The sequence below is a fragment of the Strix aluco genome, chromosome 8 (assembly GCF_031877795.1).
Source record: "Strix aluco isolate bStrAlu1 chromosome 8, bStrAlu1.hap1, whole genome shotgun sequence".
In the NCBI taxonomy this organism is placed as follows: Eukaryota; Metazoa; Chordata; class Aves; order Strigiformes; family Strigidae; genus Strix; species Strix aluco.
Window position 1 is genome coordinate 25,198,024 of NC_133938.1, and position 144,179 is coordinate 25,342,202.

The 144,179-nt window shown below is 38.4% G+C and overlaps 2 protein-coding genes across 14 annotated transcripts in view; one reads left to right on the plus strand and one right to left on the minus strand.

The window, feature by feature from the left end:
- Positions 1 to 47,665: 47,665 nt before the first annotated feature.
- PTPRC (protein tyrosine phosphatase receptor type C) lies at positions 47,666 to 113,560 on the minus strand. Of its 13 annotated transcripts, none has more exons than XM_074832725.1 (33): positions 113,494 to 113,560; positions 113,291 to 113,408; positions 77,930 to 78,016; positions 77,028 to 77,123; positions 76,643 to 76,669; positions 76,054 to 76,191; positions 75,157 to 75,243; positions 73,748 to 73,780; positions 72,764 to 72,955; positions 72,044 to 72,166; positions 71,083 to 71,229; positions 70,229 to 70,354; positions 68,617 to 68,772; positions 65,625 to 65,824; positions 63,135 to 63,195; positions 62,282 to 62,390; positions 61,034 to 61,065; positions 59,744 to 59,859; positions 59,097 to 59,187; positions 58,900 to 58,976; positions 58,641 to 58,677; positions 58,107 to 58,204; positions 57,034 to 57,159; positions 55,106 to 55,263; positions 54,549 to 54,684; positions 53,719 to 53,868; positions 53,193 to 53,283; positions 52,713 to 52,846; positions 51,597 to 51,731; positions 51,149 to 51,271; positions 50,560 to 50,738; positions 49,745 to 49,880; positions 47,666 to 48,940 (listed from the first exon to the last, which is right to left on the minus strand). In XM_074832725.1, exons 2-33 carry the CDS (start codon positions 113,355 to 113,357, stop codon positions 48,668 to 48,670), a joined length of 3,741 nt encoding a protein of 1,246 aa, XP_074688826.1. In that variant the 5' UTR covers positions 113,358 to 113,408; positions 113,494 to 113,560; the 3' UTR covers positions 47,666 to 48,667. The 13 variants fall into 13 exon arrangements, with proteins under 13 accessions (XP_074688826.1, XP_074688827.1, XP_074688828.1 ...); XM_074832726.1 differs by having other exon boundaries at positions 77,028 to 77,120; positions 77,930 to 78,019; XM_074832727.1 differs by having other exon boundaries at positions 73,748 to 73,777; positions 77,930 to 78,019.
- Positions 113,561 to 143,258: 29,698 nt separating this feature from the next.
- The window catches only part of ATP6V1G3 (ATPase H+ transporting V1 subunit G3), an 11,960-nt gene continuing 11,039 nt past the window's right edge, over positions 143,259 to 144,179 (plus strand). The window contains exon 1 of the mRNA XM_074831654.1: positions 143,259 to 143,408. Within this exon, the coding sequence (XP_074687755.1) occupies positions 143,327 to 143,408 (82 nt within the window). The 5' untranslated portion in view covers positions 143,259 to 143,326. The remainder of the gene's footprint in view (positions 143,409 to 144,179) is intronic.

Here is a 144,179-nt window from a genome sequence, read left to right on the forward strand (position 1 = left end):
ATTGGCCTTAGAATCTTGCCTGCAGGATCACATGGGAAATAGATCATACTACTAAGACAAAATGTAGACTGCTACACATAATCCAGATTCATCAGATGAGAAAAGATTGCCCATTTAAGGCTATCACAGGAAGGGGGAGGGTAAGAAATTCCCTTCAAAGGCAGTAATGAGAACAGAGAATTACTAACAGAACATCTTGTGTTTTAGCCAAGTTGATCATGTTGCTCTTAATATTTACCCCCTCTATCACACAACTTCCGTTTGACATTTTTTGGGTACAGACCACAGAGAACTCTATGTCAGACTGTGTTTTCAATTTCTACTGTTTTGACTTACATTGCCTGAAAAGTTAAATTACTGAAATATTTGCTAAAATATTAAAGTTTAATCATAATGTCAGTAGGTGAGCATTACTTCATGGATATTAATGTAAAAAGCATTTACCATACTCCATCTACTGATCTAAAGAACAGATGTTTGCATATGATTTATGGACACTGAAATATGTGCATATCTTCCATAAATAGTAATGTGTTCCAGTAACAAAGAGTGGAGAATTGTCATCCAAAAGGCTGGGAAACTGCAGGCAGTATTAGAATTTATTCACCAATTTCTTGGGTTTAAATAAAAAGCAAAGCTTATAGGTCCAAGTGCCGCAATCCTGTATGTTGGAAAAGCTCTTACAATTTCAAACAGGACTAACAACGTGAAGTAATACATTTCAGAGTCAGGCTCAATAGGTCAGATATAAAAGTCTGTTTAGAACACATGAATGTAACTATGATTTTTTAGATAAGAGTAACAATTTATGTTGATTGAGGTACAATAAGTCTAAAGCAGTAAGCAAAAAGGGAATATTGCCTTGGATATTTTTACGTTAAATTTTGTTTTGGAAGTGTCTTTAATAGCAAAATTTAACAAAATACTAATCAGGTAAAATTCTAAGGGGCAAAGCATAGTTTTGAACTCTGCAATTAAATTATTCCTGGAAGTGCAATCAAATATTTGATTGAACTAATATCATTGCTGCTCCTCAATTTGTTCTGTTCCTAAATTAGCTTGACTAATCAGCATCCCACCTCAGCCTGTGTTGTAGACATGTAATATTATCTGACAGGTTTAATTTCAAGAGCACAGTCAATTTTAGGACAGCAGACTTACTAAAAACTTAGTCAAATTCTACAAACACACGAACTAGCATACCTGGAAATGTCCTGGTTTCTGGGCCAGCAGAACTCTGATAGGACTCAATGAACTGCAGATTGCTCTGTGATGGCTATGCATGTCAAACAAGTTTTGATTTAGTTTAAAAAAGTCTTGTGGTTATTATTTCACTTCAAAAAGTGTTTTCTAGTGTGCCAAGATATTGTCCCCTTATTTCATGAGCAAGACCCAGGATGATTCTGCATAACTTTAGAGTTCTTCATACCATAATGTACAAAAAAAGCAGCCTTGTAGAATGCAGAATTTAAACAAGGCAATCACAATTTTCCCTCCTGTCTTAAGCTGGCATGCACTAGTGCTTCAAGATGTTATGCAGCTGCTACTTTTCTCCAGAGATGGCTGTACTCCAGTAAATGGTGAAATAATCCCTAAAACATCTTTTTTCCAGGAGAGGTTTACAAGGATGTTTCCATAGGTTGAAGGCAGCATGAAAACATTGTGATTGTCTAGTTGGATTTCTCGAAAAACATTGGCCTTAGAATTACTGCATTAGTAATTAGGAGCCGATGCTATACTCCAACGCACTGCAGAAACAATTGCAGTTAGTGTTTGTAGAATACAGTGAGAGTCTTAAATTACATTGAAAGTTATTGGATTCTGTGCTTGCGGTTTTTAATACCATGGAAGAAACAAACACTTTTCAATTTGTCAGAAAAAGGACTTCCTCTTGATAGTTGCACAGAGTTTTTACTTTCAGCATATAACTCAAAGTCATCCAAGAATAAATTGAATCTCTAATAACTACAGTCAGCTGGATTTAATTCCTTTTGGTGGAAGCACAGCAGTGTCAATACTTACTTAGATTTAGTATTACTGCTAATTTATTGCAGGTAAAACGTCAATACAACATGAAAGTTTGTCATTTGAAAGAGGTTTAATAAAAAATATGAACACACAACAAAAAAATAGAAAAGGTGATAAGAACTGATAACTGATCATTCTACTTCCAGATGAGCATCCAGGTGCCAGCTGGTGTAAATGCAGATCCCACTGACGTCAATGAAGCTGTGTCAGTTTACACTAGTTGAGAATCTGATCCCAAGCGTCTTAGTGCCATTTTTAGACACTGCCACTGGAATTCACTTTTGCAACACTATTAAAAATACATTCATGCATTGCATTTCTTCCGGTCCCCAAGTGTATAACTGGAAGCCTGTTGACAGACTGTGGGAGAGAGCAAGCAGGAGGTGGAAGCAGTCAACAACTGTATCCATGAGATAACTTTGTAATATGAGTATTAACACTATTGTTCTGTAGTCTTCCTTTTCTACAAATGAATATTTGCCTTCAAAAAGTCTTAACTCCACCTTCCAGTAACAATTCAATGCCAGCAAAAGAAAACAGATGCTGTAAGACATGCAGAATATCTACCATATAAATATGTTACCAAACTATTTTAATCAGTGTACAATCTGAATAGACCATTTTAATGCATCATTAGGAAAATTAACTAAAGTCATAAGAAACCACCCAAACCTGAGATCTGTGTATTCACTTTATTTGTTCCTAAGCAATCTCACTGCTGTACAAGCAGTAAGATTGTTAAAAGTATTAAACCATGCGTTTGAGTAGCCTGCAAGCCAGACCTGTCTGACATCTATCACTTACATTTCATCTAGCATTTACGTGGGAGAGGGAAAAAGAAGAAAGGAAGAGGTGGGGCAATAAGCAGGGCAGAGTAGTACTTCACAGCTCCAGACACCATTTCTAAGTAGGGTGAGGGAGCTTTTATTATTGTTTTATATAAGGCAGCTGTTAAACATGAGTGTACTGTCTAACAGTTGCCAGTATTAACCAGTACAATGACATTGAACATTTGAGGTTGAATCTTTTGACTCAAGATATCAAGGTCAAAATGGAAAAACTAACTAATTAGAAGTGAAGATGCAGTTCACATAGCATTGAAGTAATTGTCTGTTTGTGCAGCACAACACCCATATCTTCAATTTAGGTCAGACCATCAAGAGGAAGAAAAGGACTGAAGACTGGAGATGAGATGCTCTACTTCACACAGTTGCCCTCTGGAAGGACTGGCAAAGGCAGTCACTTAAATTAAGTACAGGTCATCAGACAAGATACCTAATCTATTTCTAAGACAGACAGCTCTAGCAGTCCAAATCCCTATGGCCTTTACAGCAACACAATGAACTACTTCCTTATGTACCTCTGTCAATTCATGTTAGGTTCCAATTTTTTTAAAACGATATTTCATGTACACCATGACCCTATTGCTCATAGCAAGGAAAGTGCTTTGGTTTATTTATGACCTACTAACCTTAAATAAAAAACCCCCATACATCCAATCTGAATGTTCACATAAGCCTGCAGATCTGAAATAAAATTTAAAATAAAGTTGGCATTTGTAACAGCTAGCTAAGGCTGGTAAGGGATTTAAAAAAAAAAAAAAAAGAAAGAAAACCAGATGAGAGAAGATGAAAGCACTTTTACCCTGCATAACCTGCACACATCAGGAATCAGGGCTGGAGCTCAGGAATATTTTTTTGTGGTTTTGTACTTACAAGTTTCAGCCCATTTCAACAGAGTATAGGTAACCAAGGAAATATTGGGGTTTTTCCATTGTGGGGGGTGGAGAGGGAATAATAACAACCTGTGAAAGTAATTCCTTCTAAGATGCAATCCACCCAGGTGCAAGCTCTACATAGGTGCTCTCCTTGCCCTGCACCCCATCCTAACTGCCAGGTATCAGGCTGGCAAGACCCCATATTGAAATATGAAGTGACAGATGAAAGCAGGGAATAAGAACTGAAAGAAATGGTGTGCAGAAAGAAAGCTTATAATAGGGTGGATATTAAATATGAGCAACCCTAAACCATAAAGTCTATTCATTTGGCTAGAACAATGTTGAACAGATGCAGATGCACAAACGGCTACTGAGTTGGAGAGCCTTATTCTCTCATCACTCATGCTGGGGTAAGGAACTCCTTTCATAACACCCATGGAATTAAACTGTGGAAAAGCCAGTACAAATAAATGGAGAAAAAAAAAAACACAACTTCAGAGCTAAAGTACTGGCAGCAAATAATCCCATGCTGCTGTATCAGCAAAGAAAAAAAAAAAAAAAAAAAAAGGGTTGACAGCCACATTTGGTTAGATTTCAGATATAGTCATAATCACAGTGGCCTTCCTAAACAAAACACATCTAATCTACCATAAAGGAGAAAATTAGTTGATTCCATTCTTGTCTAGTTCTCCAATAGGCTATATTAATGACTCTGTCCGTTAGATATATTTGATAGAAAATACAGTTGAGTTAAATGATGTAATAAATACCTCTACCTGAAGAGTAATTAGTTGAAACAATCAGCTAGGAAAAAGTCCTGGTCATGGTGTTTGTTCACAAAATAAATATATGCAGCCCACTTATGAAATGCAGTCTTTCAATGTAGGTTCCCTTTAAACAAGTACAACCAAATTTGGCAAAAAAACCCCAACATTTCTAAAGATTTTTATATTAATCAGAAATGGATGAGAAAGGGTAGACGACATCTTTTACCAAAGGATAAAGTAAACAAACAACAATGCATAGAAGCCAATGAATCAGTCACATAATTTCAGTGCAGCAAGCTAAGAGTGGACCTAACCAAAAAGAATTCAGACCAACTGAGCTGCGAGACCACCGTCTGCAGGAGAACTCTGCTCACAAATGCAAATAAGGTAAAATTTCTAAGGTTGCCATGTTTTGCTTTCTGATGCAGCCTCTAAAATCCTTTCCCTACAACACAAAAATTGCAACTCTACAGATATATTTTTTTTTTTAATTTTTATTTATTTATATTAAGAATAAGGAAAATTGAGTTGGAAAGCTGAGAAGATTGGAAAAAAGTGTGCTACTGTGGAAATTTTTAAAAATAGGCACTTTATGATGTGATGATATGGACACCACGTTGCCACCTAAAACAACATGTAAAAAGAAATTTAGTTCAAGTATTGATATACATTCACCTTTTTTCCTACTGAAAACTATCATAACAGGTTCTGCACGTATGACAATTTGTACAGAAGTGGTCTTCTAAGACAGTTATTGAGAAATTAAGCCTTCTTAAAGGAAAATGTAGTTTTCATCAATCCTAAGCAAGTTTATATCTAACTGAACCATGTCAGCAGAAGACATTTTACTCCATTAGGCAATCTATAATTGGCAACACTGATTCATAAATCTCTTAGCCAGCTCTGTTCATATATGGGATCTTGTGTTTTGTTTTGCTGTGAAGTTCAGTTTTGTGAAATAACAGACAACATTAATCCACTTGTGTCTGGATCCCCAACCTATATTGTTAGAGCCTGAATAAGTGAAATATCTTTTCTTTTCATAGAAAGAAGTTTGGAAAACTGCCAGCTCCTTGTACAAAGACTGAAATAGGATGGGCAGAGAAGGGTGTTGGTATCGGTAAGAGAAAAATGACTGAAGTTACATCAACTGTATGATTAAAATCATTGTGTGAAATTTGATTTTTCCCCCCCCCCCTCCTTTCAGACATTTGAAGATGCTGTCAAGTCAATGGAGTTCTGTTGTAGTGGTTGCTTCAGTGAACATTCAACGCTGTCGGTGAGTTTGGAATTAAAGTGAAAACCATCGACCGTTGATTGTACCCTCCAGCTAACCATCCTCCTCCTTACTTCATGCTTTCAGGCCTTAACACCGAAGATAGCAACCTAACCACCACATGATGTTTCTCCCCCACCCTGCCAAGCTTTACAAAAAAGGTCACAATCAACATTCATTGCTGTCGGTGGGTTTAACTATGTGGACAAGCTCACTGAACAATGAATGCAACTGTGGCCCCACATTTTACAGTTGCCGTTGAGAGGAACATCAGCTCTGAAAGCAGTAGTGAGAAGCAAACACTTCTTACAGGCTACTTTTTTCTGGTCAGAAAAATAGTTGAGGATATTCACTTTTTGCTTGCTTGTTTGTGTTTAACTCAGCTGACTAGAAAAAAAAAATAATCACTGCCTCTCTGGAATATTGTCCTTCCAGGGTTCAGCATCATTGAAACCATAAAAATTCTTATTCAGTATGTATGTGGAAATAAATAACAATACAGGGAACTTTGTGTATATCCACTTCTAGGGACTCTGAGCATAAGAAGAAAGAATATTTAAATCTGATTTTAACTAGGCATTGTGGAATAGTTCAGAAATTTCTTCTATACTTGTCATGACAAAAACAAATGGAGCTAGAGTTCAAAGATTCAGATAAAATGTTGTATCAAATAAAAGATTAATTTTACATGAAATTGATTTTAAGCACCTACATAAATACTATTAGACAGCAAACACTATTACATTTGCCTTTTTTAGGGATCTGAAAGATGACAGAGAAATGTATATCCAGAAATAACAATGGAACAGTAGTTAAATTGGAAAATTATTGCAAACTTTGGGTACCTATGTCACACTCTTGGTATTGCTGATAGTAATGAGAAAATAAAAGTGTAAATAAACCTCACAACTTTCTCCTTATTTCCTTACAACTCTCTATTAACCTGGTCAGACACACAGAAGGACCAGTCTACATTTCTCACATCACAGTCATCCAAGGTAAGTTCAGCCTTTAGACAGTGCGACTCAGATGTTCTCCAACCAAAAGTTAGGTAATCACAGAGCATTTGTATTGTTCCTCCTCATAATGGGGGGTCTATTAACAATACTTCAGTCTGATTAATTACAAGGTTTCCTGAGTGTATCAGTTAGTTGCTTTGTGTACTGTACTTGCTTTTTTTATCCATGTTTCACCATGTAGCGCTGAACAGGATACAAGCGTCAAGGCTATCATGGGAGGATGCATGTGTAGTTGCTTCTTGAACTTTGTGTTACCAGTCCACTTACATGATAAAAATATATTTCAATCATGAAAGATCAGTTGTCAATCCTATGCAAGACTGCTATTTATAGGGAAAAATAAAAATCTGTTCCTCAAAGGCATAACCACACTAACAAATTAAATCCTGAAATTGTTTAGACATTATTTAAAATTGATGTTCGGGAAGATTATATTTTTTCATTGCAATATTTACTAGAGAAGAACCCACAGGGTTTATTGTTCACAGACACAGCAGATTATTAAAAGGAAGGGTTTGCAATGAATGTATGACTTCTCAGCAACACTGTTCAGAGATATGCCTGTATCTTTGAGTTCACTCATTTCTACAAAAATAGGAACTTGACTTACTACTAATTTACATATTGTAGATAGATAAAGATCATACTAAAAGGACTCAAAGGTATATATTCTATCTAGGAGGAGAAACTTTCAAATTAAGTTGTAGCTAGTGTGTTCTTGCAACAGTATGCATCAAGGTTCCTTATTAGAACCTAAAAAATCAGGTCTTGTTTTTGCAATACATTTATTAATGCTAGCTGTAGTTGTTTTATGCATTTTTAACAGAGAAGATACTTACTAAAGTAGAAGATTCTGTAATTTAACAACACTTCAAAGAACCAGTGTCCTGAAGCATGAATGGTTTCTGTATATATGTTTTCTATGCTAACTGATAATGTCTGAATGCTTAACATTGTGGGGATAGATTCCAGTGCAGGAAAAAGACAGTTACATCCTTTCCTAAGGCAGTACTTTTCCTCAAAATACATGTTTTTTTCCCTGATTTCTGTCATAATTTTGTTTCACACACTCACTAAATATTAAATAGCAACAACTCATACCCTACTAGAATAGGGTGCAAAAATTTCAGCCAGCATTGACCTAGGTACAGATAGCTAGTCCACACCCATTACAAACACAAACCAAATATTTTCACCTGGACTGCAAGTTTTTACTGGTTTCTGAAGAACAGACTCTGCAGCAATGGTCTCTTTTAATGGTGCCTAGCATAAAATTTATCAGTGATTTTAGTGAAATGTTTTCATATAGAGAGAAAAGTCTTCTTAGCATACAGATATTATATATTTCATACAACTTAACTAAAAGTCAACTTCTACAGACTAGTAATTTACAGAATGCTCACTGACAAAACAATACCATTATTCCACACCCCACAAGAGATGCTGGCTCACACACGTCTTATGTTGTAAAGTCACAGAAGAATCCCATTTTGTTAACAGTAGCTGTGAAACACTGTGGAAAAGTTTCATGGTAATTTTCATGGTTTTTTGTTAATATGATACATATGTACTCAGTGCAATGCCCACAGGCCATAGAGACAGTCTAGAAAATTGCTCCTCAGTGTCATTGTAAATAAGTCACTTACAACAATATTTTTAGGTCAAGCATATCAAAGCTGCAGTAAACGCAATGGACCTTGACATAATAGGAGCACTAGTTTTACAGCAGCAGAGAAGGAGAAGGAATATACTTTCCATACGTGAGAGATAAGTTACTGTTCCCCAATGCACACAATACTGTGCTTGAAGACAGCAGAGGTGGTACTAAGGGCTTGTTAAAAGGTTTGGAGTTGTTGGGGGTTTTTTTCCTGACTTCTGCAATAAGGTGGGTCAAAATATCTAACAGTTACTGCATTAAGTCTATAACTTCTGTTTAACAAGTACAGAAAGACACTTGGTTTTACCTCTAAAAATACAAGTCAAAGAATTCCTATGATAGAAATAGTCTGTGATATTCAGGACCATGGTAGGATGAATATGTTAGGCTTGCTTTTTGGCACGACCTAACACCACCAGACTAACATCTCTTGCTTTACAGATGGTGAAGTGGCATACAGTAAGTTAAAGAGTTAAATATAGAAGTAGTCTATAGTTCAACTGGAAGCAGTATCTAGATCATCTGACTCTGATCATGTGTCTTTCTGGAAAAAAGAAAAAAGAAAAAAAAGAACGATCCTGTAATTCTGACTTTTCCCTAATGCAAACACCATGTTTTTCTTGCTGACTGCCCCCTTTTTCTTCTCTTTTGATATTTATCTTTGTTACTTGTACTAGAGTTACAATGAAAACCAATTTTTTTTATGCACTTGCATGGTGACACCCACTCTAGATTAATTTTTATATCTTGCTCTTTCTTTTATTTATAATAATTTATAATAATTATTTATAATTTTGTCTTTTTTTTGTCTCCCTGTGCATCCTCCTTAAGTGTATGCCAGAAACGCAGACCACATTCCAAACAGCCCAGCCAAGGCTAACTGAAATAGTCTGATGTCTCCTTATTTTACAAGCAATCACTGATCCTTTTCAGCCAAAAATAGCATTTGTAATGGCACTACACAGTTAACACATTTAAAATTATCTAACATTATTCCATAGATATGTGTCCACAAGTTCTTTCCTGGTTTGAAACAGATTATTTCATCCCCTTGAAATGCAACACTTGTAATTTTTTGAACTTTGAGATTTTTTTCAATATAGCTCCTCCTTCCCCCTCCCAAAAATCACTAAGTTTTTGACAACTAGAAACCATGGCAACATGTAGTAGTAAGAATGATCTTTGAATACAAGCAGAAGCCTATCATGATTTAGTAAAAAATACTTAAACTTGCCACTATATTTCATTTCCCATGCATTAGTTTAAAGTACAAATAACAAAAGGGGCAATAGAAAGAATAAATGTAAACCCAGTAAGTTTTTCCACAAACTTAAAAGACATTCCCTCTCATATATAAATGAGGTATATCTTCAAGGTGCATAGACATAATAGAACCATTAAAACATTTGTCATTTGCCACTGTTGGGAGATATCGCACATACTGTCATATAATTTAAGCAATCAGAATGCGATTACAAAAGTTTGCTGTTGTCCGATAAGAAATGTATTAGTAGTAAAATAATAGCACTATTTTACATTATTACATCCTCATTCTTTGTTCATGTAGTAAGCATAAGTGTTAATTGTCCCCTCCTGCTGTCTGCATCCAAAGTGTATTTATAAGATCAATATTTTACATAGTCAAGTTAGAGGCTTCACTGCATAACAACCAGTAGTTACAAATTAAATACACAAATATGTCTGACAAATACATGTAAGATAAGGTTTATATTTCAGTTTAGGAAGTACTGATCTGAGGATGAAACTGAGCAAGTATTCAAACTGCACAGCTTCCAAATATGGCTCTTATCAAAAAACTGATAGAGTTGCCCAGTTTCTACATCTGCTAGATTGTCACTAGATTGTCGCTAGAATCAAAAATAGTGTCCTCCTCCTAGGTTTGGATCTGAAGAGATACCAAAAATTCAAGGAAAATTTCAGGTGCAGAAACTAAATCCACACAAGCCATGAATTACAATGGAAACTCTGTCTATGTTTCACTGTAAATCAGAAATAAGACCTCAAGCTCTGCAGCTAGCATATACACCCATGATACATATTCTGACCTTTCCTGATTTTCTTTCATGAGATACAGCTGCTTCCAAGCAAGCCCTAAAATTTTTGACAATGTTTTAACAAAGTTACTTTAACCTATCTGAAGTTTGCAAAGTTGTGTGTGTTTTCATTGGTGCTTTTTGGATTTTTTAATTGTCATGATTTTCTATCAGAAATGTCACACAAGGTCTTTATGGTGAAAAACAAGTCTAAAAGGGACCAGATACCACAATTGTAGCATACCAGCGTTCAGAAGGTTCAGATACCAGGCCAGGCAAAGAGGCAAGATAGCCAGAAAGTAACATTCACCTGCCCATTAAGATAGTGGAAGTTTCACTTTGCAGTCAAGACGAATAATTTATGTATATTATCTAAACTACAGTATCACCTATGGGTAATGGCAAGTTATCCAATAATCATGCTATTAAGCTAATTGATTGCGTGGATCTATTATTTAGTGATTAAACAGTTAAAATAATTTCTCATGGCCATTTTGAAACACCGAAACAAAAAAGATACAAAAGTATTAATTTTAGCTAGCAAGAGCTGAGTCCAGGTGGTTGCCCTCAAAAGTCAACATCACCATCTGATGTGTAAAATATTCCTAATTATCATAAAGTACACCCCGTGCTAATCACTGCGTTTGCCTCAAAGCAATGAGCCATGATAAGCCAAGAGTTCATGATGTAAGATTTACATTTAAATGCCATACAGTTCACTATTTCAGTATCAATATGCTGCTGGTTACCACACTGACAGACATGATGAAATTACTGTGTCCACTGGCCTGCAGAATAGGGAGGCCACAAACTGAAAGATCTTTCAGACAGACATTCAGGATGTAACTGTAGAAGACAGCAGGAAAAAAAGACAGCACTTTAAAGACAACAGGCAGCTGTGGCCTACAGAATATCTTAAAGGAAGCCTTTGTAACCTCTTCAGGAAGATCTCTGTACATGCCCAAAACAATTGTGGGAGATTGTTCAGAGTTCCAGAAGTTCATGTGGATCATGGTCTGCTAACTAATGAATTCAGATTCTCTGCTTGTTTTAGTCAACATGCTTTTATTGATTTCAGTGGAATTTTGCCAACTTGTACAAGCTGAGGATTTGGCAAGCCAACACACAAGAGAAATGTAAAAGAAGTATGGTCCCACACATCCTACACTAAATAAAAATGCAGTCAGAGGTAGATGTCACTCTTGGGGGAGGGGGGAGAGAAACAAAAGAACATGTACTTGAAAAATACATGTTTCCACCTACAGAGAGAGCATTTCTGCCCACAGACAAACTGTAGGTGACCCTGTACACACAGCACTTGGACACCCAACTACTCCATTTGTGCAGATTACTGCTTTGCAGGTACAAATAAGGAGCTTCAGAACACAACAGGCAGGAGAGTATTTTGGGGCAGAAACATCACACCCACATTATGATAATCTGGCCTTTGCCACCACATGACAGTCTCCTTCACTTCACGAAGCTTGAGGTATGTGGGTGGGAAAGAGCTTGAAGCATATTTTTGTCTGACGATGGCTCCCACAGCACGAGTGTACATACTTGAAGCAATGGCAGCTTGTTTTCTCTCCCTTCACATTGTGCATTTTACATCATTTCCCATTATTTTGACACAGAGCTAGTAAAACTAAGTCATTCATTGGTTGCTTTTGAGAACAAAACCAAATTAAGTCAAAGCAAAACATTATCACATAATTTTAAATACCTTCTGTCACAGTATCCAAGAGCTTTTTCACTTGGCCTAGAACTATGTACTGACTTCAGATTTGTATTACCCTTTACAAGAGGTGATAGATATTCTGCAATATTCCAGACATTGCAGGTACGTGTACAAATGCTTGTAACTGCTGACTAGAAGTGCCTTCTGGGACCAGATGACATGCTTCAAGAGTAAGATAACCAAATCACAGGTCTGTTCAAAGTGAATACCACCAAGAGTCAATTCTAAAGAAAAAAAAAACCAAACAAATGAACCCAACCCAACTCACCAAAAACCCACTTTCCTTCTTCCCCTCTCTCCATTGTTACACCACCCATCCCATCAATGTCTCTGTGGATGCAGACAGGCATCTAATATACTTCATACTTATAGGGGAAAAAAAAAAATTAGGTTTCCTCTCTCCTTACAGAAACCGTTATCTGTGTGGGAATGTGACTCCCGCTTTAAAACTTGTACTGAGATTTTGGGGTCGCTACTCTATCTACCACTAATTAGTCAGCAGCATTGCTCAAGAGTAATCCAAGTCTGAGACATGCATACATGCACAGATTTTTTTTACTAGAACTTAGGTGCATACCTTTTCAGTTGGTTTTGACTAGTCAATGTCCACCGCTAGTGGTTCCTCTCTATTTAGATAAGGTACCTGAGCTATATTTTCCTGAAAGAGGAGACTTCCTGCCTTATAATTTTCTATGAGAACACTATCAGATTAGCTCAGGGTACCCACGATAAAATTATTTACCAGGAGGATATACTAGCCTTTGCTGAACTGAAACTGAAAAGTAATTCAATAAAGTGCCCACAAATAACAGTTTTAAGGACTCTTTACGGTCATTAAAATTAAATAGACTATTCTTTTGCCATCTTTCTACCACAAATGAACTGGTATACGTCACATCTACAAAGACATTCTGACTTGGATCCCCAAATTAGTAAGATTACATTAGCAGCTTGCTGTTCTTGAGCTTACAAGGGCACTGGTGCCACTATCCTCCTCCTCATGACAGAAAAAGCCACAGTTTTAACAGGCCCTCCTAACTTGTTGAGCCATAAAGTTGGTATCTCTGCATTGCAAAGACAGGTAGGTTCCTGAGCTGAATGCAGTTATGTACCTTTATTATCATCAGAAACTGTAACAGTCAGTGTTAAAGTGAACACAGAGCCTACACACTTACAAGCACAGAATACTGCAATATGTGCTTATGTTCTATGTTCACTTTAAGATTGTTGGCTGCTACATTTTATCAGCTCTTTTTAAAATGAGGTTGCTCACTAAATGCTTTCCAAGTTTTCACATATGTATCATTCCCATCAGCTACAAGTGTAAATTTGCAAGCAATGGGAACACACACACGCGCAGTCTGATGGAATCTGTATAAAAGGTAAAGCTGTCACCAGATGGCACTTCCAAGTTTTCTGCAGCCAGATATTCAGAAGCAGCATCTGAATTTTGGATGCTTCACTTTTTTTTTTTTTTTTTTGGATACTCCAAAACACAGCATTTGCTCCTAGAAATAACTCTTGGGATATTTTGTGGATAAACCTCTAGCAGCTCATTTAGCATGACTCCATACCTAGACTATAAGAACCCTAAATTAGTACTTGGGTAGAGACCGCTCAAAAATTCAGTCCATAATGTCAGTAAATAAACTTTTTATGAATATAGAGTCAGCCCTAACAGTAGCAAAAATAAGTAGGTTGCATGTTCCTTTCCTACAGGGAAACATTGCCAAAAATATATAACTGTCACTTTTCATCTTTGGAATAATGTTAGCTACTGAAAAAAAGCTTCACAATGAGCAATTATGTCTTCAGCTTTCATGTCATTTTACATCATTGCACTATCAGCCATGCTCAAAAGCTTAGAGGCAACATTCTAGGTCAGTGACTTCTGCAGATAGTGTATTTGCTGTTTGGTAATTAAATTAGATACACTTTAAATAACCAGATTCTGAAGCAGACAGCCACTTACAAACACATGACCAAACATATCACTGGCACTGTTGACATTGGATGAGGAAAGTTATACATGTTAGCAATCATTAACTATCACTGAGGATTATAAATTTAAGGATTACGATATTAAGAATAAGTGCATCAGCAAATCACTGCAGAGAGAAATCTTTAAGATATAGCTAAAAGCCAGACTGAAGAACTGACCTACTTTTCATCTCCAAGTTTTATTTATACATGTATGGAATTTTTTTAATGTTATGACTATCAAAATAACTTCTACCAAGAAAGCTCTCAATTATTAATAAAACTAGAGAATGGAATACTGTAGTGGGTGCTCAGCTTTTACTTTTAATAAGTTTTTAACCTGCATCTCATGCAAATAGCCGCTAGTGCCATTTCAGATAAAACTTTAAGCAGCAAAATAGAGACATTAATTTCCACTTTATATAGAAATTTCTTGGATAAATTAAGCTTTTAACTCCTAAGATAAGACTTAAAATTGGAATTTAAAAAAAACTGTTTCATATCAAACATGACTCAGAGGCATCTGCTGTGTAAAAAGTATATAGGTTTGCTATTTTTTCAAGACTTGCATTTAGACATGAACATTTAAGAAGTCAGGAAAAGATCTGATGGGTGCTATATATTCTTTGTAAGAGCAGTTCTCATAAATCTTAAGGGGACAAATAGACTTTTTAAAAAACAAACAAACTAAACAATTTGGAGAGGTACCATAAAAAAATAAAATAATTTGACCTTCATTTTGCATGTGTTTTAAGGAGCAATGTTAATTGATCAAGGCATGCAAGTGATAACAGAACACAAAAAGAACACAACTACAAGCTGCAGTCTGGTAAGTCATGCAAGTCGTTCCACAGCAGATGTTATTGGGGTTCCACTGTTTGGGCACACTTTCTTCAGCCCACCCACAAGGTTCAAGCTCAGAATTTTTGTTAGCTTAATTCCCCTACCACCTTGCCCACAATTAGCATTCAAGTGGAAGTCCTCAGTTTGCTATAACCATGCAGAAACGTCCAATTTTAAAATCCCAATCTGTCTTTCTTCTGAAGCCTGAACAATTGGCCTTTTATTTCAACAAGCTACAAGGCACAGTCAACAATCACAGATTATTAAAATATCCTGTGTACCTAACTGTGTCTTCAAACCAGTGTAAGGACATTGAAGCCAGCTCCACAAGCTAAAGATGACACAATACGATTGTACCATTGCCATAGTTACTTTCTAAAGTACTAAGCTGGAAAATTAGTCTTACTGTTTTCAGGTATTGTTTTGGCTGAAAGACATGGAAAAACTGGCTCCAAGAATGAGGAAAATGCAACCCACCACATATATATTTGTGACTATCATAAAACATGAGACTGAACAAGGGGTTTCTGTGTCCCTTCCTGTGCCACGAGCAGAGGTTTGCAGTGGTGTCACACTCAGCTGCCAGCAGGTGTTGCAACGGGCAGCCATGTAAAGCGTCTATTCACTGAACTCTGTCACTCGAGTTATGTGCTCTTTATGGCAAGGAAAACAGAGAAAACAAAGAGGCTGTTATGCTTTAACTTCAAAGCCATCATACCCCCAAGCTTCAGCTCTGTACCTCAGCCAGCACAGCCCAGAAGAGAGACAGCGTAGTCTCAGGTAAAGTTATTTTTCAGCTCCAATAACCTACTCTCTGTAGTGCTTACAAAAGAGATTAGATTTAAAAAAAAAAAATAATCTTGGTATATGCACAGTGATAGCAGAAGGTCATCTGACATTTGTCATTTGACTGACAAGTAAGTTTTATTCTTAAGCTTTCCAAGTTCACAGGAAGTTTTTTTTTTTCTGAAAGGTCATAGAGGAATCCTAAGTTTATCCATAAGTGCTACAAGAATCAATGCACAAGAATTTAGGAGATATCTTCCTAGTTTACAGTTCCAGTTGCACCAATTTCCTCTTCATCATGGGTAAAGCTTTTATGAGATCCCTAAAGCCTGTGTGTAATATTTGCTCTGTTAGTCTAATTAAGGGTATTACTATGTACATAGTTACTGGATCTGTCCCCAGTGGCACTTCACATCATAAATAACAGATGTGAAATGTACTCCTATTAGAACAAGCACTAGTATCAATTCTACCTATGCTATCTCTTTAACCATTACATCACCTCACCATTGTTTAGGATTTTTTTTTTTTGGAGTAAAAAAATACTATTAAGATAATATTAGTTTGGGATAATTAAACTTACTAAAGCTTCATTGGGCCCATATAAAGAAATAATCCTTTTGAGATGTATCCACTTTACTGTAATGTAAAATTAAACAGATAGTTACACAGTGCATAAGTCAGCAGTACTAAATTTCCGATGTTTAATTGCATGGGACTGACCCAAGATAAAATTACAACTTTAAACATGTATTCAAAAGTTCAAAAGGCTTTAATGGTAGTCCATGAAAGATTTAGGAAAAACACATAAATTTGGTCTTCCACTCCAAACTTTAGAGGTATTCACACTACATATTTGGGTTAATCCAACTACTTTAGAATATATAAGCATATATTCTCTCAGTGGAGAGGTGGTGACCATACAGGTGAATTCTCTTTTCAGATCCATACAGATGCTACATTACAAGATCAAAGTATGCATGTGCTTAAAGCATTAATTCAGCCGCCTAAGGCAAGGCAATTGCCTAATATCTCTTAGCTGCAGATCATCAACTGCAACATGTATGTCCAGCTAGACTCCTCACCCACAAAGGTTCAGTAGTGTTAATGAGGCATAGTCCAATACAACAATTATATCAGCGACAAAAACAATAACAGTTTTCCCTTTTATTCTCTATGTATAATGTAAAGAGGTGTATTTTCATCTAAATCAATTTACCCCACATTTTTAACAACATACAGCATTTTGAAACCGTAAGGAAATTTGAGAAGTCACATGTCCTGGTTTGAGTGAGTGGTGATAGCAGGGGAGGGGGTCCCCTGTGAGAAGCTTCTCGAAGTTCCCCCAGCTCCCAGTCAGACCCACCTTTGCACCAAGGCCGGGCCAAGTAGCTGCACCTCTGCAATAACATATTTAAGAAGGGAAACCTGGGAGGAGTTGTGGGAGTTGTGAGGAGAAGTTATGAGAACATCTGTGTGAACACAGAGGTCAGTGGAAGAACAGAGGAGAAGGGGGAGGTGTGCTGGAGCAGATACTCCCCTGTACCCCGTGGTGAGACAGCAGGGCCGTCCCCCCACTACCCATGGGGGTCACCGGAGGAGCAGATACCGATCTGTGGCCTGTGGGGGGCCCCACACCGGGACAGGTGACTGCACCTGAAGAAGGCCGGGACCCCATGGGAGAAGTCCCCGCTGTTGTAGTTCAGCACTGGGAGGATTGCAACACGCGGGGGTGACCCACACACCCATGGGAGTGACTCATGTCGGAGCTGGTTTGAGGAGCACTGTCTCCTGTGAGGGGGGCACCGCGCTGGGACAGGGGAGGAATGCCAGAAATCCCCCCCCACCAAGGTGGAAGAAGTAGCAGGACTGACTGCACCCCTCATTCTCTGTCCCCTGCGCTGCTGAGGGGAGGAGATAGAGATATAGGGAGCAGAGCTGAGCCTGGAGAAAAGGGAGGGATGGGGAGAGGTGTTTTCAGGATGTGGTAATGCTTCTCCCAGTCCTACTCTGTCTGTTACATGTTGTTGTTGTTAGTGTCTGTATTAAATTTATGTTCTTTTTTTCTTCTCCTAACAAGTCTGGTTTTTTGCCTGTGCCTTAAAGGATGAGATCATCCCTCCCTGTTGTTATCTTAATTTCCTGGGCCTTTTGCTTCCCTCCTTCTCAGCACTGGGGGGAAGGGGGGAGTGAGCAGCTGCATGGTGCTCAGAGGCCCTCTGAGCTCAAACCACAACATCACATCAAGTCTATCTAATTTCTCATGCTATTATTAAGCCTGTAATATCTTTGAGAACAAGTTTTTCTCTTCCTTTATGGAGGAAGTTTTTGTATCTTAAGACATTCCCCTCAGTTTTCTTGTCTTACGTTAAAGCACTCAGATTGTTCCAGGGTCGATATCTGATAATTTTCAATGATCTTTAGGATTTCAACATTCCTGGAAGTGGCACATCCAAGATCGTATGAAGTAATTTGGATGATGTTTTACTGCTATTGACTATATTAAATACACTTTGCAACCATTTCCTTTATTTCCCCAACATACTTGCAGCCCACCTTTTCCCAAATTAATTCTTATTTGTAAAGCTAGTGAAGATGCTCAAGTTCAACACCATGTTTTTAGTGAAGCCATTGAATAGTCCTGGACTTAGGACAGAACCTTACATACCACTATTCCACAGCTTTTCATTTTGAGAGCTAATAACTGACAACTACCTTGAACCTTACTAATATAACAGTTATTGCTTCTCTGCTTTCCACAAGTCCTATTGTCCCATTGTAATGGAAATTAATCTGACAGTTTGCTCCTTATAGATCCATGGTGACTCTCATTCTCCTCACATTTCCAGAGTTTCTAAAAAGTTGGACCATTTATTCCAATCTTAATTCAAGGAATTTAACTTCAGCCAGCACACCAACAATTCTGTGACTCCTCTTACCCTGTTCCCAATTCTTAAAGATGGGAAAGATTTATTTTCTTTCTAGCCATCATCTGTCCTCCACAAAGCTTTTAGCTCTTTCCTTGGAAGCACATCTTTCAGGCATTTTTTCAGGAAAAAATCTGGGAGAGAAACTAGGGAGTTTTACAGATGATTGACACTGTAAGCACAGGACACTTGGCAGTAAAAGAGAAAAATTACTTGAGCAGAAGTATACCAGAACAGAAGAAAAACTTGTAGACAAAAATACATGACCCAGTTTTTCACTACAGTCCAATAGTAAAATGGAACAAGTGACATGTATGGTGAAAACCTGAAGGCAGGCATCATTTCTGGTCTTAGGTAGCCTTGCTTTGGGACAGCACAGATGTGATTGAGTGACCTGGGCACCGTGGACACCAACAACACAGTTGGATGACAGTGGGATCAGGTCAGGTAGGAATGGTAGAAGGAGGTGGCATGATCGGGATGAAGGAAGTATAGTACTGACAGATAAGAAAAGAACACTTCATAGACAGATTCCAGTAAGAAAAGGTTTGGAAAGGTTGTGTGAAATGAAATCTTTTAAAAAGCCAAAGAGAAAAAAAGAGAAAGAATAAAAAAAAGAGAAAGAATACAGAAGCATCAGATGGTGTCTCAGTATAGACCAAAATATAATTCAGCAAGAGGAGGTGAGACATTCTGCAGGAATGGGGAAAACATGTCAACAAATGTATCAGAAAAAGGAGCATGGAGACACATGCAGTAAATGGCATGCAGCTGTTGTACCCCTTTTCTTGCTCACTTGCATATTTGATAGCAGCCCTTTGCAATCATTAATCCCTCTGATAGTTTAAAAAAAGAGACATAGTGACATCCAGCTGGCCTTACCTCTGCATGGATAATTCTACGAAACTAGACATCACCTTTTCCAGACCACCTCGTTTTCTAAGTTAGCAATCTGGCTGAGCTGTCTTGCTGTGACCCTACAAGTCAGAGTCCACTGCAAAGGTAGGTTTATACTGGATCACAGACTGGTGGTATATAGCATGTTATTGGCCTTATTCCCTTGCTCACAGCTGAAGAGGTCTGTCCTACTCCCCCCTGCTCTCTGAATAAGATACTATGTCAGTAATGTAACACATAGAAGAATCTTTGCTAGCTCACTTTCAAAATAAGCTTTCCTATTTCTAGTACTGCAATAGGAACTGAGAGTTAGAAAGATCAAAAATATAATTAAAGTTTGCTTGTATAACTACCAAGTTTTTTCCCTCTTTGTGGGTATTTTTCAAATTGAAGGCTTTAGCTGTGTTGAAGGAATATTGTGTCTCAGAAAGGCATTGTGAATTCTGCCAAATAAATATTAGACCTTTTGTGGCCAGACACAGGATAAAATCCTTAAACATTTCATTGCTCTATTTATTGAAATATTCTGGGTGGATTTTTTGAAGATGAACATCCCATTCCTGCCAGCACACTTGGACAGCTATGCCCATGCACAGCTGCTGATTCAACATCTCACAATGCAGTTGTCCACACAGCCACATCAAAACAAATAATCCAAATTTTTGTTCCCTGATTTGGTTAATATTTTCTCATTTCTTTTGTTTTGAGAAATAACTATCTTTTCAGAATGTGACTGTCGTAATTACTGGTATTCCCAAGTTAGACTTCTCTTACAGCAACTTTGTGATGTTTTTATATGCATATGAGGATTGGCCTCATCCAGAAAGCATACCCTGTGAAACCCCATTGGCTTTAGACAACAAGTTACAGCAGTACCTGGCTTAATTCTCTCATCCTCTTGAAATGCTATTTTAAAGTTGCTCTGCCCCATGACATTAGAAATGAGACTGCTGTTGCTTTCTGCTTCAAAACTTAGCAAGAACATAAGAACATGTGAACAATGAAGGCATTTGTGATATTCTTGCAAGTGGCAAAAACTGTTTTCCAGGAGTTAATTTTTTTCATCTCATTTTTCTTTTCTTTGAGCCAACTTTTTTTTTCCCAGACTGTTAGAGTTCATAAAAAAATCTTCTGGCTTCCAGCAAACTTATGTTCTACTTTCATCTAGAAAGGCATAAATGTGTGGAGCCAAAACCACAGCATTCACCGCTATTTGAAACAATCTGTGTAGCTCTTTTACATCCTTATTTGCAGAGTCCCCAACAAAATTCAGTACAGTTATCGCAGCACTAACCTTTCCAACTGTCCACACACATCATCCTCTAGGTAAACAGAATAATATATAGCATCAGTCTGTGAAGTCTTTTATGACTGGGATCAAAATAGCTCCATCAACTAACATGTGCGAATATTGCCTTTATCATCTAACCAAGTGAGATTCCAAAATTAGAGTTACAGTGGGTATTTCTGCTGATCTGAAAGATTTAACATCTCTTTTCTCATCAAAAATTCTATTTGAAATAAAAAATGAATGCTTCCAAATCTAGTATTACTGTACACAATATAGGGAAGAGACAGTAATTTGTTATCTCAATAAATTTTTAAAAATAATATTGAGCCAAAAACCTCAATTTCCACCAATGAGACATTGTGGAAAATTAAAATAAGGTCGTATGACAGGTTCATTTTTTGTATCATTTGATATGGGCAGACTTGATATTCAGTGCAACTCAAGCTTAGAAATCACTCTTCTCTCAGATCAGAGTCTTGAGGAACATATAACAGCAGTTAAACAAGCAATAAACAAGCCAAAGCATTCAGTATAACAACTGGACTTCCCTGTCCATCCCCCAGAAAATAATGAATTAACCATAAAATACATTTGCTCAGAAGAACAAGCCTTTTGTGATTTCCAGTCAAATTGCATGATCAATGTGAATCAAAAGGGACAGGGGGGAAATTGTGAGCAGAGGGTAATTTGATTCAGTACTTTCAAGCAAAAACATTGAACTTTTTTCACCTAAAACCCCCTCTCTTTTAATATAGATTAAACAAATATAAAATAATTCCTAAGTTAAAATGTTCATTTCAGACCATATATTTGGGTTCATCCAAAAGAAATTGATGGGAAAGCTAACCCCACCTTCTCCCATCTGGTTTGGTTTGTCCTGAAACCATTTCCCCTCTCTTCCTTTCAAATGCATTAATTCAATCACTGAACTGAAAAAGTCCAGCTTTATTTAACATCTGTGCTTTGATGCACGTATATAACTGGAAGATTGCAGTCTTTTGCTAAGCAGTATTTATTCATATTGCAAGGAACATCTTTAAATTTGTTAGGATTTTATTAGATGTCAGGTGTCATACACCAAATTAGTAGGCTTGGGACAGAAGCTGTACTAATTTTCTCTGGACACCACTAAAGAGAAAATTTGGCAATGGACAAGCCATCACTTCAGGGAACCTGCTGTACAATAAATTCAGACAGAACTGAGCCATTTTCTTGCTCCCTTTACACTCCTTCCACTCCAGTAGGCTTTACTGTTGTCAGGAAGTTGTCCTTCCTGCCACCATGACAGTTCTAAACCCAGATTATCTTTGTCATCCAGAGAGACATGCAGTACCTCCAAAAGCACAAGAACCAACATCCACAGTAAAAGGTAGAACTATTCTCATAGACAAATATTATTTGGTGAAAGCTGTTTCACTGGATTCAAAGGCTACAGCTGAGGAAAGGGAAGCAGATGTCTGTTTGCTTTAGAAACATTATATACAAGCATGGAAGCACGAGCAAAAAGAGATGGTGTCAATGCAGAAAGAATTTCCTTCAATGTTTCAACTTTCCCTCATACTGAAGCATTACCAGAATCTATGTATTTTTAGAGTACACACAGAAACAGTATTTACTCATAATAGAGTCCAAGAAAAATGTGCAGGAAAGGCAATGGCAACCAAAATGTGAAGATATAATGATAAATTATGGCATACAGTGATACTCCTCCAACCCCATTACCACTCTTTCCCTTTCCCTTCCAAAAATTTCCAGCCATATTGAGAACCAAGTGTCTCCTTCCTGTATCAATCTTTATTCAAAATCTGAGGAGCCCGTTCAAACTACATAGCATCTGTTTATTGTGCTATGGATCCTCAAGTTTGAGAGAAGGTTGCACAGCACAAGGTGATAGAGCAGCATTTTTATTCACTTGCATCTTGTCCAAAATTAATTTGGTTTCTGTATTTGCTAGTTTTAAGAAGCTATAAAAAGTATGGTCCTTATGAGAGCGAGTTAAGCTCACAAGAAGCTACATAGAAACTTGTCTCACAAAGATATTCAAGGGCAACCAGGGTTTTGCTGTGTAAAGAATTAAATCAAATGGTGTGATAATGAAAGGTGGCAAATTACAAAATACTTTGCAGGATAATTTCAACTACCATGGTGGTCTGCATGAGACAGAAAACTTGCTGTCAGTTTGTTCAGTTACTTTTTGAGCTGGGATTTTCAATGTTTTAGGAGTGAAAGCTGACTATCTTAGTCACCTTTGAAAAATCCAAGTAATAATAAAGCAAAAAGAAAAAAAATCTAAATAAACACAATCCATTATTTTAGCTCCAAGGATCCAGTATTTGTTTTCTCCACTCAGGTAATTGTTCAGGTACTGGAAACCTGGCAAGATGGCCTGCTTACTTTCCATTATATAGGCAAAAATACCCTGTTCAGTCTCATTCCAGAGCCATTAGCTTTACTCTAAAAAGGGAAATTGAAATGAGTTCAATAATACTTCTTTCATCACTGCTTCTGGAAAATATTTTCTCCTGATGTGTAATACCCAACTCAATATTCCATCTGACTGCTTTTGATATGAGAATGCCAAATGATAGTTCATATGAGTATAGAACAGCTAAATCTGCACAGCAGAAGAGAGCACAAACTGGCATCAGAAACCTGGACTGTAGTTTACATCTTGGTTTATGTAGCTTGCGGTTCCTCAGGTTTTTTTGGGTGTGAGGGTTTTTTTGGTGGTGTTTTTGTTTGGTGTTTTTTTTAGGGAGGTTGGGGTTTTTTAAGATTAGAGACAATGAACATGGGATTCTAGGTACAGCTTCTTCAGCAAATCAAAGCACACAGTGCTTCAAAAGAAAATAAACCAAAAGCAGTCTTAATTCCTTAACACATCCTAAAAATAAGATGTGCAAAAATTGACAGAAGTCATGCATTAGAAAACTTCCCAGAACCTGGGTTGCAATGCAGAATTTATCATGCATAATTGTTGCATATTTTCTCATGGTAGCTATAAAGTTCTCCAAGCTTACACAGAATAAAATTTTTAACCTTAGAACACTGTTTTTATTCATAGCTGAGACTTAAGAGTGGCCCCAGCTTTAAGTGAGTGTGCCTATACAAGTTTCAGCAGAGCCAACTACATCATCTAAGAGTTTGCCCTTAGTGGTGGAGTAAGCCAGCACCCAAACACCCTGGGCATTCAGGGAAGTGAAGGACATAAGTTTGCAGTTAGGCCACGTTCTTTAACTTGCAAGAAAAAGAAAAAGGCATCACTAAGGAACCACAGCAAGCAGTAACCTTATGAAAGTGAAGACCAAAAGGACCTGATACAGGATGTTGTTAACTGTCATCCTTTTGCTGTATCTGCCACAGCACCTACACAAAACAAGAAAGGGTTGTGCAGACCCATTGCTGGAAGACATCAGTAATACCACTAGCACTTCAACACATTTGGGTTTGCTATCCTTCCAGTCAGCTCACAAACCACAAGAAGTGATAAAGCCAGCAGTTTGCATTCTAGAGAGAATCTCAAAGCTTTTTAACAAGCCACACAACTTAATAGCAGACAGTACTGTTATGAACTTCAAGAATGTAACAGACTATTGAAAAAAGAGCAAATATCAAATTCAGAATGTTAATTTTGGAAACAAAGTAATTGTGCCATATACAGGCCTTAAGCCTCTGTTTTAACATGTCATTGGAGAAGGATATTCCTGAATAGTCTTCTCCTACAGAAGTGACTGAAAAATGCACATCGTAAGCAAAGTTGAAAAGAGAAAATACAGGGAAGTTTAAGTGTCAGCTACAGCAATTTTAATACTGTGCAAGATTCAGAAAAAAGTTCAATTTTAAAGTTGAATTCATCATGTTGGGTTCAATAGATTATGGAAATTAAAGTTTGAAGTCTCAAAATAATACTTAATGCTACATAAGGCTTCCACTTAAAAAATAAATTACTACTCTGATAAGTCTAAGAACTTCCCAAGCACAGAAAATGACCCTGTTAAAACACAGATATAATACTGATCACCCAGCTTTTAAGATCTATCTAAAAACATGGTGTATTGAACTGGTTGAGTGGGAAGCCAGCTCTTTATTGAATTGCCCACCAGGCTTCAAATGGACATTATTTAAAGTAAATCAAAGAATAAATTAGGTTAAGTCAAAGTACTACTGATTATTATCAACCCCAGATATTAGATTATGCAACATTCCAATAAACCTTTATTCAAGAGCTCACAAGTTCCTCATCACTCATCAGGCATGCAGACTTAGGTGCTAATTAAGAAAGTCCTCACTCACACAGCAAGAGCTGTTACAACTTCAAAAAAAAAAAAAAAAAGGTCTTTAAAAAGAAAGAATTCTCACTTGGTATCTTTAAGCAGCTGTTAAAGACAGGGTCCCATTTCTAAATCTGTATTCTCAACAGCTCTCAGAAACAGTGATTGGTACTTCATATCATATACTAGAAAACTTCACCCCTTAAAGCAATCTTTCACACATTGCTTCTATGCTTATCTATAAATATAATGAGCAATCAGCTCCCACAGTGGTGCCTTGCTGTCTGTCTAGAACTACTCTTCTATTGTAAAATTTTCAGACAGTGCTTTTGACCATTAATAAACAAAGCAGTCAAGCTTGCCTCTTTTCACTAGTTTAATCTCAGAATATCTAAACTGCACACAAACCCATATATCTTTATGAGCAAATATTTGGCACAGTAACACACTTTATTAAAGATCTGAATTTCAAGCTACAAATCAGAAATGGACTTTTTGATGGCTTTTCTTTATATACATAGTACAAAGTACACCATTAACAAACATATGCCCTAAATTCCCAGAGTCAGCTTTATAGCAAAGCTGTCTTTATGAACATAATGCTAGATGTCCCTCAAAAAACACATTTGCTTAATAAAGCAAGCTGTGTGGCAGACTACATCTGCACCCCTATTACCAGAATACACATAAATAAATTAGAGGCTACTGTAAATGCACATTCACAAGAATGCCTTAATTTCATATCAGTTTAGATATCTCCCCTATGTGGACACAGCTGTGCATCTCTTGTTTCTCTTGCTTGTCCATCATGCTCTAAATACAATGTCTGCTTTAAATTGTTTTGAAACTAATCTACTAGGAGTTAAGAAAACTCTTAGGAAGAGGCCTTTCAGGTTTTAACCACTGGAGTTCTTACTGTGGCACCAGGAACATGGGTGGCATATTAAATAGTTACAATGCCAGATACGGACACAAGCCTGTTGGAATCAGAAGCTGGGACCAACTACAGGAAAATGCTAATGGACAAAGACAAAGTCTCTGGATTCAAGCAGGGCAGACATTCAATGCAGCTTTCCACTTCTTGCAGATGCATTTAGGAGAGGCACCACCTGTTTTCCCCAGATGTTCACATGCTCCTTTAGAATATAACTAATCAACCAGCTAATCAACCCTGATTGTGTTATGAAAATTTTACAATTAATGGATACTCCACACAGAAAACACCCTCCAAACTTATTGTATTTCATCTATCCACAGTAGTCCCGTGAATTTGTAAAAATTACAATTGCATCATGCTTAAATTATCCTGATGAAGTATGGAAGAAGACAAACTGAAGTACAGCTGTAGAAATTTTTTTCAGGGAAGCTATGCTTTAAGTTATTGTACAGCTTTCCCTTTTTTGTTTTCCAAAGGGGTTTCTCAACACCATGAAAGGTAGTGCTCTATTGGCTTTACAGGGACTACAGTTAGATGTTATACACTATTCTAGTCACACAGCCTGAATTCAGAGACATCATTCAGGTTACATTTCTGCCCATTTTCTTTGTTCCTGCTATTAAAAGCAAACCAAATGTGTGATATAACAAAGTGAAAACTGTGGCACATTACTAATGTAAGCAGAAATACCCAAAGAAAATACAAAAAAGAAATCAGCTAAACAGATCTTAGAAGCATATGCTTACATAGGAAGTACAAGTTTCCATTAAAGCATCACTTCGGCTAAAGTTTGAGAATATTTTGTAGCTTAGGAATCTATAGAAGTATTTCTGCCCTGTAAAATGAAGTAGGCAACTTAAAAAACAGGTATAGCAAGAGCTAGTTGATATATGGGTACTTACAGTTCATACACATTTTCTAGTTTGTATTTGAGATCATCTGAAGTGATCTAAATCTATTGCTTTCCTTTGTAGCAAATAACAATATGAAATATTTAATTGGTATTTGGTTTAGGATATTTTTGTATGTGTTGATGAATTGGTTCAACTTTCTGGCTAAATTTTTTTTTGATCATCCTTTACTATAAGGGACTGGAACACTGAGACAGCCTGAATGCATACCTTTTTATCTATACAAATTTTTGTACATTTGTGTTTATAATCAGTTTCTAGTTGAAGGGAAACTTACAATAGTTACAGAAGAAACATAGCCTTTTCTGTACCAAAAGCATGATTTCACAAATATAAGAATACTCAGGTTAGATATTTGATTTTTAAACCCTGTCCCCTCTTTTCAGAGCCCTTTTCTGCCTCTCTTTAGGTGTCGAGTCCTGTTCTTTTCCTTTATTTTTCCTAAGCAGGAAGCAAATTTACTTGGTCTTGCATTTGAGTCAGACTTTCAAGGCCATCACTGCCAAATTGGGCTCAACACCAAATAAAAGAAGTAAATTTCTATGAGCAGAAATTTTCTTCAAGCTCTATATTAAAGAGACACAGATTTAACACACACAGGCTATTTGTCTTGCATATTGCATTGAATAAGGCTTTTTTATAATGCCCATTTCATATACTGTTTATTATTTGTTCCCATAGCATACACACAATGTTTGATAGCTGAGAGCATAATTATTGCAGTGTTCTCAGAATCAAAATTCACTGCCTATCTCTGTTAACCGATACGTTGCTTTTGCTTCTCTAATTTATATAACAATCATTCTATGACTGAATTCTTCTATCAGTAAAAAGTGATACTCCTAGAAATATAACAAGGAGTGGATAAACACCACCTTATTTAAGTTCTGATTATTTGCAAGACTAGGTTCTCAAACTTCACATTATGTTAGCCTTAGCATATAAAAATACCAGAGAGAATTTTACTCTACAAAATGGAATAAGCTTTCTTCCCTCTCCCCCCTTGCCCTTAATCTAAGCAACTGATAATAACCAATTTAAGGTGCAGGTCTGATAAAATGTGAATGCAAGCTATGCATTTACTTTACATTTCTTTGTCCAGGCTGCAGAGGTAAATAATAAAAATTTTGGAATCCAAGTAGAACTTCTAGTCCTACTGGTAAGGAAAGAAAAAGAAGAAAATGTTCCGAGGACCAAGAAAGATAAATTGTATATACAGTTAGACTGTCAACACTACACATCTTTCAGAAGGAAGGCCGCGTCACTGAAGATTTCTCATTAAAAAGCATTAAACACCTTCAGCTACTTTTCAGAGGCTAGTTTGTTATAGGAAGAATATCTTACCCAAGCTCATTATCTGTAACAACACCAGGAAGACAAAACCTTGTGAGACAACCAGTGATACCAAGAGCATGTACAAAAGATAAGGGCATCATTCAAACTTCCCTCATGAATATTTGTTAAGACTCACATCACCCTGGACTAGAGCACAACTTCATCAAAGCCTTTCCCTAGTTTCCCCGTATATACCATTTAAGGGCCCAAGCCTCCTCTCTGCATCACAGCACACATACATAGCCACAGTGTCCTCAAACTACAAGGGCAGCTGAGTGAAACAAAGAGCCTGGAAACAACAGAGCAGAGACTACATTTACACAGGGAAGTTTTCACAAGCATACACAACTGCAGCAAGAGCAACCTTACCCTAAATGTGAAGCAAGACTGTTTAAGGCCCCAAGTCAGCTCCAGACAAGGAAACTTTCCCTTCTCCTTGCTCCCACCACCCACATAGCTACTCTAGCAGCAAGTCAGGGCTGTAAGGGCTGTTAACAGAAACAACTTACTTGAGTACATCAGCTCTTTCTGAGGTGCTGCCTGAGCACTTTCCCCAGAGAACTTGCTGCTGGCTGGAGACTGGCCCTATATAGCTTCTGCCGAGGGGAAGGTGCTGGTCTTGGCCTGGGCCCAGGTGCTGCACATCAACCCAGGCAGCATCCACACAGCTGCTGTGCCCTCAGGGCCACTCCGTCTTGCAAACTTTTGCTGAAGCTACTTTTCCAGATTCCTTGTGGGGAATAAGGGCTGGAGGGAGTTACTCTGCTCTGTGAGCTACAAACTATGGAGTGTGACAAAGCTGTAAAGAGCACCAGCCAGCTGTGCTCAGTGGGTGCTGGTAAGGGATCTCTGAGGTGCTGCTCTTGGCAGCAGGGAGTGCCTCAGCACCAGGCTCATGGTGTGGGTTTGGGTGAGGATTGGTGCTCTGAAATGCTTCCTCAAGCTGGAGTGATCAGGGCAGCAGACAGTTGGGGTACACTGCGCCCCAAGGCAGCAGGTAGTTCTGGTACGCTGTGTGAGGCCCACCCTCCCCACAGTGGCTGCAGGGAGATGGCTCCTGTCAGCGTCTGGCAGAGAGCAGCTGTGAGTGGGAAATACAGAATGGAATTAGGCTATTTGCCTGAAGTGCCTAAACGTGAGCGGTCTTCAGGGGTCAGCTGAGCCACCAGGCTCCTAAACGTACAGCCAACTGGGAGATGGAAATGCCCAGGACGGGCCTCAGAGGAAGCTGATTGCTCTGCCAGCCTTCAGCCCACATTACCTAACTGGGGACATGTCACTGAAGGGGTGGGAGCAGGACTGGGCCTCCAAGGGCTTGCTTACTCTTCAGAGACTGAGTAAAATGGACATCAGGGATGTTTCTGCCCTTGATTGACCACAAGGGTTTCAATTTTTTGGAGGCAATTACAAAGTTTAATGTCTTCCATATTGCAAATTGTTCAAATGCTGTATCACTACCTGCACTCCTCCTGCAACTTCTACTGGTTTCACCACCCTTCAGCTAGCTATTATGTAGTGGTCAGCTAATGCTAATGTTTTCATAAGGGGACTTCACTTCTGATATTAAGCAGCAAAACAATAAATTGCACAGTAGTCTATGGGTATAGTGAGTTGTTAAAAGTTTTCAGAGCACTTCTTGATTCATGCAGACAAAGAATTTCACCTCCCAAAGTCATGCCAACAGGGTTGGTTTTTTTTGTGTGGTGTGATCAATCTCTTGAGTTGCACCAATTCTTAATTGACTACATCAAGAATCCACATTGCCTGGCAGCTCTGTCCTACTGATACTTTAAAAAGTACCAATTCAAAATTATTTGAGCACTGCAAAGAATTTAGAATGTTTCTGCTTCTAATACTCAGCATCTGTCTAGAAAACATATCAATCATATGATCACAAACAGCTGTTGCATTAGACTTTTAATCAGTCATGACTTTCAAAAGAGACAAAGAATGTTGGAAGGGATGATGGAAAGTTATTGCAGAGAATGCCCTATTTAAGAACTCAAAAATCCAATTTTTGGTAGATAGAACTTTACTAAGCACTGTAAAAACTCTTCATGTATAGCGTATTATATTACAGACAGTATAGCTATCTGATATAAATAGAAATAAAATACTCAGACATAATGCATATACAAGCAAAAGTGTAAACAGTGCTCCAGGCAGGTATTTTGTTATTAAATATAAAAGGTACATATCACTATCTTGCACAGATTGAAAAGAATAAAGTTCTTGCCCAGCAGTCCATTTTCTCTTCAAGTTCCATAAATCCCATTAATGAGGGGTTATGAAGCCTTATTGGAGATGCAATATCCCTTTGCTTAGAAAATGTTGATGTCCAAAAATGGCCAATTTCTCCTCTCAGTAATGTTAGTGTAAAGCTGCATTAGCTCTGTTGGATTCTGGAGGCATTACAGGGTAGCTCCTAACTCATTTTTAATAGAACATGCCAATTTGAAATAGTAATAGTCTACTTCATGTTATCCATCTGCCATAAAAAGAAAGGCTACTGCTAGAATTTCTTTGTTTTTTAAAAAAATCCCAAACTCCTGACATTCAACTATTATAAATAGCCTCATAAAGTATTAGAAGGGATATATCATACAATCCCTTTAAAACACTTTTGTGTCCAGAGCCTTAGGACATCCTAAACACAGCCACACTGGGAACATCAAGCATGGTGTTTGCTCCACAGTCAGCCTGCATAAGCTTTTCTAGTCTTTGACTTGATCCTGACCCATCTTGTGACCCCTGCCTGACTTAAATGTTGCCTGCTGACCCCTTTTTGCCCTGGAACAGAGGCTGGGTGCTCTGCCGGCCCCCTCTGACTACCTGCAGCAGAGCTGAATGTTGCAAAGGCTGGTGCAGCTACTTGTCAGCTGTCATTTCTGTATGAGGGATAAATCCTGGAGCTAAGGTCCTAGAGCAAACAGTCAACAGACATAACACGGATCAGCAAGGGATACAAACTTCCTGGCAATAGCCAAAAGCTTTTACTTTTGCCTAGGACCATATACTTTTGCTTTCCTTACCCATAGGCGGGTGAGGGCTCTCCTTCATTTTGGGCTGCCCAGGCTGCTTGAGAGGGCACACTGCAGCATGAGAGGGCACTCCGACTGCCTTTTGCCTCCTTTTCCAGCTGGCTATTCTTGCTGTGCCCAATAGCACTTCAAGCTCAAAACACCAAGAATAGCAAAGGCATTTGGTTTGAAGAAAGCTTCTGTGAGAAGGGCAGGCCAGACACAGCACATAACTGTATCCTAGGGCAGAAAATAAGGTTATTCTATCACACCATGATTTGTGCATACATCTAAAAGAATAGCCATGGGATCATGAGGTTCTGCGAGCCTGATGCGGACACCAGAGTCAGTCATGACAAGTATTGTCTAGAAAGTATATTAGAGGAAAGATTAGGACCCAGAAGTCCTCTACTGTCTATCTAGCTGACACAATATTAACAAATTCTTTTTATTTAAGTGGTCAGAGACACATATGTCGTGGGTTGACTTTGTCTGGATGCCAGGTGCCCACCAAAGCTGCTCTATCACTCCCCTCCTCAGCTGGACAGGGGAGAGAAAAATGTAATGAAAGGCTCATGATTCAGGATAAGGACAGGGAGATCACTCACCAATTACTGTCGTAGGGAAAAGACACTTGACTTGGGGAAACTAGTTGAATTTATTACCAATCAAATCAGAGGAGGATAATGACAAATAAAACCAAATCTTAAAATGCCTTCCCCCCATCTCTCCCTTCTTCCCAGACTCAACTTTACTCCTGATTTCTCTACCTTCTCTCCCCCAGTGGCACAGGGGGACAGGAAATGGGAGTTGCAATCAGTTCATCACCCGTTGTCTCTGCTGCTCCTTCCTCCTCAGGGGCAGGACTCCTCACACTCTTCTCCTGCCCCAGCACGGGGTCCCTCCCCAGGAGACAGTCCTCCATGAACTTCTCCAACATGGATCTTTCCCATGGGCTGTAGTTCTTCACCAGCTGCTCCAGCGTGGCTCCCTCCCAAGGGGCGCAGTCCTTCAGGAACAGACTGCTCCAGTGTGGGCTTCTCATGGGGTCACAGCCTCCTTCAGGCATCCACCTGCTCTGGTGTGGGCTCCTTCACAGGCTGCAGGTGGAGATCTGTTACCCTGTTACGTCCATGGGTGCAGGGCACAGCTGCCTCACCAGGGTCTGCACCACGGGCTGCAGGGGAACTTCTGCTCTGGCACCTGGAGCACCTCCTCCTCCTCCTTCTTCACTGACCTTGGTGTCTGCAGAGTCCTTTCTCTCCCATGTTCTCACTCCTCTCTCCGGCTGCAGTTGCTCTTGCGGAGGTGGTTTTTTCCCCCCTTCTTAAATCTATTATCCCAGAGGTGCTACCACCATCGCTGACGGGCTCAGCCTTGGCCACTGGTGGGTCCCTCTTGGAGCCGGCTGGTATTGGCTCTGTTGGACATGGGGGAAGCTTCTAGCAGCTTCTCACAGAAGCCACCGCTGTAGCCCCCCCACTACCAAAACCTGCCACAGAAACCCAGTACAACATAAATTGTTATTTCATTTCTGATGCCATCTCTTCCACTGAAAATAGCACAGATACAGATTCCAAGTATTCCTCAAATACCTACTGAAGCTTATTACACATTGCAAACTATCATGTGAAAGACAGATGGAAAACTCATGGGAATGAATGTTCCCTTGTCCTTCAGAAGTTTTTCACACAGGTCCTAAATAATATGCATTTCCAAAGTGTTCCCAGACACAGTTTTAATTAACATTATAAATCAGATTCATAAATCAACAAAACTTGTAGAATTACATGTGTGGAGTACAGAATGATTGTTAAAAAAACAAACAAACAAAAAAAACCCACCAGCATTCAAGCCTGATTAATACATTACCTGATCTGCCTGGCTGGCCAGAGTTCTGGTACCAGCACCAGTGATTTGCAGAGTGTTTTCTGGAAAAAGCACTCCAGATATTTCAGATGTGATCTGGAGACCTTCCATTTTCAAGATCTGAGTGTCACTACTTTCACTGGCTTTGATGCCCTGCTTTGTGAATGGGTCAGCACTTTATAATTATTAGCAAAAATACTTCTTTAATGTGCAAGAAAATGTTTTTCAAAATTCAGTAGCATGAATCTCACATCTTTAGATGCCATAGGTGCACCTGGGAGCCGGGCTGCTTGGTGAAAAGAAAGTAGCCAAACTAAGCACCATTTTAACTTTTTCATCATAAACATTGCTAATAATAAGTCAACAGGTAAAATATACATCCTTGAACCCTGTCTTATTGTTTGGAATCAAAAATTCTAGCTTTTCTCTTCAACCCTTAGTTAAAATTCAGAGAGAATTTCCAGGTGAAAAAAACGAGAAAAAAAAATCAAACATGAAACAAATGAATGTTTTACTAGCAAGATACCTAAGAGTTATTAAAAATGCACAAAGATCTAGTATGCTTTATGTCATGTGTCTAACTGTTCAACCACTGCAGATCATTGGCCTCTAACTGAAAGGAGCAGAGTAGTAAAGTTGACAAAAATTCTTGAAAGTCATGCTTAATCCCTGCTTCTGTTTTGCAAAGCAGTCCCAATGAAATAAAAAAGCAATTTTTTCAGACATTGATCAATCACATTCAGGAAATAAAATCCTATCATGTCTTTGGTTCTATTACAGTACGAAACTGATCCATAAATGAAAAACAATGTAGCACTCAGAAAAGAAAAATAATAGGGGAGTGTGTTTTTTCCACAATTAACATTATTCGAAAATACATCAAAAGAAAACCAAATACAGGAAGATAGAGATTGCCATACAAAACCAGATCCAAGATCCACTGTCCAAGACAAAAATCTTTGACATGAAAAGTAAATAAATTCTGCACTAGGAAAGTATGAGATGATCTTTCCACTCTCTCCATTCCTGGTTCTTTTTCTTAAATCAAATCACTTGATTTAAACCCCATCATGTCTGGAAGTCATTTATGTTTTCCCTGCTAATGGGCATTACTTTGCACATGTATCCCAACTGACCTTCACTTCTGCTTACAGTCCCCTGTTCATCTTGACACTTAAGTCTCCATATTCAGCAAGAAATTAGAAATGCTTTTTTAGCTGTTAGTACTCACTAATAGTCATCTTGGAAATTTGTTACACCTGGATTGCCAACACTATGAAACACATGTCTCAGCCTCTTAATTTAGGTGTGTTCTCAAGAAAAGCATGCTCCAACAGCTCCTTTCACTCTCCACAGTTTCTGCCTGCCCATATTAATGATATGAATCAGCACTCCTGTTAACATGTCTCCCCATTAGTGTTGCTTCTCGTAAGTGTTTGAGTTTTTTTTTTTTTTAACACAGAATATGTACAGCACATTTTTGCACAGAAAAATGTGGATACTATCTGCTACTTTCTGAGCTACCTAAATCTTACCTTGTATTTCTCCAGAGATTCCTGATTGACATCTTCAGTCTTGGATTTTTATTCCATTAACTGAATTGAAACAGACATGTAAATTTAATGGATAGCTCTGAAAGTCCTAATTCCTGTTCTGCCTCACTCTGCCAAACTACCACAGCATCTGGCCCTGAGTACTTTATAATGCAGCAGCAGCTGCGTGTCATATAGAGCTATACAGAAGTCTCACCTATGACACGCAGACTTTGTTGTAGGATCAAGATAGAACTGTACAATGTGAAGGATGTGGGCAGGCATTAGCCTACCAGAGCAACTCCTCTTTACCAACCCCGTCATAGTTATGTGTATATAAACACATAGGTATGTGTATATAAAACACTTTCTCTTACTCACATTTATGTCCTGTTTCCTCTTTGATTCTTATAAAAACAAGCCACATAACAGTATTTTTTTTCTAAAATCCCTGTTTGTTCTCCATTACGGAAGATAACTTCACAGTCTTTCAATGCTTTTTTTATCTCACAATAACTTAATACTATTTCAAAGTATTACATTCCTCACTTTCCAAACAGCCTTTGTGTTTTATTTCCCAGAGTGACTTGCCCAGAGTCACACAGGAAGACTAGGGCAGAGGAAGGAGCTAAGCCTCCATCAGAGTTCCCTGGTGGGTATACATGTCCAGGTTAGTCTTCTGTCCTCGAAGCTGGAGTTACAGTGCCTGGCAATAGCAGCTCTGATCCAAGAGAACCCCATTAGATGAAAGGCTCGCATTACCTGGAAAGGTCTTAATATCAGATTATGTTCCCAAATTCCTTTCTCCTGGAAGCTAATGCATGTGAGTTTATATGCTTAACTATTACTTAACTGTTTAGACTTCAGAAATAAAATACAAGTGTACAGTTTGCCAAACATTCATTTAAAGGATTCTACTAAAGTAAAATCTAATTATTATAGATTAGTGAGCATATGGATCAATCTTAGAGACCTCTACTTTGATACATTTCTATATGTTCCTACTTCTATTTCCATTCTTAATATTTGTATGTGCATATGAGATGGGAAAGGGAACTGCTTTACTACAACTTAACCTTTTTTGCTGAATTCATAGAGAATGGTGTTTCAAGCAAGCATACGGACTCACTTCTGTTGAAGTTATACCAAAATGGAAAAGCACAGGAGCAAAATTATTTGTTTTAGATACAGCCTTGTGCATGTGTCTTTGAGACAACTGATCTAATAAATGGTGTGATCTGGCACCCATTTAAGTTGGTACAATTTTCTCAGCACTGACAGCATTTCCGTATCACTCCAAGTAAACTTGCTCAGGTACCAGGCTCTATAGCTGCTCTGTCTTTGCAGTCTGCCCAGGCAAATCTGTCCTGCCTCTCAGACAGCCTAATTAATTCTAATGAGACTGCTGGAATAACATTGCTATGCTGTATCTGGTTCATGGCTCCAAGCTCACTGGTTCAGCATTAGCTGAGGAGCTCCTACGCTGCGCTCCACTGTATGACACTTTCGGATACCTGCATTTCAGTGAACATACATTGTACATAGACTATTAATTACATTCAAGCTTTTGACAGTTTTGCCCTAGTTATATGGGAGATAGAAAGAAACTGCAAACCAGTATGTGACTTGTCACTTCCTTTCAAAGAGTTAATTTCAGGTACATCCAGGAGGCCATGAAAGGTTTGGCACCTAATACCATGTTCACCTCATCCAAGGCAACAAAGATTAAATAAAACTCTGCTTTATTTATGCATAAAAAGCAAAGTCTATTTGCTTTAGTAGTACATTCTTATAAGTTTTTTAATTTGGGGTAAATGTTGGTGAAATTTAGTGCTCATAAAAATGAGAGATTAATCCTGGCCAGAGCAATGTTTGGTGCAAGCAGACCCTGTGTAATCTCCCACACATGTCTCTCAACGCACCTCAGTCAGGAGTGGCAGTGAAACATGGCTGCTGGCCCAGTACTGGACCTCTTCTGAGGGGAGAGTGCCAAATCTGCTGAAAAGCTCAATGGTTTGCTTGATTGCAAATAGGTTTGAAGCCCACCAGAACAGCACATTTAATTATACTTCCCTGTTGCTTAACTCTGACACTGTAACAGGTACTTGTGTGTCCTCCAACTGCACTTATGTAATTGGCCCTAACCAAAAATAAACCATGAGGTAGCAGAAGTTGTATCTGTGATGATGGGGGATTTTTTTTATTACATGCCAATTTTTTATCTACTAGACTGAATCTTGATGTAGCAGAAGCCACTTCTAAGAGCAAATTCATGTTGCCTCTTGCTTTGATCTTCTACACATGCAGAAAAAAACCCCAAGAAACAACTGATGCAGAGGAAGAGAGTATTGAAAAAAGAAACAGGTGTAAGACTCTGAAAAACAGTATAACTAGGTCAATAGGAATTTCCCACTTGCTGTTCAAATTGCGTGCCTGTTTGCCAAGGAAGCAAGGCTAACCACATACAGTTTTCCCACTATATACTGCTGGCAAGGATCTTATCACCAAACCAAATTAGCAGGAAAGCATATTCTTAGATTGGTGTTGGCTGAGGACCAATTTAACAGTGGGCTCCAGGTAAAATTTAAAACAGATTACTATTTGTACCTTGTTTTTCTTAAAGAAGCTGAATGTGAAAGTTAATACTGAGTCCACCACAAATGTACCCTGTGCTGTTCTCCACTTACAGGCCAGCAGAATCCAAGAACTGAATTGTTTCAAGGCACAGTAGTGTGCCAAATGCACATTTTCATGCAGATGACCTCTGTTTTCCCCTTGGTTTTGGGGAGAAGAAAGAGCTTATTACAGGAGGGAAACTTTCTGCATAGAGGCAGTATTTGTGAGTGTCAGTATCTTTCTTACTGAAGGGAAAAAAAAATATCGAATGTAATCTATTCATACTTGCTTCTCTTATTTAAGCCCCAATTTACTGCACAGCAAAATCATTGGAAATAATCCCTCTAATTTCAGTTGATATAGGACAGAGTCCTGGCTCAGAAGAATGGTGTGATCATATTGACATCACTGGACACTTTTAAGCAACATTGCAAAAGCAGATTGTCCATGGGACTTCTTTCCCCATGCTCATAATATGCTTTGTGGAGCAAAAACCCATACTGGGAAAACTCAGGGAAGGCTATAACTCAGGGAATTGCTTACGCATTATCCTATTGGGTCAAAAATTTTGTTTTTCAAGAGAATGTGAAATGCATTGGGCTTAAAAAGCTCTTGGCTTATATAACAGATGCCAAAGGGCAGTCTATTCATTAGCCAAGACATAAAAGTAAAAAGGCTGCTCCAAGGCCTTGAGGCAGCACGGTTTCTTGAGCTGCACTTTATAACAGCTGCCCTCCAAAGTCTGGTTAACGTCATCAAAAATGCTCTTTAACAGAGGACTAAGATGACACACTTAACTGTCACAGCATCCCCTCTTTGGACAGGAAAAGACATCCTCAGTTTCCAGAGCTCTCCTTTCCAGTGATGAACTCTGACATACTGGGCTCGTCCTTTACTTCAAAATAATCACAGCAGGAAAATTTGCTCTTTTCTTCTTTAATATAACCTTCTGCTCTCCTTAGTCCTTGATAAACAACAAATGCTCAGATATTTGTTATAACATGTACTGCTGGCCCTGCATAGTTCAGTCCTCTGTGAGGAAGGTGCCTTGATCTTTTGAGGCTCACGGGGCAGCCTTACAGAATATGTATGCTTCAGTTTTACAGGACAACATGTAGGGAACCAGTACAAGGGAGCAAAGGGAGTGAATGTGTTCCTTCCTATCATGTGATTTTATTAATTTACCATAGAAATGATGAGTGCACGCTGTAATTTTTCCCTTAAATGCTGCTATAAAGTTATAGAATTGGCTAAAAAAAAAAAATATCTTCCTCACTAAGTCTGGTGTGCCCTTTTCTAATTTAGAAGTCCAGCAGAACAGCTGGACACCTGCATTTATTTCTTGCGTACAGCCCACTTCCCTGCTGTGGAGGCATATCCCATTCTAGCTTGTGGGCTGAGTTACTCATGCCACATTCTAACAGCCTTTATGATCTATGTGATCTCTGCCTGTGAGGAATGAGCACTTCAGAGGAGCCATCAGCACACAGTTGTAGCTGTTCAGAGCAGTTACCATCACACGGTCACTTGTTTGTGTTTGTGGTGTCTCTCAGCCAAGAGTGTCAGGTTGCAGGGGAAAGTACTGGCTGGGATGTCTACTGTACATCAAGCTCTTGCCAAGGAAACCTGAATAAACCTTATAAAAATATTCTCTCCTTCCTATTTATCTTAGATTTTTGAAGTTATAACTATTTTATTTATCAAACTTGATTTATTGAAGTATTTAGCTTGGATGCTCTTGTACTTGATGGTTTTGAGCAAAGAAATGACTAATTCATGACAGTTGGATGAAAAAAATCACAGCACCAGGAATTAAACTAAACAACCCCTTGATTTATTTATATTTTTAGCTACAAGCAAAAGCTTGAAGTAATAGAGTGCTGGATGCAATTTTAGAAAAAATGCAGTGTAGAAAGAACCAAAGCAAAAGAAAATTCCATAAATACAAGGACAAACATACCCACCTGCTCCAGCCAAAGACTTTGGAGGACAAAAGAGAGAAGACATTGAAACGGCTGATAAATAGCATTCATTTGATGACTCCTGAGCATGTCTTCATAAAAAGAGCATGTGAGCATGGGGCCATCTCTGTCAAGCTGCCTTACTCCTTCTCTAACAGTGCCTCCTGCTAGAAGTGTCCTGTCACACAGCTAGCACCACTGCTGGCTTCATGCTTGCTCTGTTTGGGCTTAAGGAAGCTCCTCACTATGAAGAGGAGCCTCCAGGAAGGCCATGGAGCGTGTGCACCAAAGAAGACATTTACAAGTACACAAACCTTGTCAATGGGCCCTGATATTCTTGAAATCAATCTCCATTCATTTTGTCCAGTCGTATATATGGCAAGCAGTTTAATTTGCAGAGTGCTGCTATTGCCCTAACAGTGAAACAGACTTTTCCCGTGTGAATAGGACTGAGACCACCATTTCACGTCAGTTCATAATCCTGCCTGTCACCTATGTATTAGTCTAGAAGAGTGGCCTAGGCTTCAAGGTCTTTAAAACTCAAAATGGCTAAGACCAAAAAATTACTGTAGCCAGAACTTAACCACCTGTTTGTACTGTAGCCTGCCATGAGTTGTGATGCTCTCTGGATACATACATCTATTGGGACAAGGAACCTTGTCCTCCTTGTTTGGGCATAGGTGAGAAAAAAAGGAGGAGTAACTGATATCCCAACTCTCTCATTTGATAAAAACAAAAAGAGAGAGACAGCTCTGTCAGTAAACAGCAATTATACAGCACATTATATAGCTTTGTCCTTCAACAAGAGTCCAGAAAATGAGATGTGGTGCTTGTTAATACATTTCTGTGCAGCAGTGCGCAGTTCATGACTTCAAGTACTGAAATAGGAATTCAAAATTAGCAAGCTTGAAACTGTGACTCTCATAAAACACTGTCAGAAAGCTGTTCCTGCAAGATGGAAATGTTGAGAACAAGATATCTGGTTTGCGGCTATTTCTTTCCTATCTTGTCTAAGAGGAGCTTTCAAAATAAAACCTCAGCTGACCAGATGACAGAAGGATTCACTTAGGATGCAGAAGATGCAGATGTAGCTCAAAGAGTAGTAATGGGCCTTGAATGAAAATATACACGAGCATCCTATCTATAAGTCAATGAACTCAGCTAAAGCTTTTTTCTCACCTCTCTATATTTAACTCTTAACTCTAAATTCTGCACAGATCTTCATCAACTAATACTTTTTATCAATAAAGTTTCAAGTTTTAGTCCAAGTATTTAGTTGGCATTCAGCCCAGGGCATTGATTTTACAAGGGTCAATGGTTTTCCTATCATCTGAACATATAAGATATAAAATATCAGCAGTCTTCAGAAACAGTAAAGCAGAGCCCATGGAATTATGCACCATGATACAATAGTTCAGCTGCTGGGATACTGCGCTGACATCTTCTACCTTACCAACCTGGTATGAGGTCTTCATGAATCAGTATGTTGTAGACTCCAACAAAAGCCATACAATGACAAGTAATGAGCTTCAACAAGGCCAAGTGCCAGGTCCTGCACTTGGGCCACAATAACCCCATGCATCGCTATAGGCTTGGGGAGGTGTGGCTGCAGAGCTGTCTGGAAGAAAAGGATCTGGGGGTTCTAATTGACAAGCAGCTGAACATGAGCCAGCAGTGTGCCCGGGTGGCCAAGAAAGCCAACGGCATCCTGGCTTGTATTAGAAATAGTGTGACCAGCAGACGTAGGGAGGTGATAGTCCCCCTGTACTCTGCACTGGTGAGGCCACACCTGGAGTATTGTGTCCAGTTTTGGGCACCTCAATACAAGAGAGATATCGAGGTGCTGGAGCGAGTGCAGAGGAGGGCAACGAAGCTGGTGAAGGGCCTGGAGAATAAATCCTGTGAGGAGCGATTGAAGGAGCTGGGGCTGTTCAGTTTGAGGAGGAGAAGGCTGAGGGGAGACCTCATGACTCTCTACAGCTACCTGAAAGGACATTGTAGAGAGGTTGGTCCTGGTCTCTTCTCACAGGTAATTAGTGACAGAACAAGAGGGAACGGCTTTAAACTCCAACAGGGGAGGTTTAGACTGGACATTAGGAAAAAATTTTTCACAGAAAGAGTGGTCAGACAGTGGAATAGGCTGCCCAGGGAGGTGGTGGAGTCACCATCCCTGGATGTGTTTAAGGGTCGTTTAGATGAGATGTTGGGGGATATGATGTAGGGGAGAACTTTGTAGAGTAGGGCTGATGGTTGGACTCGATGATCCCAAGGGTCTTTTCCAACCTGAATGATTCTGTGATTCTGTGATCGACCTCCACAACTTTTAAACTGAAAGAGGGTGGATTTAGATTAGATCTAAGGAAGAAGTTCTTTACTGTGAGGGTGGTGAGACACTGGCACAGGTTGCCCAGAGAAGCTGTGGCTGCCCCCTCCCTGGCAGCCTTCCAGGCCAAGCTGGAGGGGGCTTTGAGCAACCTGGTTTAGTGGAAGGTGTCCCTGTCCATTGGAGGGGGGTTGGAACTAGATGATCTTTAGGGTCCCTTTCAACCCAAACCATTCTATGATTCTATGATAATGTCTAGCCAGGTGGCATGGGCACTTTATACAGCCAGCAACTCTAAAGTGGAGTCCAAGACCTTGAGAGAAGAAGGTGTAACAAAAACTTATATCTTGACACAGTCCAGGAAACAAGAGGCATTAATGTAAGGAGCCCTGCCTAGACTTGCTGTGCTGTAGGTCTTCCTGCAGCTGACCATGCTTGTGGCTGAGCCTGACTTAACCACCGTGGCTCCTTGACCTCAGACCTGCTCCATCGCTTTGCACATGCCTGGCCAGCAGTGGACTGCTGTCTGATGTTGGTTACTGTCACCAAACCTTCTCTGCTTCATCATATTTGGGCACTGTGGGACTGTTCCCACCTGGGTGCTGTCCCGCCCCTGTCAGCTGTGCTTCGTTCTACAGCTGGGCTCCTCTTCCCTGGCAGGGCACTTGGCTCTTGCTGCTCCCCAGCACCTGGGGGTGGGGAAGGGAGCAGGGAGGATCGTCATAGGGACTGGGATGGGAGAGAAAGGCTATTGCAGAAAAGAGAGAGCTCTTCAAGTCAGTGAAATGCTAAATATCCCAAATAAGGAGAAAACCTAGAACGTTGATACAAATATTCAAATACGTTGAGTAAGTGAAGTAAGAGCTACAAAAGGAAAGGTCAGAGACTCTGACTAATTGTACTGTTGAGTTGAGAGTAGCACTATCTGCTGCAGGGGGCGGAGCTGCAAGCCTTGTCTGCCTTGCACAGCCACAGAAAGTCTTTCCACTGTGACTGGGGCAGGGCAAGGCATTACTTGATAGTGGAAATGCCTTGCTGTCTTGGAAGGAGACATAACTCTTCATGCAATAATTTATTAATGCCATTTAAGAAATTGAATTCCTGTTCAGTGAGAATTTTATTTATGTTAAATCAATACATTAAGTCAGAATTTCATTTTATTGCTGAATAAAAATTATATTAAGAAAGCAGCATAGAAAAAGGAAACACATAATGATACTGAACTGTTCTAGTCTTGAAGTGGTTTCAATGACATAATGATATATTAAAAATAATATATTTAAATATTTCAGAAAAGAGTAGGAGTAAAAGGAAGTACAGTGCTAAACTTAGAACAAGATATTGTTATTCTCAAAATGACATATTAACATTAGTAAACTAGGATGAAAATTAGTCATTATTTCTTTCTTAAAAAAACAAAAATCAAAATTGCCACTTCTTGCCAAATGTCTTGCCAGTGGTAACTTTCTGTTGTCATTTTTTTTACCATTTTTCTCTGCAGTTGAAGAACATGCACACTGACTTATATTGCAACATCAGGAGAGCTGACAATTTTTAGCAGCCACTGATGCCAGCACCAATTGAGTCTGTGACAACACAAGCACCCTGTATGCATGCAGTCTCCTGCACCTCATCTATAGTTTATTTTTTGCAAATTCATTTTTGAAGACCACTCTTATAAAGCCCATCAGCGACACAATCCAATATTGTCTCAGTGTTGCATTGCCCCACAAAAAAGTTAGCACAGGCCCACCGCATCATCCCTGTTTCTCCTATTTTTCTTTTTTTAAGCTGAGCAGCTGCCAAATCAACAACTCATCGATGTCTGGTTGAGGATGTAATCTCACACTTAAGGCTATGAATGACGCACGTGCGCACACACACGCACACACACTCCCTCACTCTCAGCTAGTGCTTGGTTTTGGATAGACCCAATCTCTGCAGTGCTGTATAAACAAATGACCTCTTCATTACCTCAAATGGCTCCACGTTACTGAAATGGAGCAAGCAGAATGCATTGCAGGAACTCTGGGAACAGGGCAAAGGCATTTGAAGAGTTTTAGCACAGCCTGGCGGCTGAGCTCTGAAAATACACCAGGTCTACCCCAAGGACTGTGGAATACTCGTGTGTGACCTCTGGGTCTCAGCTAACTGCCAGGCAAGGTCAAGCCTATTACGAGGTTTCATCTCCAAAACCAAAAATCTGATACTGAGTGATAAAGTAGTCCAAAGTAAAATTCCTTTTTATTTTTTTCTCTGTATGTTAGACAGTCACACGACTACATTAGTACTGCCAGCCATGGTTCTGCACAGCTGTGGGATTCAAGAGACGACCCAGCTGTAAATAGCTATATGCCTTTGCCTCTGAAAAAAGTTTTTTATGTTAATTTCAAAAATTCAGTAATGTTATGCATTGCTGATGCTGACAATCCTGAGTCTGAGGACATAACTACTTATTAAAACCCTGTTTTTCACGAAGGTTAAAACAATGAGACTAATATTTTACAATAACTTGTACTAAGTATCCTTCCTAAATAATTATTTTACTGTCCCTATAAAGGAGATCTTTTAATATAAACTTGCTCAGCATTTTGTACTCATCATCCTTTCATTTGCATTGAAAAGAAAGGTTGACATATAAAGCTTTTGTAAAAAATTTTGTTGTAACTTTGCTGTACCTTTAAAATTATTGGGTTCCGTTCTTCAGACTTACATTTTTTGTTAAGTAGAGCTGATGTATATAGAAATGTGCTGTACTCTGTAGCTGAAACTTTTCTTTTCTTCTATTTTGGTTTTCCCTAGTCTAAAACACAGCATGCTGGTTCTTGGCAAACAGTTGCTTTACGTATGGAAAAATAGCTGTGGTACAGCATGTAGAGCCCTCGGGGACTTTCTGATATTCTTTTAGAGGCAATCTGGAGAATGTACAACGTCAAAAAAACTGGGCGTTTACAAAAGCAAGATGCCTTGTCGACGAGATAAGCATTGCTACTGGAGAGTTTTTCTGAGGAATGTTAAATAAAGGATATAATTTCCAGCTTAATGAGACACCTGTCTTGAGCCACTATCATTTCTTACTTTCTTCGCATCTCACACAAACAGCTCGTGATGTTAGTATTTGACTTCCCTTTGTAGCTCCTAGCTCCACTGCCATGTGTCACAGACTCACTATCCAGCTCTGCTTGTGCCTCTTGTACAAGATTTAACAGGTTTCCTGTTTTGCAGAAAAGCTTGAAACCCATTGCTTGCTTCAGTCCTCTGGCAAACTTCCCCCCACCCAAGGTGATGTCCTGACAGTAGCAGTGAGACATGGAGCAGGGGCCAGCGTGCACCCTCTGAGCCTGGTTCAACCCCTCAGGCTCCCACGTGTATCCCCCAGCTCCTTCCCAGCAGCTCAGTTTGGAGCGAGGGGGAGAAAGGGCTCCCGTCCCAGCAGGCCATGAGCTCACTGCTGCCAGGGACTGTGGGCTCCAGCACCACCAGCCAACTTGGAAGCGGAGGAGGGGAGTTCATGGATGCTGGCTGCGTGTGTGTGTGGGAGAAGGAGAAGCACAAACACGCCCTGCAAGAGCCCAAACACAGCAGTGGAAGTTGCGGTGCAAGAAAGCAAACACGTCCTTGAACAGCATCCCTGGGCACCACAGCTCAGTGCACTGGCCATTTTTTGTGGTGTATAACATTTATCTTGGGAACCACGACGTGACTGATATTCATAATGCACCACCTCCGAAAAAGATTTTAATATAACTACCTTGTTCATTACAGAGCACAACAAACATAAAAACCTAAACAAAAACAAACACACAGTTCATTCCCCACTGCAGTTACCTGATGAAGCAGAATCTTGTGGAGACTCTGGGATCCTTCCACTCCCCCATCTTCCCACACCAGACTCAGCTAACACAGCACTGTTGCTTTTCCATACCCACTTTTATATCAGCTTCTACCTAGAAAATTGTGGGAGAAATCCAGTCCCTTTAGTCACATAAGCCCTTGATTACCCTCGTTTGTTGCTCAAAGTCGTCTCCCAGCTGATCTGTTGCTTAGTTATTTTCATCCTGGACTTCAGATCATAAAACACTTCCGAGCAGCAGCTAAGTCTTAGCTTGAGGCAGTTGTTATCAGTCTTTGTGCAGCTTAGCTCTACTTGAGAAAATAAACGTTTTGCATCTTTTTTCGCACGTTTGTTTCTCACCTTTTAGGCTATGCCAAGTCTCCAGCCTGCTACAATGTTGTTCTTGCCCTAACAAAGCCAGAAGTTTTCTAGCAGAGTTTATTAGCTTGGGCTTCATGCCTCCCATGTAGTATGCTTCACTGTGTTGCTGGGAGACCTAAAATTAAGCCTACAAGTGACTAATCCAAGTGACTACGGAGCATCCAGCATAATGACCATAATGACCACAAGTTCTGTGTCACCACCCAGTGGATTTTTGAAATTCAGATGACAATAGAGAAGGCAAAAAACCATCCCTGGTACATCATAGAGAGTTCCTAGAAGCAATCAGAACTTCTAAGCTGTGTTAAGTCAGGCTCAACTGTCACAACGGGGATTTAATGAGATTTAATTGTACAAAATGTTATTTAATTTGAAAATAATTAAAAGCCAAGAGCTCAGTTTATCCTCTTGTGCCAATAAGGAACTTTACTCCCAAAGTGGTTTACACTAGGCACATGAGCTCAGTTTTAACATAAGGCTTTGTTTCTCTGATTAGGCTAATAGTGAAGATATACGTGAGTCAAAACTTAACATAGTTCAGGACTTTTCTTTCAAAATACATGCACAAATCAAGTGCTAAACTGGTATACGTTTTTTGGGTTTTTTTTAATATGCAGTCAAATGAACATTGAAATCATTCTAGAAAACAATTTAAGCAAAAGAAAATCCTCCAGAATTTTTACAGCCTGGGTACTGCAGGAGCTTAAAAAGCTGCAGAACCATTTTTCAAGGAATTGAAGTGGATGAGTGTCCTCAGATTTACACAAAATGAAAATTTGGGCCCAATTTTTGATTTGGGAAACATTTTCAGTTATTTCTAAAAGTGTGACTAGCCTCTGTCTCCCACACCGTTCCAATAGGTAGCTGCCCTGACCTCTTTATTTTACTACCTGAACTAGCTAGAGGGGCTTTACAGTGGCCAAATCTTAGAAGAAGAAAAAGAAATTAATTGTTCTCTGTCATCCAATGAGCACCAGTGAGTCGATCTGCATCCAAGGCTTTTTATCTTTCTGATCTTCAAAGGTATGCTAAAAATTTGCAATTTTGACATGTTCCTCTAAAAATAGCCAACAGGCTTTGGGCCTACAATTTTTTTAGATTATCTTCACATTTAGTCTCAAGACCTTTTTCTCCACAGGTAACCCCCTCAGCTTTGTTAGTTTATCCCCTAACACAGATTCAGCTGAAAAGGCAGTTCAGCGGGCAGCCCAGGGGAATCCCACTGCCTCTGTGACTGTTTGCTGCCACTTATTCAAGCAGGACTGCCAGGAAGCATTTGTCTGAGCTGGTAATTGTGAATGAAATATTTGATCTAGAGTAACAGTAAAATTAAATTAATGTTTTAACCAAGTGTGACTGTGTATTTACATGTTATTTACATGGCTCTCTTAAGTATTTTCAGTTATGTTTTGTAAGGAGAGATTAGGAATATGCAGTGATAAACTAAGAGCACTGAATCTGTTGAGTGACTGTTCCTTAATGACTTAAAACAAATGAAAAATGAAGTTTCCTTCCTCTGTAATGAGCAAATCATGACACTTACCTGCATTCACACACAGTTTTATAAGAATTAAATGGTGTGTTTTCCTACTGAAACTTGTAAATTTTATCCATGTATGCGACAGCACAAGGTTTTGTAGATTTAGAAGAAAATAATCGGTTTGCAGAGTCCAATAGAATAAAATAATTTCCACTTTGTCAACTATCAATTATGGTTTTTATTTGTTCTAAAAACAGTAGGCTAAAATCCAGCAAGAAATAGTAAAAATATCAGAACTGTAACATACAAAACCTCATATTGAAATAAAAAAATCCTGTACCAATTAAAATCTACAATGTTTAGGGGAAAAGCATCTAAATATTTTCCAATTCTGAAAACAGATTAGATGCATTCATGGAAGCAGTCCCTTTAAATAACAGTAAGCATAAGAAATAAATGTGCAAGCACGCAGTATTTTAAGCTCTAAGAGTAAACAGACTGTGTTTTCTATCAGAATCATTGCAATCATTCAAATACCAATTTCCAAACTCTTCTCTGAACTCTCAGATTGATATATATGGAGCAACAAGGACACCTTGAGGCAAGTTAGAAAAATGCAAACATTTCTATTCCACATTGATTTGGGAGGACTTACAGATTCTCCATACATCTGAACTCCTTGGAATTGTCACATGATGCAAATGATAAGTCCTTAAAACTGTTTGGCAAAGTCCCACAAGTTCCACGGAGTCTCACTAAAGCAGTGCTTGGTCAGCTCTCTGGAAATGCTAGAATATATGCTTACCAATTGGGTTAATTTACTTGCTGATAGTTTTGAAGACAGACCCAAAGTTTTGCAACACACTGATCTTGTTCTGAGTTGCTTCTCTCCTTGTTACAGAAGTCAAAAAATTTCCTCTTCTCAGTATAGTATTACACTGTACATATTTTTAAAAGAAAATGTATAAAAACAGTGAAAAGGTTTCTGAAGAAGTATTAAATGCAAATCTACACAAAAATTAAAATATCACAGTTCTTTGTCACTCTCTACAAGTTTCAAGTATTCCTTTAAATTTGTACCTTTGAAAAACTGATATAACAGTAAACATTTTCCAAAAAAAAAAAAAAAAAAGGCGGGAAGAGGAAGAACCTTATACTTCTTATTTTATGATTTTTTGCACATGAAAAAGCACTTTTTTTTTTTTAGTTTAGCCTCTTAAGTTAGAACTGGAGTTGTGGGGCCATTTGTAGAGCTTTCTATTCCCTTAGTGCTATCTGCAGCCTTAGAATCAGCACATACTTCAGAAAGCTCATTTTCCTCTGGCGTTGTTGGGATAAGATCAATAGTGATCAAATCAGTTTCCTGATCTGTTTTTTCTACTTCACTGCAAAATTCAACTTTATCTTCCTGTTGGCTATTCTTCTTTATTTGTCCATTCTGTGCAGGGTAGGTACTGGCAATGGTATCATACAGAAATTGGTAATGTTCCTTAAATAGAGAGAGAAGAAGTTAGTATGAAGGAAATGATCAGAGCCCAAGAACAAGCCTGTTCTTTCTCTGTTTTCTTAAATTTTGAAATGTACCATGTAGTTGAACATGCAAGACTGCATATGAAGCAGCTTCCGCAGTTTTTGGCGTACAGTGTGTTGCTTCTATGGTTTATTCTGATTTCAAGTGTATGTAATGTCTCTGTAACTGCCTGCATCAAACATTCCAAGTTGTCACTCAGTACCCTCTTGGTTTACAAAGTACCAAAAATATGCCTTTTACAGTGCCTAACATGTAAACATGTAAACATGTAAACATGTAAACAACATGTGTTGTAAGGAGTGTAGGAAAGTAATCTAATAACCTGCCCCACATCGATGGCACCTAGGTGTGGTTTGTTAGTAGATGCACAGTGTATGCCACAGAGACACAATTCCTCTGGGGTGATTTAAACAAAACACGTCAATGGCTGCTAGCCTGTGAAATGGAGTTAGCCTCCTAACTGCAGAAGTTAAGGGACACTGTGCACATGCATCCCTGAAGCAACTGCAGAAACATCAATTTATGCAATTTGTGATTTTATAATATGTACCCTTCCACAAAGGTGTTATAGAATTGCAGCTCTGGACATTTCACAGATTCCTTCATTCTTATCAGCAATGGCCAATTCCCAAATAGTGGTGAGTGGCTGTGAATGTCCTGATTAGAATTAGTGTTCCCTATGCAGAAATTATGCATAAGGTTACAAGTGACCATGATAAGTAATCTCATAATTTTTTCTGGTGATTCATAAGATTTACTTACAAAGGTGGAGACCACTCCCAGCCTGGTACGACGAAGAGCTTTTACTACTTGGAAAACATCTATTACTTCTTCTATTTCTGCACTTTCCAAGAGCGTCATTAAAGCACAAAACACACCAGTCTGCTGTGATCCATCACTAGAAGATGATGTAAAATGTACATGTAAATTTAAAACATAAAATTAGCAAGTCTTCTGATTAAATGTTAGATTTATTTCAAAGTCTACATAATGAATTACATTTCCAAAACATTTTTTACTGGACTGAAATTGTTACAGTTAAGAATATCTGTAGGACACACACAAGACAGGTCTAGATTAGAGGATACCTGGATCTCATGTGGCCACTTCAGGGGTAAGAGAGAAATTAGAAACTTCAGTCTTACAGTCTCAACAATTGTTAGCAGGGTTATCCTCTGCTTTAGGTGGTAGGCAGGACTATTCCTGGAAATGGTCCTAAAAAAGTGGGCTTATGTCCTAGAGCAAGAGATGAACCTAAAAGCTCTGCTGGATCCTCATTAGTAGTATGCTACAAGAGCACTCTGACCTAGCATTTCTTCTCAAACTATGTGTACCAGGCAAGAGCATCTAGCTCTGACCACCTATTCCGTGTCCATGCTTGCTGAAGATACGTGTGCTCACCTTTCACCACTACAATCAAAAAGGTCAAGTTTGAGCAATTCAAGGAATCTAGGGCCAGCTGAGTCTCCAGACACAGGTAAAGGCTTGTGGGAAAAGGTAGGCATCCCAAAATTGGGGTTGCTATGTATACCCAGAACTTAGAACTAGGTTAAGGTATATGTTGAAGTCAGACCCACCGACAGTGGACGATGAGCGGGACGCTGCGGGTACTCCTGTTGTCCTCAGTGACTGGTCTGGCTGGGAATTTTTGTTTAAGGTTGAGAATCATGTTGACTAAATCTTTGGGGTTTTCTGGAACGTCCAAGCCACTCCACTTGTGATACTGATACTGATAGACCTTCTGTGTTTCTTTCGTCTGAAAAACAGCAGTGGAGATGTAGTCAATGTTCAGGTTAAAATAAAGATTCATGTAGTACATCTATTGCAGCTGATTTACAAAAGAAAAATTCTGTTCTTGAGGAACCGCATGGTGGTGTGTGTTCTACCTCATGAATACGTGGTAGTGGACATCTGAGCTTTGCTCAATGTACAAAAGACAGCTGACCTCCTGAGACTCCACTACCACCATCTCAGCAATTCACTAAATGGGAATTTGAGCTTATTTATAGCATTTATCATGATTGGCTGCTGGTCTGGAAAATAAAAATACTTCCATTTCTTAGAGCAGGAGCTAAATGAAGTGGGAACCGTCCCTTCTCTTTAGGCTAAGTTTATAACAGAAACAAATTTAAAATTTCCTTTTGGAATTTGCAAAGAAACTTTTACCTTCAGATGTGTAACATCAAATGCACGTATGGTATAGCTAGGACAACAGTTGACATCTGTCATTTGAACTTCTGTGCTATCATACATTTGTTTTCCTTCTCCCCAGTACTGTGCACAGAGTTCCTAGAATGGATAAAAGTACAAGTCAGTGCTTACCATTCAAACCTCCTTTTCTTTCATCTTCCATATGCACTTACAGAAAGTATTGACTTTAAAATAGTAGGAGCATTATTGTATTTTAAAATATAGCATCATACACTTTTCCCCTCAAAAATTCATTAGAAAGTAAAATAAGAAAGTAAATAATAGAACAAATTATACTGTAAATCCAAATTCCTCATCCTATAACACACACTTAACTGGAGGAAGGGAATGAGAGAGTGCAGTGCAGTGTTTTCTTTGCATATAGAGGACCCTTAATATGTCAGTGTGAAGATGATGCCCTCACCTGATCTCCTTCTTTCAGCTCTGTCAGCATAACAATGACTTTGACTTTTCTTTGGAAAACCATTTGCCAGAAGTCAGAGACAGTTTCCTGCAGTGGTCCCTGTGTGGCAATCATGGCTTTCGGACCCCAGTAGCCCTATAAAAGAAAGTTTTAATATTTTTTTCTGAAATTTATTTGAAATGTGATTGTCAAGCAACAAAACTCATTGTCATTTAAAGAATACTCAGTGAAATAAACTAATGAACTGTTTTGTTCATAGGGAAAATATGCCTATCACAGTAGACAATGGTTTTACAGGAATTCTATGAGCCAAATGACATTAAACTCAATCCTCCTAACAGTACCACTTCCAGATTGACAACAAGATATACTAATGCCATTTTCTACAAAGCATATTTTTAAGGGCTAAAACATTTAATTCTGCACAACTGATTAATTTGACCCTAAGAAATTGAGTTTATACTACACAAAGTTGGTGCATCAGTCAGTTCACACTGAGCTACCCAAAAGTAAAAATACATTTACTCTGAATAGATATTCTAACTGTGCAGCATTTTAAAGGATTCTGGTAAATCACATTTGGCTAGTAATGCCATTAAAATCACTTCATTAGTGACCAATATCTGCTCTCCTTCTTTTGGAGGTATATATGATACCAAAAAACTGGTGGCCCCAATTTTCACTAGTAGTGTCCTGTATATGTGAATAACTACGCTCACATTTCACTAACAGGGAAAATATTAACATAGATCAACTTGTACATAGGCAGATGCCCACTAACAGAATTACACGTTATCATGAGGCCAGTCTGAGAGCTAGTGGTTTTAAACATAACACACACAAAAAGCGTTTCTATGTTTAGTCTCACTATTTGAGATTGCACAGTCTAAGACCATGCAAGGGAAAACGATTATTCTTATTACTGCAGCAAAACGTAGAAGATTTTGATGATTAAAACTATAAATGGATTCGTCAATTGACTGTCAGATCTTTCTCCCCTATTCAGGTAAATCCTCTTCTGTTTGTGAAGCCAATAAGAGAATAAGAGCTCAAGCTAGAATATAGTTTTAGCTGAAAGCTTGTGAAATATTTATAGTGGATCCTCTAAATACATACAGTTATGAAAGAAGCATTGATGTATTTGCTTGATTCTTCAGAGTCGCTGTCCTCATCTGAGGAATCATCTGAATCATGTTCACCCTCCTTACTGTATTCGTCTTCATGCCTGATTGGCACGCGGTTAAAGTCATCTGCATGAGACAAAGTGTCACTGTCATGCCACATTGTTGATCATTAGAGGTGGGCTGCCCCCACATGTGCAGGGGGAAACAGATAGAAAAAGGCTAGTCCTTTCACAACAGACTGAACAGACAAAGGCCACTTTATTTGAAATAAACGCTCCAAATAATTCACATTTTTAAAAACTCATCTCTTCCTTTTTAAAACACTATAAGAAGTTTCTAATTTTACAGTGTTGAGAAAATTAATCAATCAAATACATCTCAGTTAATTTACTGCCCTCAATTTTTCAAAATTTAGTAAGTTTTCTTACAAAAGATAACATAAAATAAAGGAAGATTCATGGAAAATACTTACACGGAATTATGTTGGCATTCCTATTTTTGCTTTTATTTTCCTCACGGTTTCCAGTGTTCTGTGTCCGCCACCCCTTATAGGAAGGTAATCTCTAAAGAAAGAGGATGTTTGCTATTATGCTTGATTAAAATGTTCCTGGGATCATTGTGTCCTCTGGACACCCACGGCCAGTCTTCATCTCCCAGTGCCTCTCATCTTCCTTTAATTCTTTAAACTTTGTTCACATCTGGACTATAGTTTAAAAATGCCTGCTATATCATGTACAATGGCACAGGAAATCACACACATAGACACAAGTAATCGTTCTATGCTCCCTATCTTTGTTAAAAATATTAACATCAAAAGCAGGAATAAAATTTCATTAATTTACAGCTTTTTTCATGAAGGTAAAGACACTGTTTCTGTGATAGAGAAATAAAATATCACAGAAGTGATTATATATGGTATCTCTATCTTATGACTATTGTGCAAGGCACCTTCTAATGTAAGTGGGAGGTAAGGACACTAGAATGTGATCTTTATTTACCTGAAACTCTGCCTCCAGCAGAGAAGGATCACTTGGAGGATCTTTTCTTTTCAGATTGTTAAGATAGGAATGCAGTTCTGAGAGGCTGACCTCTGTTTCTCCATACTGATTGTATTCCACTAGCGCTTGATGGATAAGGATGTACTGTGACTGGTGTTTCCCATTTGAAGGGTTTAAAAATGAAGTTATTAAAGAGTTAAAAAAATATATCACTTTTTAGAAACATTATAAGAAACTATTATTCCCATGATGTTATTATTGCTAATAATATTAAACATTATTGTTAAATAGGCATTAAGGTAAGTATTAAAAAAGAGAATGACTTCCTAATTAGACATTTTGGAGCACATTTAGAGTGTTGGATGAAAAGTGTTCTGCCAATAGGTGTAATGTCTTTCAAGAAATATTCAATTAAGATTTGACAGATCTGTAAAACGCTTAAATAAGTCAAAAACATGCAGTGCATCAGTCTGTAACTTTTGTTGTACTCTCAACCCAAATGAAAATCCCACCTAAACAGACAGTTTTTAGAATTTGAAAATTAAGTTTGACTATGCAAGCTCAATTTTGCATTTGTGAATTGTATGCCAAAAACTGGATTATCAAATCAAAAATGTTCTTCTTGGCTTCCTTTTTTAAAGCCTAAACTTTAAAAGTTGAAGTTTCTAAGGAAGTTTTTCTCTCTCTTAATAATTTCCAGAGCTATATTTTCTATCAACAACTTCAACTGAACCATAGCAGTACCCAAGACTGAGCAGCACACTTCTGAGAAATACTGATGAAGCCCTAGCAAAGAAGAGTTCTAAGTGACAGGAGTTTTAGCAAGATACCTCTACTTGAACCATGAGGCACCGCTGCCGACGCAGCTTCACGACATAGCCATAAACATCCACTCTGCCTTCTGCATCCAGCCCCTCCAGCATGGCATCAATTCCTATATACGTCCCGGTGCGCCCAACACCAGCACTGCAAAGCACAAAGGGATTTGGTTATTGAAAGGGAATAGCACCTCCCAGTCCCACTCGGAAAGAGGAGCAGTCAGTGAGAGAACAAGAGTGCAAATGTGTAATAATTGGATATGAAGCCTCTGAAAACAGTAAGGCAAATATTGCCAAACATGGTGCTTATAGCCAGAGTAGCCCAACATTTATCTGGCTGCTTTCCAGAAGTCCAAAATCTGTGTATCCTCAGGTTTTAGTGACCCAAATATCATTCAGATCCTTCAGAAAACAGGCCTTTTTACACATCTGTGGCTGCCGCACTCTCAAGTAATCAAGTCACAAAATTTGGGATCAGCCGAATACCTTTGCCAGTTCCCTTTTCTGAATAGCTTTACTTTGTGTTCATTTAACATTAACAACATTTTTAAAAAGCAATATATATTTACCTGCAATGAACCACTATTGGGCCACTAAAAAAGTTGCTAAGAGCATTAACTCTGCGTCGGAGTTTGAGAAGGAGATGTGGATCCTCAGGGACTCCGTGGTCTGGCCAGCTTGTGAACTGAATATGAGTGACATCTCTTCCAGCTGTTCTTTCTCTTCCCTAGAAAAAGTGTGGGATTTTTTAATATATATACACACACAAAGCCAAAATCAAGTGCAGATATACAAAGCAGAAGAAAAATGAGGGCAACAGGCATCAAATGTCGAAACAGAAATTTCAAACAGTGTGCTGTAATGTTGTAATCCAAATGATCTCTCAGGTTACAGCATTTTTCGTATTCAATTTTAATTTAAAAATATCCATGAATGAGGAATACACAATGACTCCAACAGAGGACAAGCAGGAGGTTCAAAGTGTTGCTAAAAATACTTTTTTCTCAGGTTAGCCTATGATCCAGAGTATAATATGTCTCCCCCACTCTATTCATAAACAACCTGGCCAGTGTATCACTCTGCTTACTTCAATTTAGAAGTAGATATATAAGAAAACTTATGATTTCCAATGAGACTGACTCTGTCAAGTCACTTGACTAAAGCTTAAAGCATGTCAAGTCTTGAGTCCTACTTTTATATGTTGCTGCTAGGTTAAAAGAGAGGGCATACATTTTGATAACCTCAATTATAAAACAAAATGAAAAAGATGTCTCAGCGGCATTCTTTTCCTGGCCAAGATTTAGTATGGCTATATGGACATTTCCCCAGTAATCAACCCCCAAATTCTTACTCCAAGTTGAATTATCCAGTTGTGGCACAGTTATTCATACCGTTATTTGCCATTGTTTCAGTAATTATACATCACTATTCCACCAGAACTGCAGAAGTCTCCACTTTCTCACCAGGGACCACTCTTAAATTCCACAACCAATATCAGTTTTATCTATATTAATATGATGTCAGCTGAACAGAGAGCAGACAGCTCTAAAAATATCAGTCCTCAACCTGCAGCAATCTCTCATTTCTAATGTCAGATTCTTCTAGTCACAGAGCAATGTTTTGTTAGTAGTTAATTCTTAACATCCTGATATTCTCACTTTCTTCACACTAAGTTACAACTTTCTTTCAATCAGACCACTTCCTGATTAAATTTTAATGCAACATGAGACAGCAGAATAGGAATTTTCAGCTGTAATCATGGATCAAGATGGGTGGAGTCTGTTGTTTGACTATTTTGCTGAAGATCTGTCAGCAGATTTACTCTTTGAGTCTTAATGCTTTTAGTTGACTTACATTCCATTTACCCTCACTGCAATATTTTCGCAAAGAGCCTGAGGAGCATTTAACCTTAGATGGCAAATTTTGTTCTCAATTATGCATAAGCAACTAGTATGATTTCAGATGTATAAGAGAGCAATTAACCACCCTCAATGATTCTACACATAGCCAAATGCTCATGATTATTAGAGCACTTGAGATTACCAGAATTTGTAATTGTCCCACTGTACAGTTATCATGAGGGTAGACAATGGTGCTCTATGAGTCACATTGGTTTTACTTGCGGGTTATGCTGAGATACACATAATCTATTAAAATTTCTGTTTTAAAGAACAAGCTAAATATCTACAGAAACCACAGTATATTAAGTTTTCCATGCTTAACATCATATTAACAGTTTCCTCTTAAATGTAGATTCCAGAGTAGTAAGGAAAATACATTTTTAAGTTGGGAAATATATTTCTAACTCATATTTCCTTTAAGGAATGACACCTACATCTAAGAAGTTTTCTCTTAAACTATATGTTCCTTAGGGAAAAACAGTAGACCATCTTCCATTGATAGCTGACTCCCTCTTGAAAGGATCTCTCAGCGATACCTACAGACTCCAAATAGACACTCCAATTCCAGTCAGTCTTACACTTCAAAATCAACTTACATTTGTGATATGTAGTTTCTGGATGACATAGTCTGGACACGTTTTACTTTCATTGATCTTCACAATGATGTCCCCATAGGTTGCAGATCCATTCTCCATTGAGGGCCAGTACTGGGCACATTTGTTCTGTGAAGATACAAAGTTAGGTGAGGAGCATGACAACAGAGAGCTGAGAGCTAGAAGAAAGTCTGATTTAAAATAGATGGCAGTTCAGTATAGTTTTTCCAACTTGTCACCAGTCTTGTCCTCTCCTGAAAAGGCTGTCACTGCTTAGGAAGTCAGTGCTAAATAATTCCAAATTTCCAACAGTTCAGGTCTCTGACCTGAAGTGTATACCCATGGAATTTAACTTGGAACATAAAGTGGGGAAAAAATCCTGTACACTAGTTGAAAAAGTGAATAGCTAACTGTTGCTGTTGCCTGAAGGCTGTAGAAAAGTTTGCAGTTACTTCTATGGCTTCTTTTTCAGTCTTCAGTGAGGGACGTTGCTCCTGCCTGCCCATAACATCAACTTGGGGATGCTGTAAATCTGCACGCGGCCAATCTTTTCATCTTTAAAAGCAGCTAAAACAGCAGTTCCCCTTCTTCTTGCTGTACCTGGAATAAGGAACAAAAGCAAGCCAGAAGCACCCAACCTTCCAGTTAAAGGAAGGACAAAGACAACAGATAAAAAAAAATATTCTGTCTAGGACTTACTGGGGGCATTGCCAGGATATCAGAAGATAACAGACGGGAGAAAAATACAAATGATACCTTTTATGACAGGTCTGTGAGGAGCTAGAGTTTTACCTTGAGCCCTTTTCTGGATTTATTAGCTGTAATTGAGAAGCTCACCCTCCGGTACTAACAACTGTGACTAAAGTGACATTTTTTGATAAAACCAGTAATGGCATAAGGCAACATTGTTTTGCCATGCTTTCCAACAAAGGTTCTGCCACAATTAAGAGAACAGGAAAGAATGAAAACAAAGTACTAAGAAGAAAATGTAATTCACCACAGCACAGCAACCCATTCTGTTTTCAGGCAAAAGAAGAATGGAAAGATGGATGGATGGATGGATGGATATTTCTCACCCTCTTTCCTTCCTCACAGCGAGTCACCATGACAATAATTGTTGCCTTCTGTTCCCAGATCATTCTCCAGAAATCATCTGTGGTTTCATCCTTGGGGCCTAGCAGGAGATATTTCAAGGGAGTTTTTCAGAGTGCAGCTACATGAAAAAACACTTGCCTTCTTGACATGCTTAGCCATGCAGTCTGAAAAGCTAACCAGAGATCACACAAATAACAGCCACACACTCGATTTCATTATGACTGCTGCCATTAGACTACAGCATTTTAAAAGTCTCATATATATCTTTAGTGCATAGCTGTGAAATCTGAAAACTTTTGGTGTAAAGTTATGCATCATGAGAAATCTGCCTTTGAAGTACAATCTATTCAACTTCACAAAATTCCCTAAGCAAAAACTCATTGGCAATTTCTTCATATTAAATTTCAAAATGTCAGATTTTCAATTTTTCTTTAAATTTACTAATACTTTTTTACTACTCTCTAACAAAAAATGGGTGAATTAAGCAAAGCTATTCTTTTAAGGTTAAAAATTACCTTGTGCAGCAATGTATTTTCTTGGTTCTTTGAAGCCCTATAAAAAGTACAATGTTAAAAACTTTTAAGTTGTTCATGCTTCCCCTCTAAAAGATTTACAACTTTAAATTCAGTATGCAACAGTTCAGTAATACCAAATACATTACAAAGATTAAAAGAACCCGAATGGAAATCCTCAAAGGTGTTTGATGCATGAAATGTACAGACTACAGAGTTTCTTCAACAGTGCCTAAGACTCTTTTCAGTAGAAGTCACTCACATCAATATAACTTGCATTGATATAGTCTGATCCTGGGTCTCCTGGGATCTCCGAGAGCTCAACGCGGTTATGATCATCTGTTTAAATCATTTAAAACAAAATAACTATATTATCTCAAGGCACTGAGAAAACAACTATTTATAAAAATATATATTTATATATTTATAAAACATGCAAAAATTGTAGCAAATACTCACATGGAAGGATATCAATGTAACGGTTTTTGTTCTGATTATGGCTTTTTTTGGCCTCCTTTATTGAAAATTTAGTGAAAACTCTAGGAATACTCTGTAAAATACAATGTTACTTTTATTAGGTAAGCATATATTTAAAATAGCTTCTACTTACAGTCAAACGCATATGGAAGAAATTTGGTACTATTGAGTCTGGAAGATAACATTCTGTTTCACATGGTACTACTTCATATATTTCTTATATCTAAAAAAACAAATTTATTTTCCCTTAACATAAATCATATATGTCTCCACAACTATAAATTATTTATATCTCCATGGCTATGCAGTAAGAGAGAGTATTAAAAATATGCATTAAAAGGTACTTTGGAATGGAAAGTATTTAGACTGTGTATTTTATACTTTTGCTGAAAAACACTTTCAGGAAAAAAAAAAAAAAAAAAAAAGTACCATCATCCTGTAATAAGGAGAGCTTAGTAGCAAAATTAACTGAAGCCTATTTGACCTTAGATGAGAATTCACTCTATTTTCTAGATTCGGTCTTTCTTTCTTGATAACCAGTGCATATACTTCAAAAAGAATTCTCTTGAACAGAATTCTTCCAACCACCTGGCTACAAATCTGTGGTATATTTTCAGCCAATGGCAAACCTGAAATTCATCCAAGAAAAGTCTTCCTTCATCAGCAATCTTCCTTTTGTATGTGTCCAGCAATTGCTCCGAAGGTATTGGCTCTATATTCAGAAGTTGCCTGTCATCATCTTTAACTGTGCAAACACATTGAACATTTATTGTTACTGACTTTGAAAATGTAAATTACATTTCAGTAAATGTGATTCTTGAATTGTCATACAAATTAACAAAAGGACAAACCTCTTTGTTTTAACTAAGCATGTTTATTTTTCAAAAAAATGGTGTCGCCTGAGCCAGCTGTGAGCAAACAGGACCTAGGAATAACAGAATTTGTTGAGCTCTGCTGCCTGACTGGAGACACCTCAGGAGGAGGCCACATGCAGGGACAATGCATTAACAGTGCTTTTGTACAAAGTGACGATTGTCACATTCAGGTCACAGCAACAGCCCCAACACCCACAGTAGTGACATGGCCTTGCCCTCTACTTCAATTCTGATCATTTATCGTCAGTGGTAAAACGGATTGCTGTGCAAACAACTTACCAATGTAACAACATGTATTGCCTACTTTTTCAAATTTTCTCCAACTTATTCTCTGAGTTGAAATAAGCTGTAATATCATCTTTAATGATAAATTAATGATTGAACAAGTTTTAACATCTCTAAGTAGACATTTATTAATTTTTCATTTACATTGAAAATACTTTTTTTAACAACTATGTGCCTAAGCAAATGGATTTCAATATCAACACAGTATTACATCCCATTTAATGTAGTTAATTTCTGTGGGCTTGAGTGTCATAAATTATTTTTTTCCTGAAGTTTTCTGGTATTGACTGATTCTGTCCTTCATAGGCTTTGAAATCTTGTGCAAAAAGTTTCACATAATGTTGGGTTCTAGTCTTTGGGATTTGAAAGCCTTCAAAATTTTGCAGCAAAAAACAACTGGCTTATGTCTAAATTCTTGCTTTGAAAAAAGTGCACAGGGAATGGAAATTCTGATTGAAGCTATATTTGATTCTGGACTTACTCTGAGGGTTAAACATATCACAACATTGTCTGGGATATGAAATTGTGTTTGTAATTAAATAGTAAATAAGAGTTTTTCAAACAGTGATAAACTTCCAGTCCATTTAAGTATGAATACTTCTGCTATGTATTTACTGAAGGTTTTTTTCTCCAAATGAGGTGTTATCATGTTGACATCTGTAATCTATGCATACAGGCTGGAATGTAAACAAACCAAACGTGGCAGCAAGACATGTGACTAATTTTGTTTCCACTTGCCAAATATACAAAGATGCTCACCTGCAACAAGGTTCACGCCTTCAGAAGAATTGCTGTAAGAAGAAAAAGCATCTGTAAAGGCTTTGACTAGTAAGACATATATATGATAATAAGTTAAATAAAAGCAGTTTTATATGTGAACACCAAGACTGTTCATAACCAGCAGACTGCATTACAAGTTCTCTGTGAAACAGAAGTGCTACAACTGGGACTTACAGACCCTACACAGAGGTAGCTGGAATCCTTGTCTTCATACTCTGAACACTATTGAGGGGGAGAAGCAAGGGAACCACATCAAACAGCTTTACCACTTGCATAATTTTGTACATATCACCTGCAGCAAACGTCTTCAATTTCTTCACTGGAGTGACTGCTCACACCATCTTTGTTTCTTTTGCTAAATAAGTGACAAGAAGCCTAACACATACATAAAGTATAATGAAATTAAGTTTAAATGCTAAGTAGCCAAGAGCAAGCTAGATGCTCTGAATCTGTACAAGCAAAAATTAGTTCTGCTTCCCTAAGCACAAAAGTTTGCATCTGAGCAAGAGCAGCTCCCTGTCCCCCTAAGAGGAAGAGCAGGGAGAGGAAAGGCACTGGAAGAGATGGGTCCCCAAGTTCTGCTGTTGCCAGAAGGCTGAGAGCTTTCTGAAGAAATTGCCCTAACTCATCCACCTCTACCAGCAGCAAATGCCTCCTCACACATTGCACCATCTCCCTTCACAGCACTAGCAACAGTCAGCCTGGCTTTCCAGGGCTCTGGGCACAGTCATCAGGGAAGGCAATGATCACTCTTCTATCACCATCCACTGTTCTACAGAACTGCCAAGTCACCTAGAGATGACTACAATAAACAAAGCCTCCCTGAGATATTGTTTCAGGTGAATAAGTATTTGAAAGAGTTCCAGGAAAGCGTGTATTATTTTCATTACTTTTAACTTAAATCATGAAGGAAAGGTTTTTCAGATGTTTGAATATTTTTTCACAACACTAGTGACAAGACATTTTGTTCTCGCAGATCAGTTCTTCTGTACCCTGAGAAAGGGTATAGAAGGGAGATTTTAAATCTACTTCACTGTATTTGCATTGCCAGACAAACCACCAAAAACTGAGTTTCTTTTGAAAGGATTAAAAAGGATGTCTTTTCCCCATATTAATATCAAACTCGTAGCATTTTTGCACTACTCATAAGGAAATCTTGTGCAAAAACAGAAAGCCTCCACCCCAACCCCCATTTATAGAAGACAGGGAGAGAAACATGAAGCTTACCTAAGCTTTTTTTTGTGAAGATCATAGATCTTGTACAGAACCAGTAGTAAAGCAATTGATGTCACAACAATCAAGAATGCCAAGAATATAATCAGGGCTTTAGAATTATCTAGCAACAGAAAAAGAATACATTTATTATTTCTTGACTATATAATTAATGGCATTTAAAAGTCACAATTTTTTCCTTTTTTTTTGTTTAATCTGTACGCTTCCTAGAACCAGGGTTCATTGAATTTTTTTTGTGAAAAGAACTAAATAGTTATTTTTAAGTCTTTTGTTTAAGTTCCTTATTCCAAAGTGCCAAAAACTTCTAAAGCTCACAGAAAAGGAGGGAATTTTATTTCTTCGTTAAGAAAACTTTCACTTAAACCCTCCATGTCCACCTGTCAAAATGCTACAACTCACTCACTCGTTCGGCATTACCAGATTTGTCTCCTGCTCTGTGTGACCTTACACCTGAGCAGTGGAGTTCTCAGCTGCTCCTGATCTGGGAGTTAGGAATCTCTGACAAGTCACAAATGTTAAGCTCCTGAAACACAGGATCTGAACACAGGAAAATAATCCTAAAGTGAATAATTTAAATTAGAGAATTTTTTTTCTAGTTGCATTCAAATCTTTCCTGAAGAAACCACAGCTGTGTAATAATTCTGCATTACAATGACTTGTCAACATGATCTCTTACATTAATACTGAATGAGAATATTATTTTTTCCAATGCAGGTCAACTATTAACTATAAAAAAAGGCAGTTTGGATTTTTAATTAGGAGCAATTTTAACAGAATTCACAGTTTACACTATTACTTGATACTATGCTGAAGTCTGAAAGTAAAAATGCTGTATATATTTACTTACATCTGGTTCTTATACTCTTCTTTACTGGCTGCCCTCTATGTTCTCCATTATACACTAAGATCTGCATGCAGTGGGTGAGAATAATAGAGATGCTAAGATATAACAATTCAAAATTTCTGAATATTTTTTTTAAAAAGCAAAGCACAATGGATATTCAAAATACATCCATCTATTTTCAATTAATTCACCTCACTGACAGCAGGATCTGCTGTCAATCTTTGTATAGCCATTTATAGTGCAGTTCAGGATTCCACCTAAGTTACAGCAAAACCTAGATCCAAAAATATGTAGATGCTAAACCTAGATCCAAAAATATGTAGAAGACTGCAAAAAAAAAAAGTTAGTGAAATAGCAGACACTTTTTACAAAATCAAAATCAGAGGTATCTGAAGGAAAAAACATCAAATTTCTCTCTTATCAGATCTCTCAAATCTGAAAAATAACCATGCAATACGTAATGAAACACCATTATTTTACTTACTTCAGTAGTAAATATACAAATATTTATCATACAAATTCCTGTATGGGAAGTAATTCATGAAAAGTTAAATTATAGAAGTCAAAATAAACTTTTAAATAAGCTATTTTCTTGCAACATTAACTTTTGGGTACTTTAACTGGTGTTAAAATACCAACTTTGTTTAGATGTGTTTATATTTCATAATATATTTACAATTTATCATCCAATCTTTTAAATTTCCTTAACAGAAATTCCTATCAGATCTAAAAGGCAGCTTGAGGCTTGTACATCAAATATTTCACACTGTTCTTTCGAAGAAAAATTAATCTTATGATTAAACAAAGATTTAAATGAAACAGTGGAGGATACTAATAGGATTGAAGAACAGTGACTTTAGCAGTAATATTCTCCTGATGCAAATCATCCAGAAGGGGAGGAGAAGGGCTTTCAGCACCATTGCTGACTTCAGGTTGAGTTCTTACTGAGCCTACCTAATCCCTTAACAGAAACCTCTCCTGAAGATTCAGAGAACTGTGCCCCAGCTCATACCCGCTGCTCTAAAAGGCCAACGTGTTCAGGAGGTTGGTGGTTTCCAAACTCTGCAGCTGGGAAGAAAGCCATGGTATGTGGCAACATCCAGAGGAGTAGAAGAGGCGACAGAGAAAACAAGTAAGAAGCTTCTCAAATAGAGAAAGCCAGAAACCTGGTGCAGCAGTAGGGGTCAAAACATCACTAAACCACAAAGTATGCTGGGTAGACTCCTGTTTATTCCCTGAACAATTCAGTGTGCAGGCAGAAGGGAATCGTGACATCTGCCATCTCTCACAGGTGATCTGTTTTTTAATCTTGAGCCTTCCATAACTTGACCCAGAATCCTTTCATTACTAGTTAAAGCCATAAGGCTTTCTCTGTTTTTCCAGTAAGAATTGGACAAAGTAAGTTCAATGCAGAAGCCAGGGTTTAGGGCCAAGCAGAAGCTAATTTCTTCTGTAAGGCAAACTGCTCACTGCGAGTGGTGTACAAAAAGCTTACAAGAGTGGAGGGGCCTTATACTGTGGAGGCAATGCAAGCATCTTTTACTCCTACAGGACCTTATCTTTGTTTTCTAAATACAAATCTTTCTGAGCAGAATCTGTCAGAAAAATATTGACAAAGCCTTGGAACAAAACCTAGACTACTGGAGTTCTCTGATACTGCATTTCCTCCAGACACAGAACAAAGAGGAAAAGATTGTGGAAAATGAGTGAAATTGATTCCTAAAAGTAATAAAACTCCCTCATTCCTACTGGTTCCTTTTTTACCTAAACTTTACTGAGAAGAGCTATCAGGATATAAAAAAATATTCCTACTGGCCACATTAAGGGGATCGCACAAGACCATTGGCTTTGCGAGCAACAAATGCCAAAAGGGTGAAATGACTGAAAGAAGAGAAAATAGCAGGAGGCCTTCAGGAAATTGAAGCTTGTAAACAGAGGATGATATATTTTGTATGGAAACAAGGGCTGGCTTGTAAAGGCTGATGTAAGGACATGTGAAAGGGTCTGAACTGGTTTACAAAAACTAGTCCCCGAAGCATCAAAAATCTTCACAGGGAAAAATTCTGAACAATTTATTTCTGAGCAATTATCTCAAGACTTAAATCCCATATTTATCCTCTGATTGTAATGACAGTCAAACATTCATTAAATGAAATGTGCTTTAAATGCTAAAATACCAGTTATACTTAAGAAACTATCTTAAAACTTATGGAAACCCCAGATTTCTCTCCATCCCAAGTACAATCTATTCAGCTTGTATTTTTCATGCTGTCAGAACCTATGTCAAATAGCACACAAGGGACTGATTGATAGGCTAGGCACATACACATTTTATTTCTGAATAGCTACTTCTTTACATCTGTGGCCTACAGATCCATAGATTAAGTCCTCTGCCACCATATTTGCCTTTTTTTTCCTAAAATCAAGTATAATATGCTTAAATGATGAAAATACAGCAATATTTTATATGTTTAACTTAAGAAGTCTACTTACCGTAAATGTATAGTTTGTCAAGTATAAGAGATTTTCTCTTGTAAAATCACAATTATTGTCTTTGGAGTCATTTTTTCCATCATTTTCCCAAGTCAATACAAATACTTTTTTTGCTCCATACACTTCTTGACTTCTGCACTTAATTCGGACAGCATTATCAGCTGTCAATGTTGCATTAACATCAGTCACTTTCTGTGGTTCTGTTCACAAAAGAAGTGTTACTGGTTCTATTCTCATAATTTCAAACCAAACATTTCAACATCTCTATGTGTTCATGTGTGTTTGTTATCTTCTGTCTTAATAATTTCATGCATTTTCTACTTTAAAAATTTCAGTCCCAATTTAACAAGATAAATAAAACTGATTTTGAGTTAACCACAGGCATATTTGAACTGGAAAAGATGTGATGTGGAACTGAAAAGGCTGGGAAGATCAGAGCTCTAGTGACAGTCAGGCTACAAAGATAATACGATGGCAACTATCCCTCTTGCATCTGACATGACTTTCTCATTTAAGGAGCATGAGACAACAGACAAGATGGGAAAAAATAGTTTTCCTGTGAGCGTATGTTTCAAAACTTCTGTAAATTAAATTTCCTATGAGGATTTACTAGTATATTTAAGAGTTGGAATACTATCCTTTTGCTTAAAGTGTCACATCATCTTAAAGCTGGCCTAAATCACAAAAACTTTTTACTTTTTAATGATAAGGAATCTGTTAAGTCTAATCTGTGTTTTCTAACTTTAACTTTGTATGCTGTAGCAAATGGGTTTCAGACTGGGGGCACAGCCCAAGGGACCTTTCATTGAGAGCTTATAAAACTTTTCAGAAAGTAAATAACCTTCTGCATAAGACAGCTGCATTAGACACATTTCAGTAGAACACCACCATGGAAATTCTCTTCAAAATCACTTCAATTTGCAAGCTAGCTAATTAAAAAAAAAAAAAAAAAAAAAAGCAGTTTCTTTTTTCTTCATATGAAGAGCTAAGATGTGTGAGGCTTTATGAGCAGATCAAATATCCCATGTGGGGAACGGCAGGATATTTTACTTGGCTAAGTGTGTTGTTACAGCATATCTGCTCATTTTTATCCACAGGGCAGATTTGTTAGATTCCTATCCAGCATAGTACTGAAAGAGCTGTGACAAGGAGAAAGTGAACATTTCTGGAGGCAATGTGTTTGTGGAAAATGAAAAAATATTTTATAAAATGTATTTTTTTTCTGCTTCCAAGGAGTTGTGCTCTACTGATATATTCTCTTGTTCAAGAAGCCATAAAACTCTTCCACTATCTGCTTGGTCATGTTATCAACTGTTGTAGCAGTTGGAGAAGGTTTGATAAATAGTGTTAGTTCATGAAGGCAAGAAGTTTGTTATTTTCTCAAAAAATAAGGGAACTGAGGGTTTTTTTCAGACCCATAAACTTATATTGTGGACTGTAATCTCTACCTGAGTTATTAAAATACGAGTGGAGCCCCAGAAAGTGGGGGCTCCAAAATATAATATGCTCAAACTAGTTTATCACAGAGAGAAATACCATGATCATGCTCGGATTAGGGCTGTCTACAAATTAAAGACATTTTTCAATTTCTGTTACATTTAAGTCTCAGACCAAATGGTTTCCATTATCAATCAATTAATTTATCAGCTTTTTTTTTTCCATGGTACTTTAGGAGAGAATTTTAATCCCTGTGTTCTTCCAACTATAAACTAAAATTTGTTAGTTCAATGACCCAGAGTAATGGGCAGATTCCAGCTTTTCATGGATTGTCTGTAAAACTGGATACAAAAGCTCTGTATGTTCCATAGAGTCAGATTCAGTGTTCTTATATATCTATTTCTACATACTTTTCAGGAGTGGTAAAAGCAACAAAAGATTTAATTATTCCTGCTACTAGGGGGGGGGAAAAAATCACCACTTTAAACTATCATTACATCACTAGCATAAAATTATTATTTCATTTTTCACTAAAAAACCCCTTTTGCTTATTCAGTGAAATTAAAGGAAATAATTTAGTATCTTACCAGGTATAAACCATCATAGTTTCCCTACAGCTGTATCTCTATATTAGCTGAGTCTGGAAGTGGTGGAACTAGAGCTAAAAAAGTACTGGAAGAAATTAAACAAACATGGGTTTTTGGATGGTTTTGGTTTTGTGGTTGGTTTCTTTTTTTCTCAAAAAAGGAATTAAAACAGTATAAGACTCTACATCTGAATATTAAGGGGTGGGGGGGGGGGAACCACCAAAAAAATAGAAAGGACTGTGTCTCTAATAGAACTTGTCTGCATCAGGAAAATATCTGCAAAGTGTGTTGGTTTTGGGGGTGGGGTTTTTTAGCTTTTCTTGTAGTTCTAGTAATTGAATATGTATGGCAAACAAAGAATCAGGACCAACCACCGGGGTAAGCTTTGAAAATATAGCCCCAAAAAGTGCACAGACCTTTCTGACAGCACAAGGGTTGGCACATATTTGGCTTTAACCTAACGTAGAGTCTTAAAAGCTGACTGCGTAGGTGTGCATCCAAACTAACTGAAACTCGGTACAGACATCAGTATTGGTGTAGCCTGGGTAATGCAGGTCTGCTTTGAGCAAACAAGCAACTATAGAACAGAACGTAAATTCTGCACCTCTTTGTAGTTTTCATGACAGAAAGATAAAATCTAATGTTTTTTATTCTCTTTTTGTTTAATTTGAATCTTTTTTTTAGATTGAGACATAATGCTTTCTAAAATCTTATCAAGAATTTCAAATGCAGATTTTTTGAAAAAGTATTACATGTAAGAAGAATATTAATACTAAATGCATAATTTAAAATAAATTAACATTAATTTTAAAAGAAACACTAATTATATGAATGTCAATAAAATTCTTTTAATGTTAATCAGTTTCTTGGCTAACAGTAATAACATATAATGAAGTACAACAAGAAAGTACATATTCCCCGTGTTAGTATCAGCCTTGTTCATAACAGTTAGCAAAGAAGAGACTTACCTGCTGATTTTGTTGTAAAGTCATGTGATACAGTTTTTCCCAAAATCTTTTCTTTTCTATATTTGCTCCTCGTATATGGAGTCACAGATACAGAACCTCTGTCATAAGGTTGTAAGTCAGGGCAATCAGTCTCAGTCATCTCGACATCCTTGTCGTCTTTATGAAAAAATGAGAAATGAAATTCATTAATGAAATTTATGTTAGGAACACAGGAACTCTTACACTTCATCAGAGCTACCTGAAACCACTGTCATTTGTACTTCTATTTTAATTACCTTGTACTTGGTTGGTTTGTCTTGCTTACTAATGCTAAGTGAAGGCTCAGGAAGAGGAATAAATATATTCTCCAATCAAAAAGGTAGAAAATTGAGGTTTTGTTCTGTTTTGTTTTTTACTTTCTCAGCTTTCATTTAAATGGGTGAATTTAATTAAAAACTAACATAAAGTACATTGATAAAGAGAGGCTGATGCTTTCTTCTGTGTTCAGCTTGGGAAGGGGTGTGTAGACAGATGTCAAAAGTCACTCTGCACACTGGGCAAGTCTGTTCAGGTATGATGCAATAGATCTCATGTGCTTTTGGTAGTGTCAAGCAGGACAGAAAGGAATTGCATGAGAAGCAACATGAGTGAAGCTATTACCCACACTGCAGTTGGGGCTTTGGTGGCTTGGAGAACTGGGGACCAGTGGCCTTTCCATGTTTCCTTTGGGCTGCTTCAGATGTGACCTCCCAGCATCCCAGTATACTACCTTGGACTCCTACACTGGCCAGACCAGAACTACCACAGAAACTGGTGCACAGGGCTGCCACCCTTTTGGGTAGTGGTCAAATTTGGGACATGGAGAATGGGAGAGATTATGTGTATCTGGGGAGCACAGGAGAATGACAGCCTTTGGTTCCTGTGGCAGTCCAGGTTTACAAAACATGCAGTATGAGAACAGAAAGAATGAATTAACCCTGGACTAGCTTAAACCTGACATGTATCTCCTGGAATCATGTATCAGGCTTTTCATTTTCAAAACATCATTTTCCAGTCCATGTTTTGAAGAAAAGCTCACACTTGGAAAACATGGCCCCAGTATAACAGATACAGATTTATCCATCTAAATGTAAGGTCACCTAAAACTGCACATCTGAAAGGAGTGACCGTTTAGTAGAAGACAACTACCTGGCTTTACCTATCTAAACATGTGTATGCTAACTGCCATACTTAGGACCCCTGACTTTTAAATACATTGTTGTTACCCAGAAAGCAGGTCCCTGTCTTCTCAGAGAATATATTAGCCAGCTATAGCAGCATTTTCTGGGACAGAGAGCATCATGGTACAAACTGATGAGGCAACAGATAATCTTGTCATAAATTATTCTTAATACAAGAAGTATGAGGACTGAAGGGTGATGGAGTTGTGTCCTGAAATGGTAAACTGAATAACCACATTGTTCAACTGGAGCAACCTCAGAGGAAAGAAACTTAAACGTTCGTACCAAAAAAATTTTAAAAAGCGCATCGTTTGAAGAGATTCCAATATGGTTTGATAGTGCATCATGCTTGGTGCTCTGTAAATATTAGAACAGACAATGAATTATGCAATACTGAAGAGGCATATACTTACTTGTGTTATTGCATTTCACTATATAGCCATCTATAGGACCCTGTGAATCATTGATAGGTTTCTCCCATGTAACTGTTATCTTTCTGGCATCACAATCTACTGTAAGGTTTTCTGGTGCTTCTGGAGCTGTGTAAAAGAAAAATAACAGGGAGGGAAGGAAATGTTTGAATGAAAATGCAAAATATTCATCTTTTTACCTACTTTGATTAAATTAAATTTCATTGGATGCTAAAGCAAGATACCAACAACATGTAATATTTTTCATAGTCTATTTCATTTGAAGAAATTATACATAAGTATAAACTGAGTATATGTAAAAGCATCATATTAATTTCATAAATTTAATTAATTCAGAACAAGGTGAATACAGCAATATCACATATTGCTAAAATTGTCCAACATCTCCAAATATTATACATTGTTTTGATTTCCTTACAGTTTTAACAAACTTTGAATGTTTAGCCTGAATTTTAATTTGCAGGTTCCTTCATTTAAGTTGATTTCCTTTTTAATTCAAAAAAAAAAAAAAAAAAAAAAGCTAAGCTATTTCCAAGGACAATGTTTTGGAAAAACACACCATTTTTATCTGGAGACATTCTTTGTAATTATTCTGTCACAACTTTCTTCAAATCAAGAATTTAACATTTGGTTTTGACTAAGCCTGCACTTTTTTTTATTTTTTTTTTATTTTTTGAGAGCAAGAGACCAGATGGGAGGAGCTGGAGGAGAACCTAAGAGTGGCGAGCATGCTGTTCAAAATATATATTCAACTCCAGGAACCACAGATAGTGGGATTCATAGTAGGGGTCTCCAGAAATATGTGGAACATAAAGCAAAATAAACATTACACTTACCACCATAATCTGTTTCTATGGTGAACTTTTGGCTGACAAATTCCTTTTCAAAAACACTTAGGGTACCAGTGCAGTTGTACTTATGGTTGGGTGATAAATAGTTCAGCTCTTTACAAGGTTGATTAAATGCTATAAAGTTTGTTAAATCTGTAGACACAAAAAGAGTTTTATCAATATTTTTCACAACTCCAGAAGTACATGGTACCATCTTAACTGGGATTTTCTCTACCATATTTGTTCAACGTAATTTGTAATAAACTATCATAATATTCCAAACAGAAAAGTGTACAACCTAATGCAATGACTAGTTTTTAACCTAGGTTCTTTTATACTAATTTAGTTTGCATAGATCTTTACTTTTCGTCAGTAAAGCTCATATGATCTGACTTTCTAAGAAAACAGTTTTCCCACAGAAATCAAAACATTTCATGGGAGTCTGGCAGAACCCTGGAGTGGCTTCTTAGCTCTTCAGCTCCCTGAAACGTGATGTCTCCAGCCCCAGGCATTCATCACACATTTTTCTGGGACACATGAGGACATCCAGTATCCATATCTTCCTTACGACCCTAGCTGCCTTTGAGCCAGTGTCTCCTCAGGCTGGCCAGCTCCAAGAGCAGAGATCCAGCAGAGCCAGCTGCCCAGGTAATCTGCAAGGGATCAGCTCACAGCAGACCCACAGATTGCAGGATTTCCAAACTCTCATCTCCCCTTCAGACCATCAAGCAGGATCTCCAGAAGTCTGCAGTTTGTAAACTCAGAAAATGAGCTCTCTGGATTTGAACTTTCCCCAGATCTGCAGTGCGTGTGGATGGTAGTCCCCAACCTGGCAATCCCAGAAATTCTGAACAGCCCTTCCCTCAAAATGGCAGTCTCTCATCAAAAGACAACATCAACATTGCTTTTAAAAATAAATAAATGAATTAAAAAACCCAAATTTTAAAATATCTTAGAAGCGTCTTACCTTTGCAGCTAACATTAACAGTCACATTAGCAGTCACATTAGCACAGGCAACTGAGTCTTTCCAACATAACTTTGCAGATGTGCTGGTATTATCCTTAACTTCGAAAAGCTTCTCGCTGCTCACTGAAAAGGATTAATATTATATATCACTGTGACATTGGCTATATTGATTCCTTAAACAGCAATTTATTCTTTTATATTTGTTGACTTTTTCTGCAATATGAAGATACAATTGGCACAGAATATTATACAAAGAATTTAACAAGAAATAGAAAATAAAAATTGAAAAAGCCTACAAGAGATAAAGACAATGCTGGTATTCAAATAATAAATGAAGCTTTCAATTCAACAAGCTCTTTAGTGCACAAAACATCCAGCACAAACAGTAGCATTCAAGTGCTGGCTGGTCTTGCTATTGCCAACCATGCTGCATATGGCCAACGTAGTTAAAGTTCCCTTTGTTCCTTTACAATGAGAAAATAACATTTTTTTACTTCCTACTTTAAGAAAATACTGAGAGGTTTTAAGGTGCAACTTTAAAATGCAAAATATCTTGCAAACCAAGCATGAAGTATGAAAATCTTCTGTCTGATTCTCGCAAAAGAGACAAGAATAGACTAAGAGATCTAGGAAAGCTGAATTACTGCATGTCAAAATAAATTTAAAAAAAAAAAAAAAAAAAAGAAGAAGAAGAAATTACTAAACCCCTTTTATACCTACCAGGTGGAATAATAAGGTATTCTTTGCAATTTGTAACTTTGTATCTCATGCATCTCTGAAGTTTTACTGTACTGGAGTTCACACTAAAGATCTCCTTAGTCTCCACAATAACATATTCTCTGTTTTTTGTGAGATTTGCCAGTGTAACTTCAGCCACACCATTCTCATCTTTTATACTTGCTATGCTGAAGTCTAAAAGAAAAAGGATAAAATATCAAATAATTATTTTATGACAATTTTTAAGAACCATTACATGTTTTATGGCATCCCCAGCACCATATGTGTTTTAAGAATCAGAAAATACAGCAAAAAAATCACCTGTTTGACTTTTTTTTTATTTATCTTTTACTTTAAAAAATTGTTTAGTCAAAACAGAAAATTTCCTTAGGAAAATACTCTTTTAACTAATTCTCTAGCTAGGAAAACTAGATAATTAAAAAGATTAATATTCCAGAACCAGATTTGCTTTAAATTAAATTGTCAGTTCAATGTGAAATACTTTGTCACTTTCAATCATTTGTTTGAACTGAAATGTCAAATTTTCTTATTAAGAATTTCATAACCATTTTGTAAATAATGGCTATAGTCTATTCCTGAAAATTAGAAAGGAGAGGTCTCTAATTCTGAAGAGAGAGAAACCAGTGTCCAAACTTTAGTTTTACTTTAGTTATGAATTGCAGTTTGCAGCACATGTTTATCAGCACGATGGGGAAAAATTAGAGACGGCCTAGTGGAATGAAAGTAGATCTCTTCTGCAGCCCTGAAATCAACAGCCTAGTACAGTCAATTTAACAGAACTGTAAATGGAGTTTAGAAGACCAGAAATGTTAATAACTTTAATCCTACTCTTCCAGAATTGGAAGACAGTTTATAAAATAACTTGAGATGCTATCTGATAAGTTTTACTTGTCAGTTTTCTGTATTTGAGTTTACTGACTTGGGCAAATTTCAAGACTGAGGAAAAATAAAGGGTTTGGTTCTTACCACAAGACTCTTCAGTTGTTGCTGTGGTAGCTGCTATACGAAAAGAAAACAAAATGAAGGTTTAGCTCAGCAGGTTTGATGTTTTTTTTTTCACAGAGCATTGGACAAATGCAACTGGTACTGCCCAAAATTTTTAATTCAATATATTCAATACAAGTAATTGTATTTAGCACTCCACTCACATCTGAAAAAGGGAAGAAAACATCAGCTACCTATAACCCCATTTTTTAACCAGTTATTTTAGGGATCATGTGTCTTTCATCATTTTCCAATGACATCACTGGCTACAAATCAAACTGGTTATTAATAACACTTCTGTATTCAAGTTACACAGGAATATTTCAAAATCACATATTCTGATAGAGGTATGATAAGCTATAGCTGTTTCCCTATGATAAGCTATAGCAGGATAAATACGCTGTGGAATGGCTAACTGAACAGTATCCAATGTTACTAAAGAAACAAAGTTTATCTGCTTTTTACACAGCTACTCTTACCTTTGGAAAGAGATGTATGCAACAGTACAGATCATTTTACAACTATTTTTACATTGAAACACCCAAAAGGAATTATGAGCTGGTATTTAGAAAGTCTGTATGGAAGCTTGAGCAAAGAACTTCATCGTGAAAACAATTACTTACTATCTTAAAAGTATTACCAAAAGAGACTGATATCTAACTTTTTTTCATAGAAGATGGGCCCTAGATTTGCATCCCTCTGGGCTGCGAGTCATCTGGCTGAGTAGTGCCTCTAATGAGAGAGTAAACTGAGAGGGTCCAGTGGAGAGTTACCAAGATGGTTAGGAGCAGAAGACCCACAAGTAAAAGCTAAGCTCACAAAGAGCTGACAGCAGCCTACAGATACTTGAAGGGCAGTTACAAAGATGGTAAAAGTCCAACTCCCAAATGTACTTTGCTCAAGCACACACATATATTTTATTGACCTGAGTAATTTCTTACAGCCCAATTGCAATAATAATGTGTGTTAGTGCTTACAATATTAGATCCCAAGAAAATGTTTATGGTGAGTGAAACAAAAGGGAAGCCACTGGAAAACAGAGAAGCACACAGATCTTGGATGTATTCATACTTTTTTGCCGCTTGGGCAAATTTCTGTGAATATCAAGAGGAGTACTGACAAATAATTGACAGATTTGCCCTCCCACTATGCCACGGTGTGGAAATAATTTCTATTTTTCACTTGCTGGACAAGTAGCAAGTCTGATATCTTTAATATTACTCATAAACTATTAATAAGATTCCTAAAAAAACCCTTCAGTTTAATGCAGTTGTATGCCTAATTTGTATGCTTCAGTTTGATAAAAGAAATTCAAAACAGATTCCCTCATTCTAACACATTTTTGGTGCTTGCGGTATCATAATTGTGATAACTGTGTGCAAGTTTGTCACCTATTGTGTGATTGGGGCTGATCCCAGTGTTTGCTGGCATGCTGACTGGTGAGATGGTGCTGTGCAAGGATGTTGAATTGTAATCATCTGTAAGAAAATAAACAACATATCAGCATTAAAAAGTAAAATTCATTATTTCATATGGCTATGTCATCAGAAATGTCTTAAACTACAGCCCTTCTCAGCTTTTCTTTTTCCTTCCGGGGTTTTTGTAATTTAGAGAAGAGTGCTGAAAGAAAAATCATGTTAATATATTCAATAAAACAGAAAATTAGTATCTAAATAGAAACCAAATCTTTAGGAATATACCACTTACTAAAGAATTTTGCAATGTACAAGGACAATTTGTTTTGGTCATTATTTAGCATAATCCAGGCTGGGGTCAACATAAAAATGGCATCAGTAATTGTGAACTGGGAAAAACTAAAACATTTTTCCATGTTCTTACAGCAAAATACAATTATGGATAGCGCTCGTGCTCTTTCAGAAGCAAGCACTCCAGTAGTGTTCATTTGCTAGATCACATAGCTTGCTCAATATATTACTTACTATAAATATCTCAGTACTTATCTCCCTGCTTATAAACCACTGACAGTTTTCTACATTCTCTTTTAGGTCCACTCCTATTGCTCTTGCTTTGGCAACAGCCTCATTGACAGCAGCTGGAATTTTGATACTACTGTGATGACTACAAGATTTGGCCATCGGACACCAGATCCTAGAAATAATACTGGTATTGCCACTATGTCAAATTGCAGATACCTTTTCTATTTGATGAACCATAAGCTGGAAAAGACTACCCTGAGGCTGAATTACTTAGTTTTCCCCTACAGTAATTACTTCGCTTTCCCCTACAGTTCAGAAGCAGTGAGTGGCATCTAAAGGAAGACGGCAAACCTGATGAAGCATTCCTGAAGGCAATGGGAGTGCGTGTGGTGAGGGCAGCAGTGCTGCTGCGTGGTGGGTTGCTGAGTCCCATGGCAGGGACGGAGCCTGCGTGCGTGGAGAGATATGTGCTGTCTGCAGAAGAGACACCTGTGGTGAGAGGTACAGCAATTTCATTAATGCTCTGGAGGCTTTCCAGTCAAGGAGGGACACAAAGCTGCACAAAACAGAGGGCTGCTGTGCTGGAGCACTCTCGTACTGAGGCACTGTGAATTTGTTAGTAAGCAAAGGCACACCGAATGCTCAAGGTGTTAGGGGGTCCAACAGGTGTCAGCTGAACATTCAGTGAATATAATCCTTTGTGGTGCTGACTGCACCTCTTTTATGCTAAATGCTGTGTTTTAAAATATACTCAAATTCATGACTCAGAACCAGACTTGTCTGATATTCTTGCCTCTTAAGACAGCACATTTCATTTCACTGGGCTGAATGAAAAGGCATTACACACTTTGTGAGATAATTGTGCACAGGAAAAGGAAAGAAGAAATTACCACAAAAAAACATCAATGCAGTTCTGTCACGTAAATTAAAAGTTTCTTACCAGGTGTAGTCGCTGCTGACTCAACTCCTTAAAAAGAGAAAGAGAGAGAGTGTAAATTAAACTTTCAAGGAATTAAACACAATCATATGCCAAAAATATAAAAAGAAACATTCCTTCCTCACAACTATCAGCTGAGCTGATTCCCAGGGAAATTACACATTCTTAAGTAATATTTAGTAGCATGTAGCAACAACCAGATCCCCAAAATATCAAGCATATGATATATGGACTGATATTGTCTGCATTAAAAATCACTTTTCCTTGAGCCAGGAGTCTGTGCTGTGCAGCCTGAGGGGTAGAGACAGCATCAGGAAGGCTGTGGTGGATGTCAGTTCAGCTGAACAGGAAAAGAGCAGCAATGCTACGGTCTCGAATTCACCGTTACCTTCGGTGGTGCCTGGAAGTGAGTGTGATGTGGAGTGTGCAGGTGGAGGTGACGTAAGGGAAGGAGAGCTGGTGTTTGCCAGATTTTCATCTCCTGCTGCACAGTGGGGAAAAAATATCATCAGGTGAGCAATGCATGAAAGTGAGAAGTTCAGCTGCAAGCAGAAAGGCTACCAGCCGCTTTCTGAATTACATTTCTCCCTGCAGCACTGTCAAAAGGAACACATTTACATTGCTCTGCAGTTGCTGCACAGGCTGTGGAACGCATCTCCTTGGATTTATTGCAAGAGCATGGCTTGTGATTAAGTCTGCAAGACCACTAATTCCAAATTCCCACCAATTTGTCTGGGCTTCCTTTGTGGCAAAGAGATTTGATCATCCTTTGGCAAGATGCACTGATTTCAGGTGTTGGAAACACCAGCTGAAGGGGGTGAATTAACGTGCAGCTTGCAGACTGATTGGGGTGCTTTTCTTTCATGTTGTTGACCTAGGAAGGAACTCCTCCCCACACTCATCAGATACTGCTGTGGAGTCCAAGGGGCTCTGCATGAGTTGCAGGGAAGTGCCACTGTGACATCTCAGCATGAAACTCTCATCTGAGAGCTCAAGGGGAAGGGGTGTCCATAAGGAAAACATGAACTCATAACAACAGCATGTTATAGCTTGAATTCTAATTGCATTCTTTGAAAAATGTGTTTCAAATCCCCACCTTTAATTTAACTTAAAAAGCTAAAGAGGTCCTCATCACGTTAACAATTTTTTTTGCAATATAATTGACCTCAGACAACATAAATCACCAGATTGCTTTAAGAGTGATGGAGTTAACCAATGTGTGATGGACACAGATGCCAGTTCAGCTAAAACAGAAGAGCAGCAGTGTCGTGGTCCTGAATTCACCGTTACCTTTGGTGGTGCCTGGAGGTGAGAGTGATGTGGAGTGTGGAGGTGATGTAAGGGAAGGAGAGCTGGTGTTTGCCAGATTTTCATCTCCTGCTGCACAGTGGGGAAAAAATATCATCAGGTGAGCAATGCATGGAGGTGGGAAGTTCATCTATAGTAGAAAAAGGTCAATGATTTGTATGGCTTGCTCTGAATCACATTTTTCAGGACAGATTTGACTGGATACTTAAATATTTTCATTTTTGTCAATATATTTTGCAATACCAAAAGCTAAAACCCTCGAAATCTTTCACATCATCACAGAGCAGGTATACAAGTACAAGCAATATCAACAAATGGAAGGTGACTTTTCACTGAATGAAGAATGACTTTATTGCTAAGAAGAGATACCAACACTAATTCTGTTGTCAAGAAAAATCCTATCTCTCTATAATCCTCACTATACAGGAGGTGGAAAGCCAAGCTCAGCATTCCTGAAAGCTGTTTACTTTCCCTAATACTGATTTCTAATTCTCTTCCTGGACCATCCTGCTGCTATTTAAGAATGTCTCCAAATAACTCTTATCTCTAGGTTATAAATTACCTCCTGACTTGAACTGGGAGCTGTGATCTTTTTACACTTTTAACAAGCCTCATTTTTACACTCTGCTTTGAAATCCTGACCCAAAACATTTCGCATTTGTGTAATGTAAAATTTATGTTGCAAGAAAGAGACACAAAAATAAATGGCAGTGGTTGGAACAATGAATTTGTTCTCATCACTATATCTTTTACTTATTTTGAGGATTAGAAGCTTCCCTTTGACATAAGAATCCTGAAATCCATCCTGAAAGTATGCCTGTTCTCTCAAGACATCTCTCTCTAACACAGCCTGCTATGCTTTCAGCAAGGAACAAACCCACTTGTTCACACATTCCTTGCTGTGACTGTCCACAAACTTTCATCCACCCATTTGGCTCTTTTTTTCTCTCCCTTTTTCTACTAGTTCTTTCCCACTATGTTTCTTTCCCAGAATGTTGTGGGGTTTTTTGTTTTTTGTTTTTTTTTTTGGCATATGTGTTTTTCAGATAGTACTTCACTGCTTATCATTTCTCTGTTACTTCAGCTTCCCTACATGGTACTTCACAACTTTTGTAGCTCTACTCTTTTGAAAATAAACTCCTTTGACCTTTACAGCTAAAATCCAGGTTTATGTGAAAAACTGCAATACTTATGAAGGATACATGTTCTGTTGCCCTGTTCTTGTGCCAGCATCAAAACCATGTGTCTCATCTCTGACACAGAAGGTCAGTATAGGCAGATCTCCTGAGACTCTCCTTATCGACCCAACAAGAAGCAGCACACATGTTGGCTGCTCAATAGCCACCATAGATACTGCACACCGTATGGACAGTTCAGAAGACCAACAACAGCCATTAAAAAACCATGACCAGTGATGACAAAATCATCTGTGGAGACTGAGCAATTTCTTTATGCTCAGAGCTATATGAAATAAAAAATGAATGTAAACAAAAGCTAAAATCTTGGATATACTTTTCTAGTGAGCAGTTGAATTCACTGTGGACTGTACATTATTCAAGATCTCTTCCTACAAATTAAAATTTTGGAAAAGCCAGTAGTTTGATACCTTAAAGAAAAAGTATCAACATTCAAGATATTTACTGATCTCTAACGCAAACATCATGCAGACAAAAATATATACTTCAAAATTCCCTCTTCCAAGTGAAGTAGGATAGTATGAGCAAAAGAGGGCTCATAAGCTTGTCACAGTGTTGTATTTCTGGTTGCCTCATTCACTTCCTTAGGATTCCTGTGAAAGTCATTTTCTCCATCCTCTCCCTTGTAAAGTTGGGAATAATGTTACCAGCTTAAATATAGCGTGAGGTTTATTGCTCACTCACAGTGACAGATGCTAAATATTACACACAATCATAGAACTTGAGATTGGAAGTATCCTCAAGAGATCATCTAGTCCAACTGCCCTGCTCAGACCAGTGTCAACTAGAGTAGATCACTTCTTAAAACACTTTGGAAAACAATAGTCCTAGATTGCCCTTTTTTTCCCCTCCAAATAAGCACTGGCATTTTATCAGAATTTTGTGGCAGTTTTATGTCCTTTGAAGCATTTAAAAGGTCTCCTGCTCTTCTATGATTCTATTCTACTATATATTGTAGCAATGAAATAGAACACAGTTGAAAAGAATTCAATAGGTGGCACCAGAACACTAAAAAAATCCTCTCATCAGCAAAGCATATACATTGCCCCATATAACCTTATTGAGAGATACTAGGTAAACTGAAGGAAAATAAAGAAGGATCCCAACACACCAAACTGTGTTACTCCAATATTAATAGTCATATTGCTACAATTAATGTATTTTTCCCAGAATGTCCCATGGCTAACAAATATGCCTGAGCTAACCTCAGGTTAGCAAAGTTAACTTCAAAGTCAAAACTGTCTGCTCGTGTTTATATTCTAAAACATAACTCTGCAATCTTGAAGGCTAAAATCTAAGAATATCTTTAAAATTTAATAAGGATGTCCAACCCTCCAAAAATATGACATGCAGTGTGAAAGCCTGATGATTACCAAACTAAGCAAGTTGGTCTGGGTTTAAACAGGAACTATCCCAAACCTTTTCTCAAATCTTAAACTCCATCCAGTGATAAGACATTTTTAAGATAATATACATAGGATAGGCTCAGATAACCCAAACAGAAGAATTAAAGTACACAAAAAGTTCCTACTACTGAAGGAACTCTTCTAAGCTTCCCTTTCCCTTCTCTTGATTTGGCCACCAGTTGATTCCTGCTGACTTACTTGAAAGATTTGCAACCCATCAGTATTGTTTGAGTGGATCTGGCCTTAGTCAGGTGCCCTGCGAAAAGATACAACCAGCACGTCCCATGGGCAGATGGGAGCTTGGCTAATCCCTTTCCTTCCCTTTCCTCTCTGGTGACCAGTTGGCAGAGTGCAGCTGCTGCTTGAAAGAAAGGTTTTAGATGGAATGACTGTCAACGAAATACACCTAAAATGGATAAGCTGACCACCCTTTCTCCTGAAAGCTCAAAGACATACAGGGCCCAGGAGTGAAAATGGGATTACCATATTTTGAAGAAACCTTTCAATGCTCAACAAGAAGAGTAAATGGAAGAACTGTGGCCAAAAAAAAAAAAAAAAAAAGTCAAATACTTCAAACCTCAAGGACAGAAGGATGTACAGGTCACATTTGGAGGTACGGGAGCTGCTATATCACTGCTGCAGTAGTAACTCTGCACCTGCTGCAGTGAACTGTGGTCACACCTGTATAAGACGTTACTGCTCGCTGCTGTCCTCTCAGGAAAGATAGAATAAAGTGAAAACGCTTTCCACTTGGCAGGACCAAGCGACTCAACAGAAGACAACTCAGACCTAGGATATGTTAAAAGACACTGTGTTCCAAGTAAGTCCAGGGTCTGATCTTCTCGAGCAGAAGGAAGCGCCAGCACACGTTTCCTGTGCGTGTGTGTTATTAAAGGAAACTCCAGCTGATAAGATGGAGGTACCGTTGAATCTGCATTAAAAGTCTAAAAACATTATCATGTTTATATGGGCAAAAATACATTAGCTGATGACAGGGAACATGCCTTGTAACTCCATCCTGCTGCTTAATTTGCACAGTGGGTAAAATGGGCCTTGGCTTTGTATTTCCTGCTGGGCTGAGCAAGGGACTGTGCTTGCATGCCAGTAGCTCAGGCTGTCCCCTCTGAGCACAGGAGCGCTGCAGTATTGCATTCCTTCATGCACACAGGATAGAGAAACATGGCAAGGAGGATCCCCTTCTGCTAATAACGCCTTTGGTGTTTTATCTAGTGTGGTACCATACCAGCTGGCTCTTCACATCCAGCTGCACTCCACGTGTCTTTGCCAGACCTGGGGAGGGGGCAGAGGAAGTAATCCTTCCTCTCAGCCTTATGTCTGCAAATCCATAGGCAGTTGGGGTTTTCTGACAGGAAAAATGCTTAGTGATTCTGCAGAGCTGCTGCCCTTTTCCCAGGATCTCTCCACCCTTCGGCATATTGGACAGACCCCAGCAACCCCCATCAAGCAGCACTTTACACAAAGCGTCTAGTGTAGGTCCAGATTCTGTCTTCCCTCTTTTTACAGCTGAACAGCACTGCTTCAGCAGGGTCAGGGCTCTTCGCATCTGCACAGAAAGCAACAGGATGTGGTCTACTTGTTCAGATGGAGTAAAACTCTTTGAGGGGGTCTTCTAGCAAACAGCACAGACATTAGCTCTACTGCAAGCCTATACTACTTTGCAAAAAAAAGAACAGTTCCTGGTGGGAGGTGAAGGGTGAGTAAGGCAAGGAGCCTTACAAAATGCTGCCAGCCGCCCTTCTTTGATTTATTTTTAAACTTCAGGTGGGATAGGATGTGATTCACACCTACTTTAAGGCTCCCTTGTGCTGCCAGAACCAACTAAAGGGACCTTAAAGTAAATGAGCATCAGGGCCAGAGATGTTACTACTTTTTGCTGCAAACACAAAATAAATGGATCCATTGCTACTTTATAAATAAATCTGGGCAGATCTATGAATAGGCTAGCAAACACTTAAACATCTGAGTAATTCTATACCACAGAGGACCCCTCAAATTTTATAGGTAGGATCATGTGTGCTGAAGTGCTTTCATAATCACAGGCTGCAGAATTACACTTTATTCTTTATCACTAACTCCAGGAAAGAAAAAAAAAAAAAAAACCACCATGTTCCCAGTTTCTGGACAAATTGCTGCTTTTTGAAAACTGATTAAAAGAATTCCATGTAAAGTTCACATCAAAAATATGTGAAATTTTGCATGCTCTGAGTCAAAACCCAAATTATTCATTTGAGTTTACCATGTAGAAACTTCTCAGGTAACTGGGACATTTCAGAGGGTCCTAAAAAAATGCCTACACTTTTGGTCATTGAAGACGCAGCCATGAAATCGCTTCAAAGTAATTCATGATCTAATTGGTAAAAATCTTCATAGCCCTACAGCAATCATAGGAATGCTATACATTTACTGTAGCTGAGAATTAAAACTAAATAGCTATTAGAATTTCTATTCCCACAAGCAATATATACAATATTTATTTTCAGCAGAAATTAGGGATAAAAAGTTGAAACTGTAAATTTTAATTTAACAGGAATTCAAAATAGTTTTGATTGAGAAATGTCAATTGTTTCCTTTTAGCATCAGGATGTAACGCTCATGCTGACTCTCCAAAATTATAATTAAAATAGTTTTTATTTTAATTTCTCAAAATATTTCTTTTTATACGTGTTCATTAATAATTGCCCCTCATAGCGGCACCTTAACACATTGCAATCATCAAATAAGATCCTGTCAGTCTTTCCAACTACCTTTAAAGAAAATATATTTTACTTTAAATATATACTTTAAAGTGTACATCTGGGAAGCCAAAGGCTCAGACCTGAATTGCATTGTGGAAGGCATAGTCTTCCTGCAAACCACATTGCAGGAATAAGTGCAGGCCTCCACTACAGCTAAATATGATAGGATGTGGTATTATTTTGTTAAGAAAAATTGACCTTTGAAATTAATGGTTGCTCCTGTTTCCCAACATCTAGGACCCTCTCCTTGCTGCCCAGCTTCCAGGACAGGAGTTGTCTTTCTCCTTCTCCATTTCAGGGTCAATGATAAGCATTAAGCAGCATTTACAGCACTGGAGAAGGTGAAAAATTCAAATTAACCAGCAATCAGGTACAAGGGCAGCAGCCAGAAGAAAGAGATAGAATTAAGAAGAATTTATAGCTGGCAGGTACAAGGAGGAACACAATGTTGCAGCCTCAGGAAAGAAGAGGAAGTACAAACATCAAAGTTTGTCAACATTCATCAGCTAAAACAAATTAATAGCAAGCATAACTTCTGCTAACATACAGAGCCTGTCTTAAGGAAAGGATAAGAAGAAAAGCACAAGAAAAATACTGAAATAATATTTTTTCTCAACTAACCTGAAATCAAATTAAATATTTCAGACTATTTTAAAAAATTAATTTTCTGATTATGCAAAATAAATTTGAGTTTAATATTTCCAGAAAAAAATAAAAACACAGAGAAAAACAGAAATTTCCCTCAAGAAGTACTAGTTTCATAGAAATGTTTGTTACCAGTGATATCTAGAATTTTTCAATAAATCTGAAGTAGAGCAATTCAAATACTTTCTTCCATGTATACAGTTCATGGAAACGTAAAATAAATGTCCAGGAATATTGTGCTTTTAGCAGGCAGAGGAAGGCATTTCTATCAATTGCGCTGCACTTTAAATTACACCCTCAGTCTTCATAGGAGGACTTCAACTACAGTAACCCACTTGTACAACTACAGCTAACGACGCCTTTGCTGCTCTGTGGTTTCTCTCATGCTGTTTACTTCTGTTTTTCTTCTACAGAACCCTACTCAAAAGGAAGAGGGTGCAGCATACTGTGGTTTAGAGCTTAAGTGCTTCCAAATGGTGAAACTGAGTTACCATAGCACCCACATGCTCAAGCAATCAGACCTATCTTAGTGCTAAACCACAACTTCTCTAGTGCAGTCATGAAATTTCCCTATTAAAACTCCTTTTCACCAAATTTGCATTTGTAATTATTTTTAGTTGTACAGGTTCATTAGTATGATACAGCGGGGGGGTGGCAATCTTTGGGATACAGTCCAGGCTGCTTTGCAGGAAGTACATGTGAATTGTCTGCAAGAGGGGAGAGTACCAGACACTGATGTAAAAGTTACTTCAACTGTGAAACACTGGCTACTATCCCACAGTCATTAAGAAACACCTATACATGAGGAATGGAAGATTAGCTGTGATATTTGCTTGGCAATTTTGTGCTACATGCAGAAGAAAAACTGTGTTAATGTTTGCTTTGCCTTTTGTAGATTTTCAGTATTTGTGCATGTATAAAGTCAAGAGCCAGACTCACGTCGATACTGTGCTAAACTTGTCTGTTAAGGGCCAGTCCCTAATTTTAATTATGACTTTTCTAGCCCTGCTGTACCTTCCTTGATCTTCCTTTCCCACATCTAGCACGAGCAGAAAGAAACACTTGCTCCATACTGCTCTGCTTAATGATACTGACAGGCTGGTTCTGGATTTGCTGAATGCATATTGTTTATGGCAAGCAGAAGGAGGAAAGAACATGCAAGTATTACATTGTCCCCTCAATTGCTACTCCCATGTTTTTGCAAGTGCTAACTCTATTAGTCCTGGGGAGCTACTGAGCACAGCTGAAGGCAGCTCAGTTCTCAAGATTTTTGACCACAAAAGGAGGCTGCAGCAGAGAACTGACTGACTATCGGTGAGAGTGTGAGGTAGGGGCAAACTTCTTCAACTCAGACTCTCTCATTGGGCCATTGTTTATTTAAATATCTGACTTGCTTCTCTATCTACCTCTGAGTTCCTTCAAGATAAAAAGCCTTATCTGGTAGTGTAGATCTCTTCCTGACTGCACGTTACTTTTTACATAATTTTGCAGCAATAGAAAATGGGTCCTTTGCTCTGCAAAACAGAAACAACTTGGAAATATTTCTCTAAACTACCTTTAATCAGCTCAAATTTCAAACCATAAACAGTTTGATACTGTATGAATAGCAGCATTTCAGCCACTGATAATATAAAGCCTGTTGAAATCAAAATCATCTTCTGTTTGGTGGAGATCTATTAGCACGAAGTCCTTGGATCAACAGCTCTTACCTACAGGGAGAATTATGTCAGTGGAGACTCTAATCAGTGATTTTCAAAAAGATGCAGCAAATTATTTTTGAAAAGAAATCAACATTTCTTAGAAGAAATTACAACTGTCTATGAGCTTTTCCTTTTTGTAGTAATATTTTTCTCTGATTCGTTCCTATGTTAAGGACCCAAACAAAAATAGCTTAATAGCCTGGGGGAGCTGAGGGAAGAGTGCAGATGACAGAGATAAATAGTTGATATTCAGGTGTTCTGAACATCTATGTCACCAACTGACATCACCTGGATTTGCAAATACTTAGCCTTCCTACAGAATAAGATCAAAGCACAATCAAAATTTGAAAGAAAACACATGGGCTCTGATAAGCGACCATAACATTTCCCTTAATTCTTTTCCTTTTTTTTTTGGGGGGGGGGGGGGGGGGGGGGCGGGGGTGGGGGGGGCGGGGGTGGGTGGGTGGGTGGTTTTTTTTTTTTTAACCTTAGATGCGTGTTGTATTCTGAGCCAATAAAGAGTTTTAGGTGGAAGTCTGATCTTCAGGGTGAGGTGGTTTCCTCTTAATTTTATTTATAATGCAGAAATATCAGTATACCTCAATCCCAACCATAACTGCTTGGTGCTGTGTTCTATGGACGCTACATAAACAACTTATGCCTGGGAAGGTTTCAGTCAGACAAGATGGAGAAAAGGAAAGGAATATTTCCACTGTTACAAAGGGAATATTAAGACTTAAAAACAAACAAACAAACCACAAAACTGGAGACAGGCATTCACAAATTCTTAGAAAATGTCTATGCTACAAACAGGATCCCCAAACAACAATCTAGTCCTGTGTAAATTCACAAATCCACACTTTTACTATCACAAATGGATAGTCCCTAAGAAACCACTTTGGTTTTTATGCATTACAGATTTTTTTTTTTTTTAAATGAAAAAGGACATATAACGGTACCATAGTAGTGCCATGGCTTCACCTTGTCCAAGGGCTGAGGGTAGGGCAAGGTGGCAAACAACCCCATGCCAGTGAGACCAGAGTGTGACGAGCCACAGAGCAACAACCCACCAGAGACCCGTTAAATACTGCTGCAAAGCTGTAGTGGGGTGTTTCTGGAGGCTGCTCAGAAACAGCTCAGAGCCCCACAAGTCTCTCCAAAGCTGCAGTCACAGAATCCCTCTAGTTTAGTGACACAAGTAAATGCACAGGCGGTAGATACACTGTTCCCAGAGGACATGTCTTCCCCTCACCAAGGTGAATCTCCCAGTAATTCAGTATTGCTGCAAAAATCACACATTTCAGATAGTGCCCTGAGTACCAAATTTCTCACACTTGCAGGAGATGCCAAGTGGCTCATAGGAGTGGTGATCTGAGAGCTCCATTGATGTTTGCTGCTACTGAAGCATCCCTGTTACAGAGCCCAAAGCTGGGGCGAGTCAGCTGCTGTCTTTGATGAGAATAGGTCCCATGGTTCAGATGAGCACATTGGAGTCAGAATGAGGAACTGACTTTATCTGCTCACAAGAATGACATGACTGTTTAATTGAATTCTCTGATGATTGTGCAAGCTTAAAAAAAGATAGTTGCTTGATTCCACAGCAGAGTAATGCACATGCCATTGCTCTGTACCTTCAGTGCACAGCGCTGGGTTTTACTGCGCTCAGTTACTCTGCCTGCACAGCCCCAGCCTTTGAAAGATCCTTAACTATAGCAGAAAGGCACAAATCAAAACAAAGATGTGGCACAAAAATTTCATTTTCCAGAGATCTGTCATTTGTATTTCTACAGCTTCTTGCTCCAAGCTTAACAGGACCCTCAGCAGTCCCTGGGCTCCATGAGCCAAAGTCCCAGCTTCACATCTCCAAGCAACAATGCTCTAAACTATCCTGCTAGTCTCAGTCATCTCCTATGACCCAGATTTCTTCCAGCATGAAGAGAAGATCTTAACCAGCACTGGCTGATAGACATCTAGCTTCTGTTTCTTAAAAGAGAAAGAGTACAGAGGGAAAAAAAACCAGCCAGCTCAGTGGAGAACTGTTCCCATACCAACTCTGCCTGCTGGGCAGCTTCCTCACCCTCCTGGGGCTGCCAGCTGCAGCCAGCAAACTCTCTTTGTTTCAAGGAAGAGTGATTTTACTTGGTTACTACTGACTTTTTTTTTCCCCTCCAGACATTCAGGCCAGAAATGATCAGACTTTAATATAATTCATCAAATATGCTACTGAATAACATTTTTGTTGTTCCTAAAATATTGTGACAATCAGTATGCACTGATCAACAGCTAAGTAAACTGTATACTTATTAGGGTACAAGTTAAAACACAGTAAAATATACACACAAAATATTGATAGAAAGCGTCATAAAAGGGTCAGATTCTACCACCATTACTCATGCAAAAATCGTTTGATAAGTAAATCGTTCAGTGACGCATATCAGTATCTTTTAGAAAAATCTGTTAAAAATTTATATATATTTCCTTTATAAACTAATATGGAATCAGTCATTTTTTTATTGAAAAGCAGAAATTACCAGCATTTAAATTAATCAAAATTTCCTACATTTGATATATAACCTGAAATCCATCTTTTTCTCAGGCAGCATGAGGAAAGTTGGGACTGTGACCAAGTCCTAACCAGGGATTCCACATTTTACTACTGTGTGAGTGGTCAGATGCACCCTCCATCTCTCTGTCTCTGTAACACCCCATGCAAAGTGGAGATAGTGGCACTATCCTACTAAACTGGCATATTGCAATTAGAAATTCATTAAAAATGATGAAGTTTGCAGACAAGGGATCTGAAAGTGCTATAAAAAAAATATGCTCACATCCGTCTGATTGCATAATCAGGAACAGTCATAGGGCTGCAAAGAGAGAAACTCGTAGAACTTGAGCTCCCCAGAATGCTGTGCATGCACATACAAAAGCCTCTCACTGTCTCAAAATCTGGATTGCAAAACCTGGGCTCTGCCCCTTCAGGGAAGCTGAGCCAGCGCTATCAAGAAGGGACCTGTACTTCATGTCATGCCAGAAGCAATGATGAACAGATTTCAGGAGAGAGCTGAGCATGCACAACTCCTAAATTGAATAAAAACTTTGAGTGAAAATGGTTTCTCAATCCCTTTTCCATCTTTATTTTTCTTTTGAAAAATCAGATCATCAATTTTGGTGCCCAACTCTGGGAAGTTACCCGCATTTTAAATGTGTCCTTTTTTTCTCTTTCCCTGTTTGCTACTGTCTTTATAACAAACATGAGATGTGAGCCCTGACTTTAACTAACAATTTACCTGATAATCATAAGCAAAAAGAGGGGAAACAGTTTATTTGATTTTGCTTTAAATCCTGTGCTGATCATTCTTTTCTAAAAGACAGTGTATGTCAAACGTTTCAGGAGATGAAAATATAGGCTCAGAATAGAAGGACTTCACTCTGTTCACAGGCACTGTGGTGCCCCATATTCTAAAAAACTGCGAAATTTGAAGTTCATGTTCCTCAGGATTTGAACGAGACTAATTTCAGTATTGCTTTAAATAAATCAAGGCAAAAGGAACACAAACAGTCTATGCTTCCATCTTTTGTATGTGGCAAGCAATTTTCATTAGCATTTCATAAATACTTTTTTTTCCATTTTTTATTTTGAAAATATTAAGTTAGCAGTCAGGAAAAGAAAAGTAAAATCAGATACTAGATAAAGATGCTAGGCAAGAATTTATTTAGGAAAATCATTTTATGGACCTTTCAAAGTATAGGGACCCAGGGAAAGCCCTCAGGCCAAAGCTAAGAAAACATCCAATTTCATGCTCCAAATAATTTTACACTCTTTATACAGGCACAGCAATGCACAAACCAGGAAATTCAGCAGACCTGTAAACATTTCTGATGTCTAATAATAAGAAAGATGTATATAGTACCGTTACATATCTTATGACAATATCAAGAACAACTCCCAGTTGGAAGTGGGAGGTCAGAAACCCAATTTGATCTGTAAAACAAGTATCAGTTTGTATACACACACACGCATAGATGGAGCAGTTTGGAAGCAGCAAGTGTAAGGTATTCTGTGAGGACAGATGGAAAAGCTGAAGCAGAAAGACACAGTGTGTGCAAATGTGGGTAATACTTTATTCTTTCAAAGTATATACTTTAACAGCATTTGGTTGAAATGCTGATGAATTTATGACCACGTGACCTGGTAAAATTAACTGCTCTTTCAATTTTAACTAAGGGAATATATAAGACATTTTTCAGTTATGTAGATTAAAGCACTTGGAGATATTATTTAGCATCTATACGGCATTTCATACATATGCCACAAAAAATTGATATGAACAAACCACAAAAGACCAAAATTTCTGGTAGGTATTCAAGAAGGCACTTCTGCACACAAATTCATCATTGACTTCAGTAGGAATTAAGCCCATAGTTTGAATTAAGATGATGTTCTGAACTGGGACTGCTGCAGAGTCTGGTCTGTACACATGTAACAGATCCCTGATATCACCTCAGCAACAAATACAAATGGGGACTGACAGTCCTTAATTCAGCATTCATCTCTGCTGGCTCAGGAAGGCATGTGAGCCTTTTCTCTGCCTGCCACTTCGTGCATGTAGACCAGCTCCGGTGTGGAATCACCTGGCTTTCCATGGGCTGCTCTGCACCAACATGTATGCTGTTAGGAATACATGGATAAATGGAACTATGATCAAAACCCTGCGCAATCTACAGCATGCACAGCCAAACTCTGTGTCAGTTTGTCTGGTTTTATAACACTACATACTGCAAACTGAAAATTTCAAGGCACTTTCATTCATGTTAAAATTCTGAAGACAATCTGTAATGGTGCTCAACATCAGCAAGGCAACAGAGACCACTATACCCAAAGACTCAAACAGGCTGCAGCATTTCAGTTAGGATTTTCAAGATTACCCTCACATCCAGAAACTTTGAAAAATCTATAACAAAGTAAAATTCTAGCTTACGGATTCCCATTTTGCTGCACAAGATTGTTTTGTAGGAAATTCCACGGTCAAGAATGCACGATGCTCTGCCCATTGCAACCCCTGCTACAAAATCAATCAACTGTGCATTGTTAACACAATACAATGTCTTTCTTTCCTTTTGGAAATAAATTATGTTCTTTATGTACATTTACATAACCAAGACCCAAAGAAATTAAGGACAGATCAACAGCATCTGCAGCAATGACAGCATAAAGCAATCTAAAATAGTGTAGTGAGAGATAAGGCAGGAAACCATCAGTCTTCTTTAGGTTTACAGGGCCAAAGTAAACTTTTACAAAGATTAGTAAACTCCAAAAAAATATAAGGAACACGGTAATGGAACTCCCTACCCAGGACATAGAGTGTTTCTGTTAGGGGATGAGTAGCCAACCCTCTAGGGCCACAGCAGATGGTATAAAAGACAATTGAATTAAAGTCTGTCAATTAATTTTGGCAGATGTCTGGGCCAGATAGCTGCCCCAAAGGAATATGGCTCTCTGATGAATCGAAATGGAACTTTTACAAAAGCATTCTCCAAAGAATGCAAGAAATGGCACTGAGGTCCCCAACATCTCCTACACTGAGCTGACATCCCCCCTGCTCATCCCCCATCATGGTTGACTGGGAAGCTGGCTGTAGCAGAGGAGCTGGCTCTGCAGAGGTAAGTGACTGATGGCTGAAAGGGATCCCACTGCGCTTGGTATCATGGGGAACTTCTCAAATCAGACAAATTACAATCTATTTGACCATGGCTTTCTCCCTGTGAACAAGGGTCTACATTACATGAGGAATGTGGGCCTCTTGCCAGAGCATCTGCTCTCCAGCCAGGAGTGCAGGTGCTTTTACTTGTGCAAAGGTACATAATGCTAAAATGGCTTAATTGCCAAGCATGTTTTGTCTTTCAGTTTTAAGTTATTGGCAGTTGCTAATGAAAGTCATCTTTTACCTCATCAATGTTAATGAGCTTTGGCACTAAGCTACCAAATGTGGTTGTAAAAATCCTGCTTCTGCAGTTTGTTGTGCTACTGCTTGTTCAGGGGCCTCTCTGTCTTGCTTTGCTGTACCCTATAGTCACGTTCTTTTTGGCTATGAGTCATTACAGTTAATCAGCCACATGGTCAAACTCCCATTTCAGTATAAATCAATTTCAGTTTAGATTTGAGTGGCTTAACCATGGGAGGGTTCCCATTGTCTTGTTAAGTTTCTGCCTTCAGACATTAGAGGACAAAACTGAGAGGTCAATGTTGGTGTTTACCCATTAGTCATCTTGAAGTTTCACTTATTCTTCATATGCTGGTTTGGCAGAGGTGTAGAGATGTCACATAAAGTAAATAAAACCCACTGCAATCCACCACCTCACTGGAAAGGGGCAGAAAAATTATCTGAACACTTAAAAGTAACAAAATTGTTGTTAAATGTGTTTGATCTCTAGCAGTAACTTTGTCCAGGACACTGTCTTCATGTGTTCCTTCCCAGGCTCTGCATTATGCTGACACTTACAACAGCTTATGATGCAGGGCTGATACATTAATGGGCTAAAAGAGGGGTTTGGGGCTAGCTGCAGGTCCTGCAGGACCCTACTGCCTTCTGCACATGCATTAGACAATGCTACTCTGTGTTGGGAAGCCTAAAACTGCAAAAGTCATATGTGATTGGCTATTCTTACCTTCCCCGTCCCCATCCTCCCAATGGTTAGAAGTTCCTGATTCTCTGCTTCTTCTGAAGCAATTTCAGCAGGCTACCCCTAAACTACAATGGTCCTGTGTTCAAGGTGCTGATCCCTTCCTGCCTGGCTCTGTTCATTATCTTATCATCATGTATCTGCTTATGTCACACTCAAGGAAACTGGTCCGTGACACTGACAATGTCTCCGCTGCACAAATATCCCCATCTAAAAGATGTGTTCAGTCTCCATAGCCTAAGCACTGACCTGTTCTTACACCAGAGTTTCACTATGAACTTGCAGTTGCTTCAGAATTGCCATCTAGGTTGCCTATTTTGGGGTGCCTTGACAGTTTGCTATCTCTCTCCCAACTTGATCAGAAATTCTGAGATTCAGAGGTGATGAGATCAAAGAGATTGATTCAGCCTTCTACAGAAATAGTAATTTAGATCTGCTTGCCCAGAAAGCCTGTGACACGTGACCATGGCACAATGTTTATCTTCCTAGTCTTGACCAGATTTCACTGGGGGAACACTATTTGACTTCTGGTAAACTAGCAAGCTTAATGAAAATTTATGTTTCTTTTCAGATAATAACCTACTCGTTTCAGAGGAATTTCCAAAATAGACCCTGTCAGTCCCATTTAATAGTTTATTGTTAAAGATAAATAAAAATTTAAGTTTCTACTATTACTCCTGCCAAACACAAGAAAAAAAAAAAAGTGCATTTTCACCTAGTCTATAACTTCATCTGAAATGTATACATATTCCAGAATTAGAACACAGTTGAATTTTTTTAATAATTTAAGGCTGCATATTTAACATGTTTTGAACAAGGATAAGAAGAGACACAGGAACCAACAGCAAATAATGATTATAGATGTACAAGAAGGGTTGCGTTAATTACGAATTGTGGGAATGTACTCATGTTCACCTGCAAAACCAATATGGCAGACAAGTAGCCAGAGCTGTTTTTTGCTCCTCCTCTGACACCACCAGGAAGAGACTGAGTTGCATCAGCAGAAGATCTAGCTCACAAGGCATGCTTTCAACTGTACACAGTATAAGGGAAACCAAGCATAACTTTTCAAGCATTTTGGTATTTTAACAGTGTTTGGACCTAATGGGCTTCTTTCAATTTCCTGGCAAGTGGCAGCCTGCAAGAACTATATGGTGTCACAGGATGTGGGTGCCTTAATTTTATCTCCATTTTGCAGAGCACTGGTCTGTACTTAGCAAACCATCTCTCAGCTTGCATTGTAAGCAAACACCTTCCCGTTCCCATGGCAAGGCTGCCTGTCAACCCACAAATGAGTAAACCTTCTCACTGAGCAAAGTGAATAGTAGCAATGTACAAAAATATTAACACTTCAGCCTACATAATTTGAAAACATAGAATTTTGCAAAACTAAACTGCCAGAAAGTGTAGTTGCCCTAATGACTCACCTTTCATTTTTAGCATGCTGCTTTAGCTACACAGCACTACACAAGCAGCCTCTGCAATGACGCAAGCCTCATGGTACCTCACAGTATGATACCGTTATCTAAGAAATACAACTCTTTGTAGTCTACCTTCCATGAGCATTACACTGAAAATCCAGTGGCTGTCCTGAATTAGGGTGATCTTACTTGCCCAGCACAAACATCCAAAGTAATTTTTCCTTTTATAGTTCTGCTATTGCTATTTCAAGTATTCTTTAATTACTGAATATTCGTTGATCTAAAGTCCAAAGAGCCACCCTTAAAAAGATGATTACTGTAGTACACCGACTACCTCTACCATATCAACTGATACTTAGGGAATTGTTTTTTCTTTTTATTGCAAGCTCGTATTCATAAGTCCTTCAAGAAATTTTGGGTGAATCTCACATCATTCAGCTCTGAAGCTTGCTTCCTAAAGACAACATTCACAAGATTTATGCAGACTTCTTTCTTAAAAGAAAGTTTGGCATTAAAAAACAAGGCAACAGGTCCCATTTCTTCTTTTTCCCACTGCTCACAGAAGCAAACACCCTGTGCTGCTACACTGCTGTGTCCCCTTTCCCACACCCCTAACAGACTGTAGCCAACCCTGGTTTCAAACATTACCTTATACTTCAAGCAGTGAACAGGAATCTCTCCAGGGGCAACTGCATGAAAACTTTGTAAAAAGGCAGCTTTAGTCTTCTGTTTGATTGCTCCTATTACTTTTTAACAATCTAGCAGACCCACCAAGTTTTTCACAGTTTTTCTCATACATTGGAATAATTTGTTAATTTATTATGGTTTATGTTATTTCCTGAACTAATTTCTTCTTCATTTTGGTGTTGCGGCTGTTGATATTATCTTTACTTAGCATCACTTCAGATGGATTTCCAGCTTCAGAAGAACACCTCTAGTACCTAAACACACGCTCATAACCCAGCTTTTTTTTTTTTTCTCTGTCTTTACTGCTGCCTCTCCATTTAGTCTCAGGCACACGCTTGCACATTGTGTTAACATAATTTCCTTACAGGTTCTAGAATTTCAGGGTTTTTTATATTTTCTTTCAGCTCATTGTCAAATGTTTTCTCCTAGAGTTAACTTCCAAACAACACTTATCCCAGAGAACACTAGTGCCCATATTCTGCAGAAATAACACTGGGGATTTCAGAGGAGATGTAACTTTTACTCTGTTTAAATTATACCTAGAAGATAGCATATTTATTTTCAAGACATTACATTTATGTAACATCCTCTCATCTCTCACTTTCTAATACCAAGTGTGCATAGATTTTTATAGGACTAACCAAACACCTAGTTATAAGACAGGAGCTCTTCATGGTAAATCTCTACCAAGGCCTTAAACTGTGCAAGGACTCCTTTGGTTAGGTATACTGGGAGTTTGATAAAACTGAGTGAATTAACTTTGTTTCTTTGTACGCCCATTTTTCAGTCTAACTTAGTGGTATTTGCAGTGAGACTCTATGAATGTGCGCCTTGTCTTCACAAAGAAGAATACAGACTTGATTACTGTGCTTCCAAACCACTGGGAATGAAATGAAGAAAGATTTTTTCAGACCAACTTTAAAATTGACAGAGGTAAAACCAAATTACCGCATCTGCATATTGCTACCTGTAAAAAAGCGTCAGTTGCAACACGACATTAAACTAAGTCCATATTTAGATAAAAAGTGGTGACTCACTGAAACGAGAGCAATACAATCACTGGAAAAACCATACATTGTCTAACAGGTTTAGGCACAGTATGATAAGAGGCACCCAAGTAGCCTCAGATTTCATCCTGAATGCATCAATAGAAATGGATGACTATCTCTATACCAACAAACCTGAAAACACTTCCAAGATTACAGGTCCAGAGCAAGCATACCAGACACCAAAGGGGAAGCACCTCCCTCTGCCATACTCTGGTTGCTGCATGAAAGAAGCCTGAATCTGCAGGAGGAAAGGGAGCACCAACACGTGCCAGGATATCTCCCTGGAAGTCAGAGGGCCAGGTCTGCAAGGGACAGCTTAGAGCATATTACCACCTGCAGAAGAGATCCAAAGATGTTTACCCCTGGGCATTTCACATCATATTTCTTATCTGCCCTACAATTTTTTAAGGATTTTTTTATTTCATAGCTTGCATTATTAAGCTTTTGAAAAAGATTCCTATCAATACAGTTTCTTCAACTTAAATAAAAAAAAAAAAAAACAACAAAAAATTCTTTCTGTCTGCTTAACAGAATTACAAAAATTAGAGAACAGCAGAAAATCAGTTGCTTTCAATAAAGTTGCCCTATATGGATTATAAGTGTCATTGAAAATAAGAGTTCCTATTCTGAATTAAAGGCATATTTATATAAGGAAATACAGAAAGTTCATTATGATTAATTATTAGTCTGCTGACAGTAAAAAGCTAGTGCAATGGATCTGGATGTGTCCTTGAAATGCCTCTGGCCTTGTAAGCCAAAAAGTGGCAGGAATTCGGTTCTGCAGAAGATGAACAACCCTTGCATCTCCAGAGAATCCTTTGAATCCCCCCAGATCTGGAGAATCTTTACTGTATGATGTTTAAACCTAATTTTTTTTCTGTAGCATGCAGACACCTCCTGTCTGAGTTGAGGAGCTCTAAGGAAGCTTCTCAACCTCCTCTGTTTTCCTCATAGCAAGGCTTCACCTATGAAGAAGGCATGAGCTGTGCTGGTGCTTGCTGATTTTATCATTACGTTAATAAATACATCAAAAGCAATATTAAAAACATGTACCAGTAAGATTGTAAAGACTGGACACTTAAATAATATTAAATCTAATTATTTTTAGCAAAAAATCATCAAAGAACTGAAATTCAGAAAGCATTTCAGATATTATAACAGCAGCAGGCGTATGAAAAGTGAGTGTACCATAAAGATAACGAGCAAAGAGACCAAGCTAGGATCTATTTGCAATCCAACTGGTTTCTTCTCCAGCAACTGCATTGTGAAGCTTCTAGATGGAATCTGTGGACAAGAAACCAACATCCAACACTTCAAATACTCAGCATCACACACTGTCAGACACTCCCAGCATTCTTCATTATGAGTGAAATCTCCTGTCTCAGTATGAGAAGTAGTCATAGGGATTTGGTTTTGAGTTTGTTTTTGAGCTAAAAGCTTTGAAGCACTTTTTGTTCTGAAATGTGACATTACAATGAATTTCATGACAGATCATTTCCCTAATGATCACATTTCCCGTGGTGAGACTTCTCATCTGCCTCTGTGACCCCACCAGCACTGCAACCACTCTGCAACACCTTCCACTTCCAGTGAAAATGCTATTATATGCACACAGATTGAAACAGGACTCAAAAAGATGTGTCACTCTGACCTAAAACATAGATTAGGAGTCTGCATCACCAGCACAGGTGAAATGTTTTGATTCTGGGTTTGGGTTTCTTCTACAAGGAGAGTAGATGGTAACTTTTATAGAAATCTGCATCACTAACACCTATCGTTGTAGCCCTGATCATGTTAATTTGCATTTGCCTCCTGCAGTACCACAGTAATTCTAGATCATAAAAATGCAGCTGCTAAAGGTACCGACCCTTGCTGCAAAATTACTAGTGTATTGTTGTTATTTCACTGCTCTTGATTTACTCTTGCTCATGCTCCAGAACATCTGAAAGGTGCCACCCTTTGATCTTACCCGACTGTCCAAGCAACCCTTTTATTTGTGCTTCAATTTGATACCCCTTCCTGGAAGTAGGCAGAAATTTTTTTTTGAAGCTGACAGCAATCTTCTCCCAGGAAGAAGGATTAATATCCTCATGTCTTCCTCCACTAGTCTTTGCTGAATATCAGATTAAGTTCTTGTGCCTACCCTTTGTTAGGGTGACAAGTACTTTATGCAGAAGGTTAACATAGGTTTTCTGTAATTAACTGAGGTGATATACAGGTCTCCTACCACTTTGCTGACTAACAAGATTCATTAAATGAATGGTTTATTTCGCACAATAATTAATGTGACACTCTCCTCTTGTTTTACATGTTTAATATGACTTTTTGCTTGAGTTTGCTACAAAATATGTGACTTCCTTTATGAAATAAGTCACAAACAAGAGTCTGAATTAAAAAATGCTCCTTCTTGTATCTATATTTTTCTTATTCAGTAAAAGTTACAGAGTATTTCTTTTTGTCCACCAACTTTCCAGGTGACTATTTAGAAGTCAACTCTTTGGCTCTGTTTCCATTTAACCTGGAAATAATGATTTTTCTTTGTTAAAGCGTTTTGAGCTCTGCATAACAACAAGATTTTTATGAAGGTACATTGAAGTCCATTTATGAAGCAGAAATATTTTATATCAGCTCTACAAGGTGACAATTTACTATGACAAACCAGTGTCCCAAGGATCCTTCCTTTTGCATTTCCTTTAATAACTAATGTTTAGCAGCACTTACTAAAATAAATATGTGGTCTGATTTCTGCAAATACATGCTTTTCCCTCTAATGACACAAATATTTTGCAAGGTAATTTGTAATGAAAAATGTTCCGTGGTGGTTTTAAGGAAATCACCTTTCTTTGTCTGTTCTAGAAAATAAAAGTGACAGCCACTGACATTATGTTTCACTCAAACCCACTTAAATGTATATGAAATAGTCAAGGTTCAGGTGCATTCCTGAATGCAAAAATCTTTTCTAAACCCTTCAGCATTTAGGGAGAGTTATCATATTTCTTCTTACATACATAATACCACACGTTATAAAGAACTGTCATACCATTAATGGTTTGGGAATCCTGAATGGTGGCTATGTGGTGGCTAAGGGATCAAGACTTGTATGTCTAGCATGATAGTGATGTACTTTACTTTCACTATAATGAATCCCACTGAAATTGGCTCAAATTTAAACTAGTGAATAACTCTCTGCTTTCTCAAAAGCACAGACTTAAAGAAGTAAAATTAGTAAAATCTTAGTAACATTTATTTTAAAGACAAGCTATTTTTTCTGGGGCAAAATTCTCACATAGTTTGAAAGCTCCTCCAGGTAAGAATTTTCTGAAGGGACACTATAATCATTTCAGTAGTGCAGCTCTAACCATTATTAAGATATGAATGAGGTGCCTTCCTCAAAAAGAATGTATTTCTCTTAATTAGACATTACTTCTTCCCCTCTGCATTTGTTCTGCACAATATGCTTATTCTCTAAAGGAGAGACATTCTCAGCAACTTCTCTGAGCAAGAATTCCTGCCCCTCCCCTTCAAGAATTGCTCTTAATCTTTGTTATAAGTGGAAGAATCATAGTATTCTGCCTACACTTCCTGGAAACTCAGCCTAGGCCTGTGTCTGCTTTTATCAAAATATCCATCAAAGGTCAGGTAATTTTCCATACTCATCTAGAGACAAAGATGCTACCTATCTTGATGAATCAATTCAAGAGTGTTAGTGCTTCTCCCTCAAAATGAATCAGATATAATCACTAAGAAAACAAAGGATACCATTTCCATGACTATAAGCGTTCTCAGAATTACAATCTTATCAGATTCCACAGCTTCTTCCACTGTGGGCCCCCAATCCAGCACTTCCCTGGCTTCAGAGTTGGTGAGAGAAGACAAGGAACCAAGCAGCATATCAGTCAGTAGTGGCTAACTAGACAGCAGAGCTAAGCTCTTCACTAGTTATGTGATCAGAAAGCTATCAGAAAGTATGAGGTCAGTTAGGAAGCAGGGGACACCAAGTGCTAGTTTTAAAAAAGAAAGAAAAAAAAAGCTTTCTTCATGCTATCACTGAAGAAATACTGGAGATAAATCATTAGGTTTTTATCCTCTTTAGACTAACATGTAAAATGGTGATCGTGCTTTCAGTACTTATTTACTCCTTACATAGGAAAAAAATCCCCTGATTTACTGGGAAAAAAACATGCTGTTTGTTTTAGCATCAGGACTGCAGTTACTATTACAGGTTATTAGTACGTCAGCACATTCACTGTAAGCCATTTCAAAGGTCAAAATTTCCAAAACATATAAGGGATTTAGGAGCCTAAGTGATCCTCAAGAAGTCTACTATACCCATAAAAAAAAATAACTTGTCAGCTTCTCCAGCAACAATACAAAGAAACTTGACTGAAATCAGTTTGTGCTGCAGGGATCCTAACGTGGCCCAAAGAGACCAAAATATTTGTTTTATTACTTAATTCTTATCTTGGCATTACAGCAGTAACATAAAGTTTGCTTGACATCTTAACTTAGACTTGAAATAGTCAATAAATCAGTTTTCTTTTCTTCTCCTCAAACATGTCTTACACCTGAGCAAGGATGTCATATTTCTATGCAATATTTTGCACTTAAATTTCCTATCAACATCCACTTCACAAATGTTAATGCTGATCAAGGATATAAAAATAAAGGCTACAGCTCAAAACAGATACAGTGCGATGTTTTTCAGTAGGATCTTCTTCCTACTTCCATCTCAATTCTATGTTCCATTAAATGGGAATTATACTGCCCTTCATCTGAACTGAAACTTAACACGTTCTGAAAATTGTAATTCCGCATTTCCTGATGTCACACAGATCTAGTGGAGATTGTTATAAACCTATATTCATGTGATCTAATTTAAATGTGACATCTACTTTAAAAAGGATGTTTCACTCCTTTTTGCAAAAGCAGGAATGCCTCATAAAACAACATTTAAAGCCCTTTGTCAATTAAATAACATCAACAAATGAAATGTCTATTTTGAAACCAATAATTGAAAACAACATGAAAATAATGATAACACTAGCACAATACAAGTCACTTTCATGGTCATAAATACAATAGAAACAATTATAATCCTCGGAAATAAGTAGGAAAGACGGCTACCAACAGGTTGCCCTTGGTCAAGAGGTGCAGGAATGTGGCACGCTTCAGCACTACACTACTGCAAAGAACTGAATGTTTAACTAGACCTCACTAGGTGTTTTAACACAACAAAAAAAACCCACAAAAAAACCAAAACAAAAAACCCACAAACATACAAAAACCCCACATCAACACACAAGAAAACAGAATTTCAGTATTAGTTCTTCAGTTTTGTTCCAAATATTGGAAGAGTAACTATGAAAAAAGCTTGATTTGCTTCATTTACATTGCCAGAAGAACTTCAGCACAGAATTACACCCTGGAAAGTCAGATTCATGTGACTTTCACAGTGTACGATGACTACTTTATTATAAAATTGTACGCACATAAGCTGTTCCAAAAGACGTTGTCTGAGGAGAAAAGGTAATTATTCAAGAGTTGGCAAATATTCAGTTGTATTGCCAGTGCAAAGCCCTAGTTCTTTTCCTTTCCTAACACTTACAAGCAGTCACCGAGATCTTTCACTCTGTGATCACAGACTGCTCATTTGGTCCAGCATAGAAACACTCCAGAGCGTGCAGTGAAGACATCTTTTGCCTGTAGAGCTAATTCTGTGCAAGAGCCATGGAGTTAGTGAGGCAGGGGACTGCAAAAAAGAAGAGATCTCGTAGCTAAGAAGTAAAATGCTGGTTTAGTTAATGCAGGATTATATTCCAGCTCTTATCACAGAATTCTTGTATAATGTTACAAAATCTACTTATACTAAATTTTCCATACAGCACTCATTAATAATTCCAGTGCATTTAACAGGTTATATTAATTATATCAATCTGATTTGCAGAAGTGGTGACCTTTCAAAACTGCAAATTAACTGAAGTAAGGGGTGCTTTAAAGAGTACAGTGCTTGTCTCAGATTAAGCTTTCTGAATCAATAGATTGATTTTCTCTTTGGATCATTGTCACCAAAAATATGAAAATGAGTATGTGTGTAGCACTTAGCTACAGAATATGAGCACCATCATCAAAAAGCTTAAGAAGAAACTAATATTTTTAGCTGCGGAAAGTTTGAATAGCAATTCCATAAATACAGCCTGAACTATACATTGAGCAACACAGATATAATAATACACTGAATATATTTCCATTCTCTATACAGAGAAGAGAATCCTGTAGTGGGAAAATGGTATGTGACAGTAAAAACTGCCATAAGATTTAGAGACAAGGCTGCTTCCTGAAAACTGGGTACTTAATTTCATAACCTTCATGTCACTCTGTACATGTGACTTCTCAGTTTTTAAAAACATCCTCCACCCTCAAAAAAAATCAGAGACTCTATGAAAGGGCACAACGCTGCTCTCCCCAGGCTTTATCAGCAGGACTGGGATGTGTATATCTCCTTGCTCAGATCCGCCCCTTGGGGTTAAAGGAGTACCGATAGCATTAGGACATTTTCATCTTCTATATCGGACAGTGCTAGAAGACTTTCATCAATGAATTTTGCAGATATTTGTTCACAGCACAGGAGTGGTGAAACACATGGACTTTGGCTGCTATCTCAGGTCTTGCAGTATGATGTAGAGGCTTTCTATCACTTTTTTGTATCTTTCTCCCCCTCTTTTCAGCTGCTCTGTTCCCCACTGCCATCTCAGTCCCAGCATCCAATCTCTTCTCTTAAACCAGTTTCACCATCTTTCCTCTGATGTGTTGGGGTAGCAATAGTCGTACCATCACATCCTGACTCCTGGTCTCAAAACATTGATCTCCCCTCATTTGACTTCGTATCTGATCAAAACTTCTTTCTGAATGTTAATTCTCATAACTACAGAAAATTTCACTAAAGACACCGATTGCATCCACTAACACTGTGAAGATCAGACATCAGCCAAAAACTAGAAGATTTATCACTCTATCAATCATTGCAGTGCTTTTCAAAGACTACCGTAAAGATCTTAAGTGATTTTTTAAAAAGGATGTAGGGTTACATACCTGTTTCCTCCTACCTATGGTTGCTCATTGCCACAAGGACAAGCTGATAAAACAGATAGTTCAGATTTTTTTATTAAACAGTTATTACAAATACATCAGCTTCATTCACAACTCTGCTCACAGCTGCATCCTATGATCAGCTACTCTAATAGCAAACACAGCCATTTACATTAGCCCTTAACATTTCACAACAAAATCTTTTCACTTAAACTTGCAGCCATCTAGAACCCCAAAGTCCTTATGACCCTGAACTCCAACTCAGCAAAAGAATCACAACCAATTCCACCAAAAAAACCCCCCTCCATAGAGTTCAGTAAATATTTTAAAAAATATTCTATACTGTAATATGGATCCAGGTCACACTTGAATTAATTGCAGACGATTCCCAGAGCTTATGTCTACAGAGTTCACCTTTTGATATTCGGAGACATGATCTCATCCTGTGCAGCTCTGAAGACAAGTTCTGTATTTCTTTCTCCTTGCTTTTTTTTCAAGAGAAAAGAGTTACAGTGTGATTTTTTTTTTTTTTTCAATCTAAATAAATCTGTTAGGTCAATTACGGGTCAAAAATTATTATTGTTATTACTATTTATGAGCACTTAGATATGAGAATGCTGAATGTAACATAAAAAATTTCTGAACTGGACAGAATGTGGTCCCCTCTCTTTCATATACAGATGCTGTTCACATTAGCTCATCTCCCGCAGATAGAGTATCTGCTACAAGAATTGAGAATCAGTGGGGTGAGATTATATGCTCTCCCATACAAGAGAATGAATGTGTGTGTGTTTATAACATATCATCTACACATTCTGTTGTTTGTTTACCATATTTCACTCACTGGTGAGAGAATGCAATATGTTAATGAAAGGATTAAACAGCTGGAGAAAATAATAATTGCAAATAAATATAGTGCCTTTGTATGTGACCTGATTTTTTGTTTTTTCTATATAGCAAGAGAGGAGCTTTGGAGCACCATAAGTTTTTACCTGCAGCAGTTTTATCATTAAGAGTTATCTTCCAGGAATATGTGCATCAGTTGATATGTAAAGAAGTTAGAAGAGCACAATGTAAGACCTGCAATACATGGACCTATGTAGGAGAGTTTATTTTGGACCCAGGGAATAATTTATTCAGTTGTATGCTGCTTTAAATAAGATGTTGTATGTCCCTTTCTCAGAAAAGGAAATAAATAGCACAGGGGATTATGCAAGCTCTTTGGCTGGGCACATATGCTACTGTTACTTTTTCTCCTTGCCTCTATACCATTCCTTTTTAAGAAATATCCATGATGTCCAGAATCAGATCATAAACCCTTTGAGGTCAAGAACAAATTCCATCCTATGTTTGTACAGCATCTGGCTCAACCAGAATGCTTGATCGTGACTGTGGCCATTAAGCCCTACTGTACACACAGGTAGACAGTGTCATGGTTTAGACCCACTCAACAACTAAGTACCACCCAGCTGCTCACTCACTCCCCCACTAGTGGGATGGGGAAGAGAATCAGAAGTGTGTAAGTAAGAAAACTCATGGGTTGAGATAAGAACAGTTTAATAATTGAAATAAAATAAAAATAATAAATTGCAATGAAAAGGAAAATAACAAAAAGAGAGCAAAATAAAACCCAAGAAAAACAAGGGATGCAAATGAAAAACAATAGCTCACCAGCAACTGACCAATGCCCAGCCTGTTCCTGAGCAGCAGTCCCCCAGCCAGCTTTATATGCTGAGCATGACGCCGTATGGTGTGGGATATCCCTGGGGTCAGTTGGGGTCAGCTGTCCTGGCTGTGTCCCCTCCTGACTTCTTGTGCCCCCCTGGCCTGCTCGCTGGTGGGGTGAGAAGCTGAAGAGTCCTTGACTTACTGTAAGCACTGCTCAGCAACCACTAAAACATCCCTGTGTTAACATTATTCTCATCTTAAATTCAAAACATAGCACTATACCAGCTACTAAGAAGAAAATTAACTCTATCATAGCTGAAACCAGGACAGACAGTCAAACACACACAGGAGCAACTCCTTCATGACTTTCCAAGGGTTCAGTATTCATAACTTCAGAAAAAGTTTCACAAAATATTAACTTACAGCTGCACACTCCAATTTTTCACATCGTCTCAGTGACTAACACATGGAGGTCCTCTGAAAATCTTATAATTTTCTTTTATGAAAAAACAGTTCTCAAGTGTTTTGGAGCTTACAGTCAAAACTGGGAGTGTCTCCTCCAAACAGTTTTCTCAGGACAGCTCACAGGAAGGCAGGAGTTTGAGTTTGAAGACACCCAGTAGGTTTAAAAAAAAAATTACTTTATTTTCCTGTTGTAATATAAAGCCAAAGAAAATGCAACAAAATACAGTAAAAAAACCACAAAGGTAAAATAAATACACTTGAAAGCCTCTTTTAGACTTTCCACTGATGTCACCAATGAGGTGAGACAGGTGAGAAGCAATTCTGTTGTGAAGAGAAACAGAGAGTATCAACTGTAGAGGGAGCAGCTGAAAATGGCATATCTGACATGCTCTGTGCTATTAAAACATCTTCATTACTCTGTGAAGAGTAGTTTTTAGCAGCTGTGGTTTGGAAGCAATCCTTCCCTTGCCATTTAAGGCATGCTCCTGCAATGACGACACACTTGTTGACATCTCTGGAGCAGAATCACTTCCACTTTGTAAATGGCTCTCTTCCCAACATTAACACAAAAACTTAAACCAGCTACTGCACCAAACACTTGCCTGTTTATTCAGGGTGGTGCAAAACCGCATCTTAGCCGGCCCTTAAGCACAGCATTAACCACAGCAGAAAGACAAATGCAGCTGTCGCTTTTTTATTAGTTTTTGGAATAATCGGATCCTTGAATCTTAGAATTTTTGTGGGATCTTTTCTCCTGAACTCTTCTATGATTACTAATGAACTTAATACATCTTGTGTTGGTTCAAAAGGCATCTGTAGGTGAGATTTCCGTAACTTGTATGCCTCTAATACTATCTTACTGTGTATTAAAACTTATCTATTTTATCATTTCAAAATCCTCATGGCCAAACTGGCCAATCTTCAGAAAAGTATAAAGTGCTAAACTCAGGAGGCCAAACATCACTGGAATTTATAAAATTTTCACCTCCGAGTACTTCAAAACCTTTAAGTATAAAAAAACCTTGATCCATTAATATCAAGGATAAATAACTCTTTACAGATCTCACATTAATTTGCTTGAGCTGCCTCCCTCATATTCAGTACCATTCCACTGTAAACTTTCTAAACTGTAAGTACATAAATTGACACTGAGTTGAGCTATTATTATTCCTAACATTTTCCAAGAGTGAGAGTGAGTGTATTGGGCAGTTCTCAGAAACATTTATTTCTAAGTCATTTGATTAGCAGACTAGGACAGCAAAATCAGAAGTGCTACTAAGTTGTACTAATGCATATTTCTTACTGTTGTTGCATCTCTTTCCCTCAAACCCCAACCACATTTCATACATCAGATTAACACACTAGACTGCAGGTGTGTGGAGGATGTAGAAAAGTCTTTCAGTTCTGTTGGAGCAGCACAGTTGAGTACATAAGCATTAACAAAACTGCAAACAAGGCCAAGCATTTTCATGTACTTATTGGGCAGTCTCAAGTATCATAAATATTGTACTTCCACTCACGGACACAGATACATGGCACAGGCATGCACATTCACACACAGTATTTGGGGATGAGGGAACTTGTGTATTGCTTACAAGAAACCTAGGGCAATAATGTCTCATTGCCATCGGTGACCAAGTAAAAAAAATGACATATAATTTTAAAAATATGTTTCATTATCAGTTAAATTCTTCCAAGAAAGAGTGATATGAATAAGAAATCCTCCAGATACTCTATCCAAAACTCATTAAACCCAAAGATTTCTTGAAGGTGTATATGCATGCAATTTTGCATTCATTTTAGACATCGGAGGTCTATCTCAAAAAGATTAACTAAACTGCTGCACTAGCAACATTGGTTATCGTTCCTTTGATTATGTGAGCATATTATTTTAAGCCATATGCTGACAGAGTTGTCAGCTTGGCCTGCATTTCTCTAAAACACTTGGTTTACATTTATATTTTTATATTATTACCACTGAGATTCCTAACACACCTAGTTTACTAGACAGGCTCACTATTTTATTTACCCCTAAGCATGGAGGATGCTTCGTAACATGAAGCCTTTTGCAGCAGCGATCTGTTTAACACACCTTCTCATCTCATCTGCAGACACTGCAAGTAAAAAGCTGGCAGTCTTGTTCTTGTGTCTCACAAGGACTCACTGACCAACTTCAGTTATTTCACCCAACATTCATTAAAATGGAGACTACAGTTGATGTGATCATGTTTTAGAGAATTTCAGATTTGCTGAAGTTAAGCACAGTATGGGTTGTTCTTAGCACAAAAGTATCGGCTCCCCATTGACACCACCTGTGCTTTAGGACTGAGAACAAGGTAGAAATTGATGCACAAGTAATTTGTTTCATACTTTTCATTTTCTTTGCTCAGATACACTTTTCAAACTACTCTAATGCACAACCAGTTTCTTCAGATTAATTTGTGGTAGTTTACAGATTGCAAGAGACAAGCATTCCTCAGAATACTTAAGGAACTGTGACTCTACATTTTGCAACAAGGTAAGTATTAGTACTTTCAACTTAACAGATGATGAAACTGAGATCTGGAGAAATGAAAATGACTTGACACTTCACACCATCAGTTTTTGAGACAGCCTAGACTGAAGCTAACTTCTGTCTCTTAGATCTTATTCTAAAAGCTTGACTATGCTCTGCCATTTATCTTACGCTTTTTGCCACCTACATATGTCTTAACTCACAAACATCCAGAAACAGTTCAGGGACTAATACTATTTTAAATATTCCATCCACAGCTTCTGCAATGTATATGATTACCTGGAAAGGCTTTACTAGCCATATATTTTTGTACAATCTCAGCTGAGGGTCTGTATTGTACCACGTTTTCCTGAGTGTAAAATCCTTCAGCTCATGTAGGATGTATATGTTTCATTTAAAAAACTATTTTCTTATATGTTGTACAGAAAGCTTCATTGTATGGCTTCATTTTTCTATTAGAGAGCTAGTTTGATTATTTCTCTTTCTGTCAGGAAAAGAATGTATTTCAAAAGGCAATTAAAAATACTGCTCCATGGAGTCCACATTTTTGCAACAACAAAAAAAGTCATTCATGCACAACAAAAGATACCTCTAGAGCTCTGTGCAGGGCAGTGGGATTATGAATGAAGAACAGACAGATTGTAAGAAAAGACTTTGAAACTAGAGAATAGAAACCTAAGCAAGCAGGCTAGCCGAGGAGGCACTGACACAGGGGGAATAACTGCAAGAACAGTACCGCAAAGTAGTGGTATAAAAGAAAGGAAAAGTGGATCCTGTTAGCTATACAACACTATGGATAATATAAGCTGGCACTGAAGTGCTCACAGCGAGTTTCTAAAATCCTGGCACTGAAGGCCCCAAACTGCTTTACTTGAAAGGGAAAGAAGCCTAGAAATAGATAAAATGCTGTAACAGTTAACTGAAACACCAGTGAAAAAGATCTGTTTGCAAGTGTATGGATAACCTGGAAATACATCAGGACACACAGTACAACAGTCTGAGAGAACAGTAAAAGTTGCAGGAGGAAAAAAAAAAAAAAAAAACCACCACACAGCTTGCGCATCCGTATCTGTTATTTTCATCTTGATATTTACAGGAAGAAGTCAGGGTTTTACCACTTTAAAACTTTTCACCATTTTTTGCACAGAAGTGCCTCAGGGCCTAAACTGAGCTTTGAAGAGAGTACGCTATTCCCGCAAAATGTATTGGATGTTCAGTACTTCATAAATTTGCCTGAAGTAACTGCTTGATTTCTAGTTATATACTATTAAAGATGAATAAACGTGAATGATGCAGAAAGCAGTGCTCAGGGACAATCACTGTCTCCCAGGCAGAGCTGGCAGTCTCGGCCCCAGCAGCCAGCTCAAAGGGCCTGCCTGTCCTGAGCAGGGCACAGACATCCAGTCCAGCTCTATCCAAGCTGTTACTTTCCTGTAACACACAAGTTCTTGCTAGGGTTTGAAAGGAGTTCACTCACAGCCACAGAGAGCTGAACTCAGGCTAGCAAGCCTTGCCCAGCACAGGACACTTCCCTGCAGTGCCTCTTGTTCCTCTTCTGTCTCGGGTGCCATTGCTTGCAGCCACCCCTGCGCTCCTCAGCCCCAGGGCTGGCAGCACAGGAGGAACAGACACCCAAATGAAGGGGAATGACTGTAGCAAGACTCAGGGCAAGTCTGTGCTGCAAAGCATGGGGTAATGCAGAGACAAGGTAACTCTAAATGAGGTAGTTGAATGAGTACAAAGAGAAGTCAAGCCATGACAGCAGAGAGTTCATTGTGGGTTAATGTGCTCTGCCTTCCTGGTGGGCCAGATGTATGCTTATGAATATTAACTCTTAAAACTAGATCAAGAATGTAAACAGAGGACAGAACATTTTCATGGCCTGCTGTTCTCCTTTCCTTGCTCCCAGCATGGTACAGTATATACCACAATACAGCTGCACAGCAAAAGAAAACAGGATAATTTTCATGCACTATATACAATGCATTCACAATTTCAGCATAGAGACCGCCTGCTTCTTTAATGCATACACATGCTCCCAGGGAGGCAGGCAGTTCTGCAGATAGGTCACAGGAGTCAGAAAAACAGAGCTTGATGCCTGGTACTAAGAACATTTTGAAAAGTCACTTCATCCTGTTTCCTCTCCGAACTTCTTCTGCCTTACCTCATTATATATGCAATGTTTCTAACCCATTCACTGCTGATCTGTTCTTCAGAACCTAAATATATAAATGTAAGTTCACCAAATTAAATATAAAACTAAAGGAAGTGGTTTCCAACATACCATGCCACCGAGAGTCTCTGCATGGAAGCTTTGCGGCTTTAGGTCTATGCTGGTAAAACATTCTCAATATGTCAATATACTGATGTGAGTGAATACAGAATTACTAGCAAATGTATTTTCCATACTATGTAAATTAGTCCATTAGTCCAGAAGCAATGTCTCCTGCCCTATCTGCAGTTATAATCAATATACCCCATCAACAACCCAGCCATCTGCTTATTATGTTTGTGAAGGTCTAGGTAAATGGGTAATGACATGTTTGGTCCAAATCAGTAGCTAATTCTAGTCCAGAAACCATGTAACTGTGCTAGTGTGCTGCTGCTGTCCTCCAATTAGCACGTGTCCTGCTGGTGGCTTGGGTACAACACCATAATGAAACTGAACAGCTTCCGGTTTAGAAGTAGCTTGTGTCTGGCCAGCCCAGGAAGTGAGCAGGACTGCTTGCAACTCTGTGCATACACAAACTCTGTCTCAGTTGATTTTGAATAAAGTATTGGCACTGTGCAAGATGTGAAAAGCAGGCATTTGTTTCAAATGATTAAGAGGTCCCTGAGTGCAGGAATCTGGGGTATGTATTTCAGAAAGCCTTAAGTAAAAACAAAACCAAAAAAAAGATACTGTCCTAAACAGAACCTGCAGTGGGACATCCATAAGAGGAAAACACCAGAGGCTGTACTCTGAAGTCTTCACTTCACTTTCTTCTACTTTAATATCTATCCTCCTGCCAGAGCAATTCCCCTCATCCTTTATGCTACACATGAAATGAGCCAATATTACTAAGTTCTGCTACTTAAAAATTCAGTCTACCAGACTCTTTCCAAAGGGATAGACCAATCCACGAAAAAGCTTTTCACAGAAAGTCAAAGCCATAGGATAAGCTATACTGATGCTGATGTCTGTGTGAAGAAAACTTAACACTTTCAGGTGGAAACCTCCACAGCTGTTGGGCATAGAGACTTCATAGCCTGGTTTTTGTATGCCTGCCAAACCTTGGTACTTTTAACTTGGAAAATAAAAAAGTGACACCCAAAACTATCAAGCAATTGCTGAGTTTCCTGAAATAAAGGAAGTGGCTCAGAAGTGGGTGAAGGCTTTTGAAAGCTTTCAAATTGCTAATATTTTAGTGACGGGTGGGGGAGGAACCTGAATTAATGATCTAATGGAAAAAAAAAGTGATTGTCCTACAAGCATTTCTTTTTTCTAAATAGAAGCAAAGGTTTCTTTTCTGTGGTTGTTTGGGGGGGGGGGGGGGGGGGGGAGGTGGATGGGATGGGAGTGTTGCAGTTGGGGTTTTTTATTTGTTTTTCGGTTTTGGGGAGGTTATTGGGTTGGGGGAGATGTTTTTGGGGTTCTTTTGCATAAAGAGGGAATTGATGCATTGTATCAGGTATGTTAGCATAACTTTTTGGATGGGAAGTCAGCCTAGATATTAGAAAATGTATGTTATCAATCTTACACTAAAGATTTTAAGAAGCATGCCTCTGGCAACTACAGATTTTAGTAAAGATAGCTATTCCATGTAGGTAGAGATGAAAGACTAACAAATAGTGCACAAAACACTGATGAATTTAAGGGGATGTTTCAGCAGTGCAAAGGTTTACAAGGACAGATCAGACTCCAAGTTTGGTGTTTATTGGTACCGTATATTGGTACGTATAGGTACATCCACAAATATTACTCGTCTATTTCCTACCAGGATAACTAGCTGGATACATGCCTTTTATTTGTGGGATTTACATACTGAAAAGACCTTTGCCCAGGCTCTACATATTCTAACTTGTTTGTTTGTTTTAATGTAGTTTGATGCTCTTAAAAGCGGCTTGGTGATTACAGGAAATTAGAGACATTTTATAGGCTGTCTGCGCTTGTGGTGGAAGTCAGACAACCTTAAAATTTCTCCTGCCAGGTCTTCAAAATCACTAGGTGCAATAGGATCTTGAAGAATAATAATAATAGTAATAACAAAAGAATTCCCAAAGCCCACCCAACACTTACTAACAAGTGCCTGAAAATTGTTCTTGCCATAAAACCAAAGCCTACACCACCTTTTCTGAACATTGCTCCTCCATTAACAAACCCCTCCCTAGAAGACTACCCAGTTGCCCAGAGGTATAGGCAGAGCAATCTGCACAGCAAAGATGAAGAATAATGGTTCTGTCACCCTGACAGTAGAATCAATCTCTGTGCTAAACTACATGGTGAAAACAAGGTCTGTGAGGTTGAGTACTTGATACTACAGTGTAAGACTATTAATCTCTTTAAGTCTTCTAGACAGGAGTTAAAACTTATCATTTCTTTGAGGGTCTTCTGTTTAGTAAAAGTACATAGAGAGGAACTGGCTCAAGCTAGACTACTGTGTGCGGACAGAGAAAATAACTATTACTTGAAATAAAATACTGCTATCCCTCTTTCTGTCTTCCAGCCCTCTCTGTTAGCTAACACATGGACTGACTGTGGAGGTGGCTGAAAGAGCAGACAGTCATCTGCCCTTTCTGGAAAAAAGGGAGCAGTGGGAAGTCTCAGAAAGACTTATAAAATGGAAAGTAGGACAGCAGAAAAAAAGGAGAGGAAAAGCAAGAGATTTTGTTCTTTTCCTCTATAGTACAGCATTCCCTTGTTTTCTTATAATATCCAACAGCTACCAACCAGATTCATTCAGTGCTGCCTCTCTTCAGACTTTGAAGGACAAGAGAACTAATGCTCAGGCTTCAAATGCCCATCTTAGCTAAAAGCAGATAATTTTCTTGCTTACATCAGTATAAATCTGGAGTTACTATAGTGACATGATGATAGAAGCACGCATAAATAAATTCAATGTATGTGAAAAGAGATTTCAGCCCTGCATATAATTTGCTGCTATTTCAGAATATGTTTCAAGCCACTTTTTAGGGTGAACGTTAGAGAAAATCTTTTGTGTCTGCTCTTAGCTCTCCCAAATTACATTAACTAGCTAAACTGATGGAAGGTACATATACATAGAAAGCTGGATTTTCTTTTCGAGAAAATATTTTCTTAAACATAGATCCATTTTTGTCTTTATATAAAAGCATTACCTCAAAATTAATCGCTTTTCTTGCTACTCACATTATCTGTTACATCTAGCATGTTTTGCATGATCAACCTCTTGGGCTCTATCTTTTTCTTATAAAATTAAAAAAAGTCAAGCAACAAATTCACCTGCTGTGGGGTAATTAGACAATTAAAATTTTTAAACGCTCTTTAAGAAGCAGTTTTTATAAAATAAATAAATCATTTATATTTTATAAAATTAATATAAAATAAGTAATTTCCCAACTGTAGAGATTAACTTACAATGTTTAGATTTTTTTACTAACTCCATTGCAGTAAAAATCAAAACTTGAGGAACTGTAAGCAGATTCTGAGATCAGGGAGTGTCTAAAATGGATGGGAAGATTTTTTCTTGAAGGATTTCAACATGGAAAACAAAGTACTTCATCATGAGATGAAACCAAACATAAAGACTATGTTGAACAGGTTCACATAAGAGATCTAAATGTATTCTTTTTCAAATACAACTGCAAATTTATTTTTTTAAAAAATTATTCATATAACTCTCACATATGACCATGCGGAAGACATTTTAGCCTCGTACATTGCGCGTCGATCTTCCTGATCTAGGTTCTAACACCATTGCATGCAATTGTATTCTAGTTTCTGAACAAAGATGTTATTTCTCCACTTTGCAAAGCTTTTCATTTGTTTTACTTCTACAGAAGACATTCAGGGATCAAAATGAGACAAAGAAATATCAATTGCTACCTACCTTTGACAAAAGCATCCTGTCTCAGAAATGCAACGCCAAATGCTAAGAGTTTAAGCCACAAAAACATGGTTATTTCTGGAAATCAGGCGTATCCTTATGAAACAGCATGTGTGTGTCTCTGGAAAGCAAAATAAATGTTATCTGTCTGCAAAAGAATTTCTCAGCAAAACTTGAACCAGAAAGGAGAATAACTAGGCACATACATTGCACTGCCTGCTTATCTGTGAAGGAGTCGCTTCCTCTGTTACCCCAAACTAACCACTCGCAAACTCACTACTCAGTTTAGTGATGTCAGAGACAATTACTTCTTCAAAAAAAAATTCTTTCGGTTTCCAGGAAGTCGAGAGGGTTTTTCTTAAGTTGCTACAGTAATGCTCAGCTTCCTTAATTCAAATGAAATAGATTTTCAGCCATTTCTTTCTACCAAGGAGCTAAAGGAGACTTAACTTTACAAAGAACTGGATTTAACAAACAGTCATTCTTTCTCTCCATATTCACTTTTCTATTGCATATATTCACTGAGTCCTTTCTATGTTATGGATGCTTCTTGAGATCTCTGTTGAGAGAAAGAGAAACCCAAACCATCAGTCAACAATACTAGCAACAAGGCCTTCATAAAAAGATGCATCCCCAAGTGAAGTGACCGCCGATTAAACGAAAACCCTTTAAACATGAGATATATTTCTGAATCTTTCCACAAGGATGCGATTCTAGGTATGACAGTAATACACAACAAATGGATAGAGGCAGTCTAATTCTGTTTTCTGTAATGTTCCAATTCCTAATTAGATAGCTCCATGCAATTCCTTAACCACGGTAGTGCCAAAGGATTGTGGTACCTTTCCTGGAGTTGATGCAAGGTACATCAAAGACATTTTCCCTCACTGCATGCACTGAGATAGTACTCAACAACTTGATAACAAATGCCCGTTATATAGTAGATTACAAAAGGGAATAAATGCTGGGATTGCTTCTCTTATTGGAAATTTCAAAGGTTTTACAAGAACCAAGCAGAATCCTGTCACGAGACAGATAAGGAAAGGAAGAGAATGTATTTGTGCTTATTCTTCATATCATAAGTCATTCAGAGACTTCCTAAGCATCACACAGGAAAAAGTTGCAAATTCACATAATACTTTACAGAAGACATGAGTGAATCAAACTCCTCTTAAGATTAAACCCAGCTTCTACACATCCAACTTTGAGTCAAGTCTTATAACACAGGCCACAATCATAGCTTCCATAAAGCAGTATGTTCCTATGAACTCTCTGTAATAATAATTATATTGTAAACGTGTTCAGAACAAAACTGACATAGTGATATCGCTCTGACACTCCAGAGACTCCAGCTCTGATATACAATAACTTCATCATCCTGAAGTTGTCATAAATTGAATTTGGACTACAGCCATACATTGCCTGCAGCACTGACATCTTAGTCCCTGTTATCCTAGACAAAACCAGGATAACAGAAGGGCTGAGGTGTGCCATCTGGTGAATAGAGTGCATGATATATCATGGAGAATGTCACGTAAAGGCTCTCAACAAGAACCAGGCTCCATTTCTACCTGACCTTCTCCAGCAGTTTTATACAACCTCCACTCACTTTTTCATCAAGCTGTGTCCTCAAGACAAATTCCTGCACCGTGGACCTTTTCTGGTTGTGTGATATTTACATAGCCTCCATAGCACTTAAATATTGCAACATATCATATATATTATGTAGTCATAACATCGCACACTCTACCCATCATATGATTGGGGTATAATATTATTACACTCATTTAACAATTGAGAAACCATAAACTATCAACTGTTAAAATTACTGACCAAAATTACAAATGAAACTCACGAAGGATTCAGAGACTCAAACCATATATCGTAAGTCTCAGTGAAGTGTTAAGAAGAAAGATCTCCCTTTCTGAGAGTATATCCTTCAATCAGCAAATTATTTCACTGCCCATTTTCTGGCAATGAAACATTGCCCTGTAACTGAGAGAACAAACACCTTCATAGAAATTACATAGTGTCTTTTGTTTCAGATTAGTCTCAGATGTTTTAATATTCCATCTGCTTGCAGTGCTTTTGAAATACAAATCTCAGTAGTCTGTCTATTTGACATTTGTCTATATGGACAACTGAGGAAGAAATAAATTATATCATGGTACTAGAACACTGGCTTTTCAAAGACTTTAATTAAGAAGCCGATATTTTTACTGAGAGATCCCATGTGCATTTTAGTCACTAAGTCCTCAAAACAACTGTGGACCTGGCCTAATAGGGAGGAAGGAAATGTGTGACAAAAAGCAAACTCTCAAGATTTCTCCCATCATAATAAGCCTTTGAAAGCAGGTAATTACAGCTACATACACAAAGCTAGAAGTTACACAAAAGAAAGTTCAGATTTAAGCAAAAAACATAGAATCAGCCAAAGAGAATCAGTATACTCTGGTAGCATTTTCATTAGTCATAAAAAACTAAATGTTGCAGGATATAAAGCTTTGTGTATTGGAGGACTTCAGAACTGACAGAGCCATCTCAGCTCTACTAATGAACAAAGGAGGGCAGTTCAGTTCCTCTCATCCACAGAGAAGGTCAGGAAATGGTGGTCGTAGACTTGCTGAGTGGAAAACATGGTTCATAAAAGCAGTTGCTCCAGAAAGAGAAAGAAAGAGAAGATGGTTCGAAGGGGAAATTCCTACAGTGTAGGTCTGGCTGATGTCCAGGATATAAGCTCTTCTGTTTCACTCTTCTGTCAAGCAGATTGCTTGGTTTTGCTAGCTAAGATCACTGCATTGTGAGCAAGCCAAAGCACAGACTATAAAGTATGGAAATTTCAGTTCTAGTGTAGTTCAGACCTGTACTGAAAGTGCTACCATAAAGATGCTATAGTGGGATTTTACACTCATCATCTTCTATTGAGCTCCATATCACATAGGTTCGGTCTGCAGCTTTCTATAAACTAATCCATTATGGCTACACCAATGTATTTATACCCCATATATTATTTCCTATTCATGGCTCACCCAGAATTAAACACAAATGTGTTTAAGGCTATTAGAACATATGAAGTCTTTTCCCAAACATAAACTGCAGCCTTCCTCCCAAGGATAAACCCAAAAACTCACTTTTGGGGGAGTGGGAGGGGATTAATTTACTCTACATGCAGATCAAGCTATTAAAATAAATCCTTTCTCAGGACACAGCCTTAATTTTTAATCAGCCAAATGATTATGTCGGTATGTAACTTCAACAGTACATTTCCCCTGAGCTGGAAAGAATCAAAGCCAGAACCATCAATTTGTACTATTAAGGATTTCTAAAGTGACATAAAAAAAATGTGTAGATGCTGAAGTTACCCATCTTTTGGGAAGTCTCTCTCTTTTGTAAGTTATGAAAAGAGCCAAAATACCCAAAACAAACAAAACCAAAACCTCTAAGAAGGAAATCTTTCCTTGTCTGATTCAGCTATGTTGCAATACAGTAGATTTGTTAAATTACCATAAATGTCTCCATATTCTGTGGAGTTAAACACCAGCTCAGAGGGCAATTATATCACAGCTTTAATAAAATTCTAAAAATACTAAGTACCAATAACAGTTTTCCTTTCAATTTACATCTGAAGCCTTTGGAAAAAGAACACAAATAGCTGCCTCCCCCTACTTCATATCAAAAAATTTAAAGAATAGAGAAAAGAAAGGGAATTCAAGGTAGGAAGAATTAAAGCAATATGCCTTTTCTCCGGATGAGTTGCAAATATTGTTATGAAGCAATTCGCATAATTTTACATGAAAATACATTGAAACTATAATCATTAAATTAATTAGTACAGAATGTACTAATTAAGTGTTTTATGACATGTTTGTTATATGACACTATGTCATTTGAAAATATTTCTATGCTGAAGTTACCATATATTTTCAGATAAATTAACCATCCCAGATCTAGTCTAAACATTAAAAAAATAATAATAATAAATTGGAAAGGCAAACAGTAAATGAAACAAACTCACAAGAAATAACAGAAACATAAATCAAGTTGCATTTCAGAACTAGCTAATATTTTACATGAATATATGCAGGCTATATTCAGCTTCAACACTAAATACACCACAACTGGGTTTGATTGACAGTTGACAAAAAAAGTTTGGCTCTACCGTGAGAATGAAATTAAGTCTCAAAGAAACATACTATTAGATTCTTTATATTCAGATACTCAATCCTTGCAATAGATTTCTGAAACAGATGATGTAAGGAAGGAGAAAAATCAAGTTATTCTCTGGAAAGATGCAAACAAAATTCCTACTGTTTTTTATTTACAATGATTTACATGACCCGAATGTCTCACATGAGAATAATAATTATTGGATAAGGAGATGATGATAAAGATATCATCAACCCTCATTCTCAATTCTCTTTCTCTCCCATTTCTGTAGTCCTTGGCTAGGTCTAAAAAATGCTCACAGCATTTGATACAAGCCCTTAAATCAAGAGTGCCCCTCTGACAGGGAATCATAGAAAGGTTTGGGTTAGAAAGGACCTTAAAGCTCATCTAGTCCCAACCCCCCTGCCATGGGCAGGGACACCTTCCACTAGACCAGGTTGCTCAAAGCCCCGTCCAACCTGGCCTTGAACACTGCCAGGGAGGGGGCAGCCACAGCTTCTCTGGGCAACCTGTGCCAGTGTCTCACCACCCTCACAGTAAAGAATTTCTTCCTCATATCTAATCTAAATCTCCCCTCTTTCAGTTTAAAACCATGACCTCTCCTCCTAACCCCACACTCCCTGATAAAGAGTCCCTCCCCAGCTTTCCTGTAGCTCCCTTTAAGTACTGGAAGGCCACTATAAGGTCTCCTTGGAGCCTTCTCCAGGCTGAACAACCTCAACTCCCTCAGCCTGTCCTCACAGGGGAGGTGCTCCAGCCCCCTGATCATCTTTGTGGCCTCCTCTGGACCCGCTTAAGCAGGTCCATGTCCTTCTGATGTTGGGGGCCCCAGAGCTGGACACAGGACTCCAGGTAGGGTCTCATGAGAGTGGAGTAGAGGGGGAGAATCACCTCCCTCAACCTGCTGGCCACAATCCTCTTGATGCAGCCCAGGACACGGTTGGCTTTTTGGGCTGTGAGCATGCATTGCTGGCTCATAGTCAGTTTTTCATCCACTAATACCCTCCAAGTCCTTCTCCACAGGGCTGCTCTCAATCTGCTCATGGCCCAGCCTGTATTTATGCATGGGATTGCCCCAACTCATGTGCAGGACCTTCTAACCACATATCCACTGTTCTTGACAGAGTGACTTGAGTTAGATGGACAAAGGAGTCTCAGCACAGATGGACCTTTTAGTGCCAGCCCTAAACTGTTTCCCTAAACGGGGGGAGGGGGAGGGCAACTCTTCCCAGGGCTGACACTTAGCCCTAGGTCTAGTCAACTGTCACCCTGGTTAAGCCAGGAGGGAGGTCTGGTTCTCTCACTCCTAATGAGACCACAGCATCGGAGCAAGGAGTTGTGATCCCCAAAACACTACACACGTCCATCCCCCTTCACAATCTCTCATAACACATCAGGCAAAAATGCTGTACTTACTCAGTGACTGATCCTAGACAGTGCAAAATCTCTACCCAGATCCCAAACAATCTTAGAGCCTGTTGAGAGAGACCAAGATCTCTAGTAGCCTCCCCAGTTGCTGTCAACTTTCTTTCTACCAGGAGACATTTCTGTAGCTCTGTTTTCTAGGTTGTGCTGCACAAAGACATTAGATTACAGAGTGCACTAGGCATGGTGTGACCCTCAAACGCTACTACACAAAGCATTTCACATTTTTTTGCTTCTGAGGGCATTATTACTTAGCAGTAGTCCTGCTTGGTCAGGTCTTATCACACTGTGTAGGCAAAAACAAGGCAGAAGAAGAGGAAATTCAGCCGAACATGCTTGATTCTGTGGTTGAGCAGATTTCCTTTCCCAGAGTATTTCACTGGCTTTCAAACAAAACCAAGTGGACAGCCTGGGCTGTACCTGCTTGTGCAGGAGCTCACAGGGAATTAAGTCACTCATGAAGACAACTGTACTCAAGTGAGAAACCTGCAAAAAGGGGCCACAGCACTTTCAGTACATCTAAGAAAGGGGAAGGATGACAACAACTAGAGAGTAAAAAGGTACCCATGTAGGCCAGATAAACATAAGCACTCCTCCATAGCTCCCTGCTCTACAATAGCTTTACTAGGAGGCGGTTCCGGGTGTGTGGCATCTTCCTCTTTTCAGTACAGGTTCCTGCCTTATTTCCTCCCTCCAAGTAACAGTGACGTCTGTGTGTGGGAGAGCACTCATGACACCTCTGCCCCAGAACAGCTCCATCGTGTGCTAATGCAGCTAAAAAATCCCTTAATATTTTGAGGGAGAAACCAAGGAGCTGGTTCTTAACACAATGAAGCGTTGAGGAAAGCAGAAAACAGCATAAAAATCACCACCATTTACCCTAGAGACAGGGAGAGTACAAACTCTTCATCCATGTAAGCAACACTGAAACTCCCCTATTCCACCCCACAGTGTTTCTTATCTCTGCCTGGTACCACAGGGCTGGGAGGAAACAGACTGGAAAGATGGGAGAGAAGTCAAGATTAGCAGTAACCAGGGTATGAGCAGTGCTTCCATACAGCTACAAGCCAAATTGTGTCTCATTTTGAATTGTCACAGGTTGTCCCCAAAAGATTGGGCCACCCTGTATCTGCCATCAAGTATCAAATAACAGCCATGCTTACCCTGCACTCTAAGACCTACAGGGTCTGTGCCACCCAAAAGCTATCATTCCTGGCACTTGCTGTGTTCAGTGCCATAGGAACAGTGACTGAAAGATGCCAATGAATCTGTACTCTTTTTGTTCTCTCTTCATACAATTTCATGCTGCTCGGTTTCACCCTGTGTTCATTTCCCTAAGAGTTTAGCCAAATAAAGGTGGGGCATACATCTTCCTCAGCCAACACAACTTCCAAGTCCAGATTTTCAGAGTCAATGTAGTGTCACTTTGGCATTCATTACAAAAAATTTTAACTGGGTTGCATTTGGGGGTTTGTTTTTTATTTGGGGGGGTGGAGGGGTTGGGGGGTGGTGTTTGTTGTTTTGTTGTTTGGTTGATTTTTTTTAATTCAAGCAATGATGTTGTCAGCTGGTACCTAAACCTGATGCTGTTTTGCATTAATGTGTTTACAAAATGTTGTATAAATTAGTTTTCTCAAGAAATGTATTCTTGAGAACACACCTTTGTTTCTTTTTGTCCAGAGTACAGAACATGTGATTCAATAAAAAATAAATTCTCTACACACTCCATACATCACTTGGATTGAAAGTTACTCAGACTTTCTTTGTTTTACATAATTTTTCCTTGCATGGAAGTCACCTCATATGGCCCGGCTCAGTTACACTGATATTCAGCACGGCTGCAAGTCAGAATTAAGTAGTTCCACAGAATCTGAAGGCACACACCTTAGCAAACACTAATGAACACAGGATAAATTCATTCCAAGGGGAACTCTGTTTAAATCAAGGGAGCTACCTCCATAATGCATTTTATCCTGTAAAATTAATTTGACAGCCTTACTGTCAACTGAAAACATTGTTCATGCTAGAGAATATATGTTATAATACTCTTAAATTTTTGTTGAATATTTGCTAAGGAATCTATTTTGCACATACTTTTTCAGGCTTGTTTGCAATTGCCAAGAACTATTTCTTGAAGAAAGAAAACACTTTTGCTTAATTTGACCTTAAAATAATTTGATCGAATATGACAAGAGTAAACAATACAGCTCTTTGTGCAGGCATACTGCTATTCTGCTATCAACCCTCAGGCAATGATCATTTGACATCTTCACTTCATATGTTGCCTGCATGATCTATGATGTACCTGCTCAGGACAGAGATTGTATTTTGGTGTCCCTGAGGCACTATTCACAATCTGGCCCAAAATGAGCAATAAGTCTGTGATGGAGCTCTCAGAAGTGCCAGGTACTTATTTCTTGCTTATGCGTAAAATCATGCCAGGATAACACTAGGCACAGTTTTTGTGAAAAGGGTGTTCTTGAATAGCCCTGTTTAATGTGCCCCCTTAGAATTTGCTGCCCTTAGACAGTGGCAGCATACCTGTAAGCACTGAGTCGGATTTGCGTTGAACATCTGCTCTTCCTCCTGGTTTTGAATGAGTGCTGGATGCTGAGAGCAGCTCAGGATTTAGCTTCAGATATGGCGTTCAAAGATTGCACAATGAATTAGTTCATTTCACATTATGAAACATCAAATAAACATTTTTACCCATAGTGTCTTTTCTTCATATCCTTCCATCATCCAGTTTGAAAGGGAAAATGAAAGGAAGGGACAACATTTATGTGAATATTTTCTACCCATGGACCACTTCTTGTTCAATTCCCATTGGGAAGAACCTTTCAACAATGGCAGATTTTTCCTTCTTTTAGTCCAATTCTCCTTTTTTCCCAGTTTCATTTCTCCTCGTACTAACCACTAGATTCTTATAGACAGTCATGTGACTTTGACTCAGCAAATGAACAACCACAGCTTTAAAAGGAGTGAGCTGAATGCCAGGCAGGGAGCTGTGCTCTGCACAATCACACTGAAACTTAGGAGTACTGCTGCTGGAGGTACCAAACAAGCTCCCTCTGTGCAGGATCGCCCCTTATTACCTTCATCAAATCCACCCCGCCTTTAGCTGATTACTTAGTTGCTGATTGCTTCTTATTAGCAAACCTGTGTCTGATACTTAATTTTCCCAAATTATATGCAAAATTGTACATGACTACATGACACTCTGCAGTAAATGTTGTCTTACCTGCACTATACAGAAAGCCATAATTGCGCCATATTTGCAGAAGGTCTCACAGAACATGAGTCAAAGCAATAGCAACACCAGCCAACACAAAAGAGCCCACGCAGAAAAAGAAGAAAATACCTACAGAAACAATCTTTCCCAAAGTATTTCCATTTTAGTTTCAAAGTAGCACTCACATACTCCATTGAATTTCACTGGACATTCCCTTATCTCTTGGACATTGTTTCCCATGTGCTCTGTAGCATACTTAAAGACATCTGTCTATTCTGAAGCTAGTGCTTAAAATAACCAAACAGGGTGAGGATTTTTTTGAAAAAAAAATTCTTTTTTAAAGCACAACTTCAGCTGAAGCAAGCCAGGACCAGTGTCAGGGTAAGCTACGAACCTGTGTTTTGAGCCATCTTTCCACAACATGATACTTCTGGGTGAACTGCTGATTAGTCTGTGACATAAATTAGTAGACCAGCTTCCCTTCTGTGAGTTCCCTGTCCATTTTTCAGTTTTTCCCCAAGTAGGTATCTTCTGTGACATTAACTTATATATTGTTTGCTTCTAGCACTGCATTCTGCTCCCACCTGGACTGCTTACCACCCAGGATGCTAGATTTATTGTCATACACTATTAGCTGTAGTTTGCAAGTCCTCCCAGTGTTTTGCTATCTGTCAGATGACAGTGCTTATATCCAAGAGTATTTGTGTTCGTTTTTCCAATAAGATACATAATAACTTTATACCAAATGCTTTCCTAACATCCAGACTATGATTATTTTTTGGATGGAAATGTATTCCCACAGCTGATTGCAGTCATTATCGTACAGAAGCACAAAAATGCCTTTAAGGAAGGTATTTACAAGCATAAACCACAAATATTTACCTAGAAGGCTGGTCTGCTTACAGTGATGCTGTCGGTCATCTTCTGATAGCCTATCTCTTACCCTTCTCCACATTCTGACATGATTTTTCTCTCTGGGGCTGTCCAAATGGGTTCGATAGATGTCTCCACAGATAAGCATGTGGCAGGCATTACTTCTTCCTCAGTGGCTTGTCAAGAAACTACTGCTATAAAGCTAAAAGAGTCCAGAGGATTTCTAAATTCTTAACTCATAATATCCATCTTTGAATTTGAATGGTCAGGATACCAGACTGATCCCATAGACTTACCTTGCACGTCAGGGTCTATGTCACATCTCCCTCCCTCAGTTTCCCTGCATGTAAGCTCTTCAGTTTATATCTTTCAGACACACACACTGTAAGGCACCTTAAAATGTGGCAAGTTCATAATGCTGATACTCAGAAAAAGTCTGTCTGAAGATACACTGGTTGTCTTTGTTTATTCTCACACTATAAAAACAACAAAGTAATCAGCACAGGCAGTAAATTCAAACCTTCTTTAAAGAAAAAGAGTTATCAAAATTGGAAGGAAACACTGACAAAGAGTTCACTATAAGCAGAGACAAATTTTTCTGAGAAGCATAAAAAAACCCCTTTCTGTAGCATAAAAAGACTTCTGTAACATTGAAAATCCCATGAAGCTACATCCTGGGGCATACACTTTTGAAATATGTTTTTAAAGTATTGTCCCAGAAACACTTTCTATTCAGTCTTGCGTAAGTCCATGTACCGTGCTTATTTGGTCCTTTAGTAGAAGTGCTAAAAAATCTGATAATATCACCCATCTTCCCTGACTGACATAAAATGAGCCAGTGATAAAAAAGTAATAATTTTCACAACACAGGTAAGAAATGAGGGAAGGGCAGGCTGCAGAAGTAAAAACTATGTGAGATGCATTACAGTAGCATGGAAAGAAGGTTACTTGCTACATTTTATATGTACTGCTTGGTCAAAATATTTCAAATTGATTAGTTGTCTGCAATAATAGTTATATTAAATCCAGATTTACCAAACTGTCAGCCTTCTCATTTTCTCTGCTACCTCCATACTAATTTCATCCTTTCTTTTAATCAAGAATGCTATTTGTCCTGGGACATAAAAAACACCTACTGTGGACTAAAAATGACAATGGAAGAGAAAAACTGAAGATAATACTAGATTATTCAGAAAAAATGAGATCTGCAGTTAGGACCTACCAAATTTAAGATGGTCTAGCTGATTTTTTTAGATCACATATTTGTTTGTCCTTCTGAAAACTTCTACATCATTCAGAAAGTTCAGTGAAAACTGTCCTACTTGGGTAGGCTGGTTCTAGCCTGAATGAGAAGTGTAGAAGGTAAATCTGAGCAAAAATGAAAGAGAGACTCGATTAAGTATTTCAATTTTATTAAAAGGATTAAAATGAATGTTATATAAAGGCATTTATGCAATTTCAAATGTTTCTCTATCACTTCTTGTTAATGGGCATAATTAAAGTCCGCTAACAGAGGTGCAGAAATATTGGAAATATATACTTTTAAAGTAGCAACCAGGTAAACAGTAGGCTCTTGTGCAAGACAAATTGTGGCAGAGAGCCAAGTAAATACTTGAGTGATTTAAAGACAAGAAAGAGAAAAAGACAGCAGTGGGAAATAAAAGACCCTGAAATAAAAATATTTGTTTCATTATTTATATTTTATAGCTTATTTCTATTTCAGTGTAGGATATTTTATAATAAACACTCAAAGACATTTAGCATAAATCGGCTATTTTAACTGTGTCAGAAAAGCTCAAGAAATATATTGCTGGTGCCTTATAAACACATACGATATGTTTACTGCATACAATGCAGTGGAATAGCAAAAAATAGCCAAAAGAGGATGGTGGAGGAGGAAGAGGGAAAGCTTCTAATCTCTCATGCTGAAACAGTCCATGCTGTGATATTCCCAAAACACCTGGAACACTAAGAGTATGCAAATAATTGAACCACAACAGGAATAAAACAGCATCAGATTCCTTTAGTTCAAGAAAAAAACCCTTTCATACGTTTCACAAAGAAAGATCACAATTTCACAACAGCTAATTTTATAATTTGTGCTCGTGTGTACATTGCCAAAAATCTAGTCTTTGACAAAAAAAAAAAAAAAAAAAAGCCTAGTATCACTATTATTTCTTCACTTTGTTTTAAAAAAGTGATAAAGTGTTAGTAATATAAATTCTGGCACAGCAAGAATAGCTCATTTTTTTCCTATCAAGCTTAGGCTGACATATTAACTGAGGTAACATGCTCTCCCCCTCCCAAGATCAGCATAAAATATTTGCACATCCTCTTTCTGCCTTATAGCAAGTATTATTTCATATACTTACTAAGTTAGGAAATATCACAGAAGATGAAACTCCATGCAACAGTTATTTAGCAAGAGGTCTGTCTGTCATCTCATAAGAAGATCCGCTTTAGAGTTTATGAAATTCTAGGTTAAAATACAGAAGAGTTATATAAAACTGGTTTTTGTGCAAAACAAGAAAAACTTGTTAGGTAAACATTGCCAGTTCCTAGAGCAAAGTCAGTCTATCAAAACCAGCAAACAAAAATTAAGGTTTTTCCTTCAGACGAAGGTATACTGAGAAAGATATCAACCTCATTTCAGGTAGACATCCCAGCTTTATTTTCAGTTTACTGATGTTCAGCAAGTTGCCCCACACATTCTGGAGGGGTGAAGTTTCTGACAGATTTTATCCCCTCTTCAACACATTGTCATTTTAGGTGGAAAAGACCAACCACTGTGGAAAAAATACAGATTTGCAAAGAAGTTTTTCTAAGAAAAACAATTAATCTGTTCATTTTCCTTTCCTTCTTCAGTGGTAAACAGGAGCATAATCTAAAGACAGATGATGACAGCGAACAGAATACCAGCCTGCCCTCCACTGTCTCTGACCCAGAAAATCCTTTGTGCTCTTCCTTGCCCTTGGAACCTTCCTTTCTCCAGGTTTCCCTCATTAGCCTGAAAAAATACCTGCTGACATCTAAACTTTCACACTACTGTTCACAGTTCACTCACCTTCTTGAATCATAAACCTTTACAGTCAGACTTAGACTTCCTTCTAGCTGGAAATAATATCTTTTGCATACTACTACAATATTCGGACAGTACATGTGCCAAATACCAGTCCCAAGGAAACCAAGCTCCAATCAAACCTTCAACTCCTGGACAAGGTGGGGAGTTCAGTCTTCATTCCCTTTTGTTTGCATGAGGAACACAAGCAGAGTGAGAAAAGAGAAGTTCCAAAACAAGGTGGGAAGAGCTTTTCGCTGCTGTTTCCACAGTGGCCTCTACTCTGCTCCAAGGGGTAACAGGGAGTACAAACAGTGTTTTTGAGAAAGTCTGATTTTGATATATGTCCTAGCTCAGCATTGGAAAGTTGAGCAGGCTGAAAATGTACATATTCTTTGTGCAACCATCCAACCATGTGAAGTCTCTGAAGATCATGCATCTTTCTTATTTACTTATTTTAAAGAGTTTTATGCTTTCATTAATGTTCAAATTAATTAAGGAAAAAATTTGCTTTGAATCATCTACAATAGTTAAATTGTGTAAAACCAGTTTTACAAATTATCTACACCAATCTTCAAAATCTCTTAAAATTGCTTAATCATCAAGTAAAAGCTCAAACAGAAGACCAAAAGCCAAATAGATTATATATCTTGAATCCATCCAAATACTCACTTAAACCACTTTACTGCTGATAAACTATTGATAAATACAGCATAACAAGTACTATGTACTGGAAGCAAGTTTTGTCTAACTGCAACATTAGATACATTTAATGCCTTTACTGTCAATTACTCCATGAAAGATCACCAGCAATGTTTTCAAGACTGCCAGATTAAGCCCAAAAAAGCTAACTGACATTGATATAACTGAAAAACAATAAACACTCCTGACTGCTGCTTTCTGATTTTGCCTCAGCTTGGCATGCAAAGTGTTCTGCTCTCAGCTTTCCAAGCTGGTTTCACTTTCTGGTTCCTGTATGATAATTACCAAGGCCCAGCAATGGGGCAGAGATGCAAAATTCACGACTGAGGGCCTGAATATAACCATGTTTTCTGGCTAAGTGAAATCCAAGCTACATCGGTGAAGGCAAGATTTTGCTTATGCTGTCTCTGGGAAATCTCTTTGAAGACAGACATTCTGAAGATCAGCTAAGGCATTTTGATGCAGCCCACTGCTGGTCCCTGAAGTTAAGAAATACTCTGGCAGCTGAAAACAGCAGAGTTGATACCCAGCCCCCTGCTCCCCAACCTCAATTTAACCTACTGAAACCTTTTATGTCAGTGCATGCCTTCTTACCTTTGGATTGTTTGGATGAAAAGACCCATTCTTTGGGGACAATCTAATTAACATATTGGATTTCATTTTGTACATCAGAGGTACCAAACTCCTTGTCACTAGTCTGACTTTGTATCTGAAGTGTCACAGGGGCCAGCACTTTCTTACTGAATGTAGAAAAGTACGGTGACAGATAAATACTACCCAAATTCTCATCTAAGGACTACTTTAAAGATTCAGCAAAACTTTTTCAGTTAGCGGCCTCAGGTTCTTCTAAATTGATAAGCTGGTTTCTTAGCTCTTGTCATGATACATTGGATGATATGTAGTTTGCACTGAACTAAACTATACATGACACTGACTCCCAGATCCTGCAGGACCAACAAACCCTGCTCTGGGGCAGTGGAGGGGTTGCAGAAGTGTGCAGAAATTTGAAGTTCTGTCCAGTCCAAGTGCTGAGAGCACATCCCTTGCTCTGCCTGGCCCCCAGCTGCTCTTTCAGCTTGTTGATGGCTTCCAGTTGACAAGACAGGACTTGAACATGTACAGAACAAAATGGTCCATTAGATAGCCCTCCCTAGTACCACTTCTCAGCAGTACATTTGATGGGATGCATGTTATGTCTCAGTGTGTTCTAGCTTGTAGTTTAACCACACATTTCAATCCATCTATAGTATACACAGTTGCTAGTATCTCCTTCTCTTACCAGCTAACGAGGTGCAAGGTTGGGTTTTCTGTTTAGAAAGCCATAGCTTTTGCTTTATGGCAAATTCTGCAGCATTCTTTGGAATATTTGAACATTTTAATCGTTGGAAGACATGCTATATTACTAGTGCAGAGAACTACATTGTCCTTCCCCTAAACTGGGGACAAGCATTGACAGCATCTTTCTTTTTTCACCAGATGTCCCCTAACCATACTACTACTGTTCAGGAAAAGACACTCTTTGATTAATCCAGATCCATGCAGTACGTGTGTTCTGGACTAACAATGCAAATGTGTGTAGGAGGGAAATGGGAGGAGGAGAGCAGAGGAAAAAGTAGATCATGAAGTAAGGAAGTGGTGATCACTCGGAACACTGCAGATGAAAGCAAGATGCTGGTAATAATCTCAGCAGAGAAAACATGAACACTAGTACAATGTGCTTCACTATATCCAGCTCCATCTAGGTGTCAGGTTGCTGTGCTCTACACTTGGCTCTACAGGCATTTGGGAAGTCCCAAGGAGTGTTCCAAAAGGGCAATGATACACAAGATCCTCAGTGTGCATGTAGGTGTATATAAGAACATATACATGAGTATGTACACACGTATGAAGTTGCAAAATAGTTGTCATTTTTAGATGGACGGGTTATAAGCTAAAACAATCCTTTACATGTTCCACATTTGTGTAACATGGAACATGTTTTGTGTTCCATGTTACACAAAAACCTTTGATCATACACTTGTTTTAAGCAACTCACACTGCCCAGCTCAGCAAAATTAATGTCGATAGCATTTAAAGGGTCACTTCTTGGAAGCTTTAAGCTCTAAGAACCAGAGAAAACACATATCTAGCAAGAAACCTAGTAACTTAGATTTATAGCTTGACCCTGAATTATGGGAAAATATAACATTCTAGATTTATGATTCTCCTTCCTGAAGACCCTGTCTGTAAAAATGAGGCTTGGACTTCAAGAAGCAAGTTCTGATATTCTCAATAAGATGATGGAATCCTTGAGCTGTAGGAATCTTGTAACAATTCAACATAAACCAGACAAGCTTTCAAGTAATCCATGTGCTCCCATAATTGTCTTATAGCTAAAGACTTTAAATCCAAGATGAATTATGTACTTCCTTATGTCCACAACTGCATAGAGACACTGAGCAAAAATTCTAGCTTTTATTATGCAGCTTTCTTGAGATTATGATATTCTTTTTCTCCATATCCAAACTTTAAAAGTATCTTTTCTCTTTCCAGTTTTGTGGCCTACAAAACCTTTGCACTATAACATATTGGAATTTTCAAAATTATATCAAGCAAAAAAGCCATTCTTAGCTACAGAAAGAAATTCAGAGGTAAATGCTTTAAAACCTTACGGCCTCTCTACTGCATAATGTGTAAAACAGACCTCTTGTCCTGCAATCAATAAAAACTGCTAGAATAGGATTTCACTATAGAAAACTTAAATACAACTGTTATTCACTTGACAGCTTAAACTGATAATGACAGACATGCTTATAATGAATTATTTCTTCTATTTAGGAGTCAAGACAAAAACCCACCTATATGTTATTGCATTGTTTTCTGTTACAGAGTTTTGCACCTCTCATTTATGTTACTTATAAAAGTATAGGAAATCAGAGCACATGATGAAGTAGCAGAGAATGAGAAAACTAAGTTTGTCAGTATAGACCAAGAAAAAAGCTATAAGGAGATGTTATTGCTGTCTTCAACTACCTGGTGGGTGGTTATAGAGAAGACAGAGTCAAAGGTTTCTCAGAGGTGCAAAATGAAAGGATGAGGAACAACGAGCACCAATTGCATTGAGCAAGATTATGACTGTATATTAAGAACCAAAATTTCACAACAACAGTCATCCAGTGGAATGAGCTGCCCAGAGCAGCTGTGGAGCATCTATCCTCAGAGTCCAAACTCGATTAGAAAAGGCTGTGAGCAACTAACACTGACTAAGCAAGGGGTACATGCAGATGATGTCCCGAGAGCTTTGCTAGCCTAGGCTATTTTGTAACTGTAACACCATTGCATAAATATGAACCAGAAGTATTTCACCAAGTGCTTGGGGAAAGCTGTGGGGAGGTGGTTTCTGAAATTTGGGGTTTTTTTGTGGGATTGGAGGGTTTTTTTTTTTTCCAACAGCTTCAAAAATTGAGTTTACTTTACAGTTACTTTCCCTTTCTTAGTTTCCAGGAGTAACTATAAAAACCTCAAATTTTATTTTATTTTTTTCTTCAAAAGGTTGCTGGGAATAGATTTCAAATTATCAGAGGTTCCCTTTCTTATTTAGGGCCACTGACTGACCATAAGAAAAATGCATTGAAGCATTAGATGTATTTGTTTGAAATACCTGATATTGAAATTCAAACAGTTCTTCAAGCAGAATTCCTAACAAGAAGGATTTGTGACAGGGAGTCTACAAGATTTACTTTGAAGGAAAAAATGTGTGTTTAAGAGACCCACGAACCTTCAAAAGAACACCTCCTTCAAAAGGCCCCACCTCACAGCTATAAGGGATTTTCAGAAGTTAATATATTTACATAAAGTGGAAAGACTTGCAAACTGTACAAGGCAATTACTGGAAACAGTGGTGTAGTATTGAACAAAATGGTCCTGATTTTCTGTGTTTTTTCAAAGAAATCCATTATTTCTTTCATCTACATTAAAACTATAGGCCAAATCCTGTAGTACTTACTAAAAAAAAAAAAAAAAAAAAAAAAAAAAAAAGTCATTTTACAGACCTCCTGCTGGTCTTCTGTACAAAGAAAATGAATACTCCAATGAGGTGAAGGGCAGAAAGAAAAGGAGCTTGAAAACACAGTCCATATGGAAAGAAAAACTGCATTTAAAATGCACCCAATAAACACTAGAGATCTATTACAGTGTATTTGAGCAGCTTTTGCTGAGATTTATATAACTATTTGTATGTGTCTATACAGATGCATATATGCACATGTATACACACACACTTCATTCCACATACAGCTACCCAGATTAAAAAGCCTACCTCTTCTTATTTGTAGTCAGAACACATTGAAATTTACATACTCATTGGTGTCATTAACTAATAGTTCCCTGAGATAGTGCTCTATAGTCTCTCATTGCTGCATGTTTCAAATCAACTTTGTGAACGTATTAAAACTATATTTCAGGAAGAGAAGGGTAGAAAACAGAAAAGATACGGATAAGCAGTAGTTTCAAAGTGATCACTGAATTTTTGTTTTTAAAAGCATTTTTTCCCCTTCTGGTTTATGCATAAATACTGCTGCTTTCTGCATCACACCTGTTTCTCCCTGTCTCTGGAATTAGACCTAAAATGCTTCAGGGAGATGGGGAGAGACTTAAAAATTATTGTTGCAGCACAGAGTAGGACTGGTAAAGCTTTTCATCAACATGTGTGTGCACATACACACATGAGCACATGTATGCACCAACCACCACACTTCCACTGAGAATTCTTCCCTGATCCATAGCTGCCAGTAAGGACTGAAAAAGAATTCCATGCTGCAAAACATGGTAGAACGAATGTCTGGTATTTTTGTTCAGAAGCTCTCTAGATTTCATCAAGGTAATCTCTTCCCACTACAGTAAATACAGTAGTATCATTCAGCCTACACACAATAATATATTCTAATCTGGCAATGCTTTCCAATGTGGCAAGAACACCTAAAAAGTAAGATAAGTCTACCCAATATCTGCATTCATTCCCATTCCCCTCCTTTAGTAACTACGAATTTTTAATTAATTAAAAATTCATTTTTAAAACTAGCTTAAATAATTTAAAAATATTACTAACCATCAGTCAGTGCCCACTAAATCAATTATGCTAGCTGAATGCTTCATACTGCTTAAACTCATGCTGTATATTTGAAGAACAAAAGTGTAAGAACCCATTTTTCTATACATCATGCCCAGCATACAAATGCTATGAAAAAAAAAAAATCAAGGTTCTGTAGTTGCAAATATCTACATAGCTGACTAAAGAGATTACAGACATAAGTATCTCCTAATTATTCTCTGAATAATTAACAAGTTAGCTCTGAAATGCTAGGACTCTGAAGTGACATTACTTCTTGAGGAGACTTGGATATCGAACTCGGAGAGTGGTTATGAATCAGTAACTGAATCCAGCTTTCCTTTAGTATCTAGAGTTTACGGATTTGCATACAGAGCTATAACTGAAAGCAGTTTGCAGAATTGTGCATGAAGTTTGGGGCACCTTAAATTTTTATTTTTTTCTGGAAAGTTAGTCCTCTGTAATTAATAATATGGTTTTCAATTTTTTGCCTTAAACTTCAATTTGCTCTTTTGATTTTTGGATATAGATATTTTCTATTTGATATGGTGTTTTGGAGACTGAAATATTTCCAGTATTTTTTTGTTTCAAAAAATATAAGTATATATTTCTGATACCATTATTTTATCAATAATGATACCACAGATGATAACATAAAGACAGATGAGGAACTTCAAGATACCACAAACTATGCAGTAGGAAAAAGCAGACTTTTAAAACTAATCTCTTAATACTAGCATATGATTTCAAATAACAGCCCAATACAATAAATCAAATGGTAGGGAGAGGGAAAGATAGGTAAAATGATCTTTTAAGTCAGTACCAATGACCAATAGAGACCTAGGCACGCTCCATACTGAAACTGTTAGAAATTCTTTCCATTTTTATGGCATTTTACTAGAAAACAAACAGCGAACAAAAAACCTCTGGAATCCTTTGGGATGAATAGTCTATGAAGAAGAAATTTTTTACTTTATGATTTCAAAAGTGAAGCAAAGGTTTTCATTTATGCCATTCTGGAGTGACCCTAACTGCCTTTTACCCCCCAGTCATTCCATTCTTACGGGAATCTGAAATATTTCTGCTTTGAAACATTTTTTTTTTATGTGAGGGTTTCCTCCAAATGCAGAGCCTACTGCCACTCAACTTCTACTAACACTCTGAGCATTAAGATTCTGTGTAATCACTGCAGTAAGTGGAATGAAATCTTCCAGCCATTTCCCAAAACTCAGACTTCCCTTTCCTCAAATTTTGAGGTCTGTCACTTTAAGGTTTCTGTGCAGAGGCTGTGATTGAGTAACATTACTAAAAACCATAGGCCTGAAAACATTTAACTGAGCTCTTGGTGATTTCATAGGAAGAAATACAGCCTCTCAAGCCTCTCCATTTTCCCACGTGGATATTAGTGCAAGCTAGAGAATGCTAGCCCTAGGAAGCATTTAGAGACTAGATGTATGCAGCAGTTTTCCCACTTCATGTCCCTTGAACAAACACTAGATATAAAACTTCACTCGTTAAAGTAACATGGGTGCCCTGCTTGTTCCCCACTGCTGCCTGCAGCTGTTAGGCAACCTGAAAGACATCATGCAGTACAGGAAAAGACTGGGTCATGTCCGCATCCTCTCTAGACCAGGACACGGACGGGCTGTCCGCAGACTGTGTGGTACAGGTCCTGTCATGCCACAGCACCCACAGTTCTTGCCTCTGGGGACTGAGGACACCTCTTTGCTCCACCACTAATCTGCTACTTCAGAGCTCAAGCAAACTGCTGGTAGACAAGGAACTAAAGCATATTCTTCCTCAAATGCTGGTAGGATTCAATATGCTCAAAGAAGGTTCCTGGAAGAACTCTGAAGGTTCCCCTTGCAAAATAATTTTTCAGGTCAGTTTTCTAAAACAAACATAGATTCTCTGACAAGGGAGTGTGTTAACATGTTATAAGATTCGAGAGCCCAATAGCAGCACAACATACATCTAGCCACAGGCATAAGTATATTTTCACACAAACCTTTGGTTTGTTGGTAACAAGCCTATCAGATACTGTCTGGGGAGGGGGAAGGTTCCCATAACCAAGTCATCCCTTTATATTTTTAATCTGCAAACTTCAAAACAGCAAAAATTTGTATAGAGGAAGTCAAAGTTACTGTAAAGTGTCAGGTTTCTGAACTTCTTACCGCCAGCTCTCCTCCCACCCTTTAATTCACATACCTATTGACACAACTTTCTATGCTGTAGAGCCTTGTTATTTCTTCAGTATCATCACTGCTGTAATAACAAGTGTTTCACATACTGCAGAACTGAAAAAAAACAGATATGTGAGAGGGTCAGAAGACAGCTCCGATATCAGAGATATTACAATGAGAGGAAGTAATTTATACTGGGAAATTACACAGAAATGTAATTTCTGTAATGCTTCAAAGCAGTCCCCAGTGTAGTAACCCATATTCCTGGTTTTCTTCTAGGAATATATAGGATATAGTATGCACATTGTGAAAGATATATCAACCTGTTGCTATTGGAGTCAGTTTGCACAACATCCAAAAAGCTTGATGTTGTAACACAGCACATTTGATGTACACAGGTGAGTGCTTCCCACCCCACCTCACTGCAGCTCACAAGGAGAAAGCCTTGTCTTTTCAACACTATTTCTCTCCCTTTCCTTCCCAGGTGGGATTCATAAAAACATGGCTGTAGGAGCGAGTGAAAGGGCTGGCAGTGCTAAGTGTGCATGCAGGTGGACACAGAAGCCTGCCTGAAGGACATGCTGTACATGAGGCTCTGGACATCCAGCACTGAGAGGGAGCTGCTGTCACCTACAAAATCCAGGCACTGCTCTCTGTACTATCACAGGTTATTTCATAAAGCCAGAGTTGGTTTTGTTCTGAAGGCAAGAAGTCAAGTGGCCAGAAAGAGGTAGAAAAAGAATAATTTGTGAGTTTCTCAGTACTTTGGCATAAGGTGTTCACCCCTACCTAGAAAAGGGAGAGAAGTGAAATGGACATCTGAACTGCTGTAAAATTCTGAATTCTAGGACACATATCTACAATCATCTATGCTATTAAGAGGAGGATCTCAGGTGGCTTGGAAGGAAAGATCCAGTAGGTCACACTGACAGAATAAAAGCTATTACTTGTTAGGCCTTTACTAAAGAATTTCAATGGATTTAATTTAATTTCAAGAGGGTTTTGAGAGCCAATATTGTGTAGCCTTTTATCAAGGGTTACTTTACCATAAGCATGAAGCTTCTTTTTTTAATGTATCTTTTGATGTTTTTCAAAGCAATGATTTCTTCTTTTGAGAGACTTCTATTATAGCCTGTGCAAGAAGATTTAATCCATGCTGCTTCTACTCTTACACATAGTGTCAAAAAAGAGCAATGCAAATTCACAATATCCTCAGACAGAAATAGAGAGAATACTTTCGTGCTTTTATAGTAGTCTAATTCCAGTTTTTTTCTCTAGAAAAAGAAATCTTTCCAGGCATTTATTTCAAAGATAAATTAGGCAGCTGCTCAGAATAACCATACTGATGATAATTTGTCTATACTGTTGTTTCCAGCAGCTCCTGTCTGACCATATATTTACTAGAGAAAACTTTTCATATTAACGTTAACTGAATGTTAATGAAGTTCCATTTTATATTAAAAATATAATCTTTTTTTTAAAAGAAGTACTCCACTTCGTTCTTGTGATGACTTCAGAACAAGCACAGATCGATGGTCAGACATTCCCCTTTAAAATGCTGTGTGATACCAGAAATCTCATGGCTCTCCGCAGCGCAGAAAATACTCGCTACGGATAGACAAGGAACTTCCAAAATGTTCCTACTGTAAAATACTTTATTTCTCTTTGTTCTTTGCATCTCCCAGGCAAAGTTTGACCCCTAAAACTTCGGTGCCATAACCACAGAGCAAACATCTCCACACAGGAGCTGTGAGAGAGACATATAGGGAGCTTGTTCATGGTGGCCCCTCCTCCAAGATCTACCATTAAAAGCACAATTCCTGTCAGAAATGCACCTTTTCAGTCTATTACACTTCCAGGACAATGATACATATCATCTTTGACCTATCTCTGGATCACCACTCCTGTTATTTTCCATCCCACACAAAGAACAATCTCAAACAACACTGGGCCAAAAGCAAAGTTTAGAGCCAAGTCTCACCTTTCCCCTGAAGAGGTGTTATGAGGTCCCCAACTTCTCTGCAGCCGGCTCCTACCAACTTCATCTTCCTATCCCAAACTGCTACCTCAAACCAGGCCCATAACCCCCTGTCTTGCTCCCTCACCTCACACCTCCCTCCCCACCCGGTTAGCCCAGCAGCTCGACGGGCGACCAGCAGGCAGCATAGCAACAGGCCTGTGGGAGGCACAAGTAGGGCAAGGAGAAGGGGGGATCTCTGCTGGGCCCCAAGCTTTACTGCAAGACTGGTCATCTGTGTTTAGCTCAGAGCAGATAATCCACGTGGTGGCTTTTGGATCCAGCAGCAATGGCTTCCCTCAACATACAAGGCCTTGCACCTGCACACAGTGCTGCTTTTCCATCAGCTGACAGTATTAGCCAGCTCTAACTCACTGACTGCAGTTCCCATAACCCGTAAGAAGGACAATTGCTTTACATAAAACATACAGAGATCCTTATCAGCAGAACTACTTTCTGCAAAGCAAAACTCAAACCACTATGAGTAACTGATGGACCGGCTAAAAACTAAAGTTTAAAAAAAATAAAAGTGTGTTTACTGCATGAAGGCTTGAGAAGAAAAGTCCTTCCCCCTCTAAGATGAGGAACTGCCTGACATGCAAGACTTCCTACTCTCACAGCTACATCAGGAGCAAGAGAAACAGAGAACAGAAATACCAGAGACATGATGTAAAGCGGTGAATAGTCTAAAACTAGCTAATGCTCTGATTTCTTATATGAAGGGAGGGTAGTTCTATTTTTTTTTTATTAAACCAAAAATCCTAGAAGGCACTGGAAAGTGAATAGAGATTTGAAATCCCAATGCACAAACACACAACTGTCTACATACATGTGTACTAGCATGAGTACATGTACATGTTTCTTGTTTTAGGAACACTAATTCAAAAGCAGGTCTTATAAAATAAGAAGAAAAGCACCATCACTTTCATAATTGTATTAGGAATAATGTCAGGAAATTTTACAGGGACTAGCTTAACTAAGGCAGCATCTACTCTGGTCTTAAAGACAGATTGCCAGTATCCATAATTTTTCCACCCCAGGTTTTGTGTCTTACCTTTCCAAATATTCACTTGCTTTATGAGGACAAAAAAAAAAAAAAAAAAAAGGTTTCCTTCTTTCATATTGTGGTATTAGTATTTTCACTAGAAGAAAGGAAATTCTTCTTGCTTTGATTCACTTTCAGTTTAAGCTGGTGTTGCTCAGAGCTGGAATGAAATACAATGAAATGACTGAGTAGAAAATTAAGATTTTGTCAAAGGTCAGCAAATTGGTTAAACAACCTTAAACTATGTACAAAGCAGCAGCACAGAAGTACAGTACAGAGGACTACAGGTTCAGCTCCTCTAGGCTGTAAAGTTGAACTATTTTTCTTTGTGGTATCTTTATTGATCTTGGTAAATCAAATTTGAGACAGCAGTGAAACTTCCTGATATACTGCACTTGGTTTTCTTCAACTGAAGGTTGAGCTGGGACATGGATGTGAGTTGTTGGTCAGCCTGCATAGTTCAAAATACACTTACATGACTCCCCACTTCCCCTCCCCGCCTGCCTGCATGCATGCACTGGTGAGGCTGCAAACTTCTTTTGGAGAAGGCAGCAATGCTAAAAATCATCAAGAGGGTGTAATAAGAAAAGAGGCATTCTCTTTGTGCAGAAGGGTGGGAAAGAAGATAGCAAATAGTTGCACTGGAAATAGAAAAAAAGAGAACCATTATTTGAAATTAAACACTGCATGCTAGGTCTGGTTGAGATGTAGTTAGTTGCTTCACTGCAGCTTGCACATTGTGGGCTTGTGACTAAAATTGGGTTGATAGCACAGTTTTAGGTGTTGCTGAACAGTGCTTGCAGGGTGTGAAGGTTTTCTCTGTTCCTCACTCTGTCCCCACCCAGGGAGCAGGATGGGGTGGGCAAGAGGCTGGGACGGGACACAGCCAGGACAGCAACCCAGACTAACCAAAGGGATATTGCATGCCACATAATGCCAGGCTCAGCAATAAAACTGGGAATTTGGTCTTTCCAAAGTAGCCACTATTTGGAGGCTGACTGGGCATTGGTCTGCTTGTGAGAGGTAATGTCTTTGCATTACTTTGCCACCTCTGCCCACCTCTTCCCCTCACTTTTTAAACTGTTTTTATCTTGACCCATAAGTTTTCTCACTTTTACTCTTTTGATACACTCTCCCATGTCACTGGAGGTGGGGGGGGGGGGAGGGGAGTGAGAAATCTGCTGGGTGGGTGTGCTGGTTTTGGCTGGAATAGAGTTAATTTTCTTCATAGCAACTAGTATGGGGCTATGTTTGTGCTGATAACACAGAGATGTTTTCCTTACTGCTGAGCAGTGCTCACGCAGAGTCAAGGCCTTCCTGCCTCTCACCCCACCCCACCAGCGAGCAGGCCGGGGGGGCACAAGAAGTCAGGAGGGGACACAGCCAGGACAGCTGACCCCAACTGACCCCAGGGATATCCCACACCATTCAGTGTCATGCTCAGCGTATACAGCTGGGGGAAGAAGAGGGAAGGGGGGGATGTTCAGAGTGATGGCATTTGTCTTCCCAAGTCACCGCTACGTGTGATGGAGCCCGGCTTTCCTGGCAATGGCTGAGCACCTGCCTGCCGATGGGAAATAGTGAGTGAATTCCTTATTTTGCTTTGCTTGCATGTGCAGCTTTTGCTTTACCTATTAAACTGTCTTGATCTCAACCCATGAGTTTTCTAACTTTTGCCCTTCCAATTCTCTCCCCCATCCCACCTGGCGGGGGTGAGCAAGTGGCTGTGTGGGTTGAGCTGATGGTGGTGGATAAACCATGACAATGGGGGTTTACTTGTTGGCTGGGGTGAACACACCATACACTGTGCATAGGAAATAATCACAACCATACTGACAGTCCAGTTATAAATTAACCTGGAAGTTTTAGAGACTATGGCTTTTTTTTTTTTTGCACTTTTTTTCTTTTAATTATTTACTTTACCTGAATTATCACATGGGTAGTGAAAAAAATGGATACTTTTTTTTTTTTTAGAAAAAAATAATTAAATACATAGCTCACACTGGTTTTCTCTGAACACTAAACCAGCTGTAGTTGCAAGCATAATTACTCCTATCTAGACACAGGCCAAATTTAGGGAAAAACATGAGCTGGTTTAGAGGTAGGTGTCCAATATAAGGTAGACAGACTGCTATGCCAGCTGAAGCTAGGACTGTGTCAACAACCTTGGCCAGCAGTCAATAAGCTCACACAGACAGTATGGCAGCAACACACCTCTGGCAATATTTTAATATTTATTCATCTTTGCTTACCTATTTGCTTCCAAATTTTTCAGGCCTCTGGGTGAAATTCAGAGTGCTGAGGTCAACTGCACTGATGTCAACAGAGTGAGGACATCACTGTCAGAAAACACTGTAGCAAGAATCCTAGCTTGCAGACATAATTTCAACTTCAGTAGAAAGTTCATAACTATTTTTCTTCTAAGATAAGCAAACATGGTGCTTGAATTCAGAGAGAAAAGGCCATGATTTTGCAAAATGTGCCATGGTTTCCACTGCATACATTTTAATTTATGCACAAAGACCTTTTAACATTAATGCTGACAGGAGCGCACTACTCTTTCTCAACATGATAGATCTTACTCCATTTGAAGGTGCTTCATTTTCATCAGAAAAGCAGTCCCCACTGTGATGTAGGAAGCTATGCAGGTGTGCACCCTGCTTTTTCTTACTTACGCCTTTCTAGAGCAACAAAACAAAAGGCGCACACTGACACACAAAAGCATCCATGCCAGCTGCCCTGCCTGACGTGCTGCTGATTTTAACGCTTTATCATTGAATCAGTGTTGCTGCTTTGAAGCTGTAGCCTGAACAAAGCACACTACTTAGTAGTCATAGCAGCTCATTTGAAAAGAATATTTTTTATAGTCAAAAAAGTGATTAAAAAATGTGTGTGCTTTGGGAAATACAGCCACAGAGACAATGCATGGGAGACCTTCAACTTAAACACATTTCAGCAGAAAATTTGCCTGCTGCCCTCCTACATACAGAAGAGCCTGTGCACACTTAAACCACAATAAAAGGATGCCACAGCACTGCCTTTACTGCTCTTTACTGAGAAGTTGTTATTTTCATGCTAGGTAAGGCTCAATCTGAGTAACAGCAAGCAGATTTTTTTTCCAAATAAAATAATTTGAACTACCTGGGGTGAATTTACCCACCAGCCCTGACCTTCCTGCTGCAGAGAGAAGACAGCAGCTGCACAGCTTCCATCTAAAACTAGAAATGCCTGATTTAGAGTGTTCCTGCTGGTTAAACTGTGGATAAGCAAGGGGAGCTCAGCGGGGTCTCTCATCCCTTGTAAGACTCTTCATTTCCTTGCTCCACAGCTTTGCTTGGGGGAGCAAGAATGCCAGAACTGCACATGTTTTTCTCTTTCCGTCAGTGGGGATAACCAGAAAAGGCTCAGGAAGTTTTGGGACTAAGATAGCTGGATGAAATGCTGAGAAGAAAAGGAAGGAGTCTTTAAAATAAAAAAAGTTAAAAACATTCTCTCTGCTCTCTCTCCCTCTGGTAACACCTCACCTCCCCCTATCACCAGTCACCACACTGGCTTCTCGTCTCTAATTAAATGACTCTGGAAAGAAAGTCAATGACTACAACACAAAGAAGTTTCTTACTAGCTTGTGTGATGAGGTAGGAGCCTGTTTGGTCAACTGGTGGCTTAACCTACTTTATTTTAATGAATTATCCATGAAGTGGGATACACAGAGGTGCTACGTCAACATAGTCTAAGATCATCACCGTCATCATCAAAGAAGCTTTGAAATTAGTTCTAAGTGGCAATACTTTGTGTGGAGTCTAACAAAATATGTATAAGTACCAGCCAAAATAAACGATCATCTTCTCCTCTGCAGAGGTGTACCAGTACATGCCTGATGCCAGTGAGGAGTGCCAGCACGGCATGCCACCACAATGTATATGAACTAACTACATGGAAAATTATAAACTGAGATATTTTTTTTTAATTCAAAAAAACATTGAAATACGTGAACTGTGACATCTGCAGCTCGAATGATCTGCTTAAGAAATGATTTTTTTTAACAATGGAAGAGCTTTGTAATCTGTTCAAGAGTAGATTTTTTTTCCATAAAAATTCATCACCTAGAACTATTTTCTGTGAAATATTAAAATTAACAGATTGTAAATATCAAAATTCAGAGCATTACCGAGACCCATGTAACATAATTACAGCATTGAGAACTGCTCTGAAGAATCAGAGGGTCTGCCTCCTGATGCTTTCAGTCAAGTCCAGAAACTCTGAAAGAGTTTAGTTTTCTAGCAGTTTTGTAACATTTACTGTAGCAATGACATTTGCTCGACAAGACCCTTTGCCTGGAATAAACTTTGGATGTCCAAGGCAAGCTTGACATTTCCACTTCCTATTTAATTTTTAAGTAACTACTGCTTTAAGTTCTGAGCCCACGTTTCCTGCTCCAAGTAAACCAAATCTCTTCAGTTTTTTACTTTCATTTTCCACTTCTGCTTTTCTTTGCTGGTCAGATTATTTGGAGCTGAGCCTCAGTGGCACAACAGGCTTCCTAACCCTACAGTTTCCACATTTTCTGTACAATTGATCATCACTTCCTCTTCTACGTCTGATTGAAATAAGCTTCAAGGCTATGCATTAAAATCTTCTAAAAAATAGTGCCATGTCTGCTCTCTTGCCGCTAGAGCAGACCTCTGATTTCAGTGCTGGAGATGAGGAGGCATCTCACATGGTTTCTGGATGAACGAAGAAACTCTGTGACTAATACGCTGTAAGAAATAGGCATTTTCCCAAGAGGGAGCCTGGGTGGAATTTGACACCTCAGTATCACAAATCAGAAAACAAAATAACTTCCTTTTCAAAGTCTCTGTGCTACTGTCATTCAGAGCACATCTGAAGACTGTAATAGGGCAAGAGGTTTCTCCCTTCATTTTTCCTCAAGCCTGCAGCCATTTAGGGAGAAAACAAAAAACAAAAAACAAACAAAACCAAACAACTTCATAACAACAGTAAACATTTCCTCATAAGGACCAGGTAATGGCCTTGCAGCAAGCAAGTAGCATGGCACATCTGCCCTAGGAAGCCCCAGAAAAGAAAGGGCTCTACAGCAAGGGCCCTTAGCAGAGAGCACCAAATAATTTTTTTATATATGTATTTTATTTTATAATATATGCAGAACTCATATCTCTATATGTATACATATAAATGTATATAATTGTAGCCAGAAAAACCTATTTACATCAGAAGGTGATCTCTGGTCCTGACACAGCTGTGTCAGAAGAACATGCAACAAATATGCTTTACCCATGCTATGAATTATTTTTTTAAAAATCTGTTTTAATTATGCATCTTGACATGTCCCCTCCTGAGCAACGGACAAAGTACCTGCAACAGTGGGATCTGTTGGTTTTTTAATAAGGATTCAATATACGAACATTCTGCTTATTCATGCAGTAGCTCACAAGACACTCTTTCCTACAATAGGGAATGGGATGTGCACCTACAACCACACTCACATGTTCTGTTGTGTATTTTAGGACTTGAAAATAAGACCTAGATCACCAGTCATACCCAGAGTCTGGACCTTTGAGCTAATCCCACATCTTCCCACCACAGCACTCATCTCCCTCGTGGCGGATTACGACACAGAGCACACTTCAACCACCACATGCTTTTTTAAACTTTAGTCCCTGATGAATTAATTTCCAATGAAGATTTTTTTTTAAAAAAAAAAGTAAAAAATCTCTAAGGAATAATGTTAAGATGTAACACCAAACAGAAGCCTACAACCAGTTCACTGTGTTCAACCAAAACTACTTGTTGTCTGAGTCAGATTCTTCAGGTTCAGAGGAAGTTTTATTAAAAGGAAATTCCAAGAAACAGGGTTTTTTTTCCTCAGTTCCTCTGACAAGATCAACTATATTGTTTCAGCAATAAAACATTTTTTTTTTAAAAAAAAACCTCTATTAAACTACAAACACTTGGTGTGCTCTTCTTTTCCCAGTGTGTTAATTGGACACTTCAGCTTTGCTGTGACCCTGAGGAGGGGAGAACATTCTTTTCAACCTTGCTGCTGTGTTTTTCCAATTGCACTAGTAGGCCTTTTTGCCCAGCAGCAATCCAGACAGAGCCGGCTGGTTTGGTGCAATCTGGAAGGCTGTTTTATTAACAGACAGAACAAAAAGCACAAGGAAGAGCCTGGCAGCTGTATAAAACTCCCTCCGAGCTCCGATCCCCGCAGAAGTTCAGCCTCAGCAATCAGCATGACCAGCCAGTCTCAGGGAATCCAGCAGCTTTTGCAGGCAGAAAAACGTGCCAAGGACAAACTGGAGGAAGCCAAAAAAAGTAAGTAGCTAGCCTGGTTTTACTGTAGTTTTCAACTGTAAACTCTTCAGATTGACAGTGGTTCATGGAAAAACAATATTATTTCACCTGTAACATCACAGCTGTGCTGCTCCTATTCTTTCTTCTCACTTGCATTAGCGCTGTGCCTTGACTACAGACAGGCATTTAACCAAACCTGAACGCTCAGAGTTTGCTTAGAACTCTCTGTGCACATGTGTGCTTGTGAGCTCACACGTGCCTTACTACATTAAACAAGGTTTTCTTTGTTGTATTCATCCTGTCAGTTAGATTTATTCTTGCTTTATCTCAATGCCAATAATGTCATTACAGCCTTCCTCAGCTATTTAAACTAGAAGCTTACATGTCTCTGGCTGCCAGCTCTGCAAGACCTCTATTTCTCTTTACAGGTCTTGTATAAATTTTTCAGTGTTCCCCCTTACTTACAAAATCTAGTAACGTGCCTTCTAATCTCTGCTGGGATTCAAAAAAATTTTATGAAAACAAAGGGAGAATTCAGCACAATGATAGTAACCAAAGTCATGGTACAATCCCAAGCACTGTCAGTACTGTAACAGGTCATTCATCTAAGTCTTATTACATAATACAATTAATCAACAAGTGATTAAATGTTCAATTTAAAATAAATGTCTTGTTTACTGAATGCCTAAATGTCCAGGGCAAAGCATGTGTAAATATGCAATAATAAGAAATTCAAATATTTTTATTCTAGTCATATATAAGGAAAAAAATAATAATAACAAATATAAAAAT

Bases quoted from the DNA above. Each gene is read 5' to 3' on its own strand.
- PTPRC (XM_074832724.1), bottom strand. From the start codon at position 113,357: ATGTTTTTGTGGCTTAAACTCTTAGCATTTGGCGTTGCATTTCTGAGA. The intron at 76,192-76,642 runs GTAAGAAACTTT...CTCTCACCACAG, and splicing joins GTCAGCAGCGACTACACCTG to GTGTCTCTTCTGCAGACAGC. The intron at 55,264-57,033 runs GTAAGTTGATTT...CACTTTTTCTAG, and splicing joins AGAAACTACATATCACAAAT to GGAAGAGAAAGAACAGCTGG.